At 44.7% G+C, this 107,422-nt stretch overlaps 1 protein-coding gene and 1 long non-coding RNA gene across 9 annotated transcripts; one reads left to right on the plus strand and one right to left on the minus strand.

Annotated features, from left to right (window-relative positions):
• Positions 1-6: 6 nt before the first annotated feature.
• LOC111170913 (uncharacterized) lies at positions 7-94,936 on the minus strand. Of its 8 annotated transcripts, none has more exons than XR_004022119.2 (8): positions 94,592-94,931; positions 90,255-92,277; positions 80,198-80,302; positions 73,128-73,231; positions 43,680-43,963; positions 41,584-41,736; positions 7,955-8,131; positions 7-7,824 (listed from the first exon to the last, which is right to left on the minus strand). It is a non-coding gene; the product is annotated as an uncharacterized LOC111170913 (long non-coding RNA). The 8 variants fall into 8 exon arrangements; XR_004022116.2 differs by having other exon boundaries at positions 7-7,838; XR_004022118.2 differs by having other exon boundaries at positions 7-5,421; positions 7,684-8,131.
• Positions 15,159-24,702, plus strand: LOC149743807 (protein FAM78B). The gene has a single exon (XM_089906137.1). It carries the CDS (start codon positions 21,948-21,950, stop codon positions 22,320-22,322), a length of 375 nt encoding a protein of 124 aa, XP_089762263.1. The 5' UTR covers positions 15,159-21,947; the 3' UTR covers positions 22,323-24,702.
• Positions 94,937-107,422: the final 12,486 nt, after the last annotated feature.

Here is a 107,422-nt window from a genome sequence, read left to right on the forward strand (position 1 = left end):
CATCCTCACACTGTCTGCTCCCAGCTTCGCTGCTGCCGATAACTCCCCACATCTGCTGCCCCGCTCAGCGGGCAGTGAAACGTGGCCTGTGATGAACACACAGTGGAAAGTTAATGAGAACGGTAAACTCTGATTTTAAAAGTCTGCGCCGCTGCATAACTCCACCTCCATCCTCAGCCTGGTCCCTCCTGTGAGCCTGTGTCTGTCTCCCTCCTCGGCTTAGACTAATGAACCTGACCCTTCCCCACCCTTCCCCTTCTCTCCTTGGCCATTATTTAGTGGGAAATGGGAGCTCCCTAAAGAAGCAGCGGAAGGACTTGGCAGCTGGGAGAAGGGGAACTGGCATATCCACGTTCTGCGAGTGCCGCTTCCATCTTCCCGGCCACACCTGGCCCAGTGCTGGTGGGAGAGGACTGGTCCCAGCAGCACCTGGCAGTCTTGTCCCTCTGCCACCATGCTTCCTCTGGGGACTCATCTTAGCTGTAGTTTCACCTGTACAGAGAACCAGTGTTTGGGGAATCAGGTTAGGGGACACAGAACCAGTACCTTTGGTTCTGGACAGCAGGTGGGCACAGGTGCTAGAGAGTTAGGTTCATACCAGCTCAGCCACCTACGTGCTTTGTGACTTTGCCAGGTGACTTAACCTGAGCCTCAGGTCCCTTATTCGGGGGAAGAAAAAAGTCGAGGGAGCAACAGTGCCTCCTTTGAGGTTGATGTATCAAGCATTTAGTCGAATGCTTGGCACATGGCAAGCCCCCAGTATATATTAGCGGTTCTTATGAGTAGCAGCAGTATTAATAATGCCTGACTTCTGAGAGTCTCCCCTCTGTCTGCCTTCATCTTCTCAACCCTGTCACCGTGGCTGTTTTGCTCAGTCTGATTCCCCTGGTCTTGTTCTGGCTCCAATGAACAGATCTTTATTTCCCGGTTTCCAGACTTTAGGCTCCTCTAGACGCTGAGGCCAAGGAACCCCCTCCCCAGACCCTGCATCGACCTTCCCCCCTCCCCCACAGTACCCAGATCCTTGAGCCTCAGCCCTGTGGGACATTCCTCACGGCCAGCCGATGGGGTGGGCACGAGTGGAAGGAGCCAACCTTCTCTCTTCCCCAGGCTGGGATCAGTGAGCCTCGGGCAGCTCTGGTCAGAGGAGCTAGGTTTAAACAAGATGACAGCAGACATGTCCAAATCCTAGTCACTTCTCCCTGGGTCCTGAGACCTCTGTAACCAGAGGCAGGGGAAGGGTAAGAATGCTCTCTGATACCAGAGGGTGGGCGGTGCCCCTTCACTCCTGCTCAGACACTGTGCCCAGGAGTCCTGCTGTGGTTCATTCATTCATTCATTCATTCAGATGATATATATCTAGTGACTTCCTGTTCATCTTGGGGAAGATTTGGCAATCGTGTCATTACCAATATCTCCTTGCCCTTGAAGAATCTTTGCCCTTCATCGTTCCCAACTTGGATGGGAAGAAATCACAACAACTGCTGTCCAGGCCGACAAGTAGGAAGACTTCTGAGTTGGCCCCAGCCCCCATCCACGTTAGGTCCAGATGGCAGAGTGGGGTTGGCAGAGTGGCTCTCTCCTCCTCGGGGGGGCCCCAGCCAAGCTTCCTCACATCGTCTTCATCAGATACATGTGCCACCATTGGATTCAGCCCACAGAAAACTAGCTGTATCTTTGTTAATAACAGTTAAAGCTGCAGATGTTCTGGGCTAAAATGAGTCAATGAGACTACGGGGCACGCAGTGCCAGACTGTGTCAGCTCACCAAGATGGGGTGAACGGGAGGACCGCAACACGTCCTCCTCCAGGGATCACCAGAAGATTCCTACTAGGAATCCCACTTGAATAACAAAAAAAGAAATAAGCAAACCACACCTCCTCCCAGTCAGGGACAAGGAACAAGAGGAAAAATGCAAAGAAAGAAAGAGGTTGGGTGTTGACAGTGTCAAAGGTCTTTCATCATCACAGGAGCTCCCAGATTCTAGGCTCCAGTGGGAGCTGTAGGAGAGGCCTGGCTTGGGGCTGGGATCCAGGTGGTGTGAAGGCAGGAGCGGTGTCTCCTTCCACCACCCAAGGCACAGACTGAAAGCCTGACAACCGGCAAGTCAGAGACACCCATCAGGGCTCAAGAGCTGCAGTGACTCCCCAGCAGTAGGTAGTGCAGGAGACTCAATCAGGACGGTGCCAGACCCTGGAGTGGAATGTGAATGGGGACCCTGGCCCAGTGTAGACCCAGGGAAGCTACCCTGAGTCCCCAGTGGCCTTGGATCTCAAGGAGAGCCAGTTGTGTAGGATCCTGTGTTCTGGGGAGAGCAGCCCATCCCTGGGGAGTACCCACTACAATTCTCTTCTGAAAGCATAACTTCTTCCTCTATGGCCCTGAAAATCCCACTGGCCATCAGTACAAGGACTGAGGTCTTTGGTCAAAGAACATACGACTAGACATGGACTTATTCGTGAGATTATTGTGCGTTCCACCCTCTCAGTTTTATAGATGAAAAAAATTGAAGGTGAAAGGGCTCGCGTTGGAGAAGGCAGCCCAAAAGTCATCCCAGAAGTGCATGAGAGAGTGGTCTCTCGCCAAGCTAGCAGCTTCCAAAGCAGGACCTTTCTCCCATGAAATCGCATGCAAAACTTGAGAGGGTTGGTGTCCTAGGTCCTCTCCGTTAACTACAAAGTCTGACTCAATGTTGAGAAGAAAATCTCAAAAAATCTTTGTGAAATGAACACGTGGATGTGTGTCGTTCTTGGTGAGTGTCATGAATGGATCATCTCTCTCTCTCTCCTTCAGTGTCCCCATCATGTAAATGAAGGGTGGCCATCTACCCTCCTGTAACCTTGTCAGTATGGAAGGGAAATACTCAGGTGCCCACATCACCTGCATTAAAGGAGGAAATACCTCTTACCCTTCGAGGGTAATGTTGAGTCAACATTCTCCTTAAATGAGCAGTCTCTGTAATAACAGTTCCCATTTGTGAATCACCTACTTTCTGCCAGGCACTGCAGAGACTGCTTTGCATAAGTTTCTCATTTATTTCTAAAAGCAACCTATAAGGTGGGTTTGATTATTATTACCATAATACTTGGAAACTGAAGACCCAAGAGGCCTAGCTGTCTGCCCAGGTCTCCATGGCCCTGTAGGCAGTGCTGTCCAGAGCTGCACACAGGTCAGTGTGAGTCCTCCTCGCTGCCTCTCCATGTCACCTCCAGCTGCCCCTCGGCCCACCCAGCTCAATTCAACCTACATTATGTTGCCACTCGTCTTCCTCTTTTTTTCCCCCAAACGCTTCACCCTCATGATACACAATTCTGTGAAGCAATTCATCTCTTTTGATTACAGAATAAATACAAATTAATTATTTTTTATATGAGGATAGATACAAAATAAAAATAAAAGGAAAATATCCATAATCTTATCATCATACTTTGAACATTTTGATGTCTCCATCCAATAGTGTCTTTTTTTTTCATTTTAACTGAGGTTCTACCTGTAGTAGCAGAATTCCAAAATAAGAAGAGAAACAACACACATGTCCACTTTCCCTCTTCTCTTGTCCGCTATTTGTCTGCTTTGAGGGCTGGAAGTAGAGGATACAGCTGACTGCCATGGCCTGATCATGACCCCCACCACCTGGTGCCTCCGGCCTCTCCCAGCACCTGGGGGCGCTGGGCTCATGGGCAATGCTGAATGTCAGAAGGACATTCAACTCGAGCTCCAAGCCGGGAACCTCAATACGCTCCTCCCAATGTGTCTTCAGACAATCCCTTCACATTCCTTTGGTCGTCACATCAGGCCTGTTCCCCTGGTCTCTTGAAGACCCTGCCCCATAGCATCCCCTCTGCTGCCCTCTGGAACAAACCTCAATTGCCGGCCCTGCCTGCTTTACTGGAAACACTCGGCCCACTCATTGCAGAAGCTTGAAGGAAGCTCCTGCTCTGGGCTCACTGGAGGCACAGTGAGGCCTGTCCTCGAGATGCCTGCAGTCTGGTGGGGAGACTGGCACCGTCGGGCAGCCCCTCTCAGGAGGCGACTTGGAGCTGCAAATTGAGTATGAAAAGGAGGCAAGCATTGAGAGAGCTGGGGGAAGAGGGTTCTGGGCAAAGGGAACAGCAAGTCCAAAGGCTCAGAGGTGGGAAGGAGTTTGTCTTGTCCCAGGATGAAAAAGGTCAGTGTGGGGGGTGTATAAGGAGCCAGGGGGAGGTGGTGGAGATGAGACTGGAGAACTGGCAGGGGCCAAATAATGCAGCATGGATGTTCAGTGCAAGAGAAGCCGTCGTCAGAGTTTTCAGAGAGGTGAGGCATGATCTGACGTTCATTTCTTAAAAACCACATTCGTGGCTTGTGGGGGGCAGGGCAAGCTTAGACATGGGGGCCCAGCAAGGAGGTCATTGCAGTGGCCTGGAGAGAGGAAGAATGTTGAGGAGCAGGGTGGTGGCCATGCACATAGAGCGAAAAGACAAATTCTGGCGTCTGACGCACCAGGAGGTCTGGCTGGTCACCTCAGGCTGGCTGTGAGCTCCTTGAGGCCAAGCACAGACCCTCACATGCCCATCAGAGTGCCCATACCTGGCCGGCTCTGTAAGGGACACAGCCTGGGTCCGCATTCCCGCCCTGCAGGCACGCATGAGGATGCTCCGTGGATAAGGCTACCGGGGCCCACAGCTCTCTCTGTGGGGAAAGGCGCTTTGCTCCAAGAAGCTCAGAATTGGAGTCAGAGGCAAACCATACTCAGACATGACCCAGAAAACTGGCCGCTGATCCAAGACCTCAGGGCTGTCAACTAGGACGAAGCAGCAGAGGTCTCTGAGAACCCAGCCAGATCAAGGGCTTCGAGACAGTAACTGACCTCTAAGTGGTGAAGAGTAAATACATATTTTTAAATTTTATTTATTTATTTATTTTTGGCTGCATTGGGTCTCCGTTGCTGCACGCGGGCTTTCTCTAGTTGCGGCGAGCGGGGGCTACTCTTTTATGTGGTGTGTGGTCTTCTCATTGCGGTGGCTTCTCTTGTTGCAGAGCACGGGCTCTAGGCGCGCAGGGTTCAGTAGTTGTGGCTCACGGGCTCTAGAGCGCAGGCTCAGTAGTTGTGGCTCACGGGCTCTAGAGCGCAGGCTCAGTAGTTGTGGCACATGGGCTTAGTTGCTCTGCGGCATGTGGGATCTTCCCAGATCAGGGCTCGAACCCATATCCCCTGCACTGACAGGTGGATTCTTAACCACTGCGCCACCAGGGAAGCCCAAGAGTAAATACATATTGAGAAGGTGTCTCCAGTGGTAGAGAAACGCAGTCTAAACGGAACATGAGGGTGGCTGACAAAAGAAGCCTTTCAGTTAAACATGGAGCCTCGCCCAACACTGATGACTCTTTAAAAACACTGGAAATTGTCTTTTCTGCTGTGGGGGAAAAAAAAATGCCTCCCTGTGTGCCAGAAAGAAAAGGATGTGGTCAGGAAGGAAGGGGGCGGAGGCAGAGGTGGGAGGGTGGTATTTACAGGCTTCTCGGAGTCTGACATAAACAGTGCAGAATGAGGAAAAGCCTAATTTTAAAACTTACTCTGTAATCATGGTGCAGACCATCTGAGAATCGGGATGTGTGCCAGTGCCAGGGCTGGGATTGGTGCCTGAGTGGGCTGGGAGGCTACCCAGGGGCCATGGGCTTCGTGACTCCCTGGGTGATACAGGGTATTGGCTTCCCCCCAGCCCCACCTCCGCCCTCTCCCAGCCCTGAGCTCTGCTCCTTCCCAAGGGTCTTCTCTCCACCCTCTCCCTCTCGACCTCCCTGCCCACCACGGACTGCTGTCTCCAGAGCCTCCTGTGCAGGGGTTTGGGGGTGAGGAAAGATGCTGGGCACTGCCTCTGCCGAGTCAGAAGTGTTGCTGGGCAGGAGGCTTCCCAGGACATAGGCGCATGACTCTTCTCAGCACTGGATAGAGAAGAAAAGCTGAATTCTCAGAAAGCGTAGTGTTCTCTTTAACTAAACTTTCCACGTGCCTGACTGGTAACTCTATTGGTCTGAGCCATGACATAAAGAAACAAGGTAAGGGCCTCTTTTCCACCCTCTAAGTGCAGCAAAGTTTACACAGCGGTCAGTCTTCTTTAAGAGCAGATGCACTGAGGCGGTTAGACCACAGGCTCTCAGAACAGCACCTGGCATGTGATCAGGACTGATACCCAGCTACAGAACTGCCTCTGCTCTGCCTACACTAACCCTATAGTCGCTGGATTTGGGACAGAACCAGGGCCCGAGAAGGAACCTGGGTAGCCAGGGAGGATGCTCTTGGGGAGAAGGGAGTCTCTTTAGCCATTGTTCTAAAACTGTTTTAATATTTTAACAACAGATATGGTGAGAGCAGTATGTGCCAGCTAATATCATCCATGACTGTTATTATTTTTCAGAGCCTTTGGAGAACTAATTTAGTACCAGGGAGTCACTTTAGGGAACACGTGTGATTTAGAATAAGATCTTGTGTTCGCAACTCACTTCTGCCCAGCACTAGCTGTGTGACCTTGAGCAGGTTCCTTATTGTGTAATGGAAATGGAATGATGCCCATGTCGTGCGATCCATGTAAGAAGTAGGTGCAATGCTGTTTCCAAGAGTAAATGTTAATACTAAACAGATGTGAATAAAACTCACATACCCAAAGAAAATTCAGGGTTGGAACGGTCTATGGTTCCAGAGCTGTGGATACAGATCTCCCACCTGTTACCCATCCCTAATATTTGTAGGGTCCAGGGGAAGAATGAAGGCCCACGTACCGTATTTTAAAATATTAATATTAATTTTAAGCCGAACTAACAAAATGCTAAATGTATAATTCAGACTAACCGAATGCTAAGTTCTATCCTCTGACCTTGACAGATATATCTTTATAACAACCTGAAGGCCAGGTTCAGGTTTAGAATTCTTGGATTCCAAAAGTTCTGTGCCAGATGTAGCAGCATAGGAATAGCCAACCTTCAGCCCCTGGTTCCGTTTCTCTTCCTTCCCCTTGCTCTGTACCGTATCGAGATATGGACCATCACACATATGCATGTGAACGTTTAACATGTGTATGTCCAAACTCCATGCATACCCCCAACAAACAGCCTTGGGGCCAGGGGTGTACACACAGGGGGAGTGGACCCCTTAGGAAAACAGACCAGGAAAAAAGTCTGTGTAGACCCTGAAGGCAAGTTTGGGGCCATCTGAGCTGGATCCCAGATACCCGGAGAGTGGTCTAGAAGGAGGGGCACAGGTTCTAGGTGGGCATGCCCTCTTAGCCCCACAAACTCCTGGCCCAATGTGTAAGGGCATAGCCAGAAGATACTAGAGTGGGTACCTTTAAAGTGTTGGGCCAGGCAGGGACTTCTCTTACCTAGGCCTAGGGGCAGTACCATCCTGGATGGCCTCCCCTGGGAGCTCTACAGGCTTGAAACTATCAGTCCTCTCCATGTGTGGTTCCCCTGACTCCCATTCCAGCCTCTGTCAGGGGACAGTAGTCTCAGCAGTGCCCCTGCACACCTGCCCACTCCCTGCTGGCCCCCCATCCCCTTGATGACCACAGGGCTTTGGCAAAAGCAAAGCAAGTCTCCTTCAGAGAGGTTGCTCTGGCCCTCATGGACACTAGGAGAACTTGGCTAGGTCTGGGTGGAGACCTGGACCTCAACCCAGGGACCACTTATTTGAATGAAATGCCTCACATGAGCTTGTTTGATTGAGATTTGTCTCTTTCTTCTAAAAATGGAATGCAGAAAGCACGTAGGTTGCAATAATCGATGTTTTCATTATTAGCTCCATTGGCGAGTCCAGTAGCTGTGAGCTTTGGGTCAATGGCTGATTGTCTGAAAGGAAAACACTGTGTTTATCACAGTGAGGAGAAGGGTGATTGGAGAAGGAGGGGAATGAGATGATAAGAACTAATATTGACCAAGTGTGTTACACTTTACAAAGCAGTTGCTCACAGATCATCACCTCATTTGACCCTGGTGATAGCCCCGAGATTAAGGAGGCGGGGTTATTTTTCTTCCCATTTCACACATGAGCAGCCTGAGGCTGATTTGCTGAGGTCAGCCAGCTGTCACCTTGGGATTGACATCCAAGACTCCTGAGGGCAGTCTTTGTTGCTTCCTCCATTCACCACACCAAAGACTTCAAAGAAAGAGAGATGAAAGTTAGAACTCAAAGGAGCTCTTCCCACAGTGTGATGCAGTAGAAAAGACAGAGTTTGGGGCCAGGGAGGCTTGCCTTTACACCCTGGCACCGCCCCTTACCATCTATATGACTTGGCCTAGTCCACTTTTCCTCATGGATGAACAGCGTATAATAATCCCTGCCTCATATAGTTACTATTAAGTGCTTGCACGTGGAAGGGTTCAGTGGCTGTTCATTTCCTTTTTCTCTAACGCTGCCCCGTCTCTGTTCCTGACTGATACCTAACCTTCAATGTAACGTACTTTGTGCCACGCTGTGTTAAGTACTTCCCTTCATTATGTCATTTAATTCTCACACCAAGTACATCAAGTAAGTCCTGTTCTTACATCTATTTGATAAATGGGGAAACTGGTATAGAAATGGCAAGTAACTTGTCTAGTAAGTGGTAGCTACTAAGTGATAGCACTAGGTTTACAAGCCTAGACAGCCTGGCTCCAGAAATCCTCCCTTCAGCTTCTTTGCTTGAGCAGCTCTCTATCTTTCTTGTCCCATTCATTGCCCAACTTTTTTTTTTTTTCTGTACACGGGCCTCTCACTGTTGTGGCCTCTCCCGTTGCGGAGCACAGGCTCCGGACGCACAGGCCCAGCGGCCATGACTCATGGGCCCAGCCGCTCTGCAGCATGTGGGATCTTCCCGGACCAGGGCACGAACCCGTGTCCCCTGCATCGGCAGGTGGACTCTCAACCACTGCACCACCAGGAAAGCCCCATTGCCCAACTTCTTGAAGGAACTCCCTGAACTCTCCATTTTTTCTTGTGTTTATTCATCCCCTCCATAACCCCTTACAGAATGGCCTCCACCAGCATATCTTTACTGCTGTCTTGATAGTAAATCTAATGGCTTTTTCTTAACCCCACTCTCTTCCATTTGTGTGGCTTTTGACAGTGATGACTCCCTGAAATTCTCTTGACTTTGTAAACAAGTTCTACCCCCGCTTCACTGGCTATTCTGCTTTTCAGATTCCTCTTTGTCTTCTGGCCATCTAACAAGCCCCCTAAGATCTCTGTTTCATCCCCAGAGATCTCACACATCCCCATCACATCAACCAATTCTCTCCATGCAGACAGTTGCCAAATTTACATCTCTAGCCCTGATTTGCTCCTAAGCTCTAGACCCAACTTTGCAACTTCATAAAAGCAGCAGCATCCCAACTGAAAATAGTCTCCTCCCATCTTTCACTTCAGATCAATTCAACGCTTACTTATTTAACAAATAATGTTGAACTCCTGTGTGTCAGGCACTGTTGTCGGTACTGTAGATACAGCAGTGAATAAATTGTCAGTACTGGAGATACGGCAGTGAATAAAACATAGGAAATCCCTGCCTTCTTTGGGGTTATATTTAGGGAGTGAGATGAGGCGAGATAGACCATTAGCTAAGTAAATTATATAGTATATTAGACAGTGCTATAAAGAAAAATAAATCAGGGATGGGGAGGGCTGGGGCAGGAACTTGCCATTTTGAATATGACTGTCAGGAAATATTGCACTGAGAACATGATATTTGAGCCAGGAATGATGGAGGCAAGGGAGCAAGCCTTTCAGATAATTATAATATAATCTGGGACCTGTAAAGATCTGGATATATCCATGGGAGCACAGAAGAGAAGGCTTCCTGGAGGAGGTGATACATGCAATGATTCTCAAATTTCAAGTAGTTAAACACAGTGAAACTTTAGGAGAGGAAAGAGCAGTGCAGGCAGACGGCACAGCATGAGCAAAAGGGCAGAGGTGAGAAACAGCATGGTGTGTGGAGACAGGGAGGCCAGACTGCAGAGGGCCACATATGTCCTATTAAGGAACTTGAATGTTATCCTGTAGGTGATGCCAGTGATGTCCAGGTAAAGGAGACTTTGAAGGGTTTTAGGTAGAGAAAAGACATAATCAGATCTGCATATTTGTACATGAGTACAGCCTAAAAGATGAATTTGAGAGGGACCAGGATTGGATGCAGAGAGACAAGTTATGGGCCATTACAGCAGACCAGGTAAGAGATGCCGAAGACTTGGATTAAACAAGGGCAGTGAGAGTTGAATGGAGAAAGGGAGATAAATTCAAGCATCGCTTATGGGGCAAATTCACAAGATGCAGTAACAACAGCTTTGGCAGTCTAGGAGAAGGCAGAGGAAGAGCGAAAGATGACCCTCACTCTGTCCTGGAAGACAGGGTGAGCAGTGGGCCAATGCCTGCAGCAGAGACGGGGGAAAGGGCCAAGTTTACGGTGGATGTGGTGAGTTTGGTTTGGGCTATGTGGAATTTGAAGTGATTTTGGCATCTCATTCAAAGTAGTCATAATGGTCATAGAGTGATTCCAATGGTGCTGTTATTCTTGGAACTTATCAGGAACTATTTGAAAACTATTATGAAAGCCAATTTATCAGCTACATAAACCAGTCATGCATTTTACAGGCAAAACTCTTTCTGCAAAAATAAAAAAGCCACGACCTTGGAATGCACATTAATAGCTATTTTTCATAAAAGAAACAAAAATGATATGATACTTTTCAAAAAGAAACCTACTCCCTTTTCACTAGGCTTAAGTCCCTAATCGCTACACTTAAGTCATAATGAATTTTGGCTGCTTCCAAAATCAAACCCTCCATTAATCATGTAGTCCTGGGGCCCCTGGGCCTATGGAAAAGAACATGCCTCAGACCTGAGGGATTTCCAGTAGAGCAGTGGCCAAAGTCACAGCAATGGATGGAACGAGTGTGTAGCCTCCCAAGGTCACCATGCCCATTAGCTACACTCACCAAGTGCCTTTGTTTTTGTTTTTGTTTTACATCTTTATTGGAGTATAATTGCTTTACAATGCTGTGTAGTTTCTGTTGTATAACAAAGTGAGTCAGCTATATGTATATATGTGTGTGTCTGTCTCTCTCTCTCTCTCTCTCTCTCTCTCTCTCTCTATATATATATATATATATATATATATATATATATATCTCCACATATCCTCTCCCTCTTGAGCCTCCCTCCCACCCTCCCAATCTCACGCCTCTAGGTGGTCACGAAGCACCGAGCTGATCTCCCTGTGCTATGCAGCTGCTTTCCACTAGCTATTTATTTTACATTTGGTAGTGTATATATGTCCATGCCACTCTCTCAATTCATCCCAGCTTCCCCTTCCCCCCAACCATGTCCTCAAGTCCATTCTCTACATCTGCGTCTTTATTCCTGTCCTGCCCCTAGGTTCATCAAAACAATTTTTTTTAGATTCCATATATATGTGTTAGCATATGGTATTTGTTTTTCTCTTTCTGACTTACTTCACTCTGTATGGCAGACTCTAGGTCCATCCACCTCACTACAAATAACTATTTCATTTCTTTTTATGGCTGAGTAATATTCCATTGTATATGTGTGCCACATCTTCTTTATTCATTCACCTGTCAATGGACACTTAGGTTGCTTCCATGTCCTGGCTATTGTAACTAGCACTGCAATGAACATTGTGGTACATGTCTCTTTTTGAATTATGGTTTTCTCAGGGTATATGCCCTGAGAAAGTAGTGGGATTGCTGGGTCATATGGTAGTTCTGTTTTTAGTTTTTAAGGAACCTCCATACTTTTTCCCATAGTGGCTGTATAAATTTACATTCCCACCAACAGTGCAAGAGGGTTCCCTTTTCTCCACACCTTCTCCAGCATTTATTGTTTGTAGTTTTGTTTTTTGTTTTTTGTTTTTTTTCTCGGTACGTGGGCCTCTCACTGTTGTGGCCTCTCCCGTTGCGGAGCACAGGCTCCAAACGCGCAGGCTCAGCGGCCACGGCTTACGGGCCCAGCCGCTCCACGGCATGTGGGATCTTCCCGGAGTGGGGCACGAACCCGTGTCCCCTGCATTGGCAGGCGGACTCTCAACCACTGCGCCACCAGGGAAGCCCAAGTTTATTTTTGTGTATGGTGTTAGGAAGTGTTCTAATTTCATTTTTTTACATGTAGCTGTCCAGTTTTCCCAGCACAACTTATTGAAGAGGCTGTCTTTTCTCCATTCTTGCCATATACTCTTGCCTCCTTTGTCAAAGATAAGGTGACCATATGTGCATGGGTTTATCTCTGGGCTTTCTATCCTGCTCCATTGATCTATATTTCTGTTTTTCTGCCAGTACCATACTTTATTGATTACTGTAGCTTTGTAGTATAGTCTGAAGTCAGGGAGCCTGATTCCTCCAGCTCCATTTTTCTTTCTCAAGATTGCTTTCGCTATTCGGGGTCTTTTGTGTTTCCATACAAATTGTAAAATTTTTGTTCTAGGTCTGTGAAAAATGCCCTTGGTAGTTTGATAGGGATTGCATTGAATCTGTAGATTGCTTTGGGTTGTATAGTCATTTTCACAATGTTGATTCTTCCTGTCCAGGAACATAGTATATCTCTCCATCTGTTTGTATCATCTTTACTTTCTCTCATCAGTGTCTTACAGTTTTCTGCATACAGGTCTTTTGTCTCCTTAGGTAGGTTTATTCCTAGGTATTTTATTCTTTTTGTTGCAATGGTAAATGGGAGTGTTTCCTTAATTTCTCTTTCAGATTTTTCATCATTAGTGTATAGGAATGCAAGAGATTTCTGTGCTTTAATTTTGTATCCTGCTACTCTACCAAATTCATTGATTAGCTCCAGTAGCTTTCTGGTAGCATCTTTAGGATTCTCTATGTATAGTATCATGTCATCTGCAAGCTTGAGAGCTTTACTTCTTCTTTTCTGATTTGGATTTCTTTTGTTTCTTTTTCTTCTCTGACTGCTGTGGCTAAAACTTCCAAAACGTTGTTGAATAATAGTGGTGAGAGTGGGCAACCTTGTCTTGTTCCTGATCTTAGAGGAAATGGTTTCAGTTTTTCACCATTGAGAACGATGTTGGCTGTGGGTTTGTCATATATGGCCTTTATTATGTTGAGGTAGGTTCCCTCTATGCCCACTTTCTGGAGAGTTTTTCTCATAAATGGGTGTTGAATTTTGTTGAAAGCTTTTTCTGCATCTGTTGAGATGATCATATGGTTTTTATCCTTCTATTTGTTAATATGGTGTATCACATTGATTGATTTGCATATATTGAAGAATCCTTGCATTCCTGGAATAAACCCCACTTGATCATCATGTACGATCCTTTTAATGTGCTGTTGTTGGATTCTGTTTGCTAGGATTTTGTTGAGGATTTTTGCATCTATGTTCATCAGTGATATTGGCCTGTAGTTTTCTTTTTTGTGACATCTTTGGTTTTGGTATCAGGGTGATGGTGGCCTCGTAGAATGAACTTGGGAGTGTTCCTCCCTCTGCTATATTTTGGAAGAGTTTGAGAAGGATGGGTGTTAGCTCTTCTCTAAATGTTTGATAGAATTCACCTGTGAAGCCATCTGGTCCTGGGCTTTTGTTTGTTGGAAGATTTTTAATGACAGTTTCAATTTCAGTGCTTGTGATTGGTCTGTTCATATTTTCTGTTTCTTCCTGGTTCAGTCTTGGAAGGTTGTACTTTTCTAAGAATTTCTCCATTTCTTCCAGGTTGTCCATTTTATTGACATGTAGTTGCTTGTAGTAGTCTCTCATTATCCTTTGTATATCTGGTGCCTTTGTTTTGATGTGATGATTAAGAAGTCTATTTTATTTCTCTCTTCCAGAGAATCCTCCAAGGCAAGGGTAGCTTTCCTTCTTTCTCTTTTAAGACAGGAACAAGAGTGCAACTTTATTGTATTATCTCTGTTTTCAGAAAATCTGGGACCAAACTAAGCTTTGTGATTTTCCCACAAAACTGACCTCTAGACCCTGGGCCCGAGTCACTGCTCACATAGCTCTGGACAGGAAAATGGAGAAAAAACATGAATGTAAAGACTCTATAGACAAAGTAATTGAATAGAATGCCAAGCTAGCCAGTCCTGAAAAGGACAGTGTTATAACAAGCCAAACTCCCCAGGCAACATGCCACAGATGGCCCGGTGTTTAGGACAGGAGGGCAAGTACAATTTTACACTTATTGGGAATACTTGTCCTCCAGTCCCACAGAGGAAACCAAAGGCCAGCAGAGCCTGATCACTGTAAATAAAATGAAGAACAGGGTTGAAGCAACACAGAAAATGAATGCCTGGTGACTGAATAATTGTCACAACCCTTTGACTCGGGGCACAAAACTGCCTCCAGTGTGACCATTTCAACAACCCAGCAGGCAGATTGGTTCTCACTTGACCTGAACTTGTATGATTTTACCCCACTCAAACAACACTTATTCCCTTTTGTACAGTAAGAAGTGGCTATAGAATTATCTGGGAGCTACTCCTTGGCCCAGCTACAACTAGCATGGGTAACGAAATGGTAACTTAAGTCTCTAACTTTATGCATCAAGTCAATTCCTCTTACTTAGTTTCTGCCAAGCATTATACACTGCAGTTTTTCCCAGCGGTTATCAAGGGCATGGAGGCAAGAGAAAAGGTTCTTGCAGCTGTGGGCTCACCTCCTCTCCAGGCAATCCAGCCTGCCCCTCCCTTCAGGCTGGGGCTGCCTAGCATCGGGAGTACTGTGGGGGGCAGCAGGAGGCAGCAGTCAGTTTCTCCATGTCCCTGTGTGAAGGATTCTGAGATAGTTCAGTATTAACCTGGCAATACAACTCCCTTTTAGGCCATTGGTTTAAAGTCCTGCAGGGACAGTGGCACCCACTGGCACCGGCTTATCACATTGGAACAAGCTTCTAAATATTTGTGCCCCAGCAGGAGCCGAAGGTGCCCTCCGCCTCTTTAGGAGACTCTCCAAGACCAACACACAAGGAAGCAAAACTGGTGAGGGGGGCTTCCCTGGTGGTGCAGTGGTTGAGAGTCCACCTGCCGATGCAGGGGACACGGGTTCGTGCCCCAGTCTGGGACGATCCCACATGCCCCAGAGCGGCTAGGCCCGTGAGCCATGGCCACTGAGCCTGCACGTCCGGAGCCTGTGCTCCGCAATGGGAGAGACCACAGCAGTGAGAGGCCCACGTACCACAAAAAAAAAAAAAAAAAACTGGTGAGAGGTTAAATAACCTACCTAAGACCATACAACTGCAGTGTGGCTGACAGCGTTTTGGTGCTCTGGCTGGGTGTCAGGCCTCTGAAGGAGGAGAGCCGAGTTCAGGACATTGGTCCACCAGAGACCTCCCAGCTCCACATAATATCAAATGGCAAAAGCTCTCCCAGAGATCTCATGCTCAATGCTAAGACTCAGCTCCACTTGACAACCAGCAAGCTACAGTGCTGGACACCCTATGCCAAACAACTAGCAAGACAGGAACATAACCTCACCCATTAGCAGAGAGGCTGCCTGAAATCATAATAAGGTAACAGACACCCCAAAACACACCACCAGACGCGATCCTGCCCACCAGAAAGACAACATCCAGCCTCATCCACCAGAACACAGGCACCAGTCCCCTCCACCAGGAAGCCTACACAACCCACTGAACCAACCTTAGCCACTGGGGGCAGACACCAAAAACAATGGGAACTACAAACCTGCAGCCTGTGAAAAGGAGATCCCAAACACAGTGAGTTAAGCACAATGGGAAAACAGAGAAATATGTAGCAGATGAAGGAGAAAGGTAAAAACCCATCAGACCAAACAAATGAAGAGGAAATAGGCAGTCTACCTGAAAAAGAATTCAGAGTAATGATAGTAAAGATGCTCCAAAATCTTGGAAATAGAATGGAGAAAATACAAGAAACGTTTAACAAGGACCTAGAAGAACTAAAGAGCAAACAAACAATGATGAACAACACAATAAATGAAATTACAAATTCTCTAGAAGGAATCAATAGGAGAATAACTGAGGCAGAAGAAAGGATAAGTGACCTGGAAGACAAAATAGTGGAAATAACTACCACAGAGCAGAATAGAGAAAAAAAGAACAAAAAGAACTGAGGACAGTCTCACAGACCTCTGGGACAACATTAAATGCACCAGCATTTGAATTATAGGAATCCCAGGAGAAGAAGAGAAAAAGAAAGGATCTGAGAAAATATTTGAAGAGATTGTAGTTGAAAACTTCCCCAACATGGGAAAAGATATAGTCAATCAAGTCTATGAAAGAAATAATGAGATCACTGAAGAAATCAAAGAGGAAATCAAAAAGTACCTAGAAACAAATGACAAAACATGACAACCCAAAACCTATGGGATGCAGCAAAAGCCGTTCTAAGAGGGAACATTATAAAAAAAATCCTACCTCAAGAAACAAGAAACATCTCAAATAAACAACCTAACCTTACACCTAAAGAAATTAGAGAAAGAAGAATAAAAACACCCCGAAGTTAGCAGAAGGAAAGAAATCATAAAGCTCAGGTCAGAAATAAATGAAAAGGAAATGAAGGAAACAGTAGCAAAGATAATAAAACTAAAAGCTGGTTCTTTGAGAAGATAAACAAAATTGATAAACAATTAGTCAGACTCATCAAGAAAAGAAGGGAGGGGCTTCCCTGGTGGCACAGTGGTTGAGAGTCCCCCTGCCGAAGCAGGGGACACAGGTTCATGCCCCGGCCCAGGAAGATCCCATATGCCGCGGGCGGCTAGGCCCGTGAGCCATGGCCGCCGAGCCTGCGCGTCTGGAGCCTGTGCGCCGCAACGGGAGAGGCCACAACAGTGAGAGGCCCGCATACCGCAAAAAAAAAAAAAAAAAAAGAAAAGAGAAGAAGGGATAAGACTGAAATCAATAGAATTAGAAATGAAAAAGAAGAAGTAACAACTGACACTGCAGAAATACAAAGGATCATGAGAGATTACTACAAACAACTATATGCCAATAAAATGGACAACCTGGAAGAAATGGAGAAATTCTTAGAAAAGTACAACCTTCCAAGTCTGAACCAGGAAGAAACAGAAAATATGAACAGACCAATCACAAGCACTGAAATTGAAACTGTGATTAAAAATCTCCCAACAAAAGCCCAGGACCAGATGGCTTCACAGGTGAATTCTATCAAACATTTAGAGAAGAGCTAACACCCATCCTTCTCAAACTCTTCCAAAATATAGCAGAGGGAGGAACACTCCCAAATTCATTCTACAAGACCACCATCACCCTGATACCAAAACCAGACAAATATGTCACAAAAAAAGAAAACTACAGGCATGTATCACTGAAGAACATAGATGCAAAACTCCTCAACAAAATCATAGCAAACAGAATCCAACAGCACATTAAAAGGATCATACACCATGATCAAGTGGGGTATATCCCAGTAATGCAAGGATTCTTCAATATATGCAATCAATCAATGTAATATACCATATTAACAAATAGAAGGATAAAAACCATATGATCATCTCAACAGACGCAGAAAAAGCTTTCAATAAAATTCAACACCCATTTATGAGAAAAACTCTCCAGAATGTGGGCATAGGGGGAACCTACCTCAACATAATAAAGGCCATATATGACAAACCCACAGCCAACATCGTTCTCAATGGTGAAAAACTGAAACCATTTCCTCTAAGATCAGGGAAAAGACAAGAGTGCCCACTCTCACCACTATTATTCAACAACGTTTTGGAAGTTTTAGCCACAGCAATCAGAAAAGAAAAAGAAATAAAAGGAATCCAAATCAGAAAAGAAGAAGTAAAGCTCTCACTGTTTGCAGATGACATGATACTATACATAGACAATCCTAAAGATGCTACCAGAGAGCTACTAGAGCTAATCAGTGAATTTGGTAGTGTAGCAGGACACAAAATTAAAGCACAGAATCTCTTGCATTTCTATACACTAATGATGAAAAATCTGAAAGAGAAATTAAGGAAACACTCCCATTTACCATTGCAACAAAAAGAATAAAATACCTAGGAATAAACCTACCTAAGGAGACAAAAGACCTGTATGCAGAAAACTGTAAGACACTGATGAGAGAAAGTAAAGATGATACAAACAGATGGAGAGATATACTATGTTCCTGGACAGGAAGAATCAACATTGTGAAAATGACTATACAACCCAAAGCAATCTACAGATTCAATGCAATCCCTATCAAACTACCAAGGGCATTTTTCACAGACCTAGAACAAAAATTTTACAATTTGTATGGAAACACAAAAGACCCCGAATAGCGAAAGCAATCTTGAGAAAGAAAAATGGAGCTGGAGGAATCAGGCTCCCTGACTTCAGACTATACTTCAAAGCTACAGTAACCAAGACAGTATGGTACTGGCCCAGAAACAGAAATATAGATTAATTGAACAGGATAGGAAAACCAGAGATAAAGCCCCGCACATATGGTCACCTTATTTTCATAATGGAGGCAAGAATATTCAGTGGAGGAAAGACAGCCTCTTGAATAAGTTGTGTTGGGAAAACTGGACAGCTACATGTAAAAGAAGTAAATTAGAACACTTCCTAACACCATACACAAAAATAAACTCAAAATGGATTAAAGAGTTAAAGGTAAGGCCAGACATTATAAAACTCTTAGAGGAAAACATAGGCAGAACACTCTATGACATAAATCACTGCAAGATCCTTTTTGACCCACCTCCTAGAGGAATGGAAATAAAAACAAAATTAAACAAATGGGACCTAATGAAACTTAAAAGCTTTTGCACAGCAAAGGAAACCATAAACAAGATGAAAAGACAACCCTCAGAAAGACAGAAAATATTTGCAAATGAAGCAACTGACAAGGGATTAATCTCCAAAATTTACAAGCAGCTCATGCAACTCCATATCAAAAGAACAACCCAATCCAAACATGGGCAGAAGACCTAAATAGACATTTCTCCAGAGAAGATATACAGATTGCCAACAAACACATGAAAGGATGCTCAACATCACTAATTGTTAGAGAAATGCAAATCAAAACTACGAGGTATCACCTCACACCAGTCAAAATGGCCATTATCAAAAAATCTACAGGGGTTTCCCTGGTGGTGCAGTGGTTGGGAACCCACCTGCCAATACAAGGGACACGGGTTCGAGCCCTGGGCATGGAAGATCCCACATGCCATGGAGCAACTAAGCCCGCGTTCCACAACTACTGAGCCTGCACTCTAGAGCCCATGAGCCACAGCTACTGAAGCCTGCATGCCTAGAGCCCATGCTCCACAACAAGAGAAGACACCACAATGAGAAGCCCACGCAGTGCAATGAAGAGTAGCCCCCGCTCACCGCAACTAGAGAAAGCCCTAGCGCAGCAACAAAGACCCAGCACAGCCAAAAATAAATAAAGAAATAAATAGATTTATTTTTTTAAAAAATCTACAAACAATACGTGCTGGAGAGGGTGTGGAGAAAAGGGAACCCTCTTGCAGTGTTGGTGGGAATGTAAATTGATACAGCCACTATGGAGAACTGTATGGAGGTTCCTTAAAAAACTAAAAATAGAACTACCGTACGACCTAGCAATCCCACTACTGGGCATATACGCTGAGAAAACCATAATTCAAAAAGAGTCATGTACCACAATGTTCACTGCAGCTCTATTTACAATAGCTAGGACATGGAAGCAACCTAAATGCCCATCAACAGATGAATGAATAAAGAAGGTGTGGCACATATATACAATGGAATATTACTGAGCCATAAAAAGAAACGAAATTTAGTCATTTGTAGTGAGGTGGATGGACCTAGAGTCTGTCACACAGAGTGAAGTAAGTCAGAAAGAGAAAAACAAATACCATATGCTAACACATATATGTGGAATCTAAAAACTACGGTCCCGATGAACCTAGGGGCAGGACAGGAATAAAGACGCAGACATAAAGAATGGACTTGAGGACACGGAGAGGGGGAAGGGTAAGCTGGGACGAAGTGAGAGAGTGGCATGGACATATATACACTACCAAATGTAAAACAGATAGCTAGTGGGAAGCAACCACATAGCACAGGGAGGTCAGCTCAGTGCTTTGTGACCATCTAGAAGTGTGGGATAAGGAGAGTGGGAGGGAGACGCAAGATGGAGGAGATATGGGGATATATGTATATGTATAGCTGATTCACTTTGTTATAAAGCAGAAACTAACACGCCATTGTAAAGCAATTATACTCCAATAAAGATGCTAAAAAATAACTGAATAAATAAATAATAAAATAAGCTACAAGGATATATTGTACAACACAGGGAATATGGCCAATATTTCATAATAACTAAATGGAGTATAAGCTTTAAAAATTGTGAATCATTATATTACACACATGTAACATATTTTGTTCAACTATATTTCAATTAAAATATCTAAAAAGAAAAAATAAAGTCGTAGGATATTCTATCACTTCCTAAGAGAAGAACTTCATTTCGAACAAGCCTTCCCCCTCTTAGCTGATGAGTGGACAGTCTCATTTCCTTCCTTAATTATTAAATTCTCATGCAACACTGCTGAGAGTCACTCTTGGTCCCAGGAGAGGATTTATGCAGGATGCATAGCCAGGTTCTGCTGACTAAACGTCTGCCCCTAGGAGGACCCAGTCCATCTTCCCATGGCAGCTCTGGGAGCTGCTAGCCCACTGGACAGCCTGAAGGCCCTCCGCTCTGGCTTCCTCCAGCATCATGTGAGGACACTTCAGAAGGCAGTGTAGCACGGTGCTCAAAAACATAGACTTTGGAGTCAGACAACTCCAAGCTCCACGTCTTACAATCTGTAGCACCCTTGGCATGTGCCTTAACATCTTTAAGCCTCCACCCTCTCATGTGGAAATGGAAATAAAAATGTATTTATTTTGTGGGATATTTTGAGCATTAACTGAGATGACATAATTAAAGTACTCAGCACGGTGGTCGGAATAGTGCAAGCGTTCAGTAAGTATCAGCTATGATGAGTAGCCCATAGCACTGGGGGAGACACATGGGCTAAGAGTAGGGCACATATCCTCCTCCTTCCCTCTGTTCAAGGTTGGGAGCAGCTAGGAGTAACCAAGCACCCAGAATGGCAAGTTTGCTAAACTAAGCAATTAGACTTCCAGGCTGGACTTAAAGCTGATGGGAGAACAACATAGTAGAGACTATGTATGCCAGCCTATGGCACAACTTGCACATTGAAGTGTTTTCCCAAAGGTGACCATTATCTCCTGTGTTATCAGTTTCTATGTCTGTTTTCTAAATGCTGGATTGGCCAATGACTAGAATTTAAACAACTTTCTTTTTTGAGTAGAAATTCTACTACTTTGATTTCCTAGGAAATCAGTATAACCTTTAACCTTACCTCCCTTTGCCCTCCTTTCCACCTGATACTTCCTTCCAAGTATGTCAGATTTCAACCACCACCTTTTCTTAACAAAACTTAGAGACACGATACTTCCTGAAAAAGTGGTTTTTGCAATCGAATGCCTCTAGGTAGTTCATTACAATTGCACCATTCCAGCTAATTGTTGCCTCATTGCACCATTCCAGCTAATTGATGCCTCTTTGTGGGTCTCATAAATGCTTCTTTGAGCTTTTTGCTTCCAGTTGGACCAGCTACAGCTTAATTTAACTTGTTCTGGTATTGCTTTTTTATTTTTGATTTGTTCTCATTTAATCCCGAAACAGCACAGCATAGAACTTTTTGACCTGAATTCCCCTCTGAACTTCCCATTTTGCCCAAGTTGACTGTGATAGTAAGTGGTGGGCATCTCTCCAGCTTTTGAAAAATTCATTCAGCCTCTTCTTTTCTTGTGCATCTCTTCTGCTTTGCCAGGTCAAGCTGGGAACTGCCTGACTTGAGGGAAGGGAGAGTAAAAGCCATCAGTGACTCAGATGGGGTGAGCTACCCTTGGTACGGGAACACCACAGAAACTGTGACCCTGGTTGGCCCCACCAACAAGATCTCCAGGTTCTCCGTCAGCATGAATGACAATTTCTACCCCAGTGTGACATGGGCAGTGCCAGTGAGTGACAGCAATGTGCCACTGCTCACGAGGATCAAGAGGGACCAAAGTTTCACTACCTGGCTGGTGGCCATGAACACCACCACGAAAGAGAAGATCATTCTGCAGACGATCAAGTGGAGGATGAGGGTGGACATTGAGGTGGACCCTCTTCAGCTCTTGGGGCAACGGGCCCGGCTGGTGGGCAGGACTCAGCAGGAGCAGCCCCGGATCCTGAGCCGGATGGAACCTATCCCCCCCAACGCACTAGTGAAACCCAATGCCAACGATGCCCAGGTCCTCATGTGGAGGCCCAAGCGGGGGCCACCTCTGGTTGTGATCCCTCCTAAGTAGAAGCAGACTGGCCTGACTGTGTGTGGAGCACACGCCACTGAGACACACAGTGAGGTTGCCAGGGGTGGCAGGAGCCAAACTGAGTTTCTGAGCCAAAGCAGACCTCGTGGTTTGCCAGCCTTTGCAGCCACTTGTGAAGAGTAGAGCTGCTCCTTGGGTGGTAGAACCATAATCCTTAGGGAAAATCCCTTCCTTTTAGGAATAAAGAAATCACTGATTTGACAGACTTGCTGTGATTACCATGCAAGTAGCCATATTTTGGAGCTGACCAGGATGATTCTTTGAACTATTGACCATTTCTTTCCTGTGAGATGCAGGGGATGGAAACAAAATTAAACAGTGCCTGTGGCAAATGCTGCTTCCCAACCAGTTAGAAGTGGGAGTGAAAACATCCACACCAGGTGTTTGTAAGACATACAGTTCCACTGCCCAACTGGAGGGTGCTGGGGAAAGGGTTGGAAGGAAAGTCAGGCGGTGAAGAGAATGGGCAATGGAAGGAGGAGGGAATAATTTGTTATTGCAAAATAATACCTGTGCATGTCTTAGTTAATCATCAACACGCTCACTGGAATGAAAGAAACGCTAAGAAAACGGGAGACATGATATTGGTTCCATTCTGAGGGAGAGCCTCCTAGGAACTGTCCAAGTTGCTGACCGTAGTTCTAACTGATGGTGACTCTCAATGGTTCCATCTACCCACCTCTTTCAAAAAACTGCTTATTTAAAGTATCCTCAATCACAGTATTTGGATAGATAGTTCTGTATTCTGCAATAGCTGTGATATTTGGGGCCTTCACCATGTTTTTAGTGAAACCCGAATTGTGATTTTGTTTACAGCTGCTTATTCTGTTCCCATTACCAGCCCTAAATTTACAAAAAGATAATTGTTTATAAGCCATGAACCCATGTCGAGTTTCAAGAACATTTCTACAAGAATAGTGTTTTTACTGTTACACGTTCACACGTGCAAGCACACATGCCAGGATATATATAGCATAATTACTAGCAGATTTGCCAGCTGTACCTGCATGTGTGCTTATAGGCTTTATGCATACCCAGTACATATACTGTGTACCTATATATGTTTATTTTAGCTCAGCCTCACAGAAGCTCAACTCTAACTGCTTGAGCATTTGTGAGAAAGTGCTTCATAAGTCTTAACTTCAGACTCTTAATGAAAATCTGAGTTACCCACAGTAAGCAAACCTGTATTGCTGAGATCTTTAGTCAGGCCAATATAAACTTTTAAAAGTATCCAGTCTTTACCATATGGATCACCACAGAAAGAGCTTTTAAATCACTACAAAAAGAGCTTTTCCTTTTATTCTCCATAGTGCTGATTTTGATTGATAGATAGATAGATGATAGATAGATAGATATATAGATAGAAAGATGATAGATAGATAGATCCTTGTTCAAACCCCCCCCATGCAAAATAATTATAAAACTCTCATAATATCATCGTGGATTTTATGGGTGGATACTGCCAGCCTAATTTCAGAGATGAGAGAGTTACGATTCAACACAATTATTACAATCCCATGGTTGGCTCCAGTGACCTGTCTTTTATCAGAGTTTGAAAATGGAGAAGAAAAAACAGGAGGACTTGTTTATTACTTTCATTAAAAATGCAATTTAGTCTAATTTATTTCAGGCCACTTCAGGTCCCAGGAGATGGTGCTTATTTACGTGAGAGGGTTAACAGATCCACTCCAAATTATGTAGTGTTAATCTCACACCCCAACCACCAGCTACTCTCTTATAGATCAGTTATTGATGGCAAGCTGAGCTATTTATAACACCATGTTAATGACACATCGGTGACTCACAGAAGACCTGGAGACACTCCATTTAGAAATAATTCAGCTATTACATTTGGATTCCTCTGTCGCTTCCCACGTTATGCCTCCTTGTTTTATGGGAGAGGTAGTCCCAGAGAGCTCCATGGTTTAAATATAAAACTGCTTAATTTCCACGCTGATGTCAGGAACAGGACTCTCTCCCTGTGAATGAATTAGATGCTACCCTTATGGAATTCTGGAGTGTGGATACTTATCCTGGAATCCAATCCCTGTTGGCCCTACTTTAAGAAAACCTGATATTTAAAAATCTAAAATTGTAACAAACAGAAGGTTAATGAGGAAGTATTTTTTACATTGCAAAATACTACACAAGATTTCTGCCCATTAAAATAAGACATTACTTACACAATTATGTTTATAGCATAACTTTTATCGTATTTATAAAGCAAGGTGCTACATACTTAGTTAGACTTGTTCCTACTGAAAACTCACACTTTTCAGAGTTTTAAAAGAAATGACCTCCCACAGGTTTTCTGGAAAATTATGTAACAACAAAAATGAGAAAAGTAGATGGGAAAGTGCTTATGAAAGTTAAAGGCACTGTGCAAATATACATTATGATTATTGTCAGTGATACTGTTGTGAACTCCATAGTTGGGTCTCTCAATTCTGAAATCAGCCTGGCAGAATGCTCTATGGCCCTGCAGCCTATTATTTTAAAGTTATAGTTGCTGTATAAGGAAATGATCCCTTTTCTTTCTGTCATCCTTAGATCATTACCTTTCAGCTAATCAGGATATTGCCGAATGAAACTCTCCAACAAGAGAGAATTCACCTTGAAATCTCTGTTGGGGTCACCCCCATCCTCCCATGAGGCCTTTCTTCCCCTGACAGTCCCTGGGTCTGATGCCAGACACCATCAGCTTAAAGGGGCTCCTGTGGTGCCTTGATTAGGTTTTAGTTGGGTGGTCTTAGTACTATATTTGGATTCTAAACACATATACACACAACAGTTGGCACAAGAGTTTTTAATTCCTGTGTGGAAAAGAGCATTTCATTAGGTCATAGATTCTTTAGTCACCTTTGAGATTTTTTATTCCATGATCTCAAGGAAATTGAGGTCGAGCTATATTAGCTCATCTATTCAGGGTCACATCATTCAAGGGGTCATAATTAGCAGCAGAGCCAAGAGAAGACCCTAGGTCTCCCATATCTCATATCACAGCATGGTCACACTTACCTAAGACCCACAGTTTTCCCCTTGTCTCCAGCCAAAGCATTGTCACCAACCTTGAGCCATTCACCCTTTTAGCACTAGAGACAATTGAATCCATCCTTTAAAGCATAGGGGGCAATCCTTGTCACAAGTATGTTCAAAAAATGAATGTTCCTGGTTTCCTTTTATCTATGCAAGCTGTTCTGAGACCGAACTCTTAATCTGGGCCCTTTGCAGCATCCTACATTCCCAGTTCATTGCTTTGGTCCACAGCACCCAGGAAGGTTGGAGGCGAGTTCATTCTCTGCCTCCCCTTCCATGGGCCTTTTTGCAACTCCCTCTTTCCTGGTGCTAGGAATATCTCACAGGTCAAAATCATGTTCTCAGCAGTAGTTCTGAGCAGTAAAATAAAAGAAGTACAATTTATGGAGTATTTTACAAAAGGCTTCCACATGCATTTTCTCATCCCCAGACAGTCTTATGAGTGTAATATTGTTGTTGATATTGCTATTATTATCCCCTTTTTACAGACAATAAATTGAGATCCAAAGGAGTTAAGTGACTTATCCATAGGCACACAAATAGAAAATGTCATGAGTTAGGATTCAAACTGAGCCACTTGGCTCCAAATCCCATGCTATTACACTATACTGTGGTGCCTCCCGCGTTGTTCCCTGCCTAGAGAGCACAAAAGAGAACGAAGGAAAGGAGAAAGCAAGTCACTTTCACCCACACAGTCACGTAGTCCCTACCAGTCTACTAAGTGGACATATTAAAATAAGAGAAGTAATACTGTTTTCTTATGCAGAAAACTGTGTAATCCCCAGGGAGATTTGCCCAGAAGAAAGCCTGTCGGGGGCTGCAGTGTGGGAGGTGGCTGTCACTCGGCATCTCTTAACACAGTACTGGTAATTAGTGGAGTAGGAAATCTGCTCTCCTGGTCTGAGAATCCCTGAAACACCATGAGCACAAAAGGAGGAGGAAAGCATGCATCCCACAGCTGAGGTCCCAGCTGAGCAAGGCCCTGCCACCCGCCATCCCTCAGTGCGTCAGGAGCAGCATGTGGGGCAGAGGTACTGGAAACAATGGCTTTCCAAGCTGCGGCTGGCACCTTGAACATTCTTGCTAGAACTGAGGGCACAATTAAACATTGCCAGAGCCAGCTCCCGACTGAGTTGCAAAGAAAGATGTAAACACACACACACACAGAGACCCGCTACACTCACACATGCTTCAAGCTGAAAAGAAAATTAATTAAAACCCCAATGAATGCCCGAACTCTATAATTAAGCCTAAAAGATCCTTAGATAGAAAGGGAGTGGAGTAAGCAAGCTCAGTGCCCAGAGATATTTTTACCCCAGAGTCTTATTGCCATTAATTTCTTCTGAGATCTTGAGTACATCTGGTTCCAGTTTCCCTGGTAGGACATCTGCCTATGCAAGGCCTTCAGAAGAGTTGCCAGCTCAGTGGCCAGAGGACAGCCAAGGTTGTTTGGCCATCCTTAAACACTGTTATAGGAATGCCTCTAGGGAGACGGACTGCAGTTGCTCTCCTTGGTCAGCCATGCTCCCTCCCATGATGGATCCCATCACTAACTAACCTCAGTCCTCCTAATAATTCTTTTGAGGTCTGCAGTGCTTTACAGTTTACAAAGGGTTTTTACCTTCCTTTGTGTGGAGTAAAAAACATCTCTAATCAAGATAAAAAATCTTAGTATTGGTCTAATCTTTCTCTTCTTATTGTTATTAATAACAATAACTCCCATTTGATTAGTATGTTGCAGTTTGCATAGCACAGACACAAAAATTTTGTCATTTGATTCTCAACAATCTTATAAGGTCTGCTTTATATCCCCACTTTACTGACGAGGGATTTGAAAGTCAAGTGACCTGTCCAAGGTCACACTAATATCAGTGGTGCTCTTAAGATTTGAATTTCAGTCTTCTGGCACCACACTTTTACTCCATTCTCACAGAGCATTTTCTCCCTAGTTAAATGCAGGCATCCTTCTCTGCCTGTCCAGCCACTGCTAGTCCTCAGGCAGGGCTGACTGACTAGCAGAGGGAGTCTTTGCAGGGTCACCCTAATAGATCTCTGGATGCACTTTGTGCAGACAGAATAAGCTGTCCTGAAGAGTCTGGGTTCAGCTGTCTCAGGGTCTGTGCCCTCAGGTGATTTCTCTCCTCTTCCACCCTGGAAGAGTACTCTGAGTCAGGAGGCCAGAGCCCAAGGCCTCAGCATGACTTGAATTTTCTAAACGCAGCTGATGAACTAGACCTTTAGCAAATCACGTAATTCATCTCAGCCTCAGTTTTCTCCTGTGTTAACTGAGCCACTAATACCGCCCAGCCAACGTCATAGTCAGGAAGACACAGCAGGATGATGTCTGGAAACACTCCACAATGTCTAAAGTGCTGCCTGATGTAAGGTTCTGTCACTTCAGTAGAATCATGGGGCTCAGGGTTAGTTGCAGGTCCTCAAGTGCCATTGAATTGGACGCCCAAGACCATCTCAGGGAAACCCACTGTCCCTGCCAAGGGAGACATGGCCTTGGGGGAAGGTGGGGTTTTTGAGCTCCCCCTGCCCCCAGACACCTTGATGGAGAGAACTGGACCCTGGCAGTCAAGAAAAGAAAGGAGACCACTGCATAGCCCTGTAGAAAGCAGCTTTGGGCAGAATTTATAGCTGGAATTCCAAGAGTTCCTTTCCAGAAGAGGTTGATCAGATCTGGGCTGGACTTGAAATCCCAGCACAATTTGCCTAGTTTAAGTCTCCTGGAGAAGGCAGCCAGGGACAGCTATGTTTTTCCTGTCACTGGCTCAGGCAAGGGATACAGAGGGAAAAATTATTAGCATTATATGTATATATAATTTCATGTGGGTCTCCACTGGCCTGTCTGTCCCTGGACGGTTTTTGATGCCCCAGATCTTGGCTGGGACGCCACAGTTTGTAGGTAACATTACAGATTTGGTCACGTGGGTGCACATAAAAGGAGGAAATATTTTTCCAACGCTGCCTCCACCCCTAAGCTGTGTCACCACCGTGGAGGCATATTTGGCTGTGGCCCCTCTCTCTGCCGGCCTTGCCTGCTATAGCCCTATTCCACATGGCCCCATCTGGACCAGCCACATAGCCTGCTTCAGGGCTACTTCCCAAGGCTCCCTGCCCCAAACCCCAATCTGTGCCTCACTGCCAGGTGGGCCCCACCACAGACTTTCTGGGGAGAAAGGTAATTTTGCCCAGCTGGAGAGTGGTCCTGACAAGAGCCTACTATCTCTTCTCACCAAGGCAAATGTGAAAACAGGCCTTTGGGTAGCAGGCCACGTGGTCTTGCAAAGGAGGCTCTTCTCTGCCTCAGGGCTCCTATTTGTCCTTCACTAACCCAGAAAACGTGGCCTGACCCTTAAAACAGCTGAATGCTGGGTCAGAAATGCCCGGGAGAAGGGAATATAGACATTCGAATTACAGCAGTGAGGGGAGAAGGCCGAGACACAGAGTGGCCGCAGCCCAGCTGCACTCAAACCTCCCTGGAGACTGTGAGGGGCTCTGAGAGTGGTGCACGTGAAGCATTTGAATGGAGAGATGGCTGAGTTTGGGGCTGACCTCAGGCTGGCTGAGACCCAGCATCACTAGCAGCGATGGCTGAGTTTGGGGCTGACCTCAGGCTGGCTGAGACCCAGCATCACTAGCAGCGGGGAGGAGACAGGAGGGAGGACGGAATGCTTTGCTTCAGGCCAGGCCCGGGGCTAGCGTAAACCAACCAAGGTGCCTGGGCTGGAAAATCTAAGAAGGTGCTCACTCCTGTTTGCAAGCTCTGATTCTGTATCTGCTGAGAGGGAGCCCCCTTCAGTGTCTGCCCTCGGCACCTGGCTTGCCTCACCCCAGCCCCAGCCCTGCTTTGTGCCATCTTCTATGCACTGTTCTCTTCAAAAGAAGAGCAGATATGGGAGGGTGTTGTGAGACCCCTCTGGATACTCACTCTTACAAGTATTTGTAGGGGGTGTCTACTATGTTCCAGGCTAAACAGAGTCAGCAGGTACACAATGCTCACAGGAAACTTTGGAAGCCACTCATTTTCCCCTTTGGAGTCACACATCACAAAAGGAACCCCAGAATCTTGGCAAGCGCTCCCTTGGTCTGCCTGTCTGGCCCAAGAGCTCAGTAAGGATGGCTAAGGTGACAAGGCAGCACTCTGTCAAGCTCTTTGAGCTCTTCTAAAGAAACGCACTGGGGAAAACCTACAGCCACATCAGTACATGCACGGCTCTGGTGATGAAGGGAACAGCTGGTTCTCTTTCCATCTGCTCTCATCCCATCACCCCCACCCTTCAAACCAATTAGAATATTCCACACAGATGTGATCCAATGAAACGTTAATTGGAAAAATAACAGGAAGGATAATACATGCACTTCAGGCTAAGAACTATTTCAATAAATTGGGCTTTGAAAGCAAGACAGCCAATTAGATTATTTCCCACTTCATTCCCTCACGTACCAGAAACTACAGAAAGCTATTACTTCTAATTAATTAGGAAAGAAAGAAGGACTCTGCGTATGCATATCAGGTGAACAGGGACTGAGGCACTACCCCACTTACCTCTTCATGCACAGTGCGCGTGCATGCATGCATATACACACACACACACACATCAGGGACTAAAGACTCATCTACTATCTCACCTGGAGAATTTCATGGGTCTACTGAAACAGCAAGAAAATACCTGCTCCTAGGAGCCACTCACAAAATCAAAAAAGAGAAATGCCTTCTTTGGGCATGTTTATCAGAAAGGAAATGTGGCATTTCTTATGAGAGAATAAGCAACTCTAAATTCACTTGGATTCCAAACTTTCTGCATCCGAAACAGTCTTGTCTTTTCCTCTTCAGTAAAGAAGGAAGCATCTCCCAAGCCTATTTCAAATGCTCAGGAGGGTCTAGTGGACCAGGAAATCTGAGACCCCTGAGGCCTGATTTTTGAATTGACTTTATTATGCAGGTCAACTGCACTTTTCCATCTGTAAAATGGGAAGAAAACCTGTCCTCAGTGCCACAGTCACCCCTTTAAAGGTTTTAGGCTTGTGGGAGCACACTGACATAGAGCTCTGACCTTCTTGTGCCTTGCCTTGGGGAAAACTGATAGACAGAACTCAACCATGCAGTTAAAATATTTTTTGTACAAAAATTATGCTAACCCAAAGGCATCCTTACTGTGTAATTAATATAATATGGATAACATGATAATGAATATAATAGTCATGTAAAGCAGTCATCATGATGATACGACTTCTGCACACAGGCAGTGTGGTCCATCGGCAACAGAGAGACTCCGAGGTTGTCTCAAAGCCTCTGCACACCTGTACCCACTTGGTACTCTACTCTCCCCCATCACCTACCATGTCTGTCACTCTGTGCCGTGCACAACGTCAAGGGCTGGCAGAGCCTGGCGCAATCAGTGCCTCTGACCAATCGCTCACTGCAGGAAGAGGAACTCGCATTCATTGACACTAGAGCATGGTAGCTATTCCAGAGCACAAGGTGTAGGGCGGGACAGTTTCTAGAATGGCTTCTAGGCTACTAACTCCCCACTTGCATGTATAACGGGGTTGTCTGCAAACTTCAAACAATTGGAACAAGTTTATTTGACCATCTCTATAAGAACTTGGAATTTGGCTTCTTTCTGAAACTGAAACCATGCATAAAATTTGAAAATGCAACAGTGTTCATTTAGAATCATAAGAACTAGTTATGCCAGTATAGCAGTACATCCCTGTAAGCAAACCCAGCATGTCAATACTCCAACGAAACAAAGCATACAAAAATGATCAGGGAAGAAAGAGGAAGATGTCCGATGCTTGGATTTACCTCAGAGCAACTCCTTTCATACGTTCAAAAATACCCTTTTTATTTTAAAACTTCAGTTCACCACTTCTTCTTTAGGACCACCACTATTACATGAAGCAATATATACAAGTACCCCAAAAAATAGTGGCAAAATTTTTTCTTTTTTTAAAGAAAAACTGATTGACAACTTCAAGTTGAATAATACAGGCATATTCAAAAAGTTTTAGCACAGTTGAAATATGTGCCCATGCACAGGTATACTGGGTGAGCCATAGGGTTCTGGTGAATCAGCAATTCTTGCAAATTACCTTGTGCTTTTAGATGCTGAGAACCAAGGCCATGGAGGGTCTGGAATTCCCACCCATTTCTATAGATCCTTTTGTGCCTTGCTGATGGGTTACCCCTATAAACAATCTAGAATCCCTTAATATTATTTTAGTTTTTAATCATTTTTTAAAGAACCACACAAATGCTATAGACCATCTTGACAGAGCAATGCATATGTAAATAAGTACCCATAATTTTGCATAAAAATCTCAGGGTCGTTGTCCCCTTGCAATCTATTTATGGAACCCAGATTATGAACATCTGCTTTTAAGGAATGACATTCTTTGGTCACTGTGTTAATGCCCATTTTATTTACATGTCTCCATGTCCACATACAGGTCACCTAGTAGGACAAGGCACACCCAGGAGCAGAACCACATGGCAGAGACTAAAGAGGACGAAATGAGCGATGGCTGGTGGCTCCAGAAGCTGAAGCCCTGGACAGCTGATTTCCCATTAAAATGGGTGCCATCCTACCTGTCTCCTCGCCATCCTCCCATCCCCTCATCCCATGACCTGTACCCCTCCCACCCCACCACGTGCCATACAGCAGTCTCCATGGGCTGGCTGGCTGGCTGGCTGGCTCCTGGGGAGCTGTGTTAAAGTGAGAGTTGTGCCTGCTGTATCTTTTTTTTTTTTTTTTTTTGCGGTACGCGGGCCTCTCACTGTTGCGGCCTCTCCCGTTGCGGAGCACAGGCTCTGCACGCGCAGGCTCAGCGGCCATGGCTCACGGGCCCAGCCGCTCCGCGGCATGTGGGATCTTCCCGGACCGGGGTACGAACCCGTGTCCCCTGCATCGGCAGGCGGACTCTCAACCACTGCGCCACCAGGGAGGCCCATGCCTGCTGTATCTTTTTGTGTGGAAAGAGTGGGTCCATCCAGATCTCAAGTCCATGCCCATCCCTCTAAGTGAAGCTGGGATGAAGTACTGGTCAGCTTGGACTTCAGATACCTAAAATGTTCCAGCATTGGTTCCCAAACCCTGCCTGCCCTGCCTACACTTTTGGGTGAAAAAGAGAGGGAGTATGTATCTCCCCTCTTTCTCCCTTCTCCACATGGGTGGCCAGTGTTAATACTCTCTCTAGATTTCTCTGATCCTTGGAGAGCCAGGGCCAAAGCAGTCTTATTTCCCCTACATGGCCAGGCTGGGTACCTTCGGGTGACCAAGGGCAAAGTGTACGTCACTAGAATCAGTGGGGTGAGGGAAGAACCACCCTAAGAAGGCAAAAAGTGTGTGCATTATTTTATTTATTGCCTTGCTTATTGATTTATTTATGAAATATGTATTTATCATACAGCAGAAAATCTACTCCCATCTTTGAAGCACCCAGCCCCAGAATTTGTCTTCTTGGCCCCATGGGGCACAGTGAATTATTTCTCTTTTAAATGACAGAAAACAGTGGGGGAAATTCTCTCCCTCTGCCCAAACACCTCCACCGCAAGCAGATTTGAACCAGAAGTGGGGTTAGAAACCACCAGCTTGTGAGGCTGTAAAGCCACACACATCAGCAGAGGCTTGACTGTCCAAATACAAGCTCTCAGAAGCCCCTAACCCTACCCCCTCAGATCAGTCCTCCCCTTCTCCTTCTTCATGTGCATGATGGTGACTAGCCACTCAGCTCCAGCCTGACCATCTCAGAACCAGACTTCTCAATTGCTCTGGTGCTGTCTTCTTAACTAATGCCACATGCACATTAAAGACACCTGAGGAGCTTACAGAAAACCCAGTTCTGGTCCCCTCCCCAGCTCATTCCAGCAGAATCTCTGGGGGTAGCCTAGCCCTGGTATTTTTAAAAGGTCACGCAGAGGATTCTAAAGTGAGACTAGAGTTGAGAAGCACTTCTAGTGTCTTCTCTCCTTTGCTTCTTCCCACCACCCACATCCTTCATCCTTTATTTCCCAAGCTTTCTTCAGCACCAAGAATAGGAAAAGGCCATTGAGGAATGATGAGTTCTCTTCCCATTCCTCCAGCCCTGAACCTTCCCCATCTCTGACCCTTCCCACTGAACTTTGCCCATCAGGTCAACCAACCTGAGCAGATCCCTGGAGAGCTGGAAGGTCCCTCCAGTTATACATAGAGGCTGGTGCCTGCACCCAGCCTGGGGGCTGCTCTCAGACAACTTCCAGCTTTTCTCAGAGCAGAAACCTACCCTTACCCAGATTCTTTCCCTACTTGCCCTTCCCCCAGGCTCCCAAACTCCAAAGCTGGAGACATTCATTCTCCAAATCCCAATCCAGATGGGAATGCCCGTGCCCAGTCTTTATAACCCAAGCCTTGGCCATTTCTGCAGAGCCACCTGAATTGAATGCAGGTCTACTGATAACAGAGAAAGGAGTCACATTGCCCCAAGCCAGTCCTTTCCCCAAGAATTGGACAATCCATACCCCAGATGGCTAATAAGAGACACCTCACATTTCACACTTACAAGATCTCCACTGCTGAGTGTGAGTAAATGTGTGTGTGTGTGTACACATGTGCACACACTATATACAAATCATAGAGATATACTACGTTCATAATAGACCCAAGTGAATTCTATATTGGATATATACACAGAATGTTGTAATATCTACAAACTGTTAGACACACCACACACACACACACACACACACACACACACACACACACAGCCTAGGGAAACTTGTGATGTGGGAAGGGTTGTTTTTGCTACCCCATCTCCCTCAAAGGTTACTCTCTTGCCCCCAAGTAACCTCCCGGGGCAACTACTATGTCAAGCACACCCTCAGCTGCCCAGCTGGTCCCTCTCCTGTATCGCATATCACCAAGCCTTGTTTCCCCATTAGTCAGAATGTCCCTGCCCTACGTCCCATCTCTCAGGGCCCTACTCTCTGATAGATGACAGACAGTTCAGTCAGTGGGTGCTAAAGAGTTGATTGTTACCCCTCCCAGGTGACATTTACGTCTTAATAGGGGCTACAGATAAATGCCTTAATCTGAAGGAGTGGCCCTCATGGTGGGAATTTCAGGCATAGTGGTGGGCCAGTAGGGGAGGTTATTTTTTATCAGAGGCGGACTTTTTACAACCCCTCAAATCATACCTATCTCTAAAATCAAACCTTCATCAGTGCATGAGCACAGTCAAGCACACTTAACCTATATACACTTTCCATAATTTTGAGACACCTCTCTTATACCGGCCCCATGTTTAAAAATGAAAAAAAAAAAAAAAAAGGAACCAGCTAAATTAATTGAAATCGCACTGGGAAATGTAGCCTATTTTTCACCGGCCGCCAGCCATCTGGCCCACCCTACCCTGTTCCATTTCCCTTCTGCTCCTTCTCTCTTCTTCTCCTACCACATCAGTTCATCGACTTGGATGTTCTCTCCGTGCTCTCCTCACCCATCTCCCCACGTGTATTTCCTTCCTTTCCTGTTTCCCAATTGGAATTGTGCTGTTTTTCGGTGTCGTCAGGACAAAGAGCAGGTTAAAAGCATGAGCATGTGTGTATCACTCTGAAGAAAGAGAACCCAGGTATTCTGCTACAGTTTGGAGAAAAACCCAATGAAGGAAGAGATGAAAGCTGGCTCTGCAGAGTGCCTTAAAAATGACTTTAATTAGGAAATTCTGAATCGTCAGTCTTTGGATGTTACATAAACTCAAACAGATGTTGCATTTCACTTCTCTGGGATTAAAAAAATTGTTAAATACAGTATGTATTCAACAACAACAACAACAACGTCTCTTTTCTTTTTCATTTGGTCCTTAAAGATGCAGTGCCTGGTTTTCCAAAAAGCCCAGGGAAGGTCCCAGGGACATACTGAGGGCAGATGCAGAAGTCCTGCCCAGCTAGGAAAACTTGCAGACTAAGGCAGAGCGCTGCAATCATCGTTGGTGCAGAAGGCAAGTCTCAGATGAGAAAGAAGCTGGATGACGTTGAGTAAGGAACAGAAAGGGGTCCTCATCCTTCTCTCTGATAATGCACTATCTTAGTCTGTGACTCAGTGCTCTGAAATTGGGGGAAGAAGAAATTCTAGAAACACAGAGGGCAAATCTTGCCCTTCCATCCTCTCCCCACCTCCACTCCTCCCTAGAGCACCCTTTGATCAGTTTCTGCTTTGCTTTTGCTAAATGATTTTCCTTTAGCTTAACACTTGCTACCCAAGGTCAGACTAAAACAAGATATTTGGAAGAGTCTGAGCTCCTGAAGGCAGTTAAGACTTCTGGGATATTGCCTTCTCTCTCACAGAGCTGCATTTGTTTTTTTTGCGGTACACGGGCCTCTCACTGCTGTGGCCTCTCCCGTTGCGGAGCACAGGCTCCGGACGCGCAGGCTCAGCGGCCATGGCTCACGGGCCCAAACGCTCCGCGGCATGTGGGATCTTCCCGGACCGGGGCACGAACCCGCGTCCCCTGCATCAGCAGGTGGACTTTCAACCACTGCGCCACCAGGGAAGCCCAGAGGTGCATTTTTAAATGATTGGACCGCAGCTATGCAAGAGTGGGAAGTATAGTGGGGATGGAGCTCTTGACCTGTACTTGAACTCTGAAAACCCGACGGAGGTAGGAGGAACTGGGGACCCAGCCGATCAGGACCCCACCCATCAGAACCCCGCCCCCTGCCTCTCCCCACAGCCTCACCCCGACCTGCTTTTCTGCTTTGGAAGCCAGTGCCTGACTGGTAAGTGCTTGGTGCCCTCTAGGTACCAGCTGTTCTCTCTACTGCACCTATTATTCAAATCTGTCATGGCTATTTGAAATAAGAGATGTGACCATTCTGTGGGATCAGCAGTTTTAAGAGGGCTGAGAGTCACTAGCTCATATTCTCTCTCTTTCCTCTTTCATTCTCTTTCTCTCTGTCTCTCTCTCTCACACTCACACACACACACACACACACACACACACACACACACACTACCACCACCACTCAAAAGAGGGAAAGCAAGAAAGGAGACCCAGATACTGAAATAGATAGTGGTTTCCACGTTTGGAAAAAAATATTTCTCTATCATACATGTCACGAGGTGAGGGGAATACATTTTTAAGCATATGTATTTATAATCTAAGGCATCCCCAACCTTCACCAACTCAACCAAGCAACACATGCTCAATTCTATGGGAAGCAGCTTTGTAGACACATTTTAGGCAAGGAATTTCTGCATCTTCTCTATTAGAAAGTGTGATCTGAGGTACACTGTCTGGGAAAGGGCAATTTGCACTTTTTTCCCAGTTCATTTATTTTAAGAAATAAACCATGCACTGGTGGTGGCTGAACACGCCAAGTGTGAATGCATGTATATATACAGGTCTCCCCCACTATCCGATACAACCTTTCATTAACCGAAGTGGCGTAAAGCAAAGAAGCAGTTACCTCGGGACACATCTTGCTAACGGATGCACAAAACAAATTGAGACAAAGCACAGATGCTTACAGATACAAGTCAAAGCCATGGCGGCTTGGTGCTAAGGTGCTGAGTGTAATTCCTGGGGAAGGAGCTTGGCAGGGCCACTGCCACTGCTCCAGATGCCTGCTGCCTCTATAAGGGCTCCTGCAAAAGAAACACTGAACTTTCGCTTTTCACTTTGTAAAGCAAAAATCTTCTTCAGATTTCTTTCCATCAGCAAAAACAGGTACTAATGTAGGTCTTTCATAAAAGTGAAGTTTCATAAAACAAACTTACAAAAAGTGGGGGATCCCTGTACAGTTCCAATGTACAGATGAGGTTTGGGGAACATAAGCGATAGTCGAGGCAAACTGAAATTATAAGTGGTATTTCTTTTTCAGTTAAAAAAACCTGTAAAGTTCTATGTTAAACTCTGTAATGGTTTGGAAAAGGAAACAGGGATGTGTTTGATTTTTTAAAACCTAACTAATTATATGCACATACACTTAAAGAAGAGATTTGGGGGAGCAAAGACAGAATATTCAAACAAAAACTATGTATTTATTGCTATTTCTGTGAAAAGAACGTTACAACTGAATCAACTTGGAATACAAATATGGTCGTCTTTCTTTTCTTTTTCAAATTCATTACTTGAACTTTCTTAGGTCCTGTTAGCAGAGAGCTCAGCAGTCCCTTCTTGAGGCTCTCCACCTCCCCCCCCATTTCTCAGGGACCCTGGATCCTGAAATCATACCAAAAAGAGTCAAAACACCAAGCAGAAAGAACAGGGTCACATTAACCCGTTCCTGCCCTGCCTTCCTCCTGCCTTCCCTGCCCACTACCTGAGGGAAGACATCCAGGATGCCCAGGACACAAGCTGTCCCCTTGATACAGCTTTGAGCACCATGCTTTGCTCAGTCACTATTCTCAAAGGATGCCAACGGAGCTGGGACTGGAGGCCCTTCCAGAATCAGTCCTACTGTGTGCTGAAATCACCTTCCTGATGAATCTCTACACCTCTGCATTGTACCCAGGCCGACGACCTGAGCCCTTTCCTCCCCGGGTCAGCGATCTCAACTCATCCTCGTCTTAGCCTGGTTCTGGGCCCCTTGAAGATCCCAACTTCCAGCCTGGGGAGGAGGAGTTGGCTTACATTGTCTTACAGAAAGATCCAGGTTCCCTTTGCAAGTTGCTGTGTTTCTTCCATGCCCCCTCCCTGAAAGCCCACCTTTGCATAAGTGAAGGGAAATCATTGGATTGATCCACAGAGCAAAAAGATTTTTTATTTCAACGAATACTTATTAAGTGACCAACATGTGCCAGATAGTACATTCTAGATGCTGGGCATTCCTCAATGCACCAGACAGACAAAACTCCATCCCTCCTGGAGCTTCCATTCTGGTGGGAGGAAAGACAGACAATAGACACAATAAATAAGGAAATTGTATAGTGTGTTAGATGGTGAGAAGTACTATGGGAGGGGGTAAAAAGAGGAATCAAGGGCTTCCCTGGTGGAGCAGTGGTTGAGAGTCTGCCCGCCGATGCAGGGGACGCGGGTTCATGCCCCGGTCCGGGAAGATCCCACATGCCGCGGAGCAGCTCGCCCGTGAGCCATGGCCTCTGAGCCTGTGCATCCGGAGCCTGTGCTCCACAACGGGAGAGGCCACAACAGTGAGGGGCCCGCATACCGCAAAAAAAAAAAAAAAAAAAAAAAGAGGGATCAAGAGTTCTAGAAGATCTGCCTCCAGGTGAATTTCTGTGTGGGCTATATACAAAGAAGCAGTTGTCAATTGCACTTACTAATAACAACAACATGAATAATTATGGCCTCTCCAGGCACCCCATTTAATCTCTGCATTAACAGGCATCCTTTTCCATGTAAGGCTTGAGATCTACGCTTTATGCATTCCAAAGCAGTCTCAGGTTTATTGTCTCCTAGTTTAACCTATGAGGACTTCATGTACTGCAGCTCAGAGAAGTTAAGTGACCTTCCCAAGGTCACATGGCTACTAAGTGTCAGGGTGAGAATTCCAATGAGGCTCTCTTGACTCCATTGTGTGATTTTTCTCAATGCATTTGTAAAAAGCACAAGACATGAAGCCAGAAGATCCAAAACTGAGATCCAGCATTATATCTTACTAAGTGTACAAAAGCTTGAAAAATTCCCTGCAAATGTAAGATAAGACTGGATTTGAAATTACATTATAAATCATAAGGCACGGTACAAATGTGAAGCTTTGGGGCAACTCTGCAGGCTGCCTCAACGTTCCACTTACCTACTATCTGTGTGATTCATTAAGTGAATAAATATAATTAAAAGGAGTTATTTTTATAGCATGCTGCACACAACTCCCAAAGCAGTTCTTACCAAAGTTGGACAAATTAAAACAGTATATATTTTCTGTCTGTAAACTAATTATCTGATTCAAGTAAATTCAAAGCAAGCACACTTCAAAGGTGTTCTGTAACAGCATGTGCATAATCACACTAAATGTATTGAAGAAGCACTGTTACACGGGCCTTGTTAGGAAGTTCTGAGCATCAGTGTGGAGAAAAGGACACTCCTGTAACAGATCCCAGGGGTTCAGTTGTGGCTGTGAGCAACGAGTTGAATTTCTTGTCCTATTCCAGGCCTCTGCATCCTCTTTGTTAACTTCGTCACCTCAGCAGTTGGAGAATGCCCACCAGTGAACACAAAAAACTGTCACATTGGCCTACAGGCAGCTGGTACTGACCCCATTAGTTTAAGCTAGGAAATAAGACTGAATATGGCTTCTGTGAAAGCTTAGAAGATGCAAACTACAGGAGGAGAGGTGCTATGGCCTGGATATTTGTGTACCCCCCCCGCCAAATTCGTATGTTGAAGCCTTAATCCCCAAAGTGATGGTATTTGGACATGGGGTCTTTGGGAGGTAATTAGGTTTGGATGAGGTTGCGCGCGGGAGGAACCTCCATGATGGGTTTGGTGCCCTTAATGAAAAGATCCCAGCTTGTTCTCTCTCTTCCCCCCACCATCCCCCATCTGAAGAAAGCAGGAAGAGGGCCCTCACTAGAACCCAATCATGCTGGTACCCTGATCTTGGGTTTCCAGCCTCCAGAACTGTGAGAAATAAATGTTCGTGGTTATTTAAGCAATCCAGTTTATGGAGTTCTTGTTCCAGCAGCCCAAACTAAGACAAGAGGCATACTCTATTTTCTGAAATGGTTCTTAAATATAACTGCCCAATCCCTGTGCTTCTACAAAGGGAATGTACTTGCCCTCGGGAAAAAATTTGAAAGTTCTACAAAAATAAAGTGCACCTTTATAGAGCTGCCAAATGTTGCCTGCTTTCTTCTCCCCATGGTCAGGGTGGGAGGCTTTAGAGCAACCAGGAAAGACAGTAACCTCTTCATCCACCCTCCCAGCCTGGAGGATGTATAAAAAGTATCCTCACCCTGCTTCTGCAGCTCCTACCATCAAGATTCCAAGAGAAGTTGGATAAAACCACCCAAAAGACAGAGAAACCTTGATGAGCCCAGGTTCAAGACGAAGGAAGTGGGCAGATCTCATTTTCATGTGTAAGAATAGAGAATGAACCAAGATAGATGATAAAAGAACTTCAGGAAGAAATAAAAAGGATGTGGGGAAAGCTAAAATCATGATGATCATAGTTTTCAAACTGAAAATTCATGTCACAGATGAGACAGAGACACAAAATAAATCAAATCTATCTGCAAAATTCTGGAATTTGCCTTTGTCTCAGCCCCACAGCCCAGTCGGTGGTGTAGCAATTGTTCACTCTAGTGAGATTATCTACATTGAAGGTGATGGGAACCAATTATTTTCCTATCACTGAGGAAAGACAAGGAGAAATGGGCTCCAACTGAAGCTGTAGGGATCCCCAGTTAAATTTCTGAGCGAGTAAAAAATGGTACCTGGTGGAGAATTTTTCTTCTCTTCCTAACACCCCTCTCCCATCCCAAACAGACGGGTCCATCTGGCGGCAGCAAACACAGCAGACTGGAGAGTTTGTCCTGGGCAATTCTGAGTTGACTCTGACTCTTTCTTCCAAATACCAAAGTTGTAAACTGATGGCTAGAAGGACCCCCCAAATGCCACCTCTTTAAGAGAGCCCACCTCCAGGACAAGCAGCCCAGTGGAAAGCAAGGCAACTTGGGATGCCCATGGCCAGGTTGCATTTTAAGGTTGTCAAGAGGTCTCAGGTCGTCTGACTCTCTGGAGTGTTTAATGATATTCAAATGTCTCTTCAAGGTCAAATAAAGAGCTACCTCAGGGCTGCTGTCCATTTGTAGTGATAATTTAGACTGAGAGAGAAGTGAGCCAGCCCCCTGAGAGTTAAGGTCTCATATGCCCTCTGACTTGCAGGCTCCTCTCATTCCCAGATTCAGAGATTTCTAAGCACTTTCCATTGTATAAAACCTAGAAGTTTATAAAGTTTTGTCCCATATAATATCTCAGTTTACCCTACTAGTAACCTTGTGGGGTGTTACGAGCCCGTATTTGCATAGGAAGAAAAAAGATTCAGTGAGGCTGAAAGACAGCTAATACATGTTGAGCTGGAGGTGTAATTGGAGTTTCCTGGTCTCTGGTCTATGCAGTGCACGTTGCAAGGCTCCAGCTTGGGAGTTCAGAATGAAGAAAAAGCCCACTTATCATCAGTCAGGCCATTTTAGAGATGAGAACACTGAGGTCCAAAAAGTCATTGCATTTTTCGCTTAGCTGCAGGACTTACCCGAAACGCAGGGAAGAGGTGCCCAGATCCTCAGCACACGGCCGGTCAGGGTCTAGCCCCGGGTTCAGGGATGGAGAGGTGGCCAATCCAGGGAAAGGGCCTTCGAGAGGTGAATCAGCGGGCAGTCGCTCTCAGCCCAGGCTTCTCTCTCCCCTGTCAGGTTGGGACAGGCAGGGAAAGCCGCAACTTATTTCCCATGGATTTGTGCTCTCCTGGATAGCTTCTGGTGTATCTCTTCCACCAGAGATCAACCCTCCAGGCAAAATCAGCCTCCATCACAAGAACAGGCCCCAGAACTAGAATTCTCCCTCTGAACCCTGCAGCAGGGGAGGGCTGAGGGCCCTCTTGGGGGTAACAGCAAGTCACCTACTTCATGTATAGCATCAGTTCTGTGCCTAAAGCTACAGAAGCAATGGGAGGGCCGGGGAAACCACCTGCCTTTGGATGAGAGCCCCAAACATCACTGAAGCTCACAGAGGGCCGGCCCATGCCAGAGATGGCCCGTCCACCAACTCATCCAGAGTTGGCGCTCACGTGCCTGCTCAGCCCAGCACTGGGTCCCGACTTCCACTCGAGCTCCTTTCTAGCTGAAGGCTCCTGGAGGACCAAGGTTCCCTCTGCTGTGGGAAGGGGGAGCAGAGGCAGCTGTGTCTGGGAGCCTGCTAAGGCCCCGCGAAGCCTGGGCTATTCCAGCCCTGAGGAAATCCCCCTCACCTGGCCCCATTCTAGGAAGGGTGATTTTAAGGGAATTCTGGTCTGCCCCACCTCTGTGAGGGAACGATGGGATTTCCCTCCAATCTCTCCCCTCGTGATTTGCTCCTGTGTCACCTTCCTATGGCACAACCCCTGTCTTTAGGGGTTGCTGGGAGGTCTCAGGGTGGACGGAACGGAGACCAGCATCACTGTAGTGATGGTGTACGCATGGCGAGGCTGGGGCGATGAGCTACTCAGTAACCGGACAGCCTGGGATCCCAAGGGCAGAAAGGCCACTGCAAAAGCAGCGGGAGAAACAGCAAGAAAGCTAACCAGGGCCCCCCGGCTCTGTATTCCCTCCTCCCCCCACACCCCCGAATAAAAGATCTTCCTGCTGGTGAGTTCAGGTAGGCAGAAACCAGAAGCTGTGAACAAGGGCATTCTTATATCTCCGTTTCACACCTTTGTTGCCAAGTTACGCTAAGAAAATACTGCCTGTGGTGAGAGCAAGGAGGGGGTGGCCCAATCAGTTGAACAAACATCCGAGCAGCATCTGCCGTGTGGAGGATGGGAAGAGGGGCCGCCACTGTCTTCCTAGTCCCAATGCCCCAGTGAGATCGTGAAGATGCTGTGACCGGATCTGGCAGAGGGGCATGAGGCCTCTCTGAAAGAAATCGGTGGGGCCCCGAGTCAAGGGAGCAGGGGTTTGGAAACCGGGCGGAGGAATTTCCTAGCGATTTCTCTTGCAATGCACAACCACCTCTCAGCAGAGGTGCAAGATGGGCCCAGCCATGTCTCTTCAGTCCTCAGAAATATCCATGTCTCTCTTATTTACTCAACACACATGTAGGGCACACCTGCTATGTGCTAGGCACTGTTCTAGCTCTGTCCTCAGGAGCTTACATTCTAATTGCAGGCTGGGGAGTGATAGATAATAAAGACAATTTGTAAGCAAAATATAAGCTATGTTAATAAATGCTCTGGAGGAAAATAGAGCAGGAAATGAAGATGTAGATTGATGAGGGGTTGAACATACGATGGCCAGGGAAGGTTCACTGAGAAGGGAGTGTTTAAAAATAGACTTAAAAGAAGTGGGTGGGGAAAAAAAAAAAAGCAACAGGAACAGAGCACAGACTTTGAAACCTGATAAACCTGGACACACACAGAGCCTTTTACTTCCTAGCAAAGGAGACCTGGGCAAGTCACTCAATCTCTGAGACCTCCAGTCCTTAAAAAGTGAATGATGATACCTAATTCATGGGCTTATGGTGAGGATTAAATGAGATAATGCATAAAATGCTAGATCAGCCCCTGTCACATGGTAGGCACTTAATAAAAGGCAGCTACATTAAAAAAAAAAAAAGGTGGGTGAGTCATGCAGATACCTAGGGAAGGAGGCTTACCAGGAAGAGGAAACAGGCAGTGCAAAGGCCCTGTGCCTGGAGCAGGCTGGATGTGGATGCAATTGAGGAAGAGCAGAGGCCCAGTGGGGTGAGAGTGGATGAGCCTCGTCTTTTAAGACCCAGCATGCCAGGAGCTCATTCGAGAGCACTACTGAGTCTGAACTGACACTGCCCACTGGTCTTCATCAGAGGTAAGGATGTCCTGGCCGGGTGGCCAAGCTCCCCATGAAGATTCTGCAGTAGTTCCTAGGTCTTTGACAGGTGATGGAGGTGATTTCAGAACTCTGAATGGAGAAAGGAAGGAAGAAAATAAAATGAGGAGAAGCAAGTATAGGACACTTAGGGACAGAACTTTGCAAACATGTCATGCTGTTCTCTTGGTGTCTTTGCACAAGCTGTCCCCTCTACAAATGCCCTTTGCTCCCTGCCCCAACTCATGATGCAGTGCCCAGTCATTCCATCTGCCCACACTCTGTACTCTGCCCACTGCACTCACATCAGCTGTTCTGCAGTTTATTTGTTGTGAGCTTCTCGAGGTCAAGAGCAATACCGTACACCCAGGACCTCAGAATAGATGTTTGTTGAGTGAATGGATATGAAATTCTAGGATCACAGAGCTTTCTTTAGAACCTAGTGCTCTGAGGTTATTGCAGCCAGAGGAGGGAGCATCTACATTGGAGCAAAACACTTCCTTTTTGTAGTTCCTCTCCCACTGCATCTGTGGGAAGATGCATTAGGTCCTTGAAACAGTCCATCTGTCCTGTTCCCCATGGGCCTGAGGCTTGACACCCTTGGTGTTGGGCCAGGCCTCCCCAGAGCTGGAATCGACTGAACACAGCCCTGTCTCCATGAAGACTTGGAAAGGTGATGGAGGTGAGTGGGGAGGCAGGATGGGGTTGGGGGATCCCATCACTGCTACTAAGTGCTTATATAAACCCAAGCAGGAATCTACATCGGTGCCATTTTTAGGGGCCCAGCAGGAAAAAGAAAACTTTCATTGGCTTTGATTGCTTATCATTTGCCAAAGTGAGATTTCAGCCATGGTATTTGCTACTTCAGGAGCGCAGGGCTGACTCTCAAATGCCCCTATCACAAAAGACCATTTTGCAGGAGCCAGTAGCCAGTGGAAGTCACACTTCAGTGAGAAGAGGCAGCGGCCCAGGTGCAACCACAGCCTTCCCCCAAATGCCCATGAAAGCGCACTCCCAAATGACATTTGTCTTTCGCACCTTATGCACTCAGGGCACTGTCCCTGCCTCTTGGCCATCACACAGAAGCACACCAGCTGCCACTGAAGGTGCCAGTGAGGCAGATGTATTTGTCTGGGGCACCAAGGTGTGAGAAAATGAATCCTTTGTAGAACAAACGTGTAGAATGCTTATTTATTTGTTAGACATTTCAAATCATGTTTTCTGTAAAACTGGCTCCCAGGCAAGAGGAGCTGCATAAAAAATCTTGGGGGTTGAGATGATTAAATCACAAGTGTGAAATAAAGGAGAGCCTGAAACATGGCCCGTCAAACAGGAGGAAAAAAGTTTCATCTCTTGGAAGAAGGGGCTCAGAAACTAAGAATAGGGTAAGAAGGAGACATACAGAATACCCTTGTGCCATATGTGATTTGTTTCCATGTATGTGTAATGAAGTTGTTAATTCATCATATTTAATATGTATACCTGTCCCACATCTTACAGTGATATTCTTACCATTCCTATGTATTTTCTTTTCAAGAAGCATTGACACTACACTTACCGAGCTTACTAAGTGCCAAGGCTTAAACACCCTCATTTCACCTTCACGACAACCCTGCAAGGTCATGCGTGGAATGACTACTTTACAGGTTTTTAGGTGAGGAAGCTGAGGCTCACCAGCGCCAGCTCACCCCAGACCACCCGATCGGGAAGTGGCAGTATTATCCTAAAATCCCAGCCATCTGGCTGCAGAGTCCCTGTCAGGCCACCTTGTCTCCTGTGTCAATCCTGAACAAAGGGATCTGGATGAAATTAGGGAAAATGTTCCAGAGAAAGGATGCTCTGTTTAATACAGACTGAGAGGCAGACGAGGAAATAGAAGCAATCTCCTTCCTCCTCTGGCCTGGACACATTTCCTGTTTTCTCACTTGCCTTTTCTAGGGTATTTGCTTCCCCTGAGTCTCAGCAATACCTTACTCTGCATTGTCTCCCAGACTGTGTGGACAAGACAGCAATTAGCTGTTCTCACCTCCTGTGAGCTCCTTAGTTTCTCCTAATGAAGCCTCCATCCACAGCCCCTCTCTCTCCTTCCCTCTCTCTCTGTCTCATACACACACACACACACACACACACACACACGCACTTCTGATCCGCTTTCAAATCTGTCAAACCAACATTCTTATACCAGAATACCGACTCTACACTAAGTTAGGCTTAATTCCAGAGACTGGAATAAACCCTTGATCCAAGTATGAATAGGAGTAGAATGAATGAACTGGATGAACAGTGAAGATCTTTGTACCCAAGGCTGTATTCTCGTGCTGGGGGACGTAATGACATAAGCATGATCTTCTTTTAGGAGCCTCGGGGAACCCCAGTGCCAGTACCCTCTGTGCTGTATACTGAGTGTTTGTGTCCTCCCAGAATCCATATGTTTATCCCAATGGTATTAAGGGCCAGGGCCTTTGGGAGGTGATTAGGTCATGAGGGTGGAGCCTCATGAATGGGATCAGTGCTCTCATAAAAGAGACTCCAGAGAGCTCCTTTGTCCCTTCCATCCTGTGAGGACACAGCAAGAAGATGGCCATCTACAAACCAGGAATCAGCCCTCATGAGACACGGAATCTGCTGACACCTTGATCTTGGACTTTCCAGCCTCCAGAACATGAGAGACAAATACTGCTCTTAATAAGCCACCCAATCTATGGTAATTCATTATAGCAGCCCAAAAGGACTAAGATACTCTCTGAAAAATACCTATCCCCACCCCTGGTGGGCAATGCCATGAGTTCCTTTCGCAGGAGGCTTTGATGCTATTAAATGCACGTGCCCCTGAAGGGCAGCCTGGGGTGATGATGAGAGAGCCCCTTCCCCCCAACCCTGCCCAGGGCTGCTGTGTGTGACTGCAGACTGTACGCTCCACAACTCTAGGGATGCCATTTACATCATAATGGGCAGATATATTTTGGCGACAACTTTTTGGCAGATGGTGGTCAAAGGTCTAGTCCTGGTGCTGCCTGCCCCCAGTGGGACAGAACCCACTTTATGCAGACTGTCTTGCTGCCCTCGATCCCTGGAGGGGGTGCAGGCATGCTGAACCGTGTCTTCTGGGGTCTTTTCTTTCCACCAGGGCTTGTGCTTCCTGATGGCTTCAATCTGCCTCCACCCCATGACCTCCTTCTGCATCTTGACCAGGACCCGTATCCTACTCTCCATAGGAGACCTTGCCTGGGGACTGTAGCCCAGGACTTGATGGTCGGTCGCAGAGTGGGGAGAAGGGGTTGGAGTGGGCAGTCAGGGTCCAAGGGAGCCCCCACTCTTTCCCAGCGGACCACTGTAGTCTCTCGCTCAGCTGCTCTGCCATGGTCTCTTGTGGCCCTGGGCTCCTCTCATCGTCCCAGACTTGGGGGGTCCTCTTTGGAACCGCAGCAATGTTGGAGCTACCAACACTGACCGGGCTGAGGTTCTCAAGGGCTCTGTTCCCAACTGTCTGCTTTCCATTCCTGGCTTCTTAGGAAGCAATAAAATGGGAGACACACTTGCACCTGCCCCAAATACTCACCTTGCTGCAAACAATGGCTTCTGGTGACTTAGGTTCCACGCTCTCAGTGGGGCCGAGCAGAGGTTCCCACAGCCCTGTAATTATACTTTTTGTTCCAAAGGAATCTGAGGCAACTCTTTTGAACTGTCTAAAACAGGCTGGTGTATTTATGTGTAAGCAATCCAGCCAGCCAGCGAGAGCAAGCCCACCTACCCGGGAGGGTCGAGGGCTCGATCACATGAATTAATCCAGGAGCCTGGCAGCACTCAGGGCAGGGGAGCCATCAATAAAACATCAAAGGCCAGCGCCATTAGAGGAAGCAAAGCAGGATATTTTATTCATGACTGTATTTTGAAGGGGCTTGCTCATGACTCACAAATTATTCATGAGCTTCTATTTTTAAATGCAAATTACAATGGTATTTAAAGGGGCAGAACTGCTACACCCTACCTTTGGTACCCCTCTGGGCTATTTTGGGGAAAGACTGTCCCATTCCAGGTACAGAGCCTCTTTCCTTTCAGAGTTCTGTCCCACAGCACAGTCATCACTGTTCCCTCCCGAGGGCCTCTCCTGGCCAATCAGAAGGTAGGCCAAGCACCTGCCTGTCAGGCCCGCGTTTCTGCCACTCATTGTACCAACAGCTCAGCTCCTAGTCAGTCAGAACCAGAGGCTGGCTGCTGCCACAAGGGGCATCAGTGATCACCTCCTGCAGTGTTGATGAACTCAGTGTAGGATCTGGAGACGGATTCTGAATCTCCCAGGGTGCTTGTTTAAGGTGCAGATTCCAGGGCCTCTCTGACTTTCCAAATCAGGCTTCTATAATAGGGTCTACGGATCATCATTCTAAATAAGTTACCCCAAGTGTTTCTTATACAGAGTGCAATTTAAGAAGCACTGAGCGAGTCCAGAGGTTGTCCAACTTTAGCATCTAACAGAGTCACCTAGATGACTTGTTAAGACACATAGCCAAGTCCCAGCCCCAAAGTTTCTGATTCAGTAGGTCTAGGGCAGGCCCTGAGAATTTGAATTTCCAACAAGCTCCCAGGTGATGCTGATGCTGCTGGTCTGGGGACCACACCTGGAGAACCACTGACCTCCTGCAGACTGTTGAGGCCTGGGTTTGACAAAGGCCACACATGTGGGTAAAAGAAGAGTCTTACCCAGAAGGTCCCCAATCCCCAGGCCTGAAGGCCACTCTAGACTACTGCCTCCCATCACATCCTATAAGCCTTTCCCACTTTTGAATGTGTTCCCAGGGCCTTCTGCCTTGCTAGAATATGCCCAGAGCAGTGAGATAATTTAAATATCATGACAGCTCTAAGAAAAATTCGCAAAGTCCTTCTCTTCAATCCCTCATCCTAGAATTCATCACATAGATTTCAGAGGCATCTGCTTTACAGAGTACCCTGCCTGCATTTCTTGACCCGGCAAACACCAATTAAGCACTTACTACGTATGCAACATGATGGGAAAATAGAGTTGCTGCCCTCAAAGAACACAGAACACAGGGGCTCACAGAACACAGCACACAGGTTCAAATACAAACAGGTAATTTTAATTTATTGTGGTTGTGGGAAACAGTGGTGTTTAGGGGAACACAGAGGGGCACCGTATTCCAGCCTGGGTTGTGAGGCAGAGGCAACACTTACATCCTTCCAGAGCTGGGTCTGGAAGGATGTAAGGAGTCAGCCTGTCAAGAGGAGTGAGGAGAAGGGAAGATCAGCTTAAACAAAGGCACAAAGATGAGAAACAGCATTGGTCCAGGGGCAGCGGAGGTGGGCTTCTGCAAGTCTTCAGTTTGTGTGACAGCATCTTTGACATTTTAGAGTGATTCATCCAGTACTTGGAGAAGATGCAGTAGAGAGTGAAGAGGTGGGAGAAGTTGGAAGTGGGGAGCTTCCTCAGCTTTTATGAGATGAGCCAGAAAGGAGAAGAAAGTGGAGCCATGAGCCTGTGACACTGCATGAACGTGACCTTGACCATCAGCCTCCAGAGGATCAGTGCTCCAGTTGGGAGAGAGTAAGGACTGGGGCTGGCAGACAGGCGGTTGGCAAGGTTTCTGACGAGACCCTGCAGCTGGCCTTCGGGAAGCCAGGGTCCTCACTGGCTTTCAGGAGGGTCCTGCAGACTCAGTCACTCGCGGGCTTCTTCCACCTCCTGCTTCCCAGTGTCCAGATTAAATCCATTCTTCAGGTCCAGCTTAACCATATCCTTTCCCAAGAACACTTCCCTGCTCTCCCATTTAAATGTAAATTTCCTCTCCTGTCCTAGGAGCTCTGGGAGCATTTGATCTCTGCCCCTTTTATAGTTAATAAGATTACCTTGTGTACTTGTCATTTCCTCAACTAGACCAGGGCTCTTGAGGGCAGAGGTCATAGTTTATTCATTTTCAAATCAGACACATAGCACCTGGCATAATGTCTAGCACACAGCTGGGTCTCAAAAGATGTTGAAGAGATGAAGGAATGAGTTGAATAAATAATTGAATGAAATTATTTCCCAGGGTGGCCTCATTCCCAGGAAGCAGGCCCAGCTACCACGCGGTTGGAATGAAGAGCCAGGAGGAGCTAACTGGTGATCACTGGGTGTTACTCACAGACAACCAGCCTCAGTAAAGGATGGGGCCCTTTCAGAACCTCCCACAGGCCAAAACTCCGAATGAGTGATGCAAAGCCATCCAGCCAGAACACCCAGCACCCGAGCAACAGACAAGGGTCGCAGAGCCCCAGATCCATCAGAAGCTGACAGATCACTCTGTGAATGCTCTACAGATAATTAGCTGTGTGCACTGGGGACTGAAGGCACTTTGGGAAAATAATTATAAGGTCAAGGACTCAGCCAAAGCAAAGTCAAAATGAAATCATGTGGACTGCTGAGGTCCAGAAAAAAGATGCTCTGGGCTTTGAAATCCCATCAAAATAATTAGGAAAGGAAGGTGAGGCTGAGAAGGGGGATGAGAGAAGAGGAGAAAAGTCAGATGCCTGCCCCTGATTCATTGGAGAATCACAGACCCAACCTGCCAGACGGCCTTCTAGCTCTGCCTTATCATGCAGCTGAGGGTGGCGGGTGTGCAAAGGGTAGGGAGGGTTACCCTGTGGGCACCACTTTTCTTTCTTCACATATGTACAAAAGCTCACTCACCCCGGTCTCTCTCCTCCTTGAGGCAGATCTGAAGGGAGAGTTTCAAAGGAAAAGTTTAAAATCACAATGCCCTGCTCTGGAGTTGCTGGGAACAGGGAACCACTCCAATTATTCACTCACAAGATCAGGGAGTCATGTTTAAAGCAGTGATCGTGTGCCCAGGTCGGCTCCGGGCTAAGAATAGGTGGGTAAAAACGGTCAGACTCCTCCTAGCCATCAACAGCTTATCCCGGGGCTTGGGGAGAAAACCAAGGCTCATCTGTGCAAAGAGAATTTAGAAACAAAAGACTCACTAAAAGCAGATCTGCTTTCTATTATCACCGTTGCCGCAGCTAAACAATATCTGTGATAGAATATTCCTCCCCACAGGCAAAGATGGCTCCTACCCATATGCCACTGATGTTAAGATAAAGATTCCCAAGAAAGGGGAGGTTAACGTAGGTTAGAGTACATGAGAAGACTTCTCAGGTGAACAGAGTTTGAGGTTGAGCCTTGATGGGTGGGAAGAATTTGAATAGTGAGGGATAAGTATAAGGATTCTAGTCAAGATTCCACAGCTGTGTCTACGGCATTGAGGAGCATCCCCCATGCCCCACAAAGACTTCCTATTGGTTGTTGATCAACGATTTGGTGGAGGAGTGACCTCTGATTGGGGCTTGGTGCCCTGGAGCTCCTTGTTGGACTTTAAAGGAGCAGGGAGGAGCTTGTCTCTTGCAAGCAGCGTCTGTGGTGTGCCTGAGGCATATGAGAGGGTGAAGGCAACATTCTTGGAAGAGAAATGAGGTGTACTAGACAGCTTTGATTGGGGTCCCAGGGCACTGAAATGAAAAGAGAAGGCATTTTTCGGAAACAGAAAAGGGAATAGACAGCAGAATTTATTTCCTGGATTCCACAAAGCAGGTAACAAAAATTGAGCTCTCAAGAGAATCGGTCCTCCAAGCTCCAGGGTGAGGCCTCTGTTCTGGGGACAGGCTCAGACACAGCATCACTTCTCAGCAGGGGGTACTGAGAGGCGCCTCCAAGTATCTGAAGGGCTGTCAGGAAGAAGAGGGATGAGTCTAAGTGTATGGCTTCAGAGACAGAATTAGGCTCAGTGGGTAGAAATTATGGGGAGGCAAATTTCAACCCAGCATTAGCCTGATGTTTTCTTGCCATTAAAAATGTCCCCCGGGCTTCCCTGGTGGCGCAGTGGTTGAGAGTCCGCCTGCCGATGCAGGGGACGCGGGTTCGTGCCCCGGTCCGGGGAGGATCCCACGTGCCGCGGAGCGGCTGGGCCCGTGAGCCATGGCCGCTGAGCCTGCGCGTACGGAGCCTGTGCTCCGCAACGGGAGAGGCTACAACACTGAGAGGCCCGCGTACCGCAAAAAAAAAAAAAAAAAAAATGTCCCCCAGTAGGGTCCACTGCTTGAGAGGTGGCCAGCCCCCAGTCACTGCACGCAATCAAAAAGTAGCTGGCCAATCACTCATTGGAGGACTGTAGGATGCCTTGGCGAATAGTGTAGCATTGAGCATGGGTCTTGAGAACCACCAGGAGGGGCCTCTGTAAGTCTGAGATTCCGTGATTTTGAATCACTTCTTTGGCCAAGCTCTTGGATTTAAATCATGATACCCAATATTCGGACTCACCCAAACCAATGTGGAATAGCAGTGACCATCCCCAGGGACACGCCCTCCCTGTTAGCCCAGCAGGGCCCAGCCAAGCATCACTGGAGGGAGACAGAAGAACCATTTGCTCTCCTGTTTATGAACAGTCAGGGTTAGTAAAAAGAACTCTGGCCTAGGAACCAGGAGACCTAGGTTTTGCTCTTAAACCTGTCACTAACTAGCTGTGGAACCTTGGGCGAATCTCTTCTCGGGGCCTTGCTCTCCTTATCTATCAAATGAAGGTTATTCAGAGTAGTCCTCAGATTCTCCCCAGCTCAAAGCAAATCTCTTATACTCTTCACACCTAACTGAGAAAATAGAAGCAACCAGCTAAGAATCACCTCGCCTTCCCACCTACCTTCCTTTGAAGCCACACCCCCTGCCTCTCCTCCTTTGTTCAGATGGGAAAGTATCTTCACCCCTCTCTAATGTCAACTTTTCTACTTGTGCGCTGGACCTTGCATCTACTGGAGAACTTTGGTCCTGAAATTAATCTCTCACTGTCCTGCATCAACAACTTTCCCCTCCCTAGTAGATTATTCCCATCAGCACACACACATGCTAAAATAGCTACAAAATACATCCTGTGGACCCTGTTCAGACTCTAGTTTAAAGAAATCTACTCCATATAAACATTTCTGGGACAATCAGGGAAAAGTGAACTCCTACTAAATGTTTGCTAATATTAAGAAATTTCTTTTTAATTTTTAGGTGTGATAGTGGTATCATGGTTGTGGTTTTTTAAAGTGCTTTCCTTTAAAATAATCCAGGGGGTGGGAGGAGTAGGCGGGGCTATGAATGAAACAAGACTGGATATGCATTGATCACTGTTGACACTGAGGATACATGACGGTTCGTTACACTCTTTTCTCTACTTTTATATAAGTCTGAAATTTTCCAGAATAAAAATTATAAATAATGAACAAGTAAATAAGGCACAAGGCTCTCAGCAGATTTCACACCACATCATGGTAGAGTCTTCCCAGGGTTCCAGCTTCCTGGCAGGGAGGAGAGGTAGGTGAGCTCTGCAGATAAGAGGACTCATCCCCCAAAGGCCAGTCCAGCAGGCAGAGAAACAGAGGGGATGAGTCTCAGGCTCCAGGTCTACAGCCCTGAGATCGCAGGATTCACCAGACCACCAACAGGAGGAACAGTCAGGTCTGGTGGTGAGATGTCCAAACCAGGAGACCTCAGTTAGCCAGCCCAGCTCTCAACACACCTGGTGGCCCAGGATAACTCCCATTTATCCAGTGTTTTATGGCTTACTTACAGTATTCTTCTCATGCCTTTTCTCATTTCGTCCTCACCATCCCTTTGAGGTTGCTCTCATTCTCCTCCATTTTGTTGATGAGGAAGCAGACTTAGAGTGGAAAAGTGACTTGCCCAAGGCAGACCTAGGACTTGAACCCAAGTCTTTCCTATGAAAGTCATGTTCTTCCCCTGTCTCCTCATGGTGAATTCCTTGAGAATAGAAACTATTTTTACATTTTTTTTTACATTTTTAATCTTTGAGTCCCACGTGCAAGAATCATTCTGGGAGCATCATAAGATTTCAGTAAATTTTCTGAATGAGTGAATGAATGGGTGTGAGCTGTGCCTCATGTTCCTTGTAGATACCTCTTCTCTCAGACAAGTGTTTATCACAGCCTTGTGTCACAGGTATAAACATGTATGTCTGAGATCTCCCCAAGTGGATTGTAAATTCCTCGGTAGCCAGAAGGGGCCTTCCACGTTTCTGTGGCTCCTATCAGACATGGGTCAAGAGGCAGTCTGGGTAAAACGGTTGGGAAAAGAGGCACAATGATTCCTTGGCATGGTAGTAATAATTATCTCCATAAGAACACAGTACATTTGTTATTTTCTCACTCGATGAAAGATTACAGTTTTGTTATCACAGAATAAATAGAGCCGTAATTTATTATTCACATACTGATTTCTTAAACTGTTGACATATATCACTCTTCTGACTTTTATAAATTATTGCCTCTTCATCATTAAAAAGTCACATTGGGATGCTGGCAACCATAACCCCTCTCCATCTCTCCACTGGCTACACTCACCTCAGGGTCAAACACTGGGCAATTGGGAACCATTCTCCAGGGAATAGCATTAGAATTCGCAGAGCCCGTCAGCGGGTTGGCAGAGGCTAAATGGATATCCAAATTCACTGAGAATTCTAAGTGCCATGGCTCTGGCAAAAGGCAAGTGTTGCACTCTCGGGCACACTCGGAACAGAATCGATTGGTTAGCAGGAAGTGGGGAGGGAGGGCTGGGGAAATGCAAGGTTTAATTTCCTACCCTGGCACCCTGCCAGCTGGATATAACGGCAGCTGCTAATATGTTTCAAACAGCCAGTTTCATGCAACGCTGGTGGTGTAAAAGCTGGGTTTTTGTCAAACCCTGGGAAGCTAAAATGGTGAATTGTGAGTGAAAGCCTATGGCTGGCATGGGCCAGGTGGGCACGTTCACAGGCCTTGACCCCAGCAGCTCCAGCTGGGAGCAGCTCTTCACCAGCCCTGGACCAAGGTCCTCCCGCCTGCAGGGAAGTGTCAAGAGTGTCTGCCAGGAGCGGCATGTCACCCAAACTACCATGCATTTTGAGTCAGCCTTGAAAATTCCTAGGGATTTCGGAAACAAAAAGACATCAAGAGGGCTCAGACCCAGATAGGCACAGAGCAATCAGGGTTTTTAATAAGCAACGACCTGTCTGTGCAACTCTGACCCTCGCACATCTGTGGTATCTTTTCTGTAGGTGGCCCCTCCAGGACTTGGTTGATTTGATTGAGATGCTGACCAAACAGACTGAGCTGACATCTAGCCAAATCATTCTAAGGCACTCCTATCCCTCCTCCTCCAAGAATCTGGGGGAAATGGACACCTAAACTCCCTTAATACCTCTGAGGAAAGAACCTATGGTGAGATGGAGTCAAGGTCAATGGAGAATCCCTCAAATTAGCATCTAACTCTGCCCTTTGAGGAAACTGTGCCAGGTTCCTGGGGAGAGAAGGGCTGCGATTCAAAGTGATGCAAATGAAGCTTTGCAGCCCTTAGGCACTGAGAGCTCTGCGGACGCTGAAGAAAAGAGGATATGCTCCTACCCTCACCTCCCTTGGTAAGGAAGAGAACAGTAGCAAGAGAGGCCATTCAGGGAACAGAAGATGCAGTCGTTGCTATAGGCCTTCCTCCAACCCAACCCTAGCCTCAGCGCTGCTCATGGCCAATCCTAACTGAATTGTCATGGAACCAGGGTCCACTGCAATCCATATTAAAAGGCCTCTCCAGGTTTTAGTTCTGGGTCTCTTGGCTTCAGCAAAGAAGACACAACTGCAATGTGGAAAACACACAATGGGGGCACCGCCTGGTACAGGGCAGTAGCCCTGGACCCATGCATTAATAAGGGCCCCTCAAATGCTCCAGGAACTAAATCAGACAGTTGTTGAAATGCACCCTGGGTACTCAATCCCATTACAACATCGCTCATATGCCCAAAAGCTCCATCCCCAAAATAATGAAAGCAACCTTTGTGGGACCACATGGGATCACACCCATGGCTCCACTCCAGGGTCCTCATCCCCGACTCTGGGCTCTCAGGGCACTATCCCTAGACCTGAATGCAAAGCATGCTGGGCCTACATTTTCTTGGGGAGAGAGTTCATTGCTTTCAGCAGATTTTCCATGGTAATGTGTCCGTAAAAGTTATAAATTACTGATCTGTAGGCGGAAACTGGTTGGTTTACAAACAGGCCCAAGGGTCTGGCAGCCTTTCCCAAGTATGGATTGATGCTGTGACCTTAAATATGGAGGATAAACAAATTAGGAGTTCCCCAGATTTTTACTGCCTGTATAATTTATCGAAACTACTAAACCTAATCTTCTCATGAGAAGTTCCCAGGGTTTGTTTCTTGGCCAGTTTAGTACAAGGCTGGTGGCTTCACATTTAAATTGCAAATAGCTCTTTTGTGTGGACATTTCATTTGGTCTTCAAAAGCCCATGGTATTTTTCCACGTTTCTGGTGGAGTTAATGGCTCCCATCCAGAAGCCAGTTCATATACTCAAAATGTAATAGATGTTTAGTAACTAATTTGAATGAATGAATGAATTTGAAGATAGATTTCCTACTGCACTGTAAAAACACACATTAAAATGTCTCCAATTATAATGTTTAAAAGCTTTGTTTTTTTTTAGATTACTCATATTCATCATTTATTCATTCATTCCACAAATATTAGTTCAATACCTCATTTAACCTGACTGAAAACACCATGACAACAGGAAGCCTAGAACTATGTCAGTCAGTGAGAGTCCTTTTTTTCCGGCCACGCCGTGCAGCTTATGGGATCTTAGTTCCCCAACCAGGGATCGAACTTGAGGCCCCGGCAGTGAGAGTGCGAGTCCTAACCACGGACCGCCAGAGAATTCCCTATAGCTATGTCATATTCAATTTTGCATCTCTAATATCTTCTGGTAATATGAAATGCTCAACAAGTATTCATTGGGTGAACATAGGAATTCTAGATGTCTTTTTTTTCAAGAAGTGCCAAACACATTCAAGTTAAGAATCTGATTTATGTGCCCACTTCTGAAATGAGAGTAAAACATTGACAAAGAGGAAGCGTTGGTGGGCCTTTGGATACTCATAGCATAGAGACTTGAAAAATTGTAGCAACCCATTCATTTGTTACTTCAACACATATTCATTAAGCACCCATCACTATGAACACACCAAGGATACAGAGGTGAGCCTGATCTCTGCCAGATGACACATAATTTCAACAAGTCTGAATTGAGTGTGGGAGAAGATAGGGGAGATTAACAGCCATGACTGAGGGAGGTGGTAAGGGGAGCCTGGCCAAGTCCTGGAAACAGTTTCTCTAAGGCACGACATGTAACTGAGATTTAAAAACGAAAGGGACTGAGGGCCAGGCAAAGGGGCAGAACTGGACACACCTGGGAAAACTCTAGCTCTGGCCTGAAAAATCCTCCACCCTCAGCTCTTCAGACAATGAAGACACCTGGGAGTCAAATATCACCTCCACCCTTGGGTCTATTGAAGGCCTAGGAGTAGTTTGAAAGGAAGAGATAAAACACCCTGATCTGATTTCACCTCTACCTGCCTCTCCCTTTCTTTCTCAACAATACGATCCACGGTGAACGCTGAGACTGGACTTGACAGGGGGAATTTTTCTTTGAAGAGGGAAAAGCATGTGTGAGGCCTGAAGATAAGAGATAACTGGTCCATTAGAGGAACTGAAAGAAGCTCAGTAAGGGAAGGCTGGGGATGAGGCTGGAGAAGCAGGCAGGGGAAAGCCTGCACAGACCTTTGATCCACGCAACGGACTTGTCCCAAATTCTTAGAACAAAGGGGCTGGACTTAAGCAGGGATGTGACATCACTCATATTTGTACTTTTAAAATATCTCCCTGGCTGCAGAGATTCCATCAGGAAGCACTTGTGCAGCTCAGTAATGACAGTGACCCAGGCTGGGCGGTGGCAAATGTAAAGAAGTAGATGAATTCAGGAAATATTTAGGAGATAAACTCCAAAGAGCCTAATGATTCTTAGAGCATTTACTGAGCTCTTGCTATATGACAGGCATGAAGTCTCTTATTTAATTCTCCTAACAACCCCCTTGGATTGTTTCTATCATGATCTCCATTTCTAAAGAAGAAACTGAGACATCAAGTGGAGCAAATTGCCAAAGACAACCCATTTTGTAAATGGCAGAGCTGAGATTCAGGCTCGGCGCTCAAGCTCCCATCCTCCTACCTTTCCCTCTTAATCCTTATGCCCTATCATTCAGGTGTCTGGCTTGGGCAACAGGGAGAATGGTGGTGCCATTTATGGAGGTGGAAAACACAGAAGGATTCGTGTGGGAAGAAAGTTATGAGTTCAGTTCTCAACGTGCCTGTGGGACATCCAAATGGAAATGAGTGGTGGGTAGGCTGGAACTCAGGAAATAGGTTTGGGAGTAGGTAGGGTAAACATATAGATGGAGAGTTATCAGCACATAGGCAACAATTACACTTCACAGGCTTCCTGTCTGAGAATGATGCTGAGTTTGGGAGCAGACTCAATGCCTTCAAAATGCAGAGGGAGTGGGAAGATGACAATAGTTATGAGCCCAGTTGGGTCAGGGCCCTGGGACCTCCAGCAATGTCTCTTAGAAGCCTCATCCATCTCTGCCCACGGTCATACCCAATAGCCACTCAAAGGGCATGTTGTCAGGCCCTGGGCACTTTGGAACCTCAGCCTTCCCCAGGCAGCCTTTTGGTGCCTGCTTCATGACAATGCCACAGGAGCTGCCTTAATACTGATTAACTCCTCCTTAAAAAAAGTCACGTTTCCACACTGCCTGCCAAACGGTAACAGACAGATAATGTACTGTGTCATTAGCACATCCCTCTCTATTTAAAAACCTCCAGAGAAGCATGCAGATGAGCCTTGGAGTTAGCTCAGCGGTGGGGATTATTGCTTGGCTAATTATAAACAGCATTCTCAGAACTCCAGACGACACGAAGTGGGACACAGCCCCTGCCTGCCCTGAGGAACCAGGAGAAACTATTGAAACATGCCAATTCAACACTCAACACAGGGGAAGTTAAGAGGGGACAAGACACCTTGGCACAACTGTGGACACAGAAATAGAACTTCATCCTGACACAGTGTGTCAGCCAGCCCCCAGTAATCCTCACCTGGTGTTTGGCCCTTCTGTGTCTGGCCCTATGATTCAGAGCTGGCCTTGTGTGCCCAGCAGAATACAGCAGAAGTGTATGATTTTCAAGGCTCTAGTCTTCTTTATCTATAATAAATGACATCGCTGATTCCACTTTGGTCTCTTGGATTGCTCACTCAGACACCACGTTGTGAAGACACTCAAGCAGCCTTGTGGAGAGGCCCATGTGGTCTGGAATTCAGACCCCCTGCCAACATCCAGTCAGCACCAACCTGCCAGCCATGTAAGTAAGACAATTTGAAGTTGAATGTTCCAGCTTCGGTCAAGCCTTCAGATGATGCAGCCTCAGCTGACATCTGACTGGAACCTTATAAAAGACCATGAAGCCAGAACCACCCAACAAAGCTATTCCCAAATTCCGAACCAAAAGTAACTGCGAGAGATAATAGATGATTATCGTTGTTTCAAGCCACTGAGTTTTTGTGTGATTTGTTACATTAGCTAATACAGTTGATTAAAAGACTGGGCCCAGGATAGGGAAAGAATTAATATCAACTAAGCCCCCATTATGCCTCATAATGGGACTCATATACATGATCTCATTTAATCCTCACAACATCCCAATGAGGTAGATATCAGCTTATTTTATAGATGAAGAAAACCATGGTACCAGGAATTCCCTGGTGTGCCAGTGCTTAGGACTCCATGTTTCCATTGCAGGGGGCACAGGTTCCGTCCCTGGTTGGGGATCTAAGATCCCACAAGCCATGCGGTACGGCCAAAAAAAAAAAAAACCAAGGCACCAAGTATACAAGATTGCAAAGCCTGCCCAGTCCCACAACTAGGAAATCCAGAACCGGGGTTTGAATCATGACCTGCCTGCCTTCAAAGCTTCAGCTATTTCTCTCACCATGTTCTTATGTCCTTGAAACTAAGCAGCCCCAGGCTCTGGTTCTAGCTCTGCTACTGAATAGCTCAGTAATTTGGAGAAACTTCTCATTCTCCCTAGGCTCATTGTCTCTCCTGTAAAGTGGGAGAATTAGCCTTTAGCCTCTGAGGTCTCAGTTAGCACTAATATTCTTTTACCCTGTGGCCCCATCTCACTATATCTACCTTCCTTCTAGGACAGGTTGTTCTCAAAGACTTCCCTCTGGCTGTTACCCATCTCCTTGAGGAATTGGCTTCAATTGTAGCAAGAGGGTCTTAGGTTAGCCTTAAGAAATCCTTGGGAGTTCTAAGGAACTCAAGTTTCCAAGAAAACATAAGAAACTTCCTTCCCTGGAGGCTTATCAAAATAATGTTAATAACTCTGTCTAGGAGCTCTTAGGCTCGCTGAACAAATTAGAAAGAAATGAAGCTAAGTTTGAAAGAAACCAGGTGATGAGCTCTTAGTCATTTCTGTCTTGCACATAGCATCTCAAGGAGAATTTGTGGAACGAATAAATGAATAATGGGCCTTTTCCCTTGTGTCAAGTGGAAATGAGCTGTGTGACATGGGCAAGTTATTTAACCATTCTGAGCCTCAATTTCCTTATCTGTAGATAGTAACTGACTCAAAATGATTACAATAATTATAAAACACAATAATGCATATCAAGCCCTTAGCAGAATCTCTGGAAGATAGAATATGGTCAGTAACATATATACAGTGGAATATTACTCAGCCATTATAAAGAATGAAATAACGGGAATTCCCTGGAGGTCCGGTGGTTAGGACTCTGTGCTTCCACTGCAGGGGGCACAGGTTCCATCTCTGGTTGGGGAACTAAGATCCTGTAAGCCATGCGGTGAAGCCAAAAGAAAAAAAAGAATGAAAGAATGCTGTTTGTAGCAACATGAATGGACCTGGAGATAATCATACTAAGTGAAGTCAGTCCGGCAGAGAAAGACAGATATCATGTGATATTGCTTATATGCGGACTCTTTTAAAAAAAAAAGACACAAATGAACTTATTTACAAAACAGACACGGACTCACAGATTTAGAGAACAAACTCATGGTTACTGGTTACTGGGGGGAAGGGATGGGGGGAGGGATAGATTGGGAGTTTGGGATTGACGTTGTACACACTGCTATATTTAAAATAGATAACCAACAAGGATCTACGGTATAGCACAGGGGACTCTGCCCAATATTCTATAATAACCTAAATGGGAAAATAATTTGAATAAGAATAGACACATGTATATGTATAACTGAATCACTGTGCCGTACACCTGAACCGAACACAACATTGTTCATCAACTATGCTCCAATATAAAAGAAAAATTAAAATAAAAGAAGAATGACTATATTGATTCAACAGAGATGAAGGACACTTCATTACTCTCATTGACAGTTGGAATGTGGGTTCCTTCTGTTTCTGCGAACCCTTGAAAAGCACTGGCATCTGTGGAAGGGGAGTGAATTTTGGAAGGAGAAGGCCAGATGGCAGACTCAGCAATGCCTCTCACCGCCCTCCAGTTGCTTCATATTTGCCTTGGCAGCACCTCTCCACTGGGGCTCTCCAGCTCCAGCCCTCACTTTTGCCATGCTCACCCCCAGAATCCACCGGTGCATTTAAGTGCCACCCACTCCTGGCCCAAGTTAGGGGACTATCTGCTTTACCAGCCCTGTTAGGAACCTGACTCCTGATTGGTGGTCACTTCAGGACTTTCCATTCATAAAAGGAACTTTCCACTTCACCAACTGTAGCGTGGCAGCCGCCTACATACATCTCCCAGGGGAACTCCAAGAAGGAGCTGCTCAGCCGCTTCCCTGTTGCCTGTCTCCAGATCAGACCACCTACACCCACCTAGCCAGAAGACTGATTCCTGCAGCTCAGTCCATTCAAAGAATTTTCCAAGATTTTAGATCCAGTATGGGTCTCTAGGAGGCAGACCCATAAGTGGTACTAATTCCATTCTGACTCTGAGGATGTCATAAATGCTTTCTTATCACTCACCCAGCACAGGAAAGTGAGCTTGGAGAAAGGACGTTAACGTTATCAAGAGGATGTAATCCAAAAAGAGATCTGTCAGGCTTCATCAGGGGCTGCCGATGGCGTAACTCAGTTAAAACCTCTCGTTTCATTAGTGGGAGGAGACCGTAATTACATCTTGAAGCCCATAAGTAAAGGGTCGTAATAGTTAAATAAGTGAGGAGGGCTCCAGAACATTCAATAATGCAATCAGGTTAGGCCCAGGGAAAAAATATAATCATTGGATCAAAGATGACCCTTGTTTTTCATTAGTCCTCACTAAGACTGCCAGTGGAGATGATTTGTTTTCCATTCATTTCATTTGGCTCTAAAGTGTATGCTATTTCCTTCAATATTCCCCCATCAAAAAATACCAGGAACCTCAACAAAGTTAATGAAAACAAACCAAAAAACAAACCACAACAAGCAGCCTCACTGTGAGCCAGAAATCTCATGTCTAATTTAGAGACAAGGAAACCAACTCAAAGTTCACATGACCAGAGATGGATTCAAGTCACTTTCAGATCTATTATATTGTCCTTTACCATTTACAAAGCTCGGTCACCTGCACTGTCTTCTTTAAGTTATCCTCACAACAGCATTTATGCCCATTTTCCAGGTGTAGAGAACAAACTTGGAGATGTTTGATTCAACATTTGCTGAGCAACTACTCCCTACTAGACAATGTGTCAGGTGTGGGGAGGCAATCAGTCACACAGACGCGTTGCCCGTGGTCATAGACCCATTAAGTGGCAGGGCCGGGACTTTCAGCCTTGTTCTTCCACCTCATGATCTGGGTCTGACGGTGACCTTAAAGCTGGGCCAACAGAATCAGCCCCTCTGACTAGGGGAAAGATGTAGGGTGTCTGTCCCCCAGCTAGGTACACATTTGTCGTCCTGTAACTCAGATCCTCTGTTTTGAAAAGGTCCATCTTAAACCGTTTAAGTGAAATCAGTTTTAAAATAAGAGATTTATTCTTTCTTTTTTTGCTCATAAAATAGAAGGATGAGAAGCCTAGAGAGACAGATGAGAATGTTCTGAAAGAAAATGAAAAAGTCCCATCGTGTGAGTATCAGGACTTTGCAGTGTCCTGCATAACAAAGTTATCTGCCTTCCCTTGTAAATGGTTTTTGGTGTCTGGAATGTTCTGGTCCAGGGACCAATATTTCTTTATAAAGAATAGTTCAATACAATAAAAACTATGACTTGTCACCAGTCATTCTGTTACATATATGGAATTATCTCCTATGGGTTTGTCTTGCTTACTAGACCATAAGTTCGTCAGGGAAGCAATTGTGCCTAGCCTAGGGCCTGACAATTTGTAGCTCAGTCAATATTCATTAAACTTAAATCATCTCTACAGAGACATCTGTGTGTTTTAGGTGTGCTTCAGTTATAGAATAGTGTTAAGAAATTAAGTTTTCTACATGGAAGAGAGTTCTCCCAGTAACCGGGAAGTTTTTCTTTATGCACCAAAACTTTCCACTCAAAACTTTCCTTAATGTCCTCAGGTGGGATCACCATCCCTTCCTCTCTGCTTCTACTCATTGTATTTTTACCCTTATTATTACGCTGTATCACAATGATTGGTTTACACCGGAGACACCTCATACACAGATTTAATTTATAGTCTGACAGCTATAACTCTTCTGTATTAATGTCTCTCCCAGTCAACTGTGAGCCCCCTGTGTCCTGTGTCTGCTTCCTTTTCATGGGGCCTGACACAAAGTATATAAAGGCAGAGAGGATGGAAGAAAGGAAGGAAAGAAGAAGGAAGGGAGGGAGGGAGGGAAGAAAGAAGGAAGGGAAGAAGTCATCTGAACGTACCGTAGAACAAACAGGATAGGGCAGAATCACCAAGCCAAGATCCAGAAAAAGATAGAAATATGAAGAAGTGAGACCACCACCTTTCCCTTGGGGATATTTGATACTTTCAGAGGAGTTTAACATCTCCAGGCAGTAATGAGAAAAAATTTGATAGAGAGGGCCTCATAAACCCCTCCTACTTTTGTTTGGAACTTCGTAGAGCTGTGACCATGAAACCCAGGTGGACCAGCCCTTATAGTGACTATGGCTCAGCTTCCAATCATCTCAACCCCTGAAACTGGATGAAGATGCTCCCTGGTTGCTCAGGCCCCCTGGTGCCTCAGAGAAGCAAATGAACATCCTCACTGGAGGCAGAGAACAAAAATGAAGTCAGATAAAGGCATTTTCAGACAAACAAAACTGAGAGTTTGTCACAAGCAGACCTGCATTAAAGGAAACCTTAACGTGAGTGTTTTAAGTAGAAGAAAAATTATCCCTGGAACAACACAGATGTAGGAAGAAATGAAGAGGACAGAAAAGGGAAAATACGTGTGTAATATTGGCTATATAAACCAATAAAAAAATGCATCTTATGGAGCTTAAAATATATATGTTAAAATATGCAACAACAATGTCATATGTCAGAAGGGGATACATAGAGTTTAAGTGCCTGAGATCTTTGGATTTTCTGAGAAAAGGCCCCAAATACCAATTAATCGTGGACTATGATGAGTCAAGGATGCACATTATAGACTCTTAGGTAACCAACAAAGGGACGATAAGACTGTATAGCTTTTTTTTTTTTTTTTTTTTTTTTTCGGTACGCAGGCCTCTCACTGCTGTGGCCTCTCCCGCTGCGGAGCACAGGCTCCGGACACGCAGGCTCAGCGGCCATGGCTCACGGGCCCAGCCGCTCCGCGGCATGTGGGATCTTCCCGGACCGGGGCACAAACCCGTGTCCCCTGCATCGGCAGGCGGACTCTCAACCACTGCGCCACCAGGGAAGCCCAAGAGTGTATAACTTTGAAGCTAATAAAATAGGGAAATGAATTTGAAAACTGAATCTAAAAGAAGAGAAAAGGAAAAAAAGGAACTTGAAGCAGAGGAGATGAAGAAACCCAAATACATCAGTGATTACATTAAACATAAGTAGATTCAATGCTCTGATTAAAAGGCATGATTATCAACCTGGATATAAAAACAAAACACAGCCATGTACTCTTTACATGAGACACGTGTAAAAGAGAAGGAAACAGAGAGGTTGATAGTAAAATAAAAGAGAAAGATATGCCATACAAATGCTAACTCAGAGAAAGCTGGTGAGCTCTATCACAGAGTTTAAGGCAAAAAGCATTACTAGAGATTAAGAGGATACTTCATTATGATAAAAAGCTCAATTCACCAGAAAGGCATAACACTATAAAATTTTTATGTACTTAATAATTTAGTCTCAAAATAAATGAAGCAAAACCTGACTAAACTGCTTAAGGAATAAACAAATCTATAAAAACAGGGGGGAGATTTAAATATACCTCTCAGAAATTGAGAGAACAAGCAGATAAAAATCAGTAAGGATACAGAAAATTTGAACAATATGTGTTAACAAACCAAACCTAATTAACATATTTAGAACACTGCACCCAGCAACTGCAAATTACACATTCTTTTCAAACACACTCAGAACACTTAAAAAAATTAGCCATATGCTGAGCCAGAAAGCAAGTCTCAACATATTTCAAAGGATAGAAATCAAGCTGAGCATCTTTAACCACAGTGCAATTAAGCCAGGTATCAATAACAAAAAGATTACTAGAAGTGTCTGTATGTTCAGAAATTAAGAACTATACCAGCTAAATAACTAATGAGGAAATCACAATGAAAATTACAGTTTAAATAACAGTAAAAATACTACATATTGAAACTTGGATTCAACTAAAATTACTGATGTATTAGAAAAGAAGCTGAAAATCAATGAATTCTCAATCATGTTATACAATTGCAATTTTTCCCCTCAAAAGGCCTCCCTCTGTCTAATCCCCTGAGCCAGACCCTAGGCCCGCTGAATGTGTTAACCTCTCTACAGGGCTGGATCCACCATTTCCTGAATCCCACTTCTTTTTCTTTCTTAGCTTAGGCCTTCATTTAGATGTAGTGCATTCTCAAACAATTTTCTGAGGAAACATGCATGGGAGATAATATTCCCCAGTTCTTACAAGTGTAAAAGTAATTCTACCCTCATATTTGACTATTAACTTCTCCAGGTATAGGACTTCAGGTTAAAATTTTTTCCTCTCAGAACATTTCCTGAAGACATTTCTCGATGAACTACCAACATCCAATGTTGCTGATGAGAATGTTAATGCCAGGCTGCTTCTTATTACCTTGTGTGCATTCTGTTTTTGTTTGTTTGTTTTCTCTTCAGAAGCTTTTAGGAGCATCCTTGAGTTTTGAGTTTCACAATGATATATCAAGATTTGGGTCATTTTGCATTGATTGTGTTGGAAATATGATGGACTATTTCAATGTGGACACTTTGCTCTTTGACTCTAGGAATTTGCTTCTATTATTTCTTTGACAATCTTCTCACCCCAATTTTATCTGCTTTCCTTTTGTAGGACTCATTATTAGTCAGATGTTGAACTTCCTGTATTGATCTGCCATGTAGATCATTTAAGTTCTTTAAAGATAATTCCCATTTTTTGTTTTTGTTTCTTTGTTCGTTTGCCTGAGTTGAGGGAATACATACATGCCTTGATGCTAGGCGTTCAGTGTGGGGAGTGAGGGAGAGGTCGTCTGTTCCATACAGTTTTAATTACTTCCTCTCTGTAGCCCCACATACCACCGCCCTGCCCCCAATTATATATGATGTCTTTGTTCCAGTGCCTGTTGGTATCTAAGTTTTCTTCTTCATTGTAGTTCCTCCTTTCCTCTACTTCACCAGGTACCACTCTTTCACCTATTTTCTACCTTCCTAAAAGTTTTGAAATCGTTCATTCTCTTCACTGTATAGAGATTACAATTTTTTTGAGATTTTACTAATACTTTAAGGGGTCTTGGGGGAGAGAAGATAAATCTATGTACTCAGTCTCCTATCTTTACTTGGAAGCTCAGCTTCTATTTCCTTACCTGTTTACTACTATAAGGCAGTAAACAAAGAGCCACCATATAATTTTTCATCTCTAATTTTTTTTTTTTTTTTTTTTTTGCGGTACGCGGGCCTCTCACTGTCGTGGCCTCTCCCGTTGCGGAGCACAGGCTCCAGACGCGCAGGCTCAGCGGCCATGGCTCACGGGCCCAGCCGCTCCGCGGCATGTGGGATCTTCCCGGACCGGGGCACGAACCCGTGTCCCCTGCATCGGAAGGCGGACTCTCAACCACTGCGCCACCAGGGAAGCCTTCATCTCTAATTTTCGTGACTAATACAAACATCATCCCTTAAACGTTTGTTGAATTGAACAGAATTGCCTACTGCATAGTATGCATGTTCAGTCACCCTAAGATTATTGCCAAATCCTTAAGAAAACCTATAAAGATATGTCTAAAATAACCTGTCTCCAAACTAAAGTCAGGATAAAATTTCTCACAAATTCCAGTGCCTTGATGAGGACCACATAGGTGAATAATTTAAATCTGGATCATCCCTCAGAAATCTGGGACTCAGGGTTAACCTACTACTCTGTTGAAACTCCAGCATTTAATACTGTGTGTTCTACTTACAAGAAACCCTGTTAGTGTTGCTTTTTTTTTCTTGATGATAAGTGAAGTTAGAAGAAATGTCACCTATCTCAATCCTGAGAATATCAGGCATTTTCCAAGTTGAAAGCAAGAACCACTTCTTCTCTCAGAGCGAATAACTGCTGAGCATTGTCCCAGATGTTGCTGCTTTTATTTTGAGTTGGTAAAGCCTCGGGATTTTGATCAATGAATTAGGAGGTTTTCCCTTTAATCAATGACTTAGAATCTGCCTGGTGGTTGATGAAAGAGTTTAATTCACAGAGGACTGATTTTCTAGGTATTTACAAGGAAGCAGTCATTCAACTCCCAGAAAGAATAACAGCTCATTTTTCTCCCTTTGTCTGAGCTGGTCAGTAACCTGGGAGAACCAGGGAGCAGCCCAGATTGAAAGGTCAGGCTGGCAGTGTGTACTTAACTCTGGGAGAATACAGAAGGTAAATCTTTGAATGTCCTGAGACACTAAAAGCCCAGTGGAAATACAAATAAAGTCACGTGGGTCCAAATCTGAATCTTCTGGCAGGGTCTCTCTGGTACCGATGTTCCATGGCAGAGTGGAAAAAGCAAGGGCTTTGCAGTTACACAGATTCATCTGACTCTTTTACTTTCCAACCTGGGTTTTGGGGGAATTTCTCGACCTCTCTGAGCTTCACCGTCCTTATTTATAAGATTATTGGAGAAAATTAAATGAGAATGTGAATGTTAAAGAGCATACCCAGTGGCCAGTACATAGCAGTTGCTCAAGAAATGCTAGCTCTACTTTTCCCTTTATACCTCGGGAAAGAGAGCCATGGAGCCTCCCTGTGAAGCTATCCCTTTTTTTTTTTTTTTTTTTTTTTTTTTGCGGTATGCGGGCCTCTCACTGTTGCAGCCTCTCCCGTTGCGGAGCACAGGCTCCGGACGCGTAGGCTCAGTGGCCATGGCTCACGGGCCCAGCCATTCCACGGCATGTGGGATCTTCCCGGACCGGGGCACGAACCCGTGTCCCCCGCATCGGCAGGTGGACTCTCAACCACTGCGCCACCAGGGAAGCCCAAGCTATCCCTTGATAGTTGACCTGCTCGTGGATCACCCCTCTGCTCAGGTGATGGGGACTGGTACCCTTTAGGTAGATTTGATTCTGCTTCTCCATTTTAAGGCACGCCTCCCACTCCTCTTCCTCATGTTCTTCTCCCTGTTTTCTCCTTCCTTCTTTTCCCCTTTCCCTCCCCTTCCCCACTAAGTCTCATGTCATGTAATAAGAAAGGACATGGAAGGCAGGCCCAGTGTAGAGTCAAGAGTGGGGAGTAAAAAGGGAAGGGAGAGAAGAGAATGATCGCACCACCGCTTTTGTCCCAACAGGTTTTTTTTTTCCCCTCTTACCTTAGGCTCTCTCATCTATGCCTTTTATTTCAATTTTCATTCTAGGTTGATGGTTTCTAATTCTCCATCTCCATCGCAGATATCTCTTCTCTAGAACTGCATATCCAGTAGCAATTCAGTGCCTCCACTTCTGTGTCCATATGCTCTTCAAGATCAATACTTTTTAAGCTTAACTCATCATTCTCCCACCTGCCTGGTTTGCCCCACAACACACTTATCCTCCAGGACAATCCATTTTAGGTAGTAGCACTGCTGTCCTCCCAACTGTCCAAAGCAGAAGCTAAGGAAACATCCTTGAAATGTCTTCTCCATCAATTACTGCCTGCATCAGTCATCAGTCTTGCCTAAGTTCACCTCATCTGGACCCCTATTATTCACATGTTAAGCCTTCTGTATCTGCTCTCCAAATATCATTTTTCCCTCATGATTTCTGTCTCTTTGTATTTTTGATCTGTGCATTAAGATATTTCTTTCACTTGCACTTCTAGGCATTAATATTGTTTACAGGGACTTCCCTGGTGGCGCAGTGGTTAAGAATCTGTCTGCCAATGCAGAGGACACATGTTCGATCCCTGGTCCAGGAAGATCCCACGTGCCGCGGAGCAACTAAGCCCATGTGCCACAACTACTGAGCCTGCGCTCTAGAGCCTGCGAGCCACAACTACTGAGCCTGCGTGCTGCAACTACTGAAGCTCACGTGCCTAGAGCCTGTGCTCTGCGACAAGAGAAGCCACTGCAATAAGAAGCCCGCGCACTGCAACGAAGAGTAGCCCCCACTCACCACAACTAGAGAAAGTCTGCACGCAGCAACGAAGATCCAAAGCAGCCAAAAAAAATTTTTTTTAATATATTGTTTACAACAGTGATCATCCCCTCCTTAACTTTTAAATTAAAAACTCAGAGCTATTGTTTGGTTTTGTTCTTTTTTTTCCTGGTTCCAGGAGATCTTTTTTTTTTTTAAGGTTGTATGACTCCCCTTAAGTACTTGTATTATTTTTTAAGTAAGATCAAATATCTCCTCTAGTAGTTTTATTCCAAAGGAGTTACCTCTCTGAGCATTTTGCTTATTATTGCTCTCTGTGGCTGTTGAGAAACCCCTGGGTTCACTGCCTTTTCCTCTGTGAGCACTTGGCTTGTTCTGTCTTGAACAAGCTATCAAGAATGGTAATGAACTCAGAAGCACTGGAAAGCACAGCAGCCTCTGACCCAGTTGCCAGGTCGTCTCTCCCCTGCTGAAACCTCTGGATAAATATCTCCGCAATCCATCTCCTAGGCAACAAAGACCACAGCTCTCAGAGATGGAGGAACCCAGTCCATGCTGCAGTTCTACCTCAGCTCCTTGAGAGCAGGTAGACCAGCAGGTGCTCCTAGGACCACATGGGGCTGGCACTGACCTTCTATGGGCAGTAGATCTCCATGGCTCGAGCTCCCTGTAATATAGCTCTACATTTTGCCTCATGGCTTTTCCCCTAACTCCAAGCTCCTCTCTTGCCCAGAAGGCTGAACACTACTCCCAGAACACTACACCTCCAGCTGGTAGTTGGATTGCAACTAGGGCAGAAAGGCAATAGGACACTAGCTCTAGCCCCCATCTTCCCAGAATTCCCTCTTCCTCTCTCTCATCCATTGTCATGCACCTAGACCAGGTGCCATCATCTCTTGCCTGATCTACTGCCTCCTAAATGTTTCCACTCCTGCCTTCATACAATCCATTCTCCCCACAACACCTCATTAACTCTTTAACAAACAAAAATCTGTTCATCTTAATTTGCCTACTTTAAGTCTTTCAATGACTTCCCAGGGCTCTTATGATAAAGGCCAAAACCTCTGACATAACCTACCAGGCTCTGTATAATCTGGCCTTTTTGGAAGCCCATCTAGTCCTAGGCAAGGGAAGCAGCTGTTATGAAGTGGTCTCTTTCCTAGAAGGAGGAACAATGGCCCCAGGATCAGAGTACCTGTGTTCTGGTCTTATTTCCTTCATTAGCAAACTGAGTGTCATTGACCAAACTGCTTCATCTCTCTGGACTTCTGCTTCCTTATTTGAAAAATGGTGATAAAGTCTACCCTGCCTACTTCTCAGGGTTTTGTGAGCCTCTAATAAGAAAATATTTGTCAATGTATGTTTTGTAAACAGCAAAGTAGTATAAAAATGGAGCTCTCCAAATAAATGGTGTGATTTGAGGGAAGCTATGAACTTAAAATACGACTTCGACCAGCTTGTCACTGATACCTGTAACTTCCACCATGAGAGGGGCTCCCTTGGACTGGGGCAGTATGACTCTAGTAAGCCACTGTTAAAATGCACATGATACAGGAGAAGGAAGGGAAAAGGATAAAGCATGGAGTCATTAGCATTCACTGCTATGGAGGAATCTGATTGGCTAAATCTCTGGGGCTAGGAGATGGGAGAGGTAAGGTTTTATGAGTGAGAGAAGTGGAGGGAAATGTCCCAGGGGATACCCAGAGAGGGAGACCCAGGTAATCACAGTGTTGGCATTCCCTGGCCAGTGCCATAGCAGCAGGAAGGCCAGCATCCTTCACCCTTGAGCAGTGCTTGTCTTCCGCTTAATTTTATTTTAGGAGGTATTTCTTCCTTTTAGACAATTAACTTCCTCCCCACGGGGCAAAATACTTCATGTACAAAGAACAAAAATGAGAAAAAACATTCCAATCCCTGGCTTCCCCTCAACCAAGAACGCTATAGAACATTTTACCCTCATATTTCATTTAATCTAAGATACCATCAATTATAAGATGCCATAATTTTATGTAATACTAAGAAAGAAAAATTGTTTCCAGTTTAAACTATGACATGACATCGATGATTAAGACTTATCCCAATTTCAGAGATGATAAATGTGAAAAAAAAAATGTACATTTTGGGCTTCCCTGGTGGCGCAGTGGTTGAGAGTCTGCCTGCCGATTCAGGGGACACAGGTTCGAGCCCCGGTCCGGGAAGATTCCACATGCCGCAGAGCGGCTGGGCCCGTGAGCCATGGCCACTGAGCCTGCGCGTCCGGAGCCTGTGCTCCGTAACGGGAGAGGCCACAACAGTGAGAGGCCCGCGTACCCCAAAAAACAAAAAAATGTACATCTTCAAATCCATGAAGTATAACATCTATACATTGATTGGGTCAATATATCTAGTCTGCTGCCACTGTCTGACACAGTACTGTCTTTCTGCTAGAGTGGATATTGCAATGCGAAATTTTCCATATACTTGAACTAGAAAAGAGTTAGTTGCTACCAAGGACTTTTTGATAATGATCATGGTAATGGTAAAATTAACCTTCAGTTTCTCCTGGAGTAAGGTGGGGGAAATTCTACATATTTAACAGATACAAAGGATTTTTTTTTGAGGTATAACTGATTTATAATATTATGTTAGTTTCAGGTGTACAGCATAGTGATTCAAAATTTTTATAGATTATACTCCATTTATAGTTATTATAAAATATTGGTTATATTTCCTGAGCTGTACAATATATCCTTGTAGCTTATTTATTTTATACATAGTAGTTTATACCTCTTATTCCTCTACCCCTATCTTACCCTCCCCCTTCCCTCTCCCCACTGGTAACCACTAGCTTGTTCTCTATATCTGTGAGTCTGTGGGGTTTTTTCTGTTATATTCACTAGTTTGTTTTATTGTTTAGATTCCACACATAAGTGATAACATTCAGTATTTGTCTTCCTTTGTCTGACTTATTTCACTAAGCATAATACCCTCCAGTTCCATCAAAGGATTTTTTTTTTTTTTAAGAAGACAAATGGTTTTATTCCCAACCACAAGAAACAAATTTAGTTCTGACCACTAGTTCTCAAACTGAGGCTCAGAGCCCAACTGTAGGCCCAAAGGGCCCTCCCAGGATCCCTGAGAGCAACAGGCATCCCAGACCCCATATGAAATCTTACAGAGCACCCACTTCAGTCCACAGACCCCAGAGACCTCCTCACCAGTCACCCTGAGGGAGGAATTCCCTCATTCCAAGGGACCCCATATACCACAGGGACATTCAGTTCATTTAGTCTTCATTAAATAATGATTTTAAGCCCAAGCACCAGGTAATATTGTTAGAGGGAAAAAGGAAGTTGACCACCCAGTCCCTGCCCTACTCTTCATGGAAATCCCAAAATAGATAATAGATTCTTAGCACATGGTGAAGTCAGGGTATTCCCTAGAAAAAGCCAATGAGATCCCCATAGTCAACATGGGGAAGGGGTGGGAATGCATCATTACTTTAGCGAGTTCACCCACAGTCTAGGTTCTGGCCCTGGACCTCCCAGGGCCAGAAACGTGACTTGTCAGTACAGTGAGAGTAGATTCATCTTTCGGGATCAGACTCACATTAAACAGGACTGATATATAAAATCAGAATGTAAGTTAGTTCACTTACATGAAGAATTATAGCTGCTCCATGGGCTTGAATACCCGAGTCCCCATGACCTGTCAATAGGCCTATGTAAGAAACCAATCCACAGATGGAGTTATTTGGTGATCCTGGAAGCAGAATAAGAGGAAGGTAGTAGATGGACCAAATGTGCAAGGGCAGCAGGTTAAGGTTGCCTCTGGGGCACCTACCTCCGCAGCAGGGTCTCACCCATGTGACTGGACATGCAATAAACTCATTGGTTGCAGCCCTTTCTTATATCTCCACATTAGACACAGCTTTGCTTAAAGGGATCAGAATAAGCAAAATCCTATGGCTAAGGCACCTCTCTCTGGATGCTACTTGGATGGACACGGTTCTAAGATTTGCTTTTATTACTATTCTGAGGCCAACCAGCCCCTTCTTTCTTTAGATATAGTTATTCTTTCTATCAGGTCTTATTCTGACCTCAGAGCCATTCTGTCTCCCTAAGTCACATTCATTTCACCATTCATTCAACAATAAGTAACTGAGCAACTACTACGTGCCAGCATTCAAGGCATTATGGTAAGTACTGGGGCCGAAGAGTGGGCAAGTGTGATAAGTGTTACAACAGAGGAAGTACAGACAGACTAGGAACACACAGGAAAGAATCTGGAATAGACTCTGGGATGGAGAGTTGTACCAGAAAACTGATTGGAGAGTTACCTAGAGAGGGTCGAAGGACCTATAAGGAAGAGAGAAAAGCATAGAAAGAGAAGCTGGCCAGCAATACGGTTGGTCCTCCAGGGAGCTCCAAAATTGAATAGCCCTTCAGAGAGCTCCTAAATAACTCTCCTTTATCCAACTTTATTTTCTGTCCCCCTTGACCTAGCACCTCAGGATTCAGTCCTAAGTGTAGTCTTCCAGCTCCTGCTGGTACACGTTAGTCAGATTCTGTGGCCATCTCAGCAGATGGTCCCTCTCCTCCTTAGCAAGCCCAGCTTATCCTCAGTCACATTGTGCAGGGATTTAGGCCATGTGGTTGGTCTAATTGCCAGGAGAGGAGACGGAGGTAGATCCTGAGAGAAACAAGCATCATCTTGTAAGACACCTGTCTCAATGGAACCTTCCACACGATCTTCAGAATCTGCCACCAGTGGGGAGTAGAACACTTCTGTGGATCCAATGGCTCCAGGAAAATCTGTAAATTCAAGGTTCTCAACTGCATCTACTCAGATATCCCGGTCTCACGTCTTTGGGTCCGTTTCTTCTATATTAGGACCACGAGTTTGGCACAGGAGGCTTGCTAGGGCCAGGTTCAACTTCCTCTGCAGATCTGTTCCTCCTACAATTGAGTTCTGAGCCTGATTCTCCGCACTTCCCGGCCCTACTGCAGAGATTAGGATTTCCTTAAATGCTGCCAAGGAGGCTCTGGCTTTCACATTTTGCCTAGAACTGATAATTAGTTTTACTCTGAGCCTGTCATCATCTCTCTTCAACGAATCAATGACATCCAGCAACTACCACGACTTCCATGATCCTCTTAGATACTATTTCCCTCAAACCTCTCCAGTGCCTAAGATATTACATGAGCCAGTGCATCCCCTTCCACTGGTGTCCTAGCCCAGTCCTAACAACTGCACTGCCACGTACATCAGAGGCTATCCTGACTCCACCTACCACCAGTTTTGGGGTTCTCTTTGTCAGATGACGGGTGAGAGGGATCTCCAAGATTGCATTTTAGCATCTTCTTCTTAGGGCCACTCCTGACACCAACTGTCTTAGCTTGGATTTCCGGGAAACAGACTAAGATGGACAATTGTGTACAGAAAGTTGACTGGAGGGTTCTCTCAGGAGATAAACCTGTGAGAAAGTGAGGAAGGTAGGATTCGGAGAAGCTGGCCTGCAATGAGGCTGCAAACAAGGCTCCGGTCAGTCTTATGAGGAACTCTGGTGCTGAGATGGCCTTGCAGAATGGACCCCAACTGAGGCAAGGGGGCTGAGCCATGGTATCCCTGAATCAGCTGGTCATTGGCTATGGCCACCCCAAGGGGAGGGGCAGGACCTTGGGGGAGGAAGTTCCCTGTGACCCAGATCAAATCTCAGTGAGAGCTCCAGGAGCTGCTGATGTTTCCAGCCGATGGGGATGAGTGTGCGGACCCTGAAAACGGGGTCTGGGCTGAGCCCCAGTGTCCACCACACAGGGATATGGGACCCAATCAAGAGAAGGCGTGAGAAAGTCAAAAGGGAAGGGGATGGAGGAAGGAGGAGAGGAAGGGTCTCAGGCAGAGTGGGGAACATGTCCCAAATAGGGACAATGAATGGAACGATGTCTGATGAGGCTGGAGTGGGGAGTAGTGCTGGGGGGAAGGGTGGTAGATGAGGCTGGAGAGGGAGGCAGTGGACTCCTTTGTCCTACAGGGGCGGGGGTGGGGGAGGAGGCATGGTGTGCACAAAGCATAACACACTCATTCAACTGTTTAATCTTTCAGAGAGCTTTCTTGTTTCTCTCATTTTTAAGTTTTTGTGAAAGTGATTCACTATGTCCCCAAGTGTTGACCCAAGAGTCCCTTTGAGGAACTAAAACTTATGGACAAAAAAACAAGAAGCCTTTAACACCTAGCAGTCTAGGGATGCCTGGGATGGATGGAATGCCCCAGGAACATGCCATGTAACGTGCCCCTTCTGCTCTATGCTGTTTTCTTTGGGAAAGGCTGCAATTATTTCCCTGCCTTGGTGCATCCAGTTATAGCTGATGCCGGAAAAATCAAGGAGGAGGGAATTTACCCCAGTTCACCTGGAACCACATGGGGGCAGAAATAAGCATGCTACATGAAGAAAGCAGAGGACGGATGAGGCTGCCAACCAAGAGAAAGGGTGATGTGAAAGAAGGAGCTGGACAGGAAAATGGGAGGGCATCAGTTCTAGGGTTAGCTCTGTGGGGCTTTGGGAAAATCCCTGTACCTCTCAGGGCTGTAGAGAGTAGGACTAGATTCATTCCTCTGAGTTCAACAGCCCTTTGATTCTGTATTTCTTAATAAATATCTTATAACACACTTAATGAAAGCAAGATATCACCCTTTGATGACTAAATCCATCCTGAGTCTACCTTTCTTTCAGGCAAGGTTTGTTGTACTAGAAAGAGAAAGCCAGTGGCCTTTGGGGGCTGGTGAGAGTTTCTTCCTCTGTAGACAAAGTGATCAGTGAACCAGAAAAACATGTAACCCTCCAGTCTAAGGTTCCTTTCTGAATGGTAGACTGACTTTCCACTGGAGCATCCCACCCCTCAGAAGGAGAGTTCAACCATCCTCACCTTCAACTATTACCTAGCGATTAGCGAGCAAACTGCCCTTCCTAACCCCACCTGACATCTTCCCTGGTGCTTTCTCCATGCTGTCCTCCCTTCATCCCTGCCTTGTAGTGCATGTAACTTGATTCACAAAAATACTGCATTCTCGGGGCTTCCCTGGTGGCGCAGTGGTTAAGAATCCGCCTGCCAATGCAGGGGACATGGGTTCGAGCCCTGGTCCAGGAAGATCCCACATGCCACAGAGCAACTAAGCCCGTGAGCCACAACTACTGAGCCTGTGCTCTAGAGCAACAAGGGAAGCCACCGCAATGAGAGGCCCATGCACGGCGACGAGGAGTGGCCCCCTCTCTCTGCAACTAGAGAAAGCCCGTGCACAGCGACAAAGACCCAATGCAGCCAAAAATAAATAAATAAAATTAAATTAAAAAAAAATACTGCATTCTCAGCCCAGGCAAACTAGCAGGATTTTATCTAAGCAATGGGTAGAAAGACAAATATTACATTACAGAGTTAACTTTGTAAAGCAAAGATCAATCTATTATTCATAACTAAGAAGAAATCTATTCATTCGCTGTCCTCAAATAGAGCAAATCTATGCCTTAAACAGGTTTGTTCTCTTAACAGTTGTTAGTTTAAGATTGGTTTACTGCACTAGGCACCAATGCACGTTAGTGGATTACACACATTATTTATTTAACCAATGTATTTCATTAGTGGATTCACCTAACGACATATGAAAACATAACTTATCTACTTAGCAGGTGTGCACCTGCATCACATATTCATTATCAGCAGTAACTTTGCTTTACAAGACGCCAGCTGCCTCCCACAGTGACCACGTAATTCTGGACCATCAGGAGTGGCAGCAGCTGGCAGTGTCTTTTGGTCAAGCCACCCAAGGGGCTCCCAAATGGAGGATGCTCCCTAAGGTGTTAGTAAGCATCCTTCCACCTGTCAACAAGCACGTGATGGGCATCTGCTCTGTGCCCAGACTGTGCACAAGTGGGAGATGCAGTGGAAAGAGCACGGTTCCTGGAATCCCCAAATCTAGTCCCAGTCCCATTGTTGTCTTTTTTTTTCTTAAATAAATTTATTTTTTATTTATTTTTGGCTGCGCTGGGTCTTCATTGTTGCACACGGGCTTTCTCTAGTTGCAGCGAGTGGGGGCTACTCTTCGTTGGGGTATGTGGGATTCTCATTGCTGTGGCTTCTCCTGTTGTGGAGTACGGGCTCTAGGCACACGGGCTCAGTAGTCGTGGCTCGCGGGCTCTAGAGCGCAGGTTCAGTAGTTGTGGCGCAAGGGCTTAGTTGCTCCGTGGCATGTAGGATCTTCCTGGACCAGGGATCAAACCCATGTCCCCTGCATTGGCAGGTGGATTCTTAACCACTGAGCCACCAGAGAAGCCCCCATTGTTGTCTCTTGCAAGCTGTATGGGCTTTGGCAAAACGCTTCATCTCTGTAAGCTTAAGTCTCCTCACCTGAAGAATGAAGCTACCTATAGCACTGTCATGAGGCTCATGACCGTAGTGAAGTGAAGGTGCTGGGGGAAACTGAAAATCATCCTCAGAGAGGCATCATTCTGGCTATGGCTGTTGTTGTTGTTAGACATAAAACAACTTCTGCTCTTTCAATTTTCTATTCTCAATTATAGCATAAGAAAGAGTGGAGATTGCTTATTCATCTCACATCTTCAGTGACTGGCACACCTCTTAATATTTATTTATTTATTTAGCTGCACCAGGTCTTAGTGTGGCATGCAGGCTCTTAATTGCAGCATGCAGGATCTAGTTCCCTGACCAGGGATCAAACCTGGGCCCCCTGCATTGGGAGCACGGAGTCAACCACAGGACCACCAGGGAAGTCCCATGCCTGGCAGCTCTCTGACCCTCCATAATTGTCAGGTAAATGAGTCTCTTCATTATGGGTTATCATTTGTTTTATTTCTAATTATGAAATAAGTTTTAAGTAAAATAATTATAATAATACAAATGACAATTGTTAGTAAAAGGACCATCGTTTGACACAATTAAAGACAAATAAGATATTATAATGTACATACATGCATCCATTCAATAAATACACGTCAAAGTCCATGTTAAGTGCTAAGCTCTGTTCTAGGTGCTGAGGAAAAAATAAGAACAAGACACACAAGGTTCCTGTCCTAAGAGTAGGGCCATTATAGAAGGGGAAGACAAACAAGAAATAAATACATAAATATCAAGATAATTGCAAAGAGTTGTAATGGCAGGAAGGCATGGCTACGTTAGAGTGACTTCTCAGAGGAGATGATATTTGGACTGGACTGGAATTGTAAAAGGGAGCTCAGCCCCTGAAGTTCTGAAATCAATTTTCTAGGCAGAAGGAACGAATGCAAACAGCCGTAGGTGGAAGTGGATAGTTACTTTCAAGATACAAACAATAACCCAGTGGGGCTGGAGTGAAGTGGAAGAGAGAAAGAATGGTACTCAGTGGGGCCAGAATCTGTACCACGTTGAGCTATATAGACAGGATTTGGGATAGTAATTTAAGTGGAGGGGAAAGCGAGTAGAAGTTTATAAGTAGAGAAGACATGATCTACTTTACATTTTTAGAATTTCAGTCTGGCTGTTCTACAGAGAAAGATCCGTAGCAGAGAAGAGGCTGTTTCAGTGAACCAGAGTCTTAGTTTGGGTTCCCCCATAAGCAAACCCTGAGACAAGGATTCAAGTGTAATTCATTTATTTAGGAGATGCAGGGAACTCCTTGGAAGGAGTGTGGGGAAGGAATACAAAGAAGGGAAGGCAAGCAACAAAGGGTGTGTTATTAAGCCAGTTACCATAGTGAGCAACTGGAGCTTCATGCTGCAGAGAAACTTGGGGAAATGCTTCAAAACACACCTCAGAATAGTCCCACCTGAAAGGTGAGGGAGCTGGGGTATTTATGCACCGATTCCCAAATTGAGGTTGCTATTAGGGGGTAGCAGTTGTTACCCCCAGCGCTTCCTGCCCGCAGCAGGTGAGCAGAATGACCTTTCCAGATTGGAGAAAGGCAGCCCTCAGGCACTGAGATGCAAAGTCTTAAGAATATGAGTGAGCACTGACATCAGCTAGTACCTGAGGTCAGATATAATGTTGGCTTGAAATAGGAGATAGTGGTGGAGAAGTGGATGGACTTGAAGCCAAGCTAACAAGGCTTACTGAGATAAGTGTGGGGAGTGGTGGAAAGAGAAGAAATCAAGGATGGTTCCTGGACTGGGGACCTAAACAACTGGCTGGATAGTGGGACCATTTTATGAAATGGGAATGATTGGAAGAAGCATCAGCTTTAAGGGAAAAGAATCAAGAGATTTGTTTTGACATACCTATTAGTCCTCAGAATGGAACTGCCAAGTAGACCACTGGATACGGAAGTTGAGCTCATGGAAAATGTCCTTGCACTCAGCCTCCCACCCCAACTCCAATCCGAATAGCATGGTTAATACCAATTTATACCCATTTTCTAGGTTGGTTTCCTTGAAAAATTTCATCTAAATTCATGATTCCGCCACTTAGAAGTATTTGCCAAACACCTAATAGTGAAAATAGGTTGACTGCCGGAATTTGAGATCCAATACTTCCTGAACAGCCATTATGTGCCAGGCCTTGTACTACATTACATCACATACATTATTGCATTTAAGCCTCCAGTAACCCAAGATATAGATTTTATTCTTGCCATTTTATAGCTGGAAAAACTGACTCAGAGAGGTGAGGTGACTTATCCAATGTCACACAGCTAAGGGCTTCCAGGCTCCCGATCCACACCCATTCCTCGGCACCACGTTACCTGGCTCAGTAATCAAGAGCAGAACTTGCACGCCAGCTTGGGTCCCAGAGTTTGGTTGCTGAAGGATTTCAACATCACTTGTTAGTCATTTGTTAGAGACCCCACCTGAAGAAAGAGAAAGGAAGGACCCAATGACCATTTCCCAGGTAGTGTCTGAAGAACAGCCTCAACCAAATAAAATTCCCATGATCACCAACTTGAGGAAAGACTACATAGCACATCATTCTCTTAGAGGGTCAGGGTAAATGTCAGAATGTCAACAGCATTAATAACACTGTAGTTTGATGAAACAAAACAAAACCTGCTTTTGCTTAATCTAGCATTTCCCAAATCTGCTCCGCCATTGGACCCTGATTTTATGAGCCTTATTACCATCCCCAGGAGGAATGTTCTGAGGAACACGTTTGAAAATCCTACACATGGCTAAGTCAGCACACCTTGGGTTTCATCTTGTCTCAGCCATCTCAACCCCACAGATTGCTCCATTTCTTTGAACATCTTGCTTAAACTCTTTGAAACTCAGCATCCCCCACTCTTACGATGGTATTCACAACTCTTCCATTTGACAAATGTTTGTTGAGCTTGTGCCAGGCCCGGTGCTAGGACTGGCAAGTCCACAGTGAATGAGTCGGCTCCTGATGGCTTGTCTCTTGGTGCAAGCCTCAGAGGAGGAGGCCGCCTGTTGTCTCTACATGATCTCCAGAGCTTTCTCTTTTCTAAGAATCCACTCGAGGTTTTTACCAAAGCAGACGAGATATATTTTGATATCATAATTTTATATAACAAAATAAATAATAATACATCATTAATGTGGTATCTTGATTGACTATGAGATTCTTCTGGCTAGCTTCTCTGGATATTCATCTATTGGGTTCTAAAAATTTATACTTTTAGCAACTTCGTTTTCAGTTGATGTAATTGAAAGCATCTCTCTTGGCAAATGCAAGATCGCAAATAATTTTTGGTAATTTTTTATCTTCAGAAGGATCTTTCTGCTGATGCAGCTGTTACTGGAACTGTTAAGAGTATTGTATAGATTCTGACAACACTGGGATAAATTTCTGATAAATTATTTCAAAATATAAATTTTAGTGCATCTAGAGCTGATGATTCTTGCAAAAGAATTTTTCTAAAAAGATTTAACTCTTCACACAATTCAGTTTTGTGTAAGTCTGAATTTAATTTTAAATATAAATTCATGCGATGACATCTTAACATTTCCTCCGACATTTCCTGTAACTTGTGGAGGATGTACAAGAAACAAAAAGTGGCATCATGATTTGTATATCATTTGAAACATCTGTGTATGCATTATATGGCTGTATTTTCAATTACAAAGCAAAATTACTTTTTAAATTGTCTTGATTAATAATTGGTTCATCCAAAGCATCATATGGGGACTTCCCTGGTGGTCCAGCAGTTAAGACTCACGCTCCCAGTGCAGGGGGCCCAGGTTCAATCCCTGGTCGGGAACTAGATCCCGCATGATGCAATTAAAGATCCCATATACGGCAACGAAGATCCCGCATGCTGCAACTAAGACCCAGCGCAGATAAATAAACAAACAAATAAATAAATATTTTTTAAAAATCATATGAAAATGGTGTTCTTTTCTATTGAATGTGATGATCTTTAAATTTGATTTCTCTTTCTAGGCGTGTTTGCTTTGCTATGTTGCAGCAGTTTCCAAACCCAAAGATTCTAAACTCTTTGAAGGGGGAGGGAAGGACAAATTAGGAAGTTGGGATTAACATATACACATTACTATATATAAAATAGACAACCAACAAGGACCTACTGTATAGTACAGGGAACTATACTCAATATTTTGTAATAACCTATAAGGGAAAAGAATCTGGAAAAGTTGTGTGTGTGTGTGTGTGTGTGTGTGTGTGTGTGTATAACTGAATCATTGTGCTATACACCTGAAAATAAGAAGACATTGTAAATCAACTATACTTCAATAAAAATATTTTTTAAAACACTGCAAACAAAGGATATTAGGAAATGATTAGGTGAATTATTCTCTATGCCTCTCTTTTCTTCCTCTATGCTTCTAATACAGCCAGCTAATCAATATACAAGTTAGCACCACCTACATGCAATGTGACTTCAAGAATGCACAGCATAGCAAATACAGGCAGCAATATTGTATTATACTCAAAGAGACTAGATCTTAATTATTCCAATCATTAAAAAGAAGTGATGATATGTGACATGATAGAGGTGCCAACTATCGTCACAGTGGCAATCATACTACAGTATATAAGTGTATCAAATCAATATGTTGTACACCTTAAATTTACAGTGTTATATGTCAAATATACTTCAATAAAAAAGAACACTTGTAATATAAATAGACTTTAAAGAATTATAATAACTCTCATGTATGCTTTATTACAAAGTCCATGTGTACACTTATATTTTGTAATAATTTTCTGACAAAGTTAACTCTCTATTCCTGTAGTTCCTGTCCTAGTGCTCAGGCTGGAGTTAATATCTGTCCACGTGAAACAAGGACAGGCTCCAGGATGGACAGGCAAGCCAGCCTCCCACCGTAGATGCCAGCACTGGCCACAGTACAGCTCCTCCCCTCTCCCATGGCCACATCACTACCTCTGCTGCTGCTGTCACCATCATCATTACCAATCTGGCCCTGGGGCTGTGCCCTGCAGCACCCTGGACACCCCAGGCATGTATACAGGATTGTCAGGGCAACTCCTCAGCATGCATGTTACCTGCCGTGTTTAGAGGCCTGGCCTATAACTTACACACATGTTGCCTAGAATATCTCCTCTGCTTGCATGCATGCTCCATCAGGGTTTCTTACAAAACACAAGTTCAAAGAAAAGATTATTAAGAATTTCAAGACAGTGACAGCAGAGGACAAACCAAGATACACCCCTCCTCTGAGAGTAGGGCCCTGTGTAACTGCACAGGTCTCACACCCATAAAGCCAGCCCTGCCTGAGAGGCATCACCACTAACACTATTCTTTTTTTTTTTTTTTAATATTTATTTAGTTAGTTAGTTGTCTGGGGTTTTAGTTGTGGCCCCAGGGCTCCTTAGTTGTGGCACATGGGCTCCTTAGTTGTGGCACGCGAACTCTTAGTTGCGGCATGCATGTGGGATCTAGTTCCCTGACCAGGGATCGAACCCAGGCCCCCTGCATTGGTAGCACAGAGTCTTATCCACTGTGCCACCAGGAAAGTCCCAACACTATTTTTAGGTTTTCCAGAAACCCTATGACATCCTTCAGCATCACTTTTGCAGCCCTACCTTGTGAGTCTGCCTTGAAGGACTGCATCGAGACAAATAGCCTGGTCCAGGGGTCTTCCATCAGATCCTTCCCTGGTCTGCATCAAACCAAGGTGTCTACCCTACTGGATTCTTTGAGGCCAAACCTTAGCCCGTCTTCCTTTGACTTTTCAATTCATCCCTTGCCCAGTAAGACACTGTCTTTATTTTTGAAATCCTCCACCGATAGGTCCATCTGATCCTAAGGTTTCATGTCTCCTGCAGGTTTTTCTCACTTGGCTTTGCTGGGTTCCAACTTGATTTTTCCAATGGCAATAAGACTGGGTTTAAAAATAAACTAAAGGAATTATAATTGTGATAAGAAGTAGCCCAGGAGCAGTGACTAATGGAGGTGACTGTGGATTAAGTGACTAAGCAGTCAGTGGGCCAAGTAGCTATTATGAGATAAACCTCAGCTCAGATCAAGAGAATAGCACCCCACCTCCCTAGCGCCCTCTGCTGTCCATTTCTCCTGAAGTGTTGAATTCTAAATAAGAAGAGCCATCAACTTTCTCCTCACCGACACAGCCCCTTGAAGATCCTATGAAAGGATGGGAACTAACAGTCCTAAGTACCCACTGTATACCAAGCACGATGCTGGGCACTTTATAAAATCTCATTTACTCTTCATGACCATCCTTAAATCGTCTGACCTACCTCTCAGAAAGACAGAGGCCCGCACATTCAGGATGCCCAGCTGACGGTGCTCTGGTGGCCTCGCTGACTGTGTCCAAGAAGTCTCACTAGAATCTGGGCCTGATATGGTATTCTATGAGGATGTCTGGCCTGAACCAAATGACAGGCTGAGGCAAGGTCGCCAAATCTCACTCTACTACCCAAGAAAATGGAGATATACAGTCATGGGGGTGAGTGGCCCAGGAGATCCTCTACATGAGGACATCTGAAGAGGATGGCAAGGAGTCACATCTGGAGGGCTCCCTAAACTGGAGGTTAGAGCTGGATTTATGTGGTGGCCACAGCTGCTGATGTGGGCAGGCTGACACAAGTTTAGGGAGCTGAGGCTTTTGTCACCACTTTAGAGCTAAGGAAATGAAGACTCATAAAGATGAAGTGGCCTGCCCAAGATCGTATCAAATGAACTTAAATTCCAACCTGGACCTGGTACATAAAGCTTCCATCATTAAGTGGTTGTGACACTAAAGTAAAGGTTTGGTTTTGTTAGCTCCCCTTCCCACCCCGCCACACACACACACACACACACACACACACACACACACATCCCCATCAGCTGAAGTATCTGAGAACATAATTCTCTACCTTGGTCTTAGCAAAGGGCTTCATTCAACCAAGGTAACCCAGCCAGCCTAGGATCCCTGACACTGAGTTAAGAAAAAAAATATGAGTCCAGTTACCCAATTTGCAAACTGATAAATAAAAATAGGCCAAGTGTGTTTCTCTGGATGCCAACAACCCTTGTCAGCCTGACTCTTGCAAATCATTTTTCAGACTACTGTATCTGCTATGGACTGAAACTCTATTTTGAAACAAAATGCTACTTTGAACCAAAACTGAGCAGTGATTCCTTTGTCGCCTTGTTTATCGTTCTCTAGAAACAGTAACTACTGTTAATTTAACAGGCAGAGGCCCTTCAGGCAAGTAGGAACTAGGAACAAACAGGTTTCACCAAGGATGAAAAGTAATTCAGTTAATATTTCAAAAGGGAGTTATCCATTCCCTATTTATAGAGGACCTTCAATGTCCCAGGAGGTGATTGAAGGATGTGGTCGGTGAAGGAGGCAGACAAGTAAATGGAAGTAACAGTGAGATTGGTACAGTATTAAAGGATGACATTTCCTGGGGGGACACTTCTCCAGCTCCTGTTGTTTCTTTCCACGTGTAGCTGTGATACAACTACACGTGTAGCTGTGTAGTGGCCATCTCCCACCTCTCACTGCAGCTCCCCAGAGAATGTGGCTTCATCTGGTTGGTGAATTTGGGAGGAGTAAACTGGACACTCTCATCTCAGCTACTCTTTTGTTCTCTGTTGAGAAGTCACCTACAGAGAATATGAGTTCTGCTCTTCTCTCCAGGAAGCCTGCCCTCGTTCATACCGTCTGTGGCTGAGTGGATATGTCTGTCTAGTTAAGGAGATAAGTTGGTTCTCACACTCAGCTGAATCCTCCAAATTAGCCTCTATCAGTAGTAAATGTGATATTTTAGTTCTTGTCTGCTTACTCTTTTGTCTTTATCTCAATTTGTTCGGAATGCTGGTGGGGAAGAAAGGCACTAGTCGTGGAGCCTTCTGAGAGACCCTCGCTCCGTCTGTCCCTTTACCCATTTTGTGAATGGGCATGCAACCTGCTTCCCCCTGGACATTGTTCAGACCACTCATCATTGCCCACTTTGTCTGTCTCATCCACCAACCTAGTCCCCCATCACAAAAACAGATACTATGGTTACCCCGACTCGTCTTGCCTTGTTTTAAATGAACTCAAGCCAGTTTCAAAGGAACACCCTTTCCTCTGCTAAATCTACTATTTCATGGTATCTGGGACTTTGCCAGGTATCAGTGTCAAGCCATGGGAGCTTAAGTTTTTCCCTTTAGAGAAGCAGACACTTGTGTGGCCCCCTCATTCTCTATGATTCTTCAGAACTCAGGGCAGCATCTCTGTGGCCACATCTGCAATTTCCTCCAGCTCCCTTGGAAATAATTCATCTGAGTTTGAACTCATTTAGAGCTGCTTTGTACTATTGCTTCACCTATCTTAGATTTCAATTCCCTCTTAATCATGTTTGTTCTACCCTTTTCAGTTTTAAGGTCATTCTGCTTGATAGAGAAGACAGAAGCAAATTAGGGTTGTGTTCTCTGTCATCTGTTAACATTATCCCATCTACCCCAAGCCATGGGCCTATCATTCAGCCCTTATTTTAGCATCTTGCTTCAAAGGTAACTTCTTTCTTTTTTTGGTCAGTAACAATTTTTTTAAGCTGCATTTCATCCTGGGCTCTACCAATTCCAATACTATTTTTGTACATCTGTGCCTCTCTTGTGCTTTCCTGGTTGTTTGGAGATCTTTCCATCTTTATGCAAGGCTTTTAAATATCTGAGCTCATCTGGGACCCCTCTGTGTGGTTACTTAGCTCCCCTAGGCAGCTTCTCCTGCTTCCTCCACCCCACACTTACGCCCCCTCATCCAGGTTCTTTGCATTGATACACTCTCAGAGATCTTTCTGCCATATTGCTTTGTGTTAAAATCTTGGCGTTTCTTTATGTGTTCTCTATATCCTGCACACATCACTAGATCCATATATAAAGTCTTAAGTCTTATTTTTGCCACACTTTGCTTTTCCTCCCTTTTCAGAATAGCTGGACAATTCCACTATTCTTTCAATGTCAGAACGCTGGTTCTCCTCAGCTAACAACAGATAGTCTGGCATTTTTCTCCTTATTCCTGAATTCCAATTTAAAGCCACTTCAGCCAGGTGAACAATTCTCTTGCTAAACTCATTCTCCCCCACCTCCCCCCAGACATTCTCGGATGCTGAGTAAGTGGTAAGCAACTGGGATGCTCAGGGCACACACAATGGGTCAAGTATTCACGTGGATAACACTTGCAAAGTCCCTTCACCTCTCCAAAGACATCAGCTTTATCGTCTGTAACATGTACAACTACCTACTTCCTACCTTCTGTCGCTTTGTGACAATTAAATCAGGAGAAATCCATAGCAGTCTCTACAAATGCTCCCACGAGTCCATCTGTCTTTCTCTGTCATCTGCCCTGAGCGTCAGGCCTGTCAGTCTGGTTTCATTCTACTTCCTGTGTTTCTAAGCCAAACCCTTCTCTCTGACAGTCTCTACACAGCTGGACTCCCATACAAACCTCAGGTTCTAGGCCTCCTCTATTCTTATTATATTGAGGAAGACAGAGACAGTCAGGAATATGGGATTGCCCCAGGGCCTGGATTTTATTTCTGACAGTCCCAAAGTCTGATGTCTACTGCTCTTGCAGGAAGCCCCAGGGACCCTCCTCATGGGAGAAAAAAAAAAAAAAAAGGAAGATGGTTTGCCTTGTCCTTTGAACATTATTTCTCTAGGGATAGATGGGCAGCTATTCAGAGATGGGCAGCTTTTGGCCTGGTACCAAAAGTTTCTGGAAATATTCTCTACTCATATCCTGAAAAAGACCCTAATGATGTAGAGATAGGCATCCCACAGGCAAACATGACACCTGCATAAAATGTCTTAGAAGGATGCACAGTTTCTTTACAGTTAAGATGTGAGAGAGATCACTTTTTACTCGTCATGTTGCTGTACTATTTGAATTTTAACTATGGGTGAGGGTGAGCACGTGCTTATAAGTTTATTATGATGCCTGACTGTGAGCCCTTGGGGTGAGAAGAGTCCATTCCAACTCATCGCAGTGGTGGCTGGGATTTGGATGGGCAGCTCACATGCTCTCCTGTGATAACTGAGCTGAGATTTCTGCAAAACCACTTACTGAATTCTCAGCTATCATGCTAAGGGCCTTACCTATGGTCTCCGTTAGTCCCCATAACAACTCTGAGAGGTAAACGTTGTTACTTCAGTTTTACAGATGAGGAAGCCAAGACTTGTGAAGTTAAGTAACTTGCCACACAGTGTGTGGCAAAGCAAAAGTTTGAACACAGACCTATGTCCAGAATCGATTCTTTTAGCCGCTTCTCTATGCTATGGTAACTCCGCACTAACATGAATCCTTACCCTGTTACACACACACACTCACACATTCACACACACATACACAGAGTACTTACACAGGCACATGCACAGGGATGTGCACACACACATACAAGTACATGCAAATACATGCACATACGTATGTACACACACACACACACACACACAAACACATTTTCCATCCGCTTCAAAGTGATGTTTGAGACTGCTTACAGGTGATTGGGATTGGTTAAAACATTCAGGTCCTGTTTCACAGTTGGCAAGACAGCGCCCCCTCTGATTTACACCTCTGAAGACTGTGGTGGAGACACCAACCTTGCCTAACCAAAGGGCTATCTTTCAGGGGAGGGCTAGTTGCCAGCCCAGAGGACAGTGTCCCGTTGGTTCTTCAGCCTCCCTGTTGAGGAAGGTCTTTGGGTTGAAGTCCTGTCTCAGTGTGGTCCTCTCCTCAGGCTTCTCACCCTTGTTCACCTGTTTGCCACTCACTGTGTTCCTCTGTAGAGGTCACCTCTTCTGAGCCAGGATTTTGTCATTTATAAACTGAGAAATGTTGTATCAAGGGATCACTAAGAACTTTCTATGACACCATGACTGTGCTTTTCTAAAACGGAATCTTCGTCTGCAAGAGGAAGTAAAACTACCACCTGAGGACCCAGGTACTTCTGTGTCCTTCTTCAGTAGCCACCTGGTGGGGCATCTGCCCAGGTCACAAGCCCCTTCTCTCAGAGCTAGACCAGTGACCATGTTCAACAGATGATGCTGCTCCCACCACCATGGTCCCTACAGGCCCCTAGAAGCATTTCTTTATTTTCTAACTCTCTTCAGTCTCAAGTGAAACTATGTACTTCCTTTTACAATAACCCCTGGATGTTTACCCTAAAACAGTCCACAGAAACTAGCACAATGTCTCTGTGGACAAAGACCAAGGCTTGTGTTGCTTCAGCATCGCGGGAGGCAGACTATCAGAGCGGTTAAGGAAGAGGTCTCTGGAGTCAGAGAGACTCAGGAGTTCAAGTCCCAATACTGCCTCTTTCTAGCTGAATGACCTCACATACCTTATTTAAAATCTCTGAGCTTCAGCTTCCTTATCAGTAACTTCAGCATAATAATTCCTACTCCATAAACTTGTTGGGAAGATTAAATGAGAATATGCGTGTCAAGTGCTTAGAGTCTGGCATGGATAAACACACATACCCACACAAACACTCAATAAGTTGGTAGCCATTATTATTCCTCACTGTGCCTTGCTGGGAGGGAGCAGAGTAGGTGTGTAATACATTTTCTGTATTTTGATCCAGTGTTGTGTTTCTAGACTCCAGACCCAGTAGAGAGTATGGTGAATGCCCTTCACCAACAGTGTCACTCTAGTGAGATTTGGTTGACATCGACGGGTCTAGAGTGGGAAAGTGGAGGTGATGGTAAGGAAAGAAAGAAGGTCTCACTAGTTATTGACGCCTCTTAGTATAAGGACAGACACAGAGAAATCCTAAAATGGTCATCCTCTCATCCCCCCAAAAGCAGATATTATCAGTTCAGAAAGTTGAGTAACAGGACACCCAAAAGACAGACTACTGTACAAGTCATATGGATGAATAGCCTAAGCATATTTCAGTCTTTTCCATTACTGGAGGCCCAGGTGTCCAGGCTGGGCTAGCATTCCCCCAGCACAGTAGTCATTAGACTTGGAGGATAAGAGAGGTGCCATTTGTCTGCATCCACTGAAATCAAGGTTCAGTGAAATCCAACACACTGCTCTCTGCCCAGCACAGGCCACATCAGGGGCTCATATTTTATAATTTCCCTCCAGTTTATGAGACAAGCCTTGGTCTTCAAATCAGTAAGAGTGAGGAATGGCTCTACAGGGGAACATGTTTGAATCCAGCTGTCGAAATGTGGGCAATTTGTGAGTAATTAGTTGATGTGCTCCAGAGGATAACTGAAAATGCCCAGATTCAAGCCCAGGTTTCACCAGCTGTTACGGAGTTCAAATTCCCTCCTCCAGGTCTTAGAGAATTGTATTAGTCTGCTCAAGTTGCTATAACAAGATGTCACAGATGGGGTGGCTTAAAAAACAGACACTTACTTGTCACAAGCAGGTGCCCTGATCATCTCCAAACTGTCTTCAGAGTCCTTCGTCCTTTTTCTTGAAGAACAGCACATATCCATAGCTAAATAGCTCTGTGGTCCAGTCCTACAGGATTGAAGAAGTCTGACAGTTGCCCTTTATTTCGTCTCATATTTTTTCTGTTCCCTGTCATTCAGACTGGCAGTGTCTTCACTGGTATAATTGCATCTCTGTTCTTAGCTTCTGTTGAAACGCCTGAGTAAGTCTGTGAGTCACACCCATGATCTCCATCAAATGGCTGTTCAGTCACTCTCTTAGTGCTCTCTTCACAAGCTTTCTCACGTGTTGCAATGTGGAGAGGCTGAGAAGTTCCCCAGTCTTTGAGTTCTGCTTCCTTTTTGCTGAACGGTCTCTTCTTCAATTTGTCTCTTTCCTTTCACATTTTACTATAAGCATTTGGGAGGAACAAAGCTACTCCTTCAATGTTTTGCTTAAAAATCTCCTCAGACAAATATCCAATTTCATCACTTGCAAGTTCTACAAACACTATAAACACCAGAAAACAGTTCAGCCAAGTTCTATGCCACTTTATAACAAGAACCACCTTTCCTCCAGTTTCCTATAACATGTTCCTCATTTCTGTCTGAGATCTCACCAGAATCGCTTTTAGCATGTCTATCGTGTGCCTCAAACCTTGTCCAGCCTCTACGCATTACCCAGTTACAAAGTTGCTTCCACATGTTTAGGTATTCGTTACAACAGTGCCCCTCTTCCTAGTAGCAAAATCTGCATTAGTGTGCTCGGGCTGCTGTAACAAAATACCACAGACTGGGTAGCTTAAACAACATATTTATTTCTCACAGTTCTGGAGGAAGTTCAAGATCAAGGTGTTGGCAAATTTAGTTCCTGGTGAGGACCCTCTTCCTTACTTGCAGCCAGCCACCTTCTCACTGTGTCCTCACATGGCAAATCTCTCTGCCTCTCTCTCTCTCTTCCTCTTCTTACAAAGTCACTAATTCCATCATGAAGGTTCCACCCTCATGACCTTATCTGACGCTAATTACTTTCCTAAGGCCCCATTTCCAAATGCCATCACAGTAGAGGTTAGAGCTTCAGCATACAAATTTGGGGTGGGGAGAATACAATTCAGTCCACAGCAATAATTTTTTTTTTCACAGCAATACTTTAACATTGACTTTTTTACTAAAGCCTCTCCTGGTCCTAGGAGCCCTCTCCCCTATATTATTTGACATCCACGAATATTTTTAAGGAAAAGCAGGAATAGCTGCACCTTCCATTTTCCCCTATCCCTCTTCTTTAATTCCTAAATATTTGGTCAAATAATAACTGCTAGTATTTGTTGAGAATTTGCCAGGTGCCAGGCACTGTTCTAAATAATTTACAGGCATTATTAACCCTCATAACAAACCTACAAGATAGGGTTCTCTTCACAAGCTTTCTCACTTTTTGCAGTATGGGATAGGTATTACTAATAACCTTATTTAAGGGAATTCCCTGGCAGTACAATGGTTAGGACCCCGTGCTTTCACCACTGAGGGCGCAGGTTCAATCCCTGGTGGGGGAACTAAGATTCCTCAAGCTGTGCGGCACGCCCCCAAAAAGTAAAAAAACATATTTAAAAGATGAGAGAATGGAGGCCTAGAAAGTTAAGTAACATGCTCAGGGTCTAGAACTGAAAGATCCAGAATTTAAACACAAGCTGTCTAACTGGAGAGCCCACCTCTTAATCATTATACCATACATCTCTGACCATGTTACGCCTCTGTGTGTGTTCCCTCTAAAATTCCCTTCGTGCCCCATTCCATCATATAGCAAGCTGCTACTCACCCGTCAAGCTCATGAAGTCTTTCCCTGACTCCACTGGGAGAGTTAGACCTGGGATCTCCTCTCTGTCCCCACAGCACGTGGCCCATAACATGGGCACGTTTCTCCAGCACTCCTGTGATGGTAGCTCACGTACCCATCCCCACCAGACCAGACAAGGCGGAGGATCCTCAGCGCAGGTCTACGTCGTCCTCATCTTTGTAACCACAAAACCATGCACATGGGGTTTAGTACATTGTTGTCATTCAAAAAATTATTGTTGAAGTTAAAATTAAAAAGCAGAATTTGGTAATAAACTGTTTGAATTCAACAAACTCAGTAAACTGCTTGAGTTCTGACCTCATAATGAAATAGCTGAAGTCTAATTTTTCTGCTGCGAATCTGTCAAGGATGAAATAGGATCCTGGATCCTACCAACTCCTCCTGGGAAATATTTACTTTCTTTACCACCGTTCGCCTCAGCTCTTGCCTGAACGACTGCAATGGCCCCTCATGGACCCCCTGTCCCTTGTCTTTCCCATGCCAATTCACTCCCCTAGGCACTACCAGAATGATCTACATAAGCAGATCCAACCATGTCACTTTACTGGTGCTTTATTTAAGCTATGCTTTGGTTTATCCAAGCACACCTTCTAGTATGCTTACCTTGCTACTATCCTTTCAATGTCCCCACCTCCCTCTCTCCTTCCACACACCCAAGGGTGACCAGCGTACTCTGTTGGGGGTTATTGGTGCAACCCCACTCATCCAGTTGCAGTGATGCATTTTTAAACCCTTAAATAACATCACACTTTAACATCAGCATTCAGGGTTGAGGGAAGATGCTGAAATCATCTTGCAGGCTCAAAGTACAGAAATTTTAAACTCATTGGTTTTCCATGCTGACCAAGTTCTATTCAGCTGGAAGCAAAGAAATCAATTGCATCACTTTTCACTTAATTAACCTTGAAGCTGCTGGCCTGGGCATTCTCCCTGCCGAGCCAGCACAGCCACGCATGCTTCATTCCCCTCCCCATTAGTCAACTGAAGGTGTCATCCCTCCACAGTTAATTCCTAGTCCTATAACCATGTCCCCTGGGCACCTGTAGCCCTTCACTCACATCTACATTGTGAAGCTTATCTCATTCTGCCTCATGGAGTAGACATCTGTCTCCTCACCAAGCTCCAAGTCTGAAGAGGCAAAGAAAATGCTCACTCATTATTTACCCCCAGGACCTGGCATAGAGCTGATACTCAATTAATTTTCAATAAATGATGTCACATCCCGGAGGAAAATTCCCAAAGCCATGCTTAAGAATTAAACTTCTCATTCCACTTCAATAATTGGACAGGTGTCCTGCTGGCTTGCAACGCAGGGCACCCTCTCCCCCTTTTCTCTTTAGGTGGGTGGGTACACAACACTCTGTATGCGTCCAGCTACCAGAAATTCAAGCCACACCCTGGCATCCGACTGACATCCTCTACCCAGTCCATGTGGGTAAACTCCTCCTTGGGTTGTTAAAAAAAAAAAGTAACCAGCCTAAGGTCTTGCTAGTCTTAGAGGCATTCAGAGAGTTAAAGGAGAATTATGAGACGGAGAACATGAGTGCTCTTTTTTATGGGTCAGTGGTCTTTGGATGGTCCTAAAAAGAATGCAACCCACGTCCCCTCCTTGATCCTAGTCTTCTCATGAACCAATGGCTGCCAACAATAATTCCATTTGTGCTTCTAATCTAAGGCCAACCTCCTTTTATACAGTGTATCCTATTCCCTCTCACTTATGGAAGGACATCACTCTAGCAACTGTCCTTATTCTCCCCTGTATCATTATATTTTTCTCACTTTATTGAATCATGTCTATCATTATACAAAAGCACTGTAATGAGAGAAGAAAAAAGAGAGGGAGGATTTGCAAAGTAAGAAACAAAACTCATTATGTACTAATAATATGACTTCTCCACATAAAACCCAGAGAAGAGAGAATAATATGAGAGGTTAGCAAGGTTTCCAATTTTTTAAATGAAAAGCATCTCTATATTAAAAATAATTACTCCAAAAAATAATTGTTAAAAATTATATGATATCAGGAGTAAAGCATGAACAAGATATTTTGGATTTAATTATAAAGCCTAATTTAATGGCATAAAAGAAGACTGAAATAAATTGAGTGATATACCAGATTAATGGGTGGGAAGATTCAACACATTAAAGATAACAAATTCTCTCCAAACTTAATCGAAATTATCAGTGAAGTCCCAATCGAAACTCCAACAAAGTTTTTGGCAAAACTTGATAAGCTAACGCATATATTTATATGGAGGAGTGAAAAATCAAGAATAACCAGGAGAATTTTGAAGAAGAAAAATATGGAGGGACCTCACCTTATCAGTGGACTTGTTATTACACAATAAAAATTAAAATAGTACGGCAGGCATGGAGGTTGCCTGTGCAGTATCCATTCCCCCTTATTCCTCTCTAACAAAATCCCAATTTTGTTTAGGGTGGCAACGTGAACAGTCAAAATGACTCACCTTCTCAGACTCTCTTGCAGCTATTGTGTCCATGTGACTCAGGTCTAACCAACATGATACGTTTACTGATTGGAAATGCTATTATTTGAAAAGTAAAAGGAGGACTTGGGGATATATGTCTTTTCCCTTTGCCTTTATTTTTTCTTCCTCCATAGAACGAAAGTGCTGTACGTGAAAGTGCAGGAACCATCTTGTGACCATGAGGAAGGAAGATACACAATAAGATTAGTGGAAGGGGAGGAGGAACTCTGAAGGGTTTTTTTCCTTCCCTCTTCTTACCTCTGCTTTTTGCTTACTTTCCTACTTCCCTATTTTATTCTCCTTCTTGCTTGTAGTTTTCACTTCCCTTTTCACACTTCTCTTTTTGGGGGGTGGGGGGCAGCACCATGGCTTGCAGGGGTCTTAGTTCCCCAACCGGGGATCGGGGATTGAACCGAGTTCCCAGTAGTGAGAGCGCAGGGCCCTAACCACTGGACTGCCAGGGAATTCCCTTGCACTTCTCTTTTCTTCCTTCCCGTTTTAAAGAAAAACTTTAAAAGAAAATATCTATGACTTTTCTGTAGAGAAAAATATGTATGACATATTCATGATATTGGGGTAAGAAAACATTTCTTAAACAACACACAAAATCACTGACCACAAAAGCAAAAAAACCCAAAAACCTATGAATTTAACTAAAGTATAATTTTAAATATCTATACAACAAAAGTTACCCACCAAGAAAATATTGAGAGGAAGAGAAATAAATGAAAGCATAAGCTAGATAAGGTGATGAGGGAAGGTAAATTGAGATTGGAAGGACCATGTAAAGAGCATGAAAGAGATTGTTATAAGCAAAGGAAGTCTCTGTGCAAAGCCCCAGAGTTAGGAAAGGCTTGGTAGTTAGGAACTAAAAGTGACCAGGGTGACTGGAGGTAGAGACAAAGAAGGAGAGTCATGGGCAATAAAGTTGAAGAGAAAAGCAAGAGAAAGTCCCACGAGCCTTGTAAGCCACAGAGTAAGAAGTCTGGACTGACTTGTGCAACAGAAAGCTCTTAAATGGCTATGAGCAAGGGGACCCACGAGTTCCATGAGCTGATCACTTACAGCACAGTGCAAATAATGATTGAAGAAGGATGACTTACAAGGCACTCTGAAGACCTACTTGCTTCACATGTTGAGACCAACATTATGAGGACACATTCTCTAAGTCATCAGAGAGCTAACAGAAGGAAGAAAAGGATTCCAAAAATGATGCCACACCTCCAAATATATACATATAAATGTGATCTTCATCTGGAATGGCTGAGAACTAAGGTTGCTGAGGTGGGAGGCCAGGGCTGAAGGAAGGATTCAGAGTGGGGGAACTAGGTGGGTGACAAGGAACTGGCCTGGACCATTAGGCAGCCAGAAAAGGAAAGCCTGACTGGCTTATATCAAGATTATTCAGGATATTTTGATATCTGGGGACATAACTAGGTGGGAAAGCTGAGCTGAGGACTCTTGATCTGAGTCAAAGCCATTCAGATGTGCTTTAGTGGTCCTGTTTCAGGGTACTTGCTGCTCAAAAGCAAACAAAAGCAAACCATCTCGGAAGGAAGCTTCCCATATTGGGCCTCAAGAACTCCTACAAACCAAGATCAAGCAATGAGCTCACATTTTTTTAAAGTATTAAATGCATGAGAAGCCACTATGAGTGAGAAGAAGCTGAAACAAGAATCAGTAGATTTAGATCCCCAGGAACCCCAAGGATGTGAGAATATATTTTTTAAATAGTTATGTATAATGTGTTTAAAGAAATAAAAGATGCAATTACAAAGATGAGAACTCAAGAAGCTATTAGGAAAGAAGAAATAAGTTTGGAGTAAAAACAAATGGAACCATTAAAAAATGAAAAATTAAAATCTCAATGGACAGTCTAAACAGCAGTTAAGATGCAATTTAGGAGAGAATCAGTGAACTAGAAGATATCCAAAGAATTGTCAGAATATACCAAAGAGAAATCAGGAGGAAGAAAATGCAAAGGAGGGGTTTGCAGGCACTGAGAATAGAAAGTCTAACATATATATATAATTGGAATCCCAGAAGGAGAGAACAAGGAGAAGGCAAGAGAGGCAATATTCAAGACTCCACAAATTTGATAGAACTAATAAAAAGTATAGGTCCCAAAATGCAGGAAGTAAAAACATCCCAGATATGAAAAATAAAAGAAAATCCACACTTAGTATAGTAGTGAAACTGCATAACACAAAAGACAAGATCTTGAAAACAGCCTGACAACAATGACAATTTACTTACAAAGGCATAGCCATTAGAAAGACAGCTGACTTCTCCATGGCAACAATCAAAATTAAAAACAGTGGAATTACAACTTAACTATGTTGAGAGAAAATAACTAACAATTAAGAGGATATACCCAGCAAGGAGAGGGTGTGGAGAAAAGGGAACCCTCATACACTGTTGGTGGGAATGTAAATTGATACAGTCACTATGGAGAACAGTATGGAGGTTCCTTAAAAAACTAAAAATAGAACTACCATACGACCCGGCAATCCCACTACTTGGCATATACCCTGAGAAAACCATAATTCAAAAAGAGTCATGTATGACAATGTTCATTGCAGCTCTATTTACAATAGCCAGGACATGGAAGCAACCTAAGTGTCCATCGACAGATGAATGGATAAAGAAGATGTAGCATATATATATATATATATATATATATATATATATATATATACACAATGGAATATTACTCAGCCATAAAAAAGGAACGAAATTGAGTTATTTGTAGTGAGGTGGATGAACCTAGAGTCTGTTATACAGAGTGAAGTAAGTCAGAAAGAGAAAAACAAATACCGTATGCTAACACATATATATGGAATCTAAAAAAAAAAAAATGATCATGAAGAACCTAGGGGCAAGACAGGAATAAAGACGCAGACCTACTAGAGAATGGACTCGAGGACACGGTGAGGGGGAATGGTAAGCTGGGACAAAGTGAGAGAGTGGTAGTGTATATATGGACACATATACACTACCAAATGTAAAATAGATAGCTAGTGGGAAGCAGTTGCAGAGAGATCAGCTCGGTGCTTTGTGACCAGCTAGAAGGCTGGGATAGGGAGGGTGGGAGGGAGGGAGATGCAAGAGGGAGGAGATATGGGGATATATGTATATGTATAACTGATTCACTTCTTTATAAAGCAGAAACTAACACACCATTGTAAAGCAATTATACTCCAATAAAAACGTTTAAAAAAAGAGGATATACCCAGCAAAATTATGTTTAAAGAGGGTAAAAGAATAACATTTACAGACAAACAGAAACTGAGAGTTTACTACAAAGAAACTTCTCTAAAGGACATACTTCAAAAAAAAAAAAAAGAAAAAGATCCAGAAAGATGACCTGAGCGGCAAAAAAGAATGGAGAGCAAAGGAAACCATAAATATGTAGATAAATTCAAACGCTGTGTAAATAAAATAATAATAATTGTTTTATTTGTGGGATTAAAAAGTTTAGGACTGGAAAACAAACATGGATAATGTATAAATTGATGGGCAAAGATTGGAAATAAAGTGTTGCAAAATCCTTAGAGTAGGACTTCCCTGGTGGCGCAGAGGTTGAGAGTCCGCCTGCCGATGCAGGGGACATGGGTTCATGCCCCGGTCCGGGAAGATCCCACATGCCGCGGAGCGGCTGGGCCCGTGAGCCATGGCCGCTGAGCCTGCGCGTTGGGAGCCTGTGCTCCGCAGCGGGAGAGGCCACAGCAGTGAGAGGCCCGTGTACCGCAAAAAAAAAAAAAAAATCCTTAGAGTATTTGGAAACTGGGGTCAAGATACTGTTTAGTTTGTTTTCATGATAGAAGAATGGCAAGACTGGAATTGGGGGGACCCATTAAGGGGTGGTTGCCACAGTCCAGTAGCGAAATAATGGTTTCCTGGACTAAGACATGGCAGTAAAACTGAAAAGAAACAGATATTTTCAAGATTTATTTTAGAGAGAGAGAAGATATGGGAGGAGCCAAGGATAACTTCTGGTTTGGGATTGAGTCATTGGGTAGACGGTGGTGCTAAATGAGATGGAGATGCCTGGATCAGCAAGGTGGGTGAAGAAGTTAAGTGTCCCATTTGGCATGGTAAATTTCAGAAGTAGGGCCATTCTGTAGTTTTAAGTAGAATTCTGAGCTGGGGAGATCAATGTGGTCATCATTAGCATAGAGGTGTCTTTTTAAATTCATGAAATTGGATAAAATTACTTAGGGAAAGAATTTAGAGAAAGATTGAATGACATAAAGCATGTCTTAAGGTCCTTTTGCCTTTAGAGGTCAGGTACAGCAAAAAGAGCCATCAAACAGAGATGCAGGAAACAAGTAAGATGAAGAGAGGAGAGAGTGGTGTTACCAGATCCAAGAGGGGAAAGGTTTGCAAGAGTGATTTCAGTATGCTGAGAGGTCAAGGGCGACGGGAACAGAAGCCACGACCTTGACAAGGGTTCATTTAAAGAAGTGTGGTGAGTGGTAGAATTGAGTGGGAGAAGAAGAAGCAGTGAAGTATATGAGACCTGTTCATAAAGGTTGGGTATGAAATGAAGCAGAGATAGAATAGTACCTACATAGAAAAGTGAGGTCATTGGAAAAGTTTTTTTTAGATTTGGAATTATCCGTGTTCCTGTATAGTATAGGAATGATTCAACAGAGAGGGGGAGGTTGCTGATGCTGGAGAGAAAATGAATCATCAAAGAGATGCAATCCTTGAGAGAACAAGAGGAGATGAGATCCAGAGAACAGTGGAAATATTGGCTTTTAATGGGAAAAGAGATGCATCCTATATGGCTAAGCTGAGGGAAGAAAATGTATTTACATTTTTAGGTCTAGTTGTAGGAAGATGAAGGGGTACATATCTGACAGCTTCTATTTTCTCAGTATAGCCTAAGGCACCATGATCACCTGGGGGTGAGGAAGAAGGAGCTACAAGTAGTTGAGGGGAAGGGTATGAAACACTATCCCCCTTCCTCTATATCACAGCACTCCACTTATTTCCTTTGTGGAGCTATAACAATCTTTAAGAATCTTGTTTATTTTTCCATTTACTCATTTACTCTCTGTCTCCCCTACTAAAATGTAAGCTCCATGAGGGGCAGGAACCAGGCCTGCCATGTTTAGATGGATCCAGTGTTTAGCAGGGTGCCCAGCGCATAGTACGTCCTGAAAAAATATTAGCTGGAAGTTGAATGAATAAACATATTAGCATATTCAATGCTTGATGATTATAAGGGAATTAAAATCTCCTAAGTGGAGGTTGTACTGAGGCCACTGTTGAATCACCTGCCAGCAGCACCTCCACTCCCAGCCCATTCCCAGCCCCACCACCAGCTCCACTCGGGTTTCAGGGCCAGTCAAGACCCTCTTGAGATCCATCCACTCTCAGTACCTAACACAGAGTCCACACACAGCCTGACACCTGGCACTGAACAACCCTTGCCTCCTACTCTCACTGGCTGGAAAAGTGGCAGGCACTTGAGGAAAATCCTGACAACCTCCAATACCACCAAAAAGAAAGTTTTTTTTTGCCCTGTCTATCATAAGCAGATGGAATTTAAGATGATCGTGACTGTCTATTGTTCTTAAGTACATTACACCAGGATCGGGGCGGGGTGGGGGGCCTTTCTGAAGAGACACTTCGGAAGATGAAGGAAATGTAACAATGACATTTAAAGCCTCTTTATTTAGAAACCAGGCTGGCTTGACCTTTATGCTTCTATCAGCATCCCAAAGGAGGCAACAGAGTTAAAATTTGATGTCATGACAGGTCCATGATTTCTGCTCCAGGGAAGGTAATAAAAGGCCTCACGACACCCCTTCCCACTCTCACCATCTCCACCACCACAACTCCCAGGTCTTGGCGGTGCTCACAAGGCTTGACTGTGAGCTGTGAGCAACCCCTCTGGATCTGCCTCCAAAGTCTGGGACTGTTCACACATCTGAAAATTCCACCTTCAACAGAAGCCTGGACAAAGTGCAGATATCTGATGATTGTTCAATGCTAAATTGGAAAAGGAAAAAAAGAGCAGTGAGAACCTTCTAACAGTCTCTCAGATTCCTGAAACTTCTTATTGTTGTTAAAGGATTAAATAAGATTTGACCTTTGGAAGGGAGTCATCTTATTTTTGTCTGATTCTAAAAGAGTGATACACAAGACCACAAATATGCTCACACGCACACATCCTCAGACCCCTGCAAGGTTAGGAGCAAGCATAGGAGTGAGCAGCCTTGACTGGTATACATCATCCATCAACAGGAATGAAAGAAGACTCTTCCTATACATATGGGATGCAAAGAACTATGTCCCACACACCATGTTGCCTCCATTCCCCTCATTGCTCTCCCCCTTGCCTGAAATGTCCACTGCATACTCCCCACCAGTCTGCTTATATTTCAAGTCTCACTTCTTCCATGAAGCCCTCTCCAAATTCTCCAACACTTCTCTGAGCTTCTACATTACTGATCCTAGTCATTGAGTATATACTGCCTCTTGATGCTACTCAAGTGCTTCGGATTTTTTATTTCATCTGCCCAACAAGAACGGGTAACTTTTACATATTGCATTCCCCCAGTGCCAGCAGGGTACTGGACACAACTGCAGATGCTCAGTAAGAATTCAATGCATATTTTCTCACTAGTCATACGATCGATGGGTGTATACAGATGGAAAATCACACAAGAGTAATAATAACAACACCAATATCTACTATATTTGAGCATCACTATAGATCAGGTACCGTGTTGAGCACTTTCTAAGTATCACCTAATTTAAATTTATCAGCAACTCTATGAAGCAGATTCTATTTTTATCCCCACTTTACAAATGGAGAAATTGAGCTTTAATCCAAATTAGGGATTTTGACCAAAAAACTGATTCCAGAAATGTGTGTGTATATTTTTTTAAATAGGGAATTACAGGCTCAAGTAATACTTTCCAAACAGATTCACAAAATACTGGCCCTGGAAAGGACTTCAGAGCTCATCAAGCCCAACTGTCTTGTCTTATAGATGAAGGAAACACATGCCAGGGATGTGCAGCTAGTAAGAAGCAGAGGTAAGACTAGAACTGAGTCCCTTACTGCCAGGGGATGTGGTTTCTACTACTTGCAATCCTACCCAAATATGTTATCTTTTCTCCTCCTCCACACACCTTTGACATCCTCAGGTTCTGTGCCTAGTACACATGGTTCAGATATCTTGGGTCCAGAGGCTGCTGCCACAACCCATCTGGAGTGAGCTAGGCTTTCTTCAACACTCCTTACCCTACCATGCTTTCCCTACCAACTCCCCCTTCATCACCTCCTCCCCTGGCCTGGACTCCTGACCCCAGACTGCATTGCCCCCACCTTTGCCCTTAACCAAAGCTTCTCTGTGGCCAAGCAGAGCCGTCAGAATGCTATTCAGGCTGCCAAGAAGCAGACGGTAACACAGACGGTGACACAGGCAGTCCAATCAGGACAAATGCCTCGACTGAAACCAAATTACCTTTCACATGAGCCAGAGATGGGATTTATACCCCTGCCTCCATCTGGCCCTGCATGGCAGCCTCTGCCGGCCCTGGGTGGGGAAGGAAGGGAAGCGGCTAATTGCATCAGGGCCTTCTAATCCAGTCACAATTTAATCAAGCTTGGGGCTGTCAGCAGCAATGCAGTTTTCAAAAGTCACTTTGATCTCCTGAGTTGTCACTGCCAGAGCTTCCCACATCAATCTCTCTGGAGCCAGAACCTACCAGACTCATGTGCCCATTAGACCAGGGACTAGCAAAAAGGTCAGCATTCCAGACACACCAAACCAGATCGGAGCAGTCCCCAGATGTTTCACTCAAAGGGAAACTGGGCCTAGACCTCTCAAGGAAGAGCCTGACAAGAAGAGCAAACAGCTCTCTTCTGCTTCCAGGAGGTAAGTATTTTCCTTTATGTCTAATTGTTAACACGGATGGTCATGTACACTAGGACTGACAAAATGTTTCCCAATAAAAAGGCAGAAACGACTCTGAGGAAAGTGTCTTTCTTTCTTTAAAGTTAACAGTGACAAATACAATAACTGACCTCCCCAGGCTCCAATCTCCCCTCTCTCCATTCCGTCCTTCAAAAAATAAACTCATTGGTCTATATAACAAATCTCACTTGAGCATCCAATCTGTGGGCCACTGAGGGACAAGATGAATAAGACCTGGTCCCTGGGAAATGAACATGGAGCAGACCATTTCAGTGTGATCCGGGCAATAAATGGGCATGTGAAGTGGGCACTCAGGAGTTGAAAGCGTCACGTCACTCTCCTGCACAAAAGCTTACAAGCGCTCCACACATTCTCCATAATTGCAGCAGTCAAGTGCTCTTTTCACCAGTATCCCTGCTCTCTTCTTTCCAGGTCCAGAGTGGCATTGTCCTTCCCTCCCCTCCCCATGACCATATGACTTATCTTGACCAACAAAATGTAAGTGAGAGTGACATGTTATTTTTTGGTGGAAACCTTTAAGTACTGGTGTGCAAATTTCCATGTCCTCTTCCTCCTACCATAGCAAATTCCAATGTTCTACATGGTGGAAACTCCATCAATATGAGCCCGGATTGAGGAGAACAGGGAGCAGGTTCCTTGCTGACCTGAGATGGACTCTTATAGCATAAGTTAAAATTAAGCTTTGTTGATTTAAGCCTCTGAGATTTCAGTCTGGTTTTTCCTGCAGGATAATAGCCCATCCAGACCCCTTAGGCTGGCATTCAAGGCCTTTCCATACATCAGAGTACCTACTCTTCTAAGCTTTTGTTTCATAATACTTACATGAATCTATACTCTTAGTCTATTTACCATCTTCCAGCCATATCCAGCACCATCTGACAAGCAGACCTTTTCTCATGCTAGTCTTCTGGCCTGAAATGCCACTCTCCCATCTAAATCCTATCAGCCTTATAAAATCCAGTTTAGTAACTCTCTCTCCCAAGAGGTCTTCCTTGATGGCCTGAGTTAGAAATGAGTCGTACCGTGAATTCCAATAGTTCTTTAAGTATTCCATTCGTGGGTATTTCCCTTACAACTTTCTAGAATATTTGGTCATTTATTGTCTGTGTCCCTGCTAGATAGACTGTGAATTCCTTGAGAACAGGGCTTGGGGTCTCATTGGTCTTTGTGACCCACACTCCATTTAACCTGCACTTTGAGTGCCTTATACATCATACTCCATGACCATTATTTGCACAGGCTAGAACACTCCCTAAGCCAGTTTTCATGAGTCATTTTGCCTTATTCTATATAGAAAATATGATGAGCTCTCTCAGTCACATTATAAATCTGAGCCACGACTAAATTCAACCTCCCAGTCTTTATCTTAAAATTCTATCTTCTAGCCCACTTTCTTAACCCTCTTCATTTTCTTTTCACCTCCATCCTCAACACTAGTTGTTGCTTTCTTCTAGAGGCCATTTTTCACCAAGACACTAAACTGTTATTTCATGAGTTATGACTTCTGATGGGTTGAGGCACAGGCACTGAGCAGTTCCCCAGCCAAGTAGTTCCCTCTGCACCTAGCCTCCAGCACAACACAGACTCAGCCTCTGCAGCACTGCAGATTGCTACACACCATGGACCTCCAGGTTGCTTGAGAATAGCTGAAACTGTAAGTGATAAATACTGTAATTCCCAGCTTGCAGGGTTTTTTATGAGGGTTAGAGACAAGCCTGGACAATGCCTGCTACACAACAGGCACTCAGTAAGTGACAGCCATTGTTCTACAAGACAGCCTCAGTGAGACCACACATGGACACAACAGGTGCCCTAACGTAGTGGCCATAGTGAGACCTAAGGGATGGCCAGCAAGGCTGCTTCTTCCTCACAATGCCCACCAGCCCTGGTTGGTTCTCTCTCTCTTCCTCCCTCTCTCTCTCTCTCTCTCTCTCTCTCACGCACACACACACAGAGACTCCCCCACTCCCTGTACAGTACCTCAAATTCCAACACTAGAAACTCTGTCATTTATTTTTGAAAATATTATATCTGCCCAGGAAAGAACCCTAGGAAAACTAAAATAATTTTATGTAGCAATGTAAGCCTTCATCATCCAACATCTCATAGACGATTCCATAAGCAGGAGCCAATCCAGGGAGTGGGCCATAAGATCAGGCACACCTCCCACTGGTGGGATAATGGGGAGAGGGAGACCCAGAAATATAGAAAGAGAATCATTGGCCTTCAGATCTAAAGCGATCTTGGAAGTCATTTAGGCCAACCCCTCATCACATATATGAGGACACTGAGTCCCAAGGATGTGAAGTGATTGCCCATAGTCCCAGACCCTTAGCAAGAATGCTGGTTCCCCATCCCAGACCTCCTGACCCCCTGTTTGCTGTTCTTTATACACCATGCATCTCCTGGAGACCAAAGGTGGAAGACCATTTTGCTGAGTCCCACCCTTCACCACCATCCTTACCTCCTTCTCTCCACTGCCCTGGGTGTCCTCGTCCTGCAGAAGTTCACACACCCATACAGCAATCCCCTTTTCTATACTACCACCACTGACAGAAAATTCCAGCAATTTTTTTTGAGTTGATGGGGAGTAGAAGAAAGAACCAAAAAAAGGGGCTTCCCACACCTATAAAGCCCTGCAGACCCCAGGGAAACATACAGCTGCTCTAGCTTTGTGATTTGAGCTGTTAGCAAGGATTCCAGAATTTCAGCTGCTAACAGCAGCAATGGAAGTCTTGCCCGCTCAGCCTCCCACATCTGCTCCTGGGCTCCAGAAGGGGGAGAGGAGCCCAGCCTGGGAGGCCTCTGAGCAGATGGCAGCTCTGTTCCATGCAGATGACTTCACTGGAGTAATTATGACTGATGAGGGGATAGGGAAGCCTCCTTGCTGATGATAATTAGCTAGGATAAACAAATTGAGCCCTGCTCGGAGGTCTGGGAGAACATGAAATATTAATATTAATGACTACTGATCACAGAGCACCTACTAAGTGCAAGCACTTTACAAAACTTTTTTTGGTTAATCCTCACTATAAGCCTGTAGGTGTGGGTTTTATGATTTCATTTTACATGAAAAAAAAAAAGAAACTAAAGTTCAGAAAATACTAAAGCAACAAGCACAAGATCACACAAGCAGTAGGTAGCAGCTTCAGGGTTCAGACATGAGTCTGACCAGCAGGGGATCCTATGTTTTTTCTGGGGTGCGACACACATACCCGTGATACCACTGGTGATCCAACAATGTGGGTCCCTTTAACCAATACAAATCCAGCCCCTACTGTGTGACATGCTAAAATAGCCCTGAGCATCCAAAAACAAATAAGACACCATCCCTCACCCAGGGGCTCACAGTCAAGAGGAAAAACAAAAAGAGTCATCAACAGTAATTACACCACCAAGTGGGAAATGCCTTCGCAGAGTTAGGTAGTCACTTGCATGATTTGTTTTTTAGTCTCCTTCTTTTCCAGTGTCCTCAGGACACTAAAGGGTCATAAGGGCCACACATAAATAATAAAATGCTTTTGAGATAAAGGGGAAAAGATGTAATAAATTCAGGAAAGAAAGAAAAGAGAATTATATATCTATGTGTTAGAATCCCCAAACTAAGCTAAGAAAATACAATAGGGCACTTGCCACAGTCACTCAGGTCCTAGGAGTGTTGGCTACCAATGACCAGTGCCTCCTCCCATGGCTCAAAAACTTTTTTTTTTTTCAAAAACTTTTATAGAAGATAAGAGATCACTCAAGTCAGACATCCACCTTTCTTGTTTGAAAAGAGACCCTCACCTCCTATCTTCCCATCGTTGGTCTTAAAAGGTCAACAGGCCTCCCCATTGCAATCATTTTTCCCCTGAAAAGTAAAACTGGAAGTACAGCAATTCCATACTCATATCAGTTCCTATAAGGATCTAAACAGGTTGGATGGTCATCTTCCAGGATGGGACAAAAGGCTTCCTGCACTGAATTAGTCAGAGAATTAAATAGTCTATAAGACCCCATTCCACTCCAAGGTCCTATGCTATGTAAGGTGACTCCAGACAAAGAAGAGGATGAGAAGAGATCCAGTTAAGGCTTTGAAGTTATTGGAAATGACAAAGGACCAAAAATGAAAAGGTAAAGAATGTCATAGGCCATTTTCATTTGTGAGTCTATTTACTGAGCACAATTATTCACCAGGCAGCAGTTCTTAGGAGCAGTGGCCAGTATAAACCAGAAATTGTCACCCTCAAGACACACACATTTTAGTGGAAGGAAACAGACAATAGGCACATAAACAAAGAAATGTAATAAGGTAATTTCAGTAACCAGTAAATTCTAAGGAGAAAGTAAATAGGATAATGGGATGTAGAGGTATTGTGAAGCTGGCTAACTAGAAAGCTCGGGTAGAGGCTTCCTGAGAAGGTGACATTCAAGTTGGATTATGAATGATGAGAAAGAGGCAGCTCAAAAAAGACCAGGAGGAAGAACATTGCCCAGTGACAGAGTAACGTTGGTATGTTCAAAACCAATGCTGCTGGATCTAGGGAACAAGGAGGAACATGGAGAGAGAGCTAGGTGGGGGTCAGATAATAAAAGGTCTTACGGGTCATGATAAGGAGTTTTATTTTATTCCCATTACAATGGCAAGTCATTAGAGGTATTTAGGCAGCAGAGTGACGTGATCTGATTTATGCTTTAGAAAGATAATTCTGGCTGCTATATGTCACTTGGAGGGAAAGAGTGGAGGCAGAAGGACAAGTTAAACTATTATGAGTGGGACTCTGTCCGCTAAAAAATCATCTCCAATGTTGAAGCAAAGTTTATCTCATAAATATAAGGATAGTCCAATACTAAGAAATCTATGAATATA

Source organism: Delphinapterus leucas, unplaced genomic scaffold (assembly GCF_059928025.1).
Source record: "Delphinapterus leucas isolate spDelLeu-1000000601 "Yukka" unplaced genomic scaffold, BTC_Dleu_Yukka2 spDelLeu_asBTCV2_sq74, whole genome shotgun sequence".
Classification (NCBI taxonomy): Eukaryota; Metazoa; Chordata; class Mammalia; order Artiodactyla; family Monodontidae; genus Delphinapterus; species Delphinapterus leucas.

Excerpts from the sequence above, each read along its gene's own strand:
- LOC149743807 (XM_089906137.1), top strand. The coding sequence starts at position 21,948 with ATGAATGACAATTTCTACCCCAGTGTGACATGGGCAGTGCCAGTGAGT.